General features: G+C 43.8%; 2 protein-coding genes and 1 long non-coding RNA gene across 4 annotated transcripts in view; 2 read left to right on the top strand and 1 right to left on the bottom strand.

Annotated features, from left to right (window-relative positions):
* Window positions 1–21951: 21951 nt before the first annotated feature.
* POGLUT3 (protein O-glucosyltransferase 3) lies at window positions 21952–83751 on the bottom strand. Of its 2 annotated transcripts, XM_026653415.1 has the most exons (12): window positions 83633–83751; window positions 61085–61242; window positions 57575–57731; window positions 52393–52450; window positions 48352–48478; window positions 33197–33394; window positions 31082–31368; window positions 29689–29905; window positions 27584–27780; window positions 25544–25738; window positions 24317–24421; window positions 21952–22996 (listed from the first exon to the last, which is right to left on the bottom strand). In XM_026653415.1, the coding sequence occupies exons 1-12, from the start codon at window positions 83749–83751 to the stop codon at window positions 22871–22873; spliced, it is 1944 nt and encodes a 647-aa protein (XP_026509200.1). In that variant the 3' UTR covers window positions 21952–22870. The 2 variants fall into 2 exon arrangements, with proteins under 2 accessions (XP_026509200.1, XP_026509199.1); XM_026653414.2 differs by lacking the exons at window positions 48352–48478; window positions 52393–52450; window positions 57575–57731; window positions 61085–61242; window positions 83633–83751 and adding an exon at window positions 35240–35410.
* LOC113406763 lies at window positions 35344–74516 on the top strand. Its single transcript, XR_003369874.1, has 5 exons — window positions 35344–35430; window positions 52640–52732; window positions 57629–57671; window positions 67764–67890; window positions 74150–74516. It is a non-coding gene; the product is annotated as an uncharacterized LOC113406763 (long non-coding RNA).
* A 36845-nt stretch (window positions 83752–120596) lies between the features above and the next one.
* DDX10 (DEAD-box helicase 10) overlaps window positions 120597–120961 on the top strand; it is a 339719-nt gene continuing 339354 nt past the window's right edge. The window contains exon 1 of the mRNA XM_026653416.2: window positions 120597–120770. Within this exon, the coding sequence (XP_026509201.1) occupies window positions 120597–120770 (174 nt within the window). The remainder of the gene's footprint in view (window positions 120771–120961) is intronic.

The raw sequence follows: 120961 nt of genomic DNA on the forward strand, positions 1-120961 counted from the left end.
ACCGGGCTGGGCAGAGACACAAACACATTCCTTTGTCGAGGGCAGACCTGTTTTCCTCATGGTATGCCTGGTTTAAATACATTTTAGTAATAATTTCTGCATGTATCCATAACTTAATACACAGTGCATACATACATCACACAAGAATATTAATGATCAAGGAGTTATTAGTTTTCCAATGACATACTACATGACATCTTTTAGATCCAGATTATACCCATAGGGAGTTGGGGTATGCTGAATTGGTTAGGTCAGCTGAAACTCATCACCTGATACCAGTGAGCCCCTTCCCCTCTGGCACTGGGATGCTCTTAGGATAACACCCATGTTATAGTAATTTCATCTAGACCACATTGTGATGGGTTGGACCCCTTATGAAGCCACCTGATGTGCTGAGATACCACTGAGTCTACTTGTTCTGCCCCCTTTAACCTGTCTTGCTGAGCCAGGCTCTTGAAACCTCCTCTAACACACACACAAGCAGAGCCACACCCAGCTGCAGATCAGCTCTGGGAAGACTCAGTTTAAGGGACTTGCTTCAGCACTCAGATGTCCACCTCCCTTGGAGTGCAGACCCAAAGATATATTAAGAAATTCGCCCCCTCGCTCAATGTGGAGAGAGGTGTGTACACTTCTTACCCCCCACAGTTAGAAATTAGAGAAACTGGGTTTAATAATAAACAAAACTAATTTTATTAACTATAAAAGGCAGATTTTAAGTGGTAAAGGGGGTAACAAACAGAACAAAGCAGATTACTAAGCAAATGAAATCAAACACGCAAACTAAGCTAGTTTCACTAAAGAAATTGGTTACAGATAGTACTACTCACCCTAGATATTGTTGCAGGAAGTTTGCAAAGTTTCTGTGGTTCAGAGTTCCAGTTATATTCCTTTTCAGACTGGACCCTTGTTTCAGTCTGGACTACCCCCTAGCCTTCCCTTTTGCAGTCTATCTTCTTGGGCAGACAGGCCATGGAGAGGAGGAGTCCTGTTTGCCTTCTTCCCCACTCTTAAATAGGATTTACATAAGGCGGGAATCCTTTGTTTCCCAAACTTGACCTCGCCTTCCCTCATAGTGGAAAGTTACAAGAAGTCCCAGGTAATGTTTTAGTAGCAGCTGACAAGACCACCTGACCCTGTAGTATCACAGCTTCCATAAGTCAGTGGCAGTATGGAGCATCCACAGGAAGGCCAAGCTTTTCACAGTCCATTGTCCTCGCTAATGGGCCATCTGCCCTGTCTGGGTTTTCCATTGTTGTACCTGAAGTGTTAGCAGTGGGCATCACCCAAAGTAGCATAGTTGAAATACAGATACATAGTCAATATTCCTAACTTCAGATACAGAAATGATACAGGCATACAAGTTGGATAATCGCATTCAGTAAATCATAACCTTTCAAATGATATCTCACATAAGCCATCTTGCATAAAGTATATCTCAGTTATGTCATATTCATATCATAAGCATATTTTCATAAGGAATATGAAATACGATGTCACACACATTTCCCTAGTTTGCTTATGAGAAAGTCATGTGGGACTGCATCAAAATCTTTACTAAAATTAAGTTATACTGGGTGTACTGCTTCCTCACATCCACTAGACCAGTAACCCTGTTAAAGAAAGAAATTACGTTGGTTTGGCATGATTTGTTCTTAACCAATCCATTTTGTTTATTATTTATCACTCTGTTATCCTCTAGGTGCTTGCAAATCGATTGTTTAAGAACATGTTCCAGTAGTTTTCCAGGCATAAAACTTAGGCTGACTAGTCTACAATTCCCTGGATTCTCTTGTTCCTCTCTTTGAAGATAGATACTATGTATGCTCTTCTCCAGTTCTCTGGAGTCTTCTCTCAGTCTTCCATCAGTTCTTGAAGATAATCACGCTAATGATTCCAAGATTGCTTCAGTTAGTTTCTTAAGTACCTTATGGTTAATTTCCTCAGGTGCTGCTGACTTGAATACATCTAATTTAGCTAAATATTCTTTAACCTTCCCCATTGTTGTTAATACTGTGTTAGGTATCTGGTCAGAATTTACCTTGTGAAGACTGAAGCAAAATAGGCATTAAACACCTCAGCATTCTTGATGTCATCCATTATTATCTTTCACTCCCAGCTAAGTAGTGGACCTACATTTTTCTTTGTCTTCGCTTGCTCCTAACGTACTTATAGAAACTCTTCTTATTGTCTTTTATGTCCCTTGCTAGGAGCCTTAGCCTTTCTGATTTTCTCCCTACATCTTGTGCTATACTTTTGTACTCATCCTCAGCAAGTTGTCCATGTTTCCACTTTTTATAGGATTTCTTTTTGATTTTCAGGTCATTAAAGAGCTCCTGATGCAGCCGTATTGGCCTCTTACTATTCTTCCTTCCTTTTCTTCTCATTGGGATATTTTGCTGTTGTGCTGTTAATATTGTCTCTTTGAGAAACTGCCAGCTCTCCTGAATTCTTTTGTCCCTTGGATTCTCTTCTGATGGGAACCTACCTACCTACCAGTTCTCTGAGTTTGTGAAAGACTACTTTTTTGAAATCCATTGGCCTTATTCTGCTCCTCTCACTCCTTCCTTTCCTTAAAACCATAAAGCATATCATTTTATGATCACTTTCATCCAAGTTGCCTTGCTCCTTCAAATTCACAACCACTTCCTCACTGTTATTCAGAATCAAGTCTGAAATGGCTGTCCCCCTGTTTACATCACCCATCTTCTGAAACAAGAAGTCCCCAACACATTCTAAGAACCTTTTGGAAATTTTGTGTTTTGCTGTATTACTTTTCCAATAGATGTCTGGGTAGTTGAAGTCCCCCAATACTCCCATGCTTAGTGTTTTGGATATTTCTGTTATTTGTTCTAGAAATGCCTCATTTGCCTCCTCCTCTTGATTTGGAGGTCAATAGTAGACTCCTACCATGACATCGCACCAGTTTTTTTCCCCTTTTATCTTCACCCAGGGACTTTCAACTGGTCTGTCTCTTACCTGCTCAAGGATCTCAGAACAAGTGTACATTCTTGATGAGGTGCATTAAGATTTATGGCGGCCCTGGGCAAAAATAACTTTTGAGCCCCCCACACCCCATCGCCATGGGGCTCCACCCTCTGTTCCTCCTCTCCCCCAAGGCCCCACCCCTTGGCTAGGCCAGAAGCTGGAGCCAGGCTGTGGTAAGAGCCGCAGCACCTGCCCAGGCAGACAAGTCACTGTGGGGAGCCCAAGGGCGCCGGAACCTTTGTAAAAGTGTGGGGGGGGAGGGCAAGGCCAAAGTGGCAGAGGAATGAATCCCCCCCATCACCTCTGGGCCCCACTGCCTCCCCCACTCATTTCCCTGAGCTCCCTTTCATGCTCTCAAATCCCAGGCGCACCCCACTCCTTGCCTCTTGACCACAGTGCTCTCCTGACCACAGCGCCCACCTGTTAGGCCGGCCCTGTGTTCACCTTATTTCCAAACTCCACTGCCTTCATGGATTGGCATCAGGATCCCTGCTTCAAAGTTCTTACAATCTTGTACAGATAGCCAAAAGAGTTCAGAAGACATACTACAGCAGGTACCAGAATGAGTCTGAGGTTTTCATTTTATTCAAATTAGGTCTTTCCTCAGGTTTTCAACAATTTGGTAGTGCAGCACCATCAGTGTTTTAGAATTATAACTCAGAACATGGTGTGCTTTTGCTATTTCCATTAACAGATAGGGTCCACCTCCTGTCGTGGATCACAAATATGGACTAAGAAAACAAGCTATTACAAGAGCTCATAGTTGGCCTAACTTGTGTAGGTGATATGGATCTCTGAGCTATAACATTTCATGCACCGGTTTCAGTGGAAAAATAGCTGACATTCTACCCTAGCAGAGGATTACTTTAATCAGGCAGAGACCAAATATGAGGACACATCTTGAATTTGGAGGTGTGGCTGACAGGGATGACATGTTCCAGTCTGCCTATGTAGTTTCATTGGAACCCATGGCAACAAAATGTTCCAGTATAGGACGTACAATCTTGATAAGAGTAAAGGTTGCATGTTACAACTTTAAGATGAAAGACTTCTGTTAACCAAGTGTTGGCAATATTGCTAACAGTTAAAAATCTGACAAATCACAGAGTGTGTTGTTAAGTTTAGGTCTTAGCTCAATACATTTCCTGCTGGTCTGGGAGCCTGTGACAGGTCGTGACTCACATTCAGAGCTGACACTACTACAAGCAAGCAGAACGTGCTTAGGACAGGAAAGGGTTTAGTAATTGTTTTAAGTGGGTGACTGTCAATGGCTACAGGTACAATATTTGTTGGCTTTTCTAGCACAGTGGGCTCTGCTCTGTAGTAATACCCTCTAGCTAACTCAGGGGTGCTTTGATGAGTTCCTACGGGAACTAAATGAGTCCTCTTCAGCTGGATGGGCAAGTCCAGCCAATGGAAGGTTCTTGGAAAGCAGAAAGCAAAAGGGATCCAAAGACATCTCTTCAAAAGAAGTAATTTAAAATACAACAATTGCATGTATATAGCTTTTGTAGATTATAAAAGACAGATTAAGTGGAAATAGATGCAGTACTGTACACCGTGGAAGGATGTGAAGTAGAAAAACTATATTTATATTTCCTCACTCCCTTTTTCCTTACACTACTGGAAGATGGACTGAAGTGGAAATTAATTTCCACCAGTATTTTATTTAAAAAATTACATCTTTTTGAGCCTGATCCTACTCCTATTTAAGTTAATATCAGCTTAGTGTATATCTTCCTTTACTCTATTATTGTATAACCTGGTTTTGCTTGTGGAGGTGCTATTGGGTGTTAATTATAACTGAATCATAGAAACTAAAGATAGGAAAACTTATTGGGTCAGCTTGTCCTTTCCTTGCTGCCAGAAAGGACGGTCCCCTCTCATCCCCTCCAGTATAGTTCTAAGGGAAAATCCTGGCCTCACTGAAATCAATGTGAGTTTTGTCATTTACTTCAGTGGGGCCAGGATTTCACCCTCAAATCTTCTGTCCAATCTTGAAATATATATGTATCTATGTTTTTTATATAATGCCCATCACTATAATATGTAAGTGAGGTCTCAATTTCTTAAACTGCTTGCTTAAAGAGACTATTTTGCAAGTAAATCTCCCTATTAGGAAATTTTTTAAACACTCAGCTTAATTTTTCCTATGCTCTGTTTCATCACTATTGTAACTCTTTGTTTTACTCTATATGGTTACCCTTAACAATTATTTTCCTTTCGTTGGTGATACCTTAAAATTCTGGTAGATGATCATTCTATACCCACTTAAGTTCCAGTCCTGCTCCCATTGAAGTCAATGAAGGTTAAATGTGGACTTTAATGGGAGCGGGATGGAGAGACTTCATTTATTGTTTATAGAATCATAGAAGATTAGGGTTGAAAGAGACCTCAGGAAGTCATCTAGTCCAACCCCCTGCTCAAAGCAGGACCAACCCCAACTAAATCATCCCAACCAGGGCTTTGTCAAGCCGGGCCTTAAAAACCTCTAAGGATGGAGATTCCACCACCTCCCTAGGTAACCCATCCAGTGCTTCACCAACCTCCTAGTGCAGGGGTAGGCAACCTATGGCACGCATGCCAAAGGTGGCACGCGAGCTGATTTTCAGTGGCACTCACACTGCCTGGGTCTTGGCCACCAGTCCGGGGGGCTTTCATTTTAATTTAATTTTAAATGAAGCTTATTAAACATTTTAAAAACCTTATTTGCTTTACATACAACAATAGTTTAGTTATATATTATAGACTTATAGAAAGAGACCTTCTAAAAACGTTAACATGTATTACTGACATGTGAAACCTTAAATTAGAGTGAATAACTGAAGACTCAGCACACCACTTCTGAAAGTTGCCGACCCCTGTCCTAGTGAAATAGTTTTTCCTAATATCCAACCTAGACCTCCCTCACTGCATTGCTCCATGTTCTGTCATCTGCCACCACTGAGAACAGCCTAGCTCCATCCTCTTTGGAACTTCACCATCAGGTAGTTGAACGCTGCTATCAAATCCCCCCTCACTCTTTTCCGCAGACTAAATAAGCCCAGTTCCCTCAGCGTCTCCTCATAAGTCATGTGCCCAAACCCCTAATCATTTTCATTGCCCTCCACTGGACTGTCTCCAATTTGTCCACATCCTTTCTGTAGTGGGGGCCCCAAAACTGGACGCAGTACTCCAGATGTGGCCTCACCAGTGCCGAATAGAGGGGAATAATCACTTCTCTCGATCTGCTGGCAATGGTCCTACTAATGCAGCCCAATATGCTGTTAGCCTTCTTGGCAACAAGGAAGGGCACACTGTTGACTCATATCCAGATTCCCGTCCACTGCAATTCCCAGGTCCTTTTCTGCAGAATATTAGCAATAGTAATCCTTCCTCATATCATGCCATGTGTCATCCTGAATGGTTTGTTTGTTAAGAAGCACCAAACATAAATAAAACACTTTAAAAAGAAATCCTGAAGCATATAATGCAATGACAATAAGTTAATGAGAGGGAAATGAACAAGTGGGGAGGTTAGGCACTGAATCTTGTCAGAAAGAGATTCAAAATCTTTGACTAAGAAAAAGAGGGCACAAAAATACAAAAAACTAAAAGTATTCAAAATTTTGAGATGACACTACTGTTTGGTTTGAAAGAGCAAAGAACTTAGAAACAATGGTCAAAGAGCTGAATGCAAGTAATATGTTAAGAATGTAAAGTATCAGTGCCAAGAATTCTGTTTGATTGCAGGCCAAAAGTACACTAACTCCCAAGTGAAAACAGTTTTCTGAAATGAGCCCTCATATCTATTTGTATCAAACTAACACTTATTAGAGGAAATAGGTTTAGGTCAATTTTGTATTCAGTTGAAATGCAAAGATAATACAAAACCGTAACTTATTATACAAATATATAGATATAAAGATAATATAAATGCATGCTTTGGTGCAAAGTGCTACCTGGTACCCCAGTGAACAAATGATTATCTCCATTGAAGCTATAAAGCCAGATTCTCTCTTGTGACTGAGCTCTGCTGACTGAAGTGAAATGGGTGTGAGGGAGCTGGTTTTGGCTTTCTGATCCTCAGACTGCTGAGGCCAGCACCACTATCTTAATGCCAGCTGTGGGTTGCCTTATGCCAGGGGAATGCCCTACTGACCACCTATGGCCAGAATCTGGTTGGTAACTTTGCTCTGGGTCCCAACTGAAAATCTGGCCAGCCAGTCAGCAAAGACTGTTCCAGTGTTAGTGGTTACTGGAGAAAGGAAACAAAATCTCTCTGGCCTGTGGTTCAATACAAACCTAAGACCACCTTTCCTAAAGCAATTTTCCTCCTTAAGCCTCCTCTATCAAGCAGACACTCTGAGGCCTTTGGGCACTATCAGAATATATTTATTACTAATAGTATGCATTTGTTTATGGGAAGAGAAAAAGGGGGGTTGAGTTAGCCTTTTCTTACAAGTAGCACAATGCACTTTGTCACAAAGTCTTAAAGTAGCAAAATGATAGGCTTTAAAAATATATAAAAATGAAATCTGATCTTGTCTAATTATTTCTCAAGTTGTGTGTACATATTTAACTGGTTTAATTATCTTTTCTCTTCTTCTGTAGAGTTGGGAATTCTTTGAAAAGCAGAATTCCTTGCACTTTTTAGACTGACAGCCTGATTTTCAATGGTGCAGAGCACCTGAAGCTTTCATTCACTTCAGTGGAAGCTGGTGTTGCTCAGCATCTCTGAAAATCAGATCCTAGATTGGCCAAGTTAATTTGGCTCAGCAGGTTTATTATTAGGCATATATCATTTGAAAGTATTTATGAATAAATTTTGTGCTTGTGGATGTAAAGGGCTAACAACTGGCAGGAGCAATACAAGTGTCTCCATACAGCTATGCCAATTTTGCATATTGCCACTTTTGTGAAACTTCTTTGCCATTCTGATCCTGGGCCTCTCATGACAACTAATAGGGTGGGGATTGGGGCCATAATCTTACAAAGTGCTGTGCAGCTTCAACTCTCTTAAAGCCAGTGGGTGTTGAGGTTGCTTAGCGCACCCAGGTGATGCTCAGTACTTATTACCGTAGGTTCTGGCCCAGTAAGAGCCTTCAAACTGACTTTTCACTTGTCAGTAACCAATGGTTGTATTTTAACTCAGTTTTTCACCAGCTGAACTCATTCATTAGCCCACCTAGCCCTTCTGGAGTTGTTTTGTTTTATCTCAAACATGAACACATTGGTCCAAATCCTGGTCCCATGGAAGTCAAAGGGAGTCTTGCCACTGACTCTAATAGGACCAGGTGTCCTGTGGGTTTGTGTCAAAATTGATTCCAGTTACAGGGCATGTAATAAGATATTCCAGCAGACACTCAGGACAACTACACATGGTGACCTACTTTACAGAACCAGTTTGACAACTATTACACATTGGAACATGTCATCAAAGCAGGGTGTAACTTACATTAATGAAAAATACAGCAAACACATTTAGTAATGTATCTGATCTGCTTGAGAGGTTTTGGAATGATCTTCTGTACCTACCAGAAGAAAATTTTTGATGTAGAGAGTAAGATCTGTTTACTGTGCATAGATTTGTACATACAAAGGGCCTGGTCCTAGAGGTGCTGGGCAACCACAACTCCAATTGGAGTAAATGAGATATGCGAGTGCTCAGTCCTTGGGCCCTACACTACATGATTATAAAAAGACTAAAGAAGTCATTCCAAAAGTCTAATGTATTTTCTGAGTAATATCTAGAAATATGTAGAGTGGCCTCTTATAATGTCAGACATTATTTTTCTATTTATGTTTTTGTTACAGTATTATATGAAGTCTTATTTTTCCTCAGATATTTAACAAATGTCAGATATGTTTCATGAGCTACAAAATATAGCAACAACCCCCATACATTTTACCAATTGTATCTCAAAACAGATGTAGCAGGAAAACTCTTTTCTGCTTTGGATGCTAGTTCAGCAAGGAGTTTAAGCACATATCTAACTTTAAGCATTTGACTAGTTCCATTGACTTCATTGGGACTGCTTACATGTCTGAATTAAGCATGTGCTTAAATTCCTTGCTAAACTGAGATCTGAGACAGTATAAGTAATTATAAATTGAACTATAATGTAAAATAAAACCTACCCCAATGAGATACCCTTTTGTATTACTTTGACAATACATGTTTAATACCTTGTCTCCTACTCTGCTATGGATTATGAACTATAGAAGTGTTGTTCATGTTGCATATATAATGTACATGCCTATCATGTAACATAAACCAGACTTAAAAATTAAATTATATTTTAAAAAATAAATATTTCAACAAAACAGAAAACAGGTACAGTAGAGTATCATTAGAAAATCACTTGAAAATGAATGGATCTCACTTGTCCCAGAACAGTATCAAATGCATGAACATGTATATTTTTTAAAATTTTGTGAATGTGACTATTGTGGTGACTAACGTTTTCCATAGGTATGTATTGTGCACATAGTAGGGGCAGCAGCAAAGCTAACTACCCCATAAAACCTCACAATCCTGAAATGAAGAGATTGCCTCCTCAGGGATAATGTATTTCAGTCACCATGCCCATTTGCTCCTTCCACCTCTTTGGTGATGTTGCCTATGGTAATCAGCTGCTTTCCACCAACAACTCACTTCTCTTAGGTCAATGAACTGTCATTCTGTGGTAACAACTTCCAGTCACTACAGACTTGGACTCAATTCAAACTGGCAACCTATAGTTGAAAGGTACCTGCCCCATTACAGAGTCACTGGGCTATACAGCTGACCTTGATATAAGTGTTCATTTTGCCAGTAACTGTTTCTATGACTGGAATGGAAATATGACTACTGAAATGAATTGCCTTGCAAAAGAGCATTTAAGCAGTAGTAGTTGCTACAGTCGCAATGAATTCTAGTGAGTTCTTCAGTACCATGTACAGTGTTAGTAATAGTATTTCTGTTAGCATGAATATGCTCTTCTTGATCCCTGGGAGGATTTTCATAGTCTGAAATAGCATTTTGCCCCAAAGATACTTCTGTTCTTGCAAACAATCTGAAGTAATTTGGAAATCATTCCAAAATAAATGCTCAGGATTAGTCTACATCTTCAATCTCTGTTATTTGTATTTGAGCATTACACAATATTTATAAAGCACAGTGAAGTCATATCTATCTGATCTTTATCTGGATTAAATATCTGTTTTTATACAGAACCAAAAAATAATTACCCATTACATGTGGCAGGTATCTTGGAGTTTCACCTACTTTCTCGTTTCAATTACAGGCAGCTCCTGGGTGGTGAGACTGGACTCCTCCAGGTGTGCGTCAAAGACTCAAGTGAGGCTTGACTGAACAAAGAGGAAAAGTTTGTAGAAGGAAATAAGAATTAAAGTAGTTGATGCATGTGTTGGAATTGATCACTTAAGCTTCACAAATGTGAAGTGGCCTTATGTAGCAGTTCACTAGTCGTGAGCAGTGTGTAGCAGTTGCTTCTTAGTGTAAAATAGAATGGGGATATTGATGTAATTTTGCCATGCTGGTGAAGCATATCTTATGCCTTGTCTACAATAAAAGGGGTATGTTGGTTTATACCCCAAACAAAATAAGCTATACCAGCAAAAGGACTTTTTTGCCTGTATAACTGTATCTGCAGTAGAGCTTTTGCTGGCATATACATGTTGGTTAGGAGTGTGATTTTTTTTATATTCCTAACCAACATAGCTATGATGGTAATCTTTTAAGCATAGATCAAACCTCACTCAAAGCAACAATATTTGACTTTCTTTTCATAGGAACAATAGCAGCTTTGGTTTCTGTTCAGAGGAACTATGGTCTTGATCCTCCAAGATGCTGATTTGATAGTAGCCATTGTGGCTGTCACTGGGGATTGAATCTAGCACCTCTGGAGCTAAAAACACCAGTCTCCACAGCTTGAGTCACAGAGGTAGGTGTTTTAGCTGGGGGCTGTACCTGATATATTTTCTGTGGATCACACATATGTTAAGAAGGATGCATCATGCACACTGACCAATGGGTTACACTGAGCACTCTATCCCTGCTCTACAACTTAAGCACATTCTTAAATTTGAAGTACATGAGTAGTCCCAATGTCTACTTAAAATTAAGCACATGCTTACTTGCTTTGCTAGATCACAATAAGCATTCTCAGCACTTTACTAGATTAAGTCCTATAGGATTCTCACATGTAAATAAAGCTAAGCATATGCTTAAGCACTTGTGGAATCACAGCCTGTTAGTGTAAATTCAGTTTAACTCTTCTTCTTTTGTATTGCTGGTGTAGCGCAGGAATTTTAGGATTTGTTGAGTTGCTGCTCTGATGACCGGGAAATCGCTGAGCGATGTTCGGTCACCAAGTTGATGGCATTTGTCATGAATTCTCATTTAACAAAGTGGACTGCTTGAAGGCTGCCATCTTCCACTTCAGTTTTACTCCAAACAACCCAAACAGTTAGTCCAAAATACCTCAGTATGAGATTGTATCAGATTTCTATTTATGTTCTCTGTGCATTGCACAAATACAGTACATTGCTACCACAGTTTTTGCAATATTTTAAAAGCCTACATTAAAATATCTTCACAACTCAGTGAGTTAATGTCACCAATACTACATATATAATTATTTTTCTTTTGCCCGTTTATGTCCCAAACTTAATGATCTTTTACATTTGTTTGTTTGTTACAGTGATCCCACCTATCCAAGTGAATTATTCCACCTTCTCCTTCCATTTATTTGAACAGGAGCTGGCAGCAGTTCCACTTTTTGCTAATTTTTACCATATAACAAAGTTTGTGATAAGTTTTAACTTACTATATTACACTATATTGCTACTTTGCAATTTCAAACTTTGACATTTGAACTGTATCAAAAGCTTTTACAAAAAATACTAGAGGTGAGATATTTCACTGCCATCTTACACACAAAGAACCACTTTTTCCTTATTTCTTTTTAAGCAGCGTATATAATTAGTGCCTTTTCTTTTTAAAGTATTACTATACATATAATACTTTCTTTCCATGTGCAGTAATCAACAGCTACACATTCATACCCAAATACTATTTGAGGGAGGGTCCAGGTCTTAAAAATCATACACATTCAACAATATTTGATATAATCCCAGACAAAAGATTCTTTCTTGTTCATGACTTTTTAAAAAACATTCAGCTAAATAAAACCTTTCACTTCACCACAGAACATCTTTGTACATGCTGCCTACATAAGTGAGCTGATGATAACCTAAGGCCTGGTCTATACAAGAAAATTAGGTTGGTTTCACTACGTAGATCAAGGATGTGAAAAAGCCACACCCCTGAGCAGCATAATTAAACCAACCTATGTCTCCATGTAGACAGCTCAAGGCCAACAAACAAAATTCTTCCATCAGCCTAGTTACTGCCTCTCGGGGAGGTGGATTACCTACACTGATGGGAGAACACTTCCCATCAGCCTTGGTAGTGTCACTGAAGCACTATAGTGGCGCAGCTGTGCCACTGTAGCATTTTAAGTGTAGACAAGCAGTTTGTTTATGTAATGCTCCTTTTCTTTATAATTTCTTTGTAAGCTCTGATAAATGAGCTGAGTCGGGGGCCGCACCACGTGGCTTGGCCCAGCTCTGGGGCTCCGGCCAGGGTACTGGGTCGGGGGCCAAACCACGCGGCTTGGCCCCGCTCCAGAGCTGCAGCCAGGGCACCCCTGAGCCTCTCCCCATGCCCCAACCCCTTGATCCCAGCCCGGAGCACCCTCCTCTCATCCCCATCCCCACCCCAGAGCCCACACTCCCAGCTGGAACCTGCACCCCTTCCCGTACCCCTGCCCCAGCCCTGATCCCCCTCTGGTACTCCGAACCCCTTGGTGCCAGCCCAGAGCACCATTCTACACCCCAAACTCCTCCTCCCCAGCCCCACTCCAGAGCCCGCACCCCTAACCAGACCCCTCACCCCCTCCCGCACCCCAACCCCAATTCTGTGAGCATTCATGGTCCGCCATACAATTTCTATTCCCCGCTGTGGCCCTCGGGCCAAAACGTTTGCCCAGCCCTGCTCTATCGAGTCCTGATCCTTAAAGAAATATTTCCTGACCCCCACTTCTGGCCCTCAACCAACCCCCCAAGCTCATCATCAGAAGCTCCCCACAGACCAGAACATATCAACTCAAAGCGGCACCAGACCCTACCAGAACAACAGATGTAAAACCTGCAGACACATCTTCACTGCTATAATGATCAACGCCCCCCCCACACACACCATACAACTTTCACGATCTATGGGTCCCACACATGCCTATCACAATATGTGGTATACTTCATACAGTGCACTAAATGCATCAAGAATAACTATGTGGGTGAAACCAGATAATTAGGGCCCTACCAAATTCACGGCCATGAAAAATGCATCACGGACCGTGAAATCTGGTCTCCTCCCATGAAATCTGGTCTTTTGTGTACTTGTACCCTATACTGTACAGATTTCCTGGGACAGACCAGCGGTTCTCAAATTGGGGGTCCTGACCCAAAAGGGAGTTGCAGGGGGGTTGCAAGGTTATTTTAGGGGGGGTTACGGTATTGCTACCTTTACTTCTGCGCTGCCTTCAGAGCTGGGAAGATGGAGAGCGGCAGCTGTTGGCCGGGCACCCAGCTCTGAAGGCAGCACTCCACCAGCAGCAGTGCAGAAGAAGAAAGGTGGCAATACCATACCATGCCATCCTTACTTCTGTGCTGCTGCCTTCGGAGCTGGGTGGCTGGAGAGTGGCGGCTGCTGACTGAGGGCCCAGCTCTGCAGGCAGCAGTGCAGAAGAAAGGGTGGCAATACCATACCAGGCCATCCTTACTTCTGCACTGCTGCTGGTGGTGGCTCTGCCTTCCGAGCTGGGATCCCAGCCAGCAGCTGTCACTTTCTAGCTGCCCAGCTCTGAAGGCAGCGCTGTCACCAGCAGCAACAGAGAAGTAAGGTTATCAGTACCACAACCCCCCCTACAATAACCTTGCGACCCCCCCACCGTGACAACTCCTTTTTGGCTCAGGACTCCTACAATTACAACAATGAAATTTCAGATTTAAATAGCTGAAATCATGAAATTTACTATTTTTAAAATCCTATGTCCATGAAATTGGCCAAAATGGACTGTGAATTTAGTAGGGTCCTACAGATAATCACTATGCTCTCAAATTAACTGACATAGGAAAATGATAAAAGACCAAAACACCTTACCACCTGTGAACACTTTTCACAAAGTGATCACTCTATAGCTGACCGCTCAGACCTCATCTTCAAAGGAAACCTGCACAACACTTTCAAAAGATGGGCGTGGGAGCTTAAATTCGTAACTTGGCTAGACTCTAAAAACCATGGACTGAACAGCAACACTGGATTTATGGTGTATTACAACAATCTGTAAATCACTAACCCCCTCTTTTTGTCCTATGACTGCAGAGGTGTTAATGGGCCACTCTACCTACCAACACTACAAAAAGAAGGATTCTGTGTGGACTTCTCCTGAAGGTCAAAACAACAGACTGGATTTCTACATAGAGTGCTTCCGTCAATGTGCACGAGCTGAAATTGTGGAAAAGCAGCATCACTTGCCCCATAACCTCACCCATGCAGAACACAACGCCATCCACAGCCTCAGAAAAAACTCTGACATCATAATAAAAAAGGCTGACAAAGGAGGTGCTGTAGTCATCATGAATAGGTCGGAATATGAACAAGAGGCTGCTAGACAACTCTCTGACATCACATTCTACAGGCCATTACCCTCTGATCCCACTGAGGATTACCAAAAGAAACTACAGCATCTTCTTAAGAAACTCCCAAAAGAAGTACAGGAACAAATCTACACTGACACACCCCTAGAGCCCCGACCAGGGGTATTCTACCTGCTACCCAAAATCCATAAATCTGGGAAACCTGGATGCCCCATCATCTCAGGCATTAGCACCCTGATAGCAGGATTATCTGGCTATGTAGACTCTCTCCTCAGGCCCTACGCTACCAGCACTCCCAAGCTATCTTCGAGACACCACTGACTTCCTGAAAAAACTACAATCCTTTGGTGATCTTCCAGAAAACACCATCCTAGCCACTATGGATGTAGAAGCCCTCTACACCAACATTCCACACAAAGATGAACTATAAGCCATCAGGAATAGCATCCCCGATACCATCACGGCAAACCTGGTGGCTGAACTTTGTGACTTTGTCCTCACCCACAACTATTTCAGATTTGGGGACAATTTATACCTTCAAGTCAGCGGGATTGCTATGGGTACCCGCATGGCCCCTCAGCATGCTAACATTTTTATGGCTGACTTAGAACAACGCTTCCTCAGCTCTCGTCCCCTTACACCCCTACTCTATTTGCGCTACATTGATGACATCTTCATCATCTGGACCCATGGGAAGGAGGCCCTTGAGGAATTCCACTAAGATTTCAATGATTTCCATCCTACCATCAACCTCAGCCTGGACCAGTCCACACAAGAGGTCCACTTCCTAGACACTACAGTGCTAATAAGCGATGGTCACATAAATACTACTCTATACCGGAAACTTACTGACCGCTATACTTATCTACATGCCTCCAGCTTTCATCCAGACCACATCACACAATCCATTGTCTACAGCCAAGCTCTAAGATACAACTGCATTTGCTCTGATCCCTCAAACAGAGACAAACACTTACAGAATCTCTATCAAGCATTCTTAAAACGCAATACCCACCTGGTGAAGTGAAGAAACAGATTGACAGAGCCAGACAGGTACCGAGAAGTCACCTACTACAAGACAGACCCAACAAAGAAAGTAACAGAACGCCACTAGCCGTCACCTACAGCCCCCAACTAAAACCTCTCCAGCGCATCATCAAGGATTTACAACCTATCCTGAAGGATGGTCTCTCACTCTCACAGACCTTGGAGACAGGCCAGTCCTCGCCTACAGACAGCCCCCCAACCTGAAGCAAATACTCACCAGCAACTACACACCACACAACAAAAACACCAACCTAGGAACCAAACCCTGCTACAAACGCCAGTGCCAACTCTGTACACATATCTATTCAAGGGACACCATCATAGGACGCAACCACATCAGCCACACCATCCGGGGCTCGTTCACCTGCACATCTACCAATGTGATATATGCCATCATGTGCCAGCAATGCCCCTCTGCCATGTACATTGGCCAAACCGGACAGTCTCTATGCAAAAGAATAAATGGAAACAAATCTGACATCAGGAATCATAACATTCAAAAACCAGTAGGAGAACACTTCAATCTCTCTGGTCACTCAATAACAGACCTAAAAGTGGCAATTCTTCAACAAAAAAACTTCAAAAATAGACTCCAACGAGAAGCTGCAGAACTGGAATTAATTTGCAAACTGGATACCATCAAATTAGGCCTGAATAAAGACTGGGAGTGGTTGGGTCATTACAAAACCTAAACTTAATTTCCCCAATACTAATTTCTCCCTACTGTTACTCATACCTTGTTGTCAACTGTCTGTAATGGGCCACCCTCTTACCACTTCAAAAGTTATTTTTCCTCCCTTGGTATCCTGCTGTTAATTGATTTATCTCGTTAGACTGATCTCACACTTGGTAAAGCAAGTATTTCATGTATTTATACCTGCTCCTGTATTTTTCACTTCATGCATCTGATGAAGTGGGTTCTAGCCCACAAAAGCTTATGCCCAAATAAATTTGTTAGTCTCTACGGTGCCACAAGGACTCCTCATTGTTTCTACCTTGAATTGTCCCTTAGACTATGTGCTCACTACTTATGCTAAACAATCTGCACTGCATTTATTTGAGATGCTTGGAGTACCTTTCCCAGACCTGAAGAAGAGCTCTGTGTGGCTCAGAAGCTTGTCTCTCTGACCAACAGAAGTTGGTCCAATAAAAGATATTACATCACCCACCTTGTCTCTCTACGGCTACAATTACACTTCATGGAACAAAGCAGTCATGGAACTGCAGAGAATAAGATTTGTTCAAATGAGTTTCAAAATCCAATTTCTAAATCACAAATTCATTCATGATCAAGATGCCATTATTTACTGCTCCATATTTCAAGAAGAGATTTGAGACTAATAGATGTGAGGATAGGGAAACATTTCCCAACTTATGTGCCTAAGGTTAGGTGCTTAACTCCATATTTGGGGCATCTAAAATAAGTGACCTGATTTTCTGAGGCGCTCACTGCCCCCAGCTCCCATTTACTTAAAAAAAAATGAAAATAATTAACCTGAATGGACTTCAACAGGCGCTTCATATGGTCAGCATTTATTAACAAAATCAGGTGCCTGTTGGACTTAGACTTTATGATTTATCAATTCAAACAAACAAACTTGCCTCCAACAGTTAACACCAGTGGTAGTTAATTTTACTCCCATTGACTTCAATAGGGCCAGGATTTACCCTTTGTGTAGTACTTCCTGTGTTAAGCAGAAAAAAGCCAACACATTCTGTGGTAAAGTCAAATGCCCTGGTGGAATAAATAGTGGTATTTTGTTTGAAATCATGCCCACTGTTTTACATATGTGAGCCTAATTCAGAGGTACTCAAATATTACACTAGAATGGTGGATCCTCTAATACATATACAGAGCCTAAGAAATCCTATGCAATGTAAATAGTACAAATAGGTACTATAAATAAATAAATGCTTATTTAACAATTCTTATAATGCACCAGGCCATATTTACCTATTTGGGATCATCCTGTGATCCTGCTAAATTAGAGGTGACATCTTTCCTGGTTTGCAGGGGTTGTTGTTGAGATTGCCGATCACTGCAAATAAAATTGCATAAAGTACCAACAACAGAAATAAGAGGCTTCCCTTTACCATTTTCTTTTCTGTTAGGCTATGGCTACACTGCGCACCTTACAATGGCACGGCTGTGCCGCTGCAGCAGCGCCGTTGTAAGGTGTGCTGTCTAGCCGCTCTTTATCACCGCTCTTTACCACCTGCAACGAGGGGTGATAGTTTTGTCGCTGGAAGCATGGCTCCTGTCGACGAAGCGCTGGCCACAGTTGTTAAAACTTTTGTTTTTTGGGGTTGTTGTTTTTTTTTTCCACACCACCTAAGCGACAAAAGTTTTAACGACGAACGTGCCAGTGTAGACATAGCCTTAGTAAGGTCTGCACTTGCAACTCAAACTGGATTTTCTCGGGGCTTGTCTTCACTACATTGGCACAGCTGCATAGATGCAGCGCATCTCGGGAAGACGTGCTATGTCAACGGGAGAGTGCTCTCTTGTCGGCGTAATTACTCCACCTCAACGAGAGGCAGAAGCTATATCGGCAGGAGAACGTCTCCCACCAACATAGCGTGGTGTAGACATCGCTTTAAGTCAATGTAACGTACATCATTCAGGAGCGTGGTATTTTCACACTCCTGTGTGACATAAATTTATCAACTTTAGTGGTAGTGTAGACAAGCCCTCAGTGACTAATGACAATTAGGCATATCATACCTCCATTGTTTTTCAGCTCTTTTTGGATGATAGCCTGAAATAATGTACATGTCTACTTCTTGCTTTTGTCAGTTTAAGGCAACAAACACATATGAAACTATGCTACAAAAAACTATATTTTTCTCATGATGGTGATGCTTATTTCAAAAGTAAAGGTAATTTTGATGGAATGGTTTTGCACCCTTTTTTTAAGGTTCAGAAGATGAGATGAAGTGAGACTCAGACCAATATAAAATTCTCCTGACACTTCCTTCAGTTTGCAAGAATTACATCCTTTCAAGATAAGGTAAAATTTGTTTTCCTACACAAAGAATGAGGAGTACTTGTGGCACCTTAGAGACTAACAAATTTATTTGAGCATAAGCTTTTGTGGGCTAAAACCCACTTCATCGGATGCATGCAGTGGAAGATACAGTAGGAAAATATATATACACAGAGAACATGAAAAAATAGGTTTTGCCATACCAACTGTAACGAGGGTGATTAAGGTGAGCTATTATCAGCACAAGAAAAAAAACTTTTGTAGTGATAATCAGGATGGCCCATTTCCAACCGTTGACAAGAAGGTGTGAGTAGCAGAGGGGGGAAAAATTAGCATGGGAAACCGTTTTCTTTTGTGTAATGACCCATCCACTCCTAGTCTTAAAGCCTAATTTAATGGTGTCCAGTTTGCAAATTAATTCCAATTCTGCAGTTTTTCATTGGAGTCTGTTTTTGAAGTTTTTTTGTTGGAGTATTGTGACTTTGAGATCTGTAATTGAGTGACCAGCGAGGCTGAAGTGTTCTCCGACTGGTTTTTGAATGTTATAATTCTTGATGTCTGATTTGTGTCCATTTATTCTTTTGCGTAGAGACTGTCCGGTTTGGCCAATGTACATGGCAGAAGGGCATTGCTGGCACATGATGGCATATATCACATTGGTAGATGTGCAGGTAAACGAGCCTCTGAAAGTGTGGCTGATCAATCACCCTCGTTACAGTTGGTATGGCAACACCCATTTTTTCATGTTCTCTGTATATACATTTTCCTACTGTATCTTCCACTGCATGCATCCGATGAAGTGGGTTTTAGCGCATGAAAGCTTACGCTCAAATAAATTTGTTAGTCTCTAAGGTGCCACAAGTACTCCTCGTTCTTTTTGCTGATACAGCCTAACATGGCTACCACTCTGGAATCTTTTCCTACACAGACATTCACAGAGAAATTTTCCCCAAGCATATTGTTGTTATGAAGACATTTCATTTTTGGATCTCTGTTCTGAAACATGAACAAAATTGTTGTTTCATCCATCTGGTATGACAATTCATGGCTTATTTTCCCTTGATTAGCACAGTAATGTATTTTTAAAAAATACTGATCAATGCAGATGAAAAGTAGATTGACAATGCCACATAAACATGCTAAACTCCGCAAATCTTGATTCTGTCTGGTAAAGGGCATACTAGTCAGGTCATGTCAGCATAGTGCAGTAATGTAGAGAGTTTAATATGTTACCATGGAAGACAGACAATAAATGTGCTGCACATGGAGAAGAAAGAAGGAGCAGAAACCTGATTTCAGGTATCTGGTTCAGCAGTGTAACCCTGTTTCTGGACTGGATGTAGGAAGCTTTATGACAGCAAATGAACGCCACATGTATTTTCTGGAGCCAAATTTGTTTAGCATACTGAACTATATTTGTGGTTCTGTTTGGTTTCTAGGACTTATTTCCATGCCAAATAAAACTCAATCTATTTATTCCAGTGTAGAACTAAACCCTGTAAAGTGACTGGTAGTGCCAGATGTTTCATCTAAGGAAATGTAACGAATGATTGCAAGGAGAGCATCTAGAGTCCAGATGTTCCATGCTTGATAATCATTATTGTTCTAATACAGAAGTTGTGAGTTTTGTGTTCTGAAGAAACCATGCAACATCAGTGCTAAATGAACTGGTTTGTTTATTTTATATATTTTTCCCTCCATTTTCTTGGTTCTGTATAGCAGATACAAATGCCTATGCCGTGTTTGCTTTTTTTCCATGTGCCTGTATCAGAAAAATGAAAAATAAATATTTTACAAGAGCCACCCTGACAATACCTTCTCACACATTCAGAATAGCTACATTTATCTAAGCTCCCGTCCCCTCCCTCAACAGCCAAAAAACCCCTCATATCTAAATTACGTTAATACACCACATTCCTCATGAGTCATTTTCACAGTCACACACCAATTACCCAGTTGTTTTGACACCTTCCACAAATACTTTGACTAAATGGGGGTTGTACTAAGCATTTATTTAGCATTTTAGGTGCTTGACTCAGCAGGGGCAGGTTGTTTTGTGGGAAAGGGTTCACCTCTAATACATGGTAGGCCTCCGGACCCAATTTATTGTTCAAACACAGAAAGTCATGAGTTACATAAAAACAAAGTGATTCCCCTGACCACCACCACCAGGCTTTCCCCCTTGCCTTTCGGAAAGAAGACAAACCCCTTCCTTAAATCCCTTGAGTCACGTGACAGACAAGTAGCCCGTAACTCTTTCCTGGCCTTTTCACCCTATCAATGGTTCTAAAAATATTTACAATGTAGTTCCCTCAAAAGACACTTCAGATGCACCAATTTTTAAAATACTGTACAACTAAAAAGATCATTACAATATATGTAAAAAACCTAGACATTATACAAAGCCCAACTACTTTAGTGTCTGTAAAGAGTGGAGAAGGCATTTTGTTGATCTAGAAGACAGCATTAAAATATTTTTTCTATTCAAATCTAGCACTGATAACTGTGGGGTGTGGGTGGCGGAGTGCCAGAGTGGAGGGAGAAGGGGGACATGGAACAAAATAAATTTGTCTTTCCCTTGGTAGTGTGATTGGAAATGGCAACTTTCTATTTTTCTCTTCTATGACCCTGTGTGCACTACAAAAATAGCCATGATTAATTATAGTAGTGATACATGAGTATCCAAACCATGTTTTAAAATATGGCTATTTTTGCCTGTGTGGATGGGAAAATTATTTGTAACCTTGTTGGTATATATCACTAGGCTAAAATGTGGTTCTCTAACATGATTAGAGCAACAGAGAGTCCTGTGGCACCTTTAAGACTAACAGATGTATTGGAGCATAAGCTTTCGTGGGTGAATGCCCACTTCGTCGGATGCACGAAAGCTTATGCTCCAATACATCTGTTAGTCTTAAAGGTGCCACAGGACTCTCTGTTGCTTTTTACAGATCCAGACTAACACGGCTACCCCTCTGATCCATGATTAGAGCAGTATTTTCTGTCCAAATAGACAAGAAAAAACATACAATAGTATGTTTTGGCTACCAGTATGTTTAAACATGGTAATTATTGACGTTTAGATAGAGCCTATTTGCCTAGACTTCCTACATCAATGAAAGGGTTTTTTTTGTTTATGTAGGTAATCCACCTCCTAGAGGCAGCGTCTACACTGGGGGTCGGGTCAGTTGAACTACGCCACTCAGGGGTGTGAATTTTTCACACCCGAGTGACATAGCTAGGTCAATCTAAATTTTAAGTGTAGGCCAGGACTAACACATGGTCTATACTACAAAATTATGCTGAAAAAATATCACTCCCCCAACTGACATGGCGATGCTGGCAAAGCCCCCAGTGTTGTCACAGCTATGCCGACAAAAGCGTGCTGCTGTCAGCATAGCTGATAATGTTTGGAGAGGAGGTATTACAATGCTGGCAGAACTCCTCCTGTTGGCGTACACTGTGTCTACATGAAGTAGCTATACTGGCATAGGCTCTGTAGCAGATCAGGGAACTGAACCCAGGTCTCTTGAGTTTCAGGCAAGTGCCCTGACCATATTAGGATCATATTTTGAATATCTATACAATCTACAGTAGGGGTGAAGGTATCTCATTTTGGTCACATGTGGAGGTTGGAAGAATATCACCACCATTTTTTACCCCCAATCTGACTCTTGATTTGGACAACTTGTCTTAGGATCTGAATGGAGATCACAAGATTTATCTGACATGGACCATCAAATAAACATCAGATGGTAATACCAGATTTGGAACTTGCAAACCTAAAATGATTCACTTTGTGTCTACGGTTACAAATCTGCTGTATATATAGTATTCAGCTTAATACTGTGGTAGAATAATTTCTGGTTTTAAAAAGTTATTTTCAGTAGAAAATAGAAATCAGTAGATGACTTAATAGAGAAATCTAATACTGTTCTGTTGTGTGAGAAATGCTCCTGTAAAAGAACTTGCACGAACTCGTATATCATAGGCAGAGTGAATAAAGGTGTGCAAATACAATAAGAGTGCTTAACCAAGAATGTTCCCCCGTGCACAAGTATGTCCTAGATTTCACAGCTTAAATCCCATGTATATTTTTGCATCCTTAGTGAAACCAGAGTGGTTTTCTTCATTTGGTACAGTTATAGATCTTCCCTTAAAGGCTTTTTCCTATGGCAATTGCAGACGGAGGTGCTGTCATCAGGTTGAGGTACAAGTTCCATTCCATCTCTTATTTCAGGTTGGCTGGCTTGGTGCTTGGCATATTTCTGAAATATGCAAGTGACATTTAAGAGAGCTGACACAATAGCATGTAATTCATGTAACAGAATTCTCCTCCCTTCCATTCTCAAGTCTTGCTTTAAACACTGCTTCCTACATCAGTTACAGTCTGTTTACTAGGTTTTCATTGAAACACCTACTAATAAACTAAACTGGATCTGGAACTTCCTTTAATGTTTTGTCTTATGTCCTATTAAATGTCAGCTTTAATACTGTCATCAACAGTATGAAACTGCTTAATATAAACACATGCAAATGATCGGTCATATTTTTGCACACTAAACAGTCCAAAAAGTGATGTCATTAACTGTGCATTCATAGGAAATCTGATTCTGTATAGCAGAACAGCAAAGCAATTCAATACCCATACAGAGTAGAGGGTTTCGGAGTCAAATCAGAATTCTGCTTCTTGAAGTGAAAGTAATGTAAATTGCACCATGCACAAACTGGTTGGATCTATACCCTTTTGTTCAATCCTGCATCTCTTTCACATACCCCCTTGGATGGCTAGTTGTCTTCTTAGATGCTTCCCAAGTCCCCTCTGCTAACCCCATTTCTGTGGACAACACTCCTTCTTCTGCTCTCCCCTGCTCCTCAGGCTGTGACCAACTCCTGTTACTCCTTCTTTCACAATATCTCTGTAATTCGATTAATAATGGGCCCAACCTTCCATTTCCATGTGCAAATCTATAGAAGGAAGCTAAAAGGGAGGATCCCTGTGGGGTTCTCAGTTTTCTCCGCAATTGTTACATTGCTGAGTATGATTTGCTCACCACCAAGAAACAGGCCACGGGGACAGCCCACAAATTCCCTGGATCCCCCAGAATCAGTGTGAGAGTAGTGCCATCTGCAACTGACTTGGGTCTTTGGCCTGCCCTGCTACGTGGCAACACAGCTGCCATATTGCCAGGGCTTCCTTTTCCAGTAACCAGAACCAGGGCCACCCAAAGAACCAATGCCATGTTGGGACATTGGTTCAAAGGATGAAGTTGGAGCTAGCAAAAGGAGGAACACTAGCCAAAGGGTCAAAGGCCAACAGAAGATCACCTGTCTTAATCAGAAATAAAGCACTACAAAACACAGAATACAAAGCAGATGGGGTGGGGGTGGGAAATCATGAGAGCCCTTTCACAGTAGGACTGCTGGTAGCTCAGATTGCATCCCAATAATAATGAGGTACATTCTGCCAGAGTTCTTGGATGATCCCTTACAACCTATCATGAACAACATCTTAAGAATAGAAAACTGTAGGGCTAGAACTAGTAGCAGCTATGCGAAAACGTAACCAAATGACACACTGTACTAACCTGGAACACTTTGTAATAATAGCAGTAAAGCCTGTGAGGCTGCAGTAATTCTCTTGCAACTAACTGTCCTTCTTTAGCAATCTTCCTAGCTTCTTCATCATTTACCTGAGAAATTGGAAAGAAACAGCAGTGAATAATAGAGCAATCAGTGAATCAATTAAATTCCAGCATGATAACTCTCATTAAGAGGGCTGTTCAGATCTGTAGTAATAGCTGGAATGCTATCCAATGTACAATTACCGATACAGTGCAAGAACACATTATTTAGTTCCAGGTTTTTAGAATTTATCAGTATGCTTGCATGGTCACAAAGACATTGATATCTTTAGGGCTGCTGGTAAGAGTATTGGTGGCCAATTGTATATATTTGGAAAAATTAGTCAGTTACCGCTCTACTGTATTGTCCAAGTCACAGCCCAGTTCATAAGCAGGTTTGATGTCTCTCACACAGATTTGGTTACACAGAATACAGAGCTGTAGTTTTTGTCTTTTCCTACAGCATGTAATTAAGTGTTTCTGTTTCCAGCTTTGTTCTTTGTGAAGCTTTTCAACTGAACCATCCTTGATTACACACGTGGAATGTGTTTTGGTGATGTGGGTAGTGTACTAAGCATTTTTATTCATGTACTTGTATTCAAGAGTTTTAGAGCTTCATTTCAAAGCTTGTAATGCCCTTCATCTGGTCCTTTGTGAACAACTACAGTACTCAGAACTGAAACATTTCTTGTGTTTCTCACACTGCTAGTTTCAGCTATATTCTACATCAACACAATAATGTTTGGCATATTTATAAATAGCCCGTCTCTCTCATTCTATGTTACAGGAAGGTATTATTTTGGTACATCTGAACAGGATATCTGCATTAATAATTTCTACTCTGTGATCACAGCATTTGAAAAAAAAAAATTAATCCAAGGTTTGAAAGCAATCTTTAAAGATCTGAAAATGTATTTAAAGTTGTTCTATAGCAAAACATTTAAGCACATGCCTAAAGTTAAGGCTGTACTTAAGTGATTTCCTGAATGTGGATGTTTACCTGAATTGGGGCCTTACTTTCATTTAATTAAATGAATAATAATAGCAATATATACACCCTTTATCTGAATATCTCAGTGCAGAGTTGATGCAGAACACAGATTTAGCAATACAAAAGGAAAAGGACCACTAGGAATGTGTTTGTTTATATGTCAATGTACCCCTTTTAACTTTGTTGGTAACAACACTTACCTTAGCCCATTTTATTTTTTCTAGCAAGTCATCAAGGCTTCTTTTAATTGGAACATAATGTTTCCATGGTTTTAATTCACTGTAGAAGTGCTCATAGTATTGAGAGGTTTGTTTCAGTACTAGACTGTCACCCAACATGAGGTATGGGAATCTGTACGCTGCTACTGTCCCATCTACATTCACTTGATATTTGTACTGTAAAGTGAAAACAAAGAAGCAAAAAAGGAGAAAAAAATATTTTGAATCAAAATATCTGATCTTTCAGCCTATTTAGTGTTAGATATATGCACAGTCTCAAAATGTCCTGGAAATAATAAGTATCTAGAGAAAGGCACCATCTTGTGGTTTAGGCCCAAGACTGGTAATTAAGAACCTTTGGATTCTAATCATGGATCTGACACAGATTCCTTACAAGATTTTAGGCAAATCATTTAGCCTCTATGCCTCAGTGTCCTCACTTACCTATCCCACAGGGCTGACCTCAGGGTCAATTAAAAACGTACCAAATACTGCTCACCCTAATAGTGCCACAGAAGTCAATAAATAAAGCAAGATGGATATGGCTCAATATTTGTGAAGTGTAAGCCCAGTAAAAAAAACCCAAAACAACTGACAGTAGGGGTAAGAAAATCAAATGCTTTCATCTAGGTGCCCACCAAAGCTTTTCAGGTCATCCATATCAGCTCCATGTTTTATATACATGAATTCCAAATATTATGCAGTTTATTATGAAGAACCTAATCCCTGGTTGTCCTCAGTTCACATCACAAAACCACAACACAATTCACATGGACACCATGATGGGCATTCTGTTAAGAAGAGTGCTGGGACAAGGATAGAGTTGTGAGTGAGGGAAGCAGTCATCTAGTTCTAGTCTATATCTCTCATGATTCATCTCATTTCAAGAGGACCAAATTTATCCTCAATTAAAAGTAAACAGAGTACTAGTAAACATTGCACTAAAAGTAATATACGGTGTTCACTTTGGAGAGGGCTGTTTTTAGCATTTTTGATATAATCCCTGGGGCAGAACCTCAGTTGGCAGAAAATAGAATAGCTACTGAAGTCAATGCAGCTGTGACAATTTATACCAGCTGAGGCTATGCCCCCTTTATTTCCAGAGATTGATAACTCTCCTGCAACTTTGTTTACAGGATTGCTGTTCACTTTCCCATAAGGATCAGCAGATTCATTACATTCTATTGAAACCACTAAATCAAAGTTAAAATTTTGTAAGGCAAATATAAGGTTTAAAATAATTGCAAATGATAATATTTTTAATATATTAGAGACTCTGAGTTGAATCAGTCCCCAAATGCTCACCTCTCCATCTCCTCATTCACAAGCCTTCCCCTCGAGGTGGTGTGACTTCATACCATCCCCAATGAGTGGCACAACATAACCCAAGCAGTTTCAGAGGACAGAAGCAGAACACTGAAGCCAACCATGCCTGCCTGTTTTGTGAATCACATTTGAAGAATATGAAGAAGAAATAACATTATGGCTAAATTCAGCTGCCAGGAAACTCTGACTGCAGATGTCTACGCATGAGCAAAGTTAAAGAGGACATTTCACATCCTCCCCCTCCCCAGCTGCTGACATAGCAATTGAAGGAGTTGCAGGTTCAAATAAATCAGCAACATTCAATATACTTTTCTGACCCGCTGCTACAAGAACTGGTTTTGAAATACACAGTGCACCTACATCTATATAAAACATGCCCACTGTTTGCATGTTAAATAAGAAATGTACACAGTTACAGGTGATCAGAAATCTGAGTACAAGGCCTGATCCAAAGCCCATGAAAGTCAAAGAGACCACAATGGATAGCACAGTATGTTTTTTTTAAAGGATGTTTTACATGATGTTTTTACTTATGGGTAAAATATCTATTTTGTATGGCCGCATATGCCCAGGGCAGCATAACTGTTTCAAACACTGAAACGCAATCAGCGAAGTTAAAAAGGAAAGCTGCCTCTCTTCAGTTAGTAACCATTTAACTGCAAAGTAAGCCTATGTCTGCAATATAATGTGACATACCTTAAAGAAGTCAAAGAATCCCATGAGCTGAGCCTTTCCCAGCTCTTTCTCCTTGTCTTGGAAGAAGAAAAATCCTGTTATTCCAGCATCTAGTAGCTCTGGATTCTCCTTAGATAGCTGCACCAATTGAAGACGTTCTTCTCGGCTGTCTCGACCTCTAAAGAAAGCTCGCTCTGTTTTGTTGTGCCAGAAAGGGCCTACAGATAATGAATGAGATGGGGGGGAGACAGCCTTGAAATCTTTAAGTTACACATGCTCATACATTCTATATGAATTTGTTATGATATCAGGGTCACGCTCCCATGTATGGTAAAACAGGTATCAACATAACTTCCATTATGAACTTGTTAGTTAAAGAAACATTTAAACCTAACTGGTAAATATCTGCCCTGTCCTGAAGTTTTAGCATGGAAAAATATTCTTAAAATGTAAAATTTAAGTCTTTTTTTCTTTTAAGAAACAAAGAGCTCTGTGAAGCTTGAACGCTTGTCCGTTCCACCAACAGAAGTTGGTCCTATAAAAGATATTACCTCACCTATATTGTCTCTAAGAAAATTGTCTTATTTAATTAATTAAAAATATTTGTCTGAGCAAGAGACCTTCAATCTTAAAAGTCCACCCAAACAGGGGGGAGGGATAGCTCAGTGGTTTGAGCATTGGTCTGCTAAACCCAGGGTTGTGAGTTCAATCCTTGAGGGGGCCATTTAGAGATCTGGGGCAAAATTCTGTCTGGGGATTGGTCCTGCTTTGAGCAGGGGGTTGGACTAGATGACCTCCTGAGGTCCCTTCTAACCTTGATATCCTATGATATCCCAACACATAATTCCACTCCAACTTTAGTAACCTCTGTTAAGCAGCCAATTTTGCCAGACCTTTGAGGGGTCACTTAAAGGTGACCTACAGAGGGGGAAAAAAAGGTGTTGTATCCTTTTTTGGTATCTTTACAATATACAGAGAAAGCCTATAAGATTTTCATTCTGCTTGTTGTTATACTTTTAGAAATATCCAAAATGTCAAATCTTGCCTTTCCTGTTTGTGCTGGTAGTCTCCGTGGAGGACCCAGAGAAGTGGATGGGAGCAGCTTATTCTATCCTTAATTGAAGGAACAGGTATACTGAGTCATTAACAGAGACCTTGTGTCCAAACTGTTTATCAGGTATTTGAATTAAGTAAATATTTGGTGAAGGAGAGGGAGCTTTAAACTGTCTAAATAAACATCACTTCCTCGGTCAGGTTTCATTTTTTTGGTGCTCATCACGTCATATTCCTAATTCCCTAAGCGGCCATAGAGGCTCCCATGAAAAAGAGAATTTTTCTAACGTTCAAACAAACAAATAGGAAAAAAAAAAAAAGCCTGGCCCTTGAGGTTTTCTTTATACACACACAATATTTTTCCATTTTTCAGTGTAGTGAAGGCTGCCTTGCAAGAGGTTATGCATTCATTTTCAGAGTTTAATTTAAACAATTACAACAATAGCCCAAATCCCCTCTCAGGAATTGGACTAGTATTTGGTTAAAGCATTCTAAAGCACTTTACTGGATGAAGGGAGTTATAATCATGATATTTACATCTGTCAAGAAACCACAGTAACTACACTTTACTGGGTGCTTATTTTCTAAAAACATTCCAGTGCAAAATGTAATAATTGTATTTGGCATACTAACATGACAGAGCATAAATCACTTCCAAAGGGATTTTTATGGTCTGCTTTGTGAACTTTTATACCTGTAGGAGGAAGAGATTCTTTTTAACACAAAGTATTGTTTCCAGAACCCAAATGGGAGACTGTTAATTTAAAAGTCAATGGTGTTGCATGGGTGTAACTAAAGTCTGAATTTAAGGCCAAATTTTTAAGCCTGAGTGCCTAACGTCAGACTTTGAAATCCATATTTAGGCACTAAATACGAGCATTTTCAGCTCCCACTGATTTCAGTGGATGTTGTGTGTTCAGCACTTCTGAAAATCAGGCCACTCTTATTTAGATATTTATATAAGTTATCCTGTTTTGAAAATTTTGGCCAATATCTCTCTTTACATATATTCTGTTACTTCACCTTTGATGGGGTTATGAATTGATTTGTAAAGTCTATGAATTCTAATTTACCTGTGTTTCCTTGAATAGAAAGGAGGTCATTTGTAACACCACGTAGGGTTTCAAGTGTTGAATGGGTTATATCATATGTTGGAAGGACTAGGTCTCTTGAATCCACAGAGCCACACCATGAAACGATAGGTATAGGGCCAGGCGTATCATTAGCTGTTCGATGTTCCATTGGCCAATCTCCAACATTAAGATAAAACTCTACATCAGGGAGACGAACCTAGAAAAATATCCAATACAGGACAATTACAGAAAGGTTTATGCTTCAACTACTCATGCTTTAAAAGTAAAGTACGGTCATCAGTTTTCTTGTATCAAAGAATCAATCATTTTCAGTGTTGTTGTAGCCATGTTGGTCTCTGGATATGAGAGAGACAAGGTAGGAGAGGAAGTATCTTTTATTCCACCAACTTCTGATGGTGGAAGGGAGAATGCTGTAGGAGACCACTTAAAATGAAGTGGGCAATTAAGGGGTATCAGACAGTAACGCGTGTTACAAATTGTTGTAATGGGCTCATTATTTACCCAACTGCTGGATACCCCTTAAATGTCCAGGGCCAGCTTTAGGCACCGCGGGGCCCAATTCGAAGGAGCTGCCGCTGAAGTCCTGCCGAAGACAGCGGCAACGATTGAGCTGCTGACGACGACAGTGCCGGGACTTCGGCGGCAGCTCAATTGGCTGCTGGTGCCTTCGGCGGCACTTCAGCGGAGGGACCTTCCTCCGCGGCAGCGATTGAGCTGCCGCCGATGACAGCGGCGAGAGTTCGGTGGCAGCTCCTTCGGGACGTTGCGGGGCCCTCTTAGGGGCATGGGGCCCGATTCCGGGGAATCGGCTGAATCGCCCTAAAGCTGGCTCTGTAAATGTCCACTTCATTTTAAGTGGCCTCCTATAGCGTATGTGAAACCCCTATGCTTAACAATCTGTCCTAACTTGTATTTAGCTCTGACACTCTAGTTACCTTCCCCAGACCTGAAGAACAGCTCTGTGAAGCTCAAAAGCTTGTCCCTTCCACCAACAGAAGTTGGTCCAATAAAAGATTTTCATCTCACCTATCTTGTCTCTCACAATCAGTCAGTCAAGCCACCAAACAATGATCAGCATTATTTGAGATAAAGACACTGACTACAGCCTCAATCCTGCAAGCCATCTGTGCAATTGGAGTTCCAATTCAGGAAAGCCTGTAGAATCGTAGTACCTGCAGTTTTCCTACTGACTTCAATGACTTCAGGCTTCCTAAACAGATGATATCATGCAGATGCAGAAATAAAAATAAAATCTTAGTTTAATAATTAAATATGCAGCAGTCGTTTAAGGTTTGTATGAAAATAAAAGTATGAATATAATATCCAAATGGTAACAAATCTGTGTGATCCAAAAGTCTTATATAGCTGGTACCTTTCTTGCCAATGAGAGCAACATTTCATCTGAGAACATTTTGAAGTCTGTGTACTTCCCTAAGGAACGACGGTAGATGTGATTATTGAGAACAGTGTAATGAACAATAGCACCTCTCGTTTGCCCAAACCTTGTTGGGACTTCATGAAGCATTCGCTGAAGGTTGATGGTGGGAAAAGAAGTGAAGTCCTTAGTAACTTGAGGCTCCTGGGATGGACAAGAGAGAATATTCTGCCAGGTCTGAGAATCTTCTTCTGGACACTCACAATACTCATGATAAACAGGCCCTGCAGAACACAAAGCAATGAGAATGTCTGACTTCTGTGATAGTCTCATCTTACAATGCCCAAGACTCCTGATGGATACAAAAATCTAAAACTAGACCTGGTGGAAGTCTTTTGTTTTTTAGAATAAAAAGACCATCTTTACCAACAAATATTTTCTTGGAAAATTTTCTCTTTCTAAATTGTCTGGGTTTTTGATGAAAAAAATAAAAAATCAATTTTTTTTATTTTTTAGAAACCAAAAACAACTAATCACCAAAACAATTTTATTTTGGCCAAAATCCAAACACAAACTGAAAATTTTTGAAAAAATATTTTTTTAAATTTGTCATGGAAAATATCTACCATTTTCAATCATCTCTACTGAAAAAACAAAGTCGTGTACCAATGTCGTGCTACTGCCAGTGAGCCAGAATGCCTATAGTTATTTAAAGCATCCATCAATACTATTATTCAGCTGTACAGCTTAATTTATCAATATTTTAACCTTTATTTAGAACTTTATGGTGCCACAGTCTTTACATTTAGTATGAGGTGCTTTCTTTTATGTATAATTAATCATGTAGTCTGTCCTTTTGGATCAGTGTGGATTTATACACTGTAATAAGGACTAAGCATTTACGTAAACTTTATTCCATGAACTTCTAGCTAAAAACAAGTACTGTACTCTGTCACACTAGTGACTATGTAAGTATGCTCCAGCACCAATACCCAGGCTACTGTCTTGCTGCAGTTGGACCACATCACACCTATCTACTGTCAACTTCACTTGACATCCACAGTATTCCAATTTTTCAAAACTTTTCATAGTCTTGCATCAACATTTTCTACTGTTGTATCAATCTATTACCCCATCTGCACCTACTCTGGCTACAGTTCTGTCCTCTCCAGGCGAGCAGTAGTGGAAACAGGGAGGAAATTTGCTTTCATTTTTGCTGTTCCAAACTATCTGAAACTCATCCTCCAATTTACTGCCTTTCTTTAAATCTCATCTTAAACCCATTTTTGCTTCAGTTTTGAAGTGTTTTATAATAGTGTGTACATAGGATGCTATACAAAAAAAAAAAAAAACTTTGATCAGGAGAAGGAAAAAGTGGGAAATGATGCTGAAGAAGTAATTTTGTTTTCAGTGTTCATTCTTTTCCCTTGGTAGGCAACCAATCAACTGTGAGAAGAGAGAAGACGACCAAAGAAGCAGACCAGAAATTTGAAAACAGTTTGCAGTGTTTTCCCCTTTTAAGTGGAACTTAGAGTGTAGGGACCAGCATTGATCTTAACTGGGCCTGTAGGAAGAAAAAAGGAGAGAACATGGGGCTGGTTATAAGATTTCAATGTCTAGAAAGGACCGTGCTTTAGAAATCACAAAGGTAAGAATATTTGTTCAGTCCATCTTACGGTAAGATGGACTGAACAAATTATGAATTGCTGGGAACAACATGGATTTCCTTGCTTTACTAGGTGAGGTTTCCTTTAGACAAATATAGCACTCACAGCTAGACCACAGATGAAGAAGTTTTGTCTCTGCTGTGGCACTCCACAAAACCTGAAGGTCACCCTGCAACAAGAGCTAGGGAGGCATGTTCTGAGGCAGGACCTGAAGTTCAGGGACCATGGTCTACATGCTTAAATATTTATGTCTCATAACTTGGCAATGATCTGTATGTAGATTATTTCTGCTCCTTTAATCTGTGTAAGAGGAAGGCTGTGTAAGGGGCTGCTTAAACCAGAAAAAGCATTGGTACCTCCAGTTTGTTACCGTTTCCGACTAGCCAAAGTTTAATCCATAACATTTCTGTAGCTGTCACCATAAAATGGTAAACTGAAAACTTACCTTTCAAAATATAAGGAGACTGAGCTACATGTTCATTACCATAAAGTACCTCAATCTTTAACCCTTCATTGACACTCCCATACATCCGATATTGTATAAGAAATGACCCATCATTCCTATCCATGAGGTTAGGGATGTGGATCCGGATGACTTCTTTGGGGGAAAGTGCTTTAATTCCCACTTTAAACTGTGTTCTTCCTGAAAAGAAGAAAATAAAAATAGCTGTAGACACTGCATGCCTAAAGCCGGCCCTGCAGACGAGAAGTGTCATATTTTTAACAGGGAGAGTAATTAACCAGTGGAATAAAATGGATTCTCCTCCATCACTTTAAGTCTTTACATCAAGAGTTAATATCTTTCTAAAATATATGCAGTAGCTCAAATAGAAGTTATAAGCTTGATGCAGAAATTACTGGGTGAGGTTCTATGGCCTGTGTTATGCAAGAGATCAGATTAGATCATAATGGTCCCTTCTGGCATTAAAATCTACGTTTCATTCTACATAAATTTAACACTGGAGGCAGATTAGTACTTTATATCTGATCTGGTAACATTCTGATCCATAGCAGGAATGATTTCTTAATCTTGTACTGGAAAAGAAGCATGGTATTGCCAACTTCACATGAGTTTTAGAGATGGGAGGCCTGAGTCCTTGCTCTACCTCAGATTTCCTCTGTTATCTTGGGTAAATTACCCACATTTCTCTTAGTTTCCTCATCTGTGACATGGAGATAATAATGCATATGTATCTACTAGCCACACAGGGGTGTTGTGAGATGTAATTAGTTTACAGAAAAGCAATGTATTAGTGCTAAGTATTATTATTAATTACAATTCTTACTGACATTTCTCAGATAGAAGTTTTGAGACTTTTGAAGCACAAGGGAGGCCGAGAGGCATAGGTGACCACACTAAGGACCTGATTCTGCTCTCACTCTAGTTAAGTACCTCAAGCTATTTCACGTTCACACAGAGTAGACAAGAGAAAGTCCTGCTATTTTTCCACAGCAGGAATGAGAAGGCTGTGACCAATGAACAGCCAGGCAATATTTTCAAACGTTATTTGATCTGTGTGGCTGGATTAGAGATAGTTAGTTTGTCCCTACCACTGAAACACAGAGTGTTGGAACTGCTGTACCTAAAGACTGGTCCCAGGAGGCTAATTTATTCTGAACACCCTGTTTTAATGCTGCTAATTGTCTGCTAGTATTTAGGCCACTGGAGAGAAGATGCAGGGTTGCATGGAAAGACACACTGGACAGTAGAAGAGTAATGTAGGATTTTAATGTTTTCGGTGAGCTGATCACAGAGTGAGACTTTGTGTGTTTAAACGTACGTGTATTATTGTGAAATGCGTCTGACGTTGCAAGATGAAAACGTAGCAGTGATTGATCCTGGGTTACTGGTGCCTCGGGCGCTAGGAAGGGGACAGGGGAGGGAGAAAAACTTAAGGCTCTTTGGATCCGCGTCTCATCCTGAGTCAACTCCTTCAGGTGACAGTTTCCTCAGCCCCAGCGCGCCCTGAGCCTGGAGAACAAAAGCCACAGCAGGGGCGGGGGCGGGGGCAAGGAGCAGACGCAGGCACAGTACCTGGGGGGGAGCGGGTGAGGTTCTGTCCAGCTGCGCTGACCGCCTGGATGTAGAAATACCTGACGGGCATCGTGAGCTCCGCTTCCAGCCCGGGCCCCCAAACCAGGCTCCTCTCTGCACTGACAGGGCCCGGAGCAGCCTCCGCCACTCGCAAGAGCAACAGCAGGAGAAGCGGTAGCGGCAGCGCCTCTCCGAGCAGCAGCTGCTGCCGTGACTGGAGCACAGAGGCGCCGCTGCGCCCCATTCTCCGGCCCGGCATGGAGGAGTGCGGGTGGGGGCGGGCCGGGGGCTCAGGGAGAGGCGAGCTGGCTGCCTGTGATTGGAGGGTGCTGTGGCCAATCGGGCGAGAGAGCAACGACCTCGCTTTTTCGCTGCCCAGCGCAGCCCACCCGGCGGCGGAGCGCGGGCTCTGCCCGCGGAGGGGCCCGGCCGTGCGGGTGGCGCGCGCTGTACCTAGCGCTGGGGCGGGGCCCGGGACGCGCGGCGGAAGGCGGATCAGCCCCCTCCGCGCGCGCCCCACCGGCCGGTCCCGCGCGGAGTCCGGCAGTGAAGCAGCTGGAGCCACTCGGCTGAGAATTGCTGTTCCCGTCCCTCGTCCTTGTCACGTCACCACTCTCCGTAACGGGCTCCGAGCCGTGAATGTGGTGAGTGCTGGGTCAGCTGGTCTTCCGCCTCCTCCCTCGCTGTGCACCAGAGGCACGGGGCGGTCCCACACGTGCTAGCAGCAGGGCTGAGTGGGCCAGTCTGAACAGAGAGATGCTCCCATTGTAGGGTAGTTTATGTTCTCTCAGATACTAGTCTAATCTTTTAGAAAAACACCAACCAACCCCTATTTTTAACCCAGGTATATGTCAAAATATATTTATCTTTGAATATTTAAGTTAAAATAATAATTGAAGGGTGCTTCCTGTCACATCAATCAGGGTATCCAAGTGTGTTGTTGGATCCATACATAGACACCATTATGTATGGAGTACAGATACACAAATACACAATATGTTGTTTCACACTCCTATTCAGCTTTACAGTGACATCTCAAAAGAGAATCTAGGCCATGTTTCAGCAAAGCACTTAAGGATGGAGAATCCTTTCCTTTCCTCCCACAATTTGCCTAACTTCTCACCCACTCTGCTCACTGAGGCTGCATTATGCCAAATATCAATTAATAGTATCTAAAACTGGCTGCTCAACATTCTTTTTCATACCCCAGACCATGAATTAACTTTTCCTTTCTTGTTGCTAGGCGGCTCATGGTCCAACCAGCAGAGTGTAAAACAGGTTCCCAAACTAGAGCTTTCCTGAAGTGGGCTTCATAATCTCTCAGGCTTGTGGCATTTGGGAAACAAGGAACCATACTTCATGGGGGGGAGCAACTTAGTAGCAGCCCCATGCTTGATTGATCCTTTCATGCATCTAGCAAAAGGAAGGTTCCTTCTCTTGTCCTCTCACTACATGTAAAGGCCACAATGATCTTCACACATATCATTGCAAATGTTTTTAAAACTATTCTGTTTCAATGATGTTTTGCTACTGCTCAGAATACAGGGCTAGCAAGGTACGTAGATTGTTACAGAGAATATTTCATCTCTGATTGAAGAGAAGGCATTTGTGCCCCAAATGGCTATCTACCATAAAGAGAAAAAAGTATGGACTATAGTACAACTGCAGATGTGGACATCTAATAATTGACAATCTATAGCCGTTTAGCTCCACTGCCAGTACTTGGCAGTTTAACGATTCAAGTCATTCATCTGCACAAGTTATTCCTCTGTGCATAGGTGTCTGAAAGTTGGCTAAATCAGACACACAGTTCTTGTAATACACTGAAAACTCGAGTGTATCCTTGGACATGCCTAGAGCTTATGAAGGATTATGCTTGGATGCTTAATTCTGAATCTTTTAATGCTCTTAGCATTGTTTGGCATCAGTATCCTGAAAGCAGCATTAAGATACACCTCTACCTCGATATAACGCTGTCGTCGGGAGCCAAAAAATCTTATTGTTTTATAGGTGAAACCACGTTATATCAAACTTGCTTTGATCCAACGGAGTGCGCAGCCCCGCCTCCCCGGAGCACTGCTTTACCGCGTTATATCGGGGTAGAGGTGTATTGTAAAAGCTTAAAATAGTTAAGCATGAGTTATTGAGTGCACAGATAAAACCAGTACAAACATTTATTAAGCAATATGCACCATTTATTTCAAACCAGTCATTTTCAGTATAAATATCCTATAATATATAAGCATTTATAGAATATATTCTAGCTAAAAAGAAGGCTTAGAAGACATAACAGGCCACATTCACCACTGGGCAAAAGATGGTGTAGCTCCGTTCAGTTTAGGAGAACTGCATCTTCTTATTGAAAGGGATTAATTTGACCTCGTGTTTTTATATGAGTGACTCTTAACAAAATTACATCAGCCCTATGTAAACATTAGTTACCAGCCACTCTGACCCACCACAGTCTTGCACAACTAATTTAGGACCAAATTCTAAACTATTTTGATTTCTTTGTATGGCCCTCAGTTTTCGTCATATACCTAGCACTGTATTTAATGAAAGCCTCCTTTATGCATCCAATGTGAGAACTTAGTCCAAAATCCACCATATGGGTAGAAAATATTTACAAGTATGAACATTCAAATAATCCAATTTAATGGAGCAAATCATATGACCATTTATCTCCCTGTAAACATGTATCATAACAGAAAACCCTTACTTAGTATTAATTGGTTTATTAATCTTATGGTATGGAACTCTGTATATATGGTGTAAAACCATGTACATAAAATAGTCATAGCATTTCTCATCAGAACAGCACATTTTACAAGTTTACATTTACATGACAATTATTTCCTTCCAATACTGTATGCACCAGTCTGTATGTGCAAATCATTCCAAAATAGATACCACTTAAAGAACAATTCTGAATATAAATATGTAGTTTATATTAGTCTTATGTACAACCAAAGAAAATAAAGTATATAACAACAATATTTATACATCGAAACACTTTCAAAGTACAGCTCCACTTCTTTAACGAAGTATACAATATAAAAAATAAGGGTACCAATTGTCTAATACAATATTTTTCACGTGGAGCATTCAGTGATAGAAACTTCGCTTGCTTTGCCTAAAATATATTACTTTAAAATATCAGGCCATTGTCTTTCCAGTTATAAAAATATAATTTGTGTCTTAGATAATTTTATTAAATGAAAAAATATAGAGAAAATTCTGGAATGAGATTAATTAGAGACCAGATGTGAAGTTAGTGAAGATTAAGTACAAATAAACTTAAGTACAGCACTCTGCCCAATCTTCAGCCAGCACAGTAGTTCCTAGGACTGCTTTGTTGGTGCAACTTATAGTAGCTTTTTGGGCTGTTCTAAGATATGCTAAGGACTGTTTTAGCCCCCTGTTGGGCTGAGGGCTAGGGGAGATGGAAAAGTGATTTAGAGTCACCTTTGCTTTCCCACTAACAGTGCTGTGCCCAGCATGAACTACATGCAGCTAAGGATTGAGCCCATGAAGTGTAGGAAATGAAACACATAGGAAATAAACAGAAGAGAACCAAGTTACAGAATTTTTTAAAAATTTTGTTCAATTTAGTGCTCTATGAAGTGACACATTATTATTAAAAACTAGAATAATCCCCAGGACAAAGGAAGCCACCCTGGTAATGCACCTCAGCCCCAGCCAGCAAAGACTCTTGCTATTTCAACCCTGGATCTTCCATATGATGCTTTAAAAGCAGACTATCACTCATCTGTACTTATCATATTGAGGATTTTAACCCAAATTTCCAGTAGTGAAAGTGTACTGCATGCATCGGTCATGCTCTTCTTTAGAGTTTTTGCCTTGCCTCAATAGGCAAAGGGGTGTGTGTGGGAGGGGTTTAGGGTGGTGTGTGTGTGTGTGTGTGTGTGTGTGAGAGAGAGATTACGATCCACAAAGCTATACAGGAAAAAAATCCCTGGCCACTTAGCATATAAGAGCTCAATCCAACTCTTACTGAAGTCAATGGAGATACTTCCATATCATTACACAATAAAAAGCTCCACATTAATCTTCCTTTTCTTAATAAAATATATATTTAAAAAAAAAGATTTGTGGGAATTTATCTTTTGCTTGCAAAAGAAAATGACAGGTTTAAATACATTTAAAATGGCCAAATTGAGCTTGCATAAATCAACATAGCTTCATTAAAGTCAATGGACCAACACGGATTTACACCAGCACAGGATCTGGCCCAAAATGTGTTACATGTTTATGCCCATCCAGGAACCATCAAAACACCTTTCAGATGAGATCTCACTCTCAATCTTGTATTACAGGATCTCACAGTTCTGATTCTTTATCAGTCTCACAAAGATAGTATTCATCATCCGTGGTGGTATCAGTGTCCGAGTCTGAATAAACCATTGGTTCTTCTCGATAGATGTCAATTGGGTCTCTTGGGGATGAAGCATCTACTGACATTTTGCTCCTAGCAGAATTTGAGTTCAAGAGCTCAGCCCTCTTTAAAGAATCACTCTCTTCATTTCTCAGAAAGCCAGGGTTTTTAAGAAGACATGGTCTCCATAATCTCCCTTCTGTGAGTGATCTCTTGATATTTTCCAGGAACGCCAGTTGTTGTTCTTTTCCAAATATACCAAACTCAATAGAAGGATACATCACACGTCTAGTGCCGTAGGTGGTGGTCCTCTCATCATATGAAGCCCAGTTTTCATTTTCATCTCTAGAGCACAGCTCAGAATAAGATTTAAACTTTCTACTGTACCTGCTTTCTTTAGGTAGACAGTTACTTCCAGAGCCAGGGTTGTCATGGGAATCTTGAGTATAGGTGCTTTCAGAAAAGTGACGTTCACGTTGATTCTTTGCACAACTCATGCGTGACTGATTACTGTGCAGGTTTGCATTTTTTAAACTCTTTGACCGATGGAGGTTTTGATCATGATCACATTCATCTGGGGAAAGGGCCTGTTTCTGTGAACAGACACTTGCCTGCAAATTTGTTATAAATGTGTTTGAGTTTTTGTCAGTTAAAAATGGCAACAGTAGAGGATCATGGGAACTACCAGTACTTGTTCTCTTTTGATTGCCTGATGAATCTGCTTCAGTAGCTCTGGAAAAGATGGTTTGATTTCTGTTTTCCAACCCCTGGCCAAGTTTTTGGGAATTCTTACTTCTTGCAGCGATTTCCTTTGGAAATAGGGTTGTGGGGCTCAGCATGCTTTCCACTTCATTCTCGTTTTGTTTGGGGTTGTTGACTTCTCTTCTCTGTTTGCATGAATTTGCAAAAGGCCCTTGATTCTGGTTTTTAACTAACAATGGAGAGTCATCATTAGTTTGTGATCTCTTATTCTTCTCAGATATTTTGTGAACAGGGCTGTCACAAACACCAGGGGTCAGATTTTGATTCTGGTCTTCATTTCCAGTTTGGAGAAACAGCTGGGTAGAAGCAGGGGACTGCAATGTGTTGTGGGTCATGTTAATCTCTAAAGAAGTGATACCTCCATCATTCTGTGAAAATATATTACTTACGTGTGGTTTTGGGTTTACATTTTTACTACAAAATTTTCGGCTTGTTTTATAAATGGCTGCCACTTCATTTTTAACTGAGGGCCTGTTTTTCCTTTTTTCTATATCACTGACTTTCTCTCTAGTGCCATCAGACATATGCTTATTTTCGCTCACTGCACTCTGCAGCCGTTGCAGATCCTGTGTGACACTGGAGAGTTTATCTTTAGACTCAATATTCTGTCTATCTTCACTGTACATCACAGCTTTCTGCAAACTAGTGCAATCTTTGTCCATCTGAGTGTTCAGGGATATTTGCTCTTGTTTAGTTTTGCGGCTCACTAGATCATGTGTGTCTGGGATACCTATTTTGGCTGGTTGAAGTATAGGTTTAGCTGCAGAAACTTTGCCTAGCTGAAATGGTTTGTTCTGTGAATTTGGAAGCATTTTTCTATCAGAAATTAAAACTTCATCTGTGCTATTTCTGGAACTTTCAGCTCCTAATAGAAATCCAGTACATTTATTGTTATATAGGGAAATGCTTTGGTGTTGAAAATCTGCTCTCTCTTTGGCTCCTGCATCATGCCTAGATTTACTTTCAGCAGAGGTTATTGGTGTATTATTGACTGCAGACTCTCTCTGACTTTTTCCTTCATGGGAACTATTTTTATCTAACTGGGGTGGTAAAATATTCTGATTGTTACTCCCTCTTACTTTAATAAATTGCTGGCAATTTTTGGAGTCTCTGTTTTGCACACTATTAGTATTAATTGCAGAAGTAAAATTAAAAACATTCTCTGGAGGGTCTTTGTGTTTTGGGGGGGTTGACAAAGTGGAGGTTAATTGTGTGTCAGTATGCAAAATGTTCTCCTTCTCTTTACTTTCTTTACCTGAAGAAAAGCATATATCAATATTTTGGTTGTGTGAAGCAGTAGAAATTGCCTTAACGGAAGTATCCGCTTCTTTAGTGGATTCTGGATCACGAATAGAAGTGTCTGATGTCACCATGTCAGGAAGTACAAGTGTGCTTTCTTTTAATGCAAGCCCTGGTGAAATATCTTTCTTATTATGTACAATGCTTGTTGACTGTGAAGTACATACTTTCTCAGTGCTGGGAGAAAAATGTGAGCTTTCCTGATCAGTGTCAACAGCTCCTGTCTTTGCATTCTGGGGTGTCATTGAAACTGCAGGAGTTTGATCAGGAGAATGTGGGTGTCTCTCTTTTTCTAAGGTGCTAGGAAAAGCTACATTTGCTAAACCGATGCGAACTTCAGAGTTCTTGTTTTGCATTTTGGGTGATTTAGATTTTTCTGTGTAAAGAGGTAAAGCTGTGATCTCTGGATCATCTAGAAAGAGGTTACACAATGTTCTTGAATGACTCCGTGGTAAGGTGTAATAAATTGAAACCAACTCGTGATATTCGACATGATCCTCATCACCAGAAACTGTAAATGTGCTAATAGTTTTATATTTCTGCAAAGAATCCCCCATTTCCTTTCCCAAACAGTCTGAAAATACTGGGGATTCTTTTTTGTTTACAAGTTTCTCTCTCTCTGATTCAGAGACAACTGTACTACCACTTAAGGAGTGGCTAGGGCTCCTGTTTAGAGGCAAAGGGCGATCCTTAATTTGCAGGACATTTTCTTTGATATCTGTAATACCATCTAAAGGTATTGGTCTTATTGAGGAATGTGCTGATCCTAAAGAAGATATTTTATCTCCTTGATTAAAAGAAAAGGCAGCAGTTCTGTCTGAGTTCTGCTTCTCTACATGATCCCATGTGGCTGTTTTGCTTTTAGGGAAAGAGATGGACATATCTGACATTACACTGCCAGCAATGCTAGCTGATTTTCTAGGTAAAGTGTAATAAATGACAAGAGGCTCCGGAGACTCAGGGTTGCTTTTACCAGGAGAGCCAGAAATGCTGCTACTATTAGTGTGTCTCAGTAAGCTTCCTTGCCTATAGAGTCTTTCAATACATGATGCATTTTGTCTTGTTTTTCCATTTTCTCTTTCCAAACAAAAATAGTTTAAACTACGTTCAGCAATCTCTGGGCCTCTGTCAAAACTCCGTGCATAAATATTCTCACAATTCCTGTTTTGTGAACCACCAGTAGTTAATTGACTATTATGGTCCTTACTGGCTAAAATGTTTTGATCTTTGGGTTTTTCCTGGGGAATACCTTTTGCAACAACACCTGCCAACTCAACTACTTCCCCACCTTCTGCTGGAGCTTCAGTAACTCTGCAATTCACTGAAGAAGTAGTTGGAGTTTCTAAAGATTTCAGATAGCTCTTATGAGAAAAGGCTTGTAGAGAGCCTTGTGAACTAGGAGACAAAAGTTCTGGAGGACTGGGCAATATGCTTTGATGGTTTGCCAACGTTTCAGTAATTGGAGCAGAATGAACTGATGCACTACTTTGTAGAACATCTACCTGGAAAGACTCTCCCTTAGGAGTGATATGATCAGTAGTTTCTGCTCTCCGGCTTCCTAATTTAATGCCTTTTCTTTTTGCTGAATTAAGCAGATGATGTTCCCATTGCTTCAGATTTGAAAGAAACGATCCCCTTCTGCTATCATCAGCTGACAGAAGAGAAGGGGCCTGATTAAGTTCACTGTGAGCAGGAAGATCATTTTCCTTTCTTTGTAGGTTTCTTTTACAACTCTTTGATATGTTATTTTTTGTAATCTCTCTTGTGGCGGTGAGCTGGGTTTGTCTTCTTGAACTCAGTGAGAGAGGTGAATTAAGAAGAGATGTGCTGTTTTGCAAGGCAGCAGCGTTATTAGAAGGAGAAATCTGGGGATCAGTGGTATTTTTTGTATCCACTTTCTGAGAAACTGGCTGTAATATTATGTCTTTAATACTTTTCTGGTCTGCCTTGCCTGATAGTTCCAAGTCTCTGACCTTGTCTGAAGCAGCTTTTTTAAAGTCTTTCTTAATATTCATTTGGGTAACCAAAGGCTGTGGCTGGCTTTGGGAAACCTTAGTGGCAGAACTGCTGTTCTCTGCTACCAATTTCTTTTTGAACCTTGAACCCAGTAAGACAGACTCAGACACATCTGCTTTGATGCTGGTTGAAGTAACTGCAGATTTATAAGTGAGATAGCTCTGAGGGTCTTTTGAATTCTTTGAAAGCAGTTTACTACTTGCACCACTTGATACCTCCACACTGCTTCTGTTTTCTGACACACATGTTTGAAAGTCACTCTGATGGCACTGTGAAGCAAGTTTAGCATTCTTTGCATGTGCACTTTGCTGGTCATTTAAATTAGATGTAATCATTTCATAGTGAGCATCAGGGGAAAGAAACACTTCATCATTGTAGTACTGATAAATATCAGACCAGGAAGGGTGCTCCTCTTTTCTTCCAAAAGGAGAACTCTTTTGGTGTATTTGGAACCTACCATGACAAGCTGTATCTCTATAGTGGGACCTAGAGAGGTTGTTTTCCAACCCGCATAACGGATAATTCTCCCAGTTATCAAAGGATAGTGAAGTAGCAGCTTTGTCTGTGCAACTGATGCTACTAAACCAATTAGTACTTGACACAGCTCTTCTGTAATGGTATTTTGACCGGTAAAATTCATATTCTCTGTTTTCGTGCAGAGGGCAAGGATATGTATCTTGTTTTGTGGCATTACATTCCATTAATGATTGGGTCCTAAAAAGATTGTCTTGATTTGATGCATGTCTAGAAGTATATGGTTTATTCCATACAATAGAAGAGAGGGGAATTCGCTTTGGGGTTTGCCGATTGTTCCTTCTTACAAATCCACTGTTGTTCTCCGTTGCCAATAGATTTTGTAAACTAGTTGTTGAAAATGGCTCAGAGGATGCTGAAGACGGATATCTCTGAAGAGAACACACAGAGTAACTTCTCCCAACTGTACCCTTCCCCATATAACTCTTGTGTCCAAATCCACTGTTCTGTCTTATGGAAGGAAGATGCAAGCTACCTTCTGAGGACTCTCCAAAAGATACAGAAGACAGCCTTCTGCTCAGAACAGGGTAACTACTATCTAATGAATCCTTGTGCATGTATTCTTCTTTAGATGCTGAATGGCATCTGTTCATATATGTATCATAAAATTTCCTTGGTCTGTAGAAAATTTTATGGTCCTCTTTGGCTCTTATTGTTCTTGTTGCATCAGAGAAAAATGTGCTGGGTGTTTCACTGCAGTTATTTCTGTGTCGTCCCCTAATAGTAGTCTGTCTGCTTATACTGGGAAACAGATATTGTGCTCTTGGTCCACTGCCATCTAGATGCTTTCTGTTCACTGAATCTTGGGCTTGTTCCTGTGCCAGCTGGTCATCCAGATCACCTAGAACTACACAGAAAAAGACAGCTATTTTATTAATGTTCTCAAACTAATTATGCTGAAAAGTGTAATGTACTACTGTATATCAGTGACCAGATCAGGTTTTGAAAGGAACCACCTTCTCCATATTCAAATCCTCCTCCCCAAATATACTTCACTTCTTCCACAGTGCCTTTCAACGATAATCTATCATTGACTGGGGGGAAAAGTCTGTACTGATTTGAGACTGGTCCTCAAAGGGCTCCTCAACCTAGCCAGTGTTAGTTGTTTTTGCTATTTGAAAAACAAAAACAAACAAAAAAAAACACCTTAGTTTGCATTCTTAATTTACACTCATCAGCTAAGTGTAGGAAGAACCTTTCACAATTCTAGCTTGCAAAGCAAGTAGAAAAGAATTGTACTCATCAGACCTGGATTAACCAATGTGCACTCAGTGCACTTGCACAGGACCCCCATCTCAAGACTGAGTGGTACTGCAACCCCATGCTCCAGATTGCAAGGAATGGGGTGGGAGTGGGGTGAGTCGTGGCGGCTGTTGTGGGGGGGATGAGTTGTGGTGGCTGTAAGAGTTGTGGAGGCTGTAAGGGTAATGCGGGGGGGATGTTGGAGGGGGCTGCTAGGGGTGGTGGCTGCTGGGCTGAGGTTTTGGGGGCTGTGGTGAGTAGGACATAGGTCAGAGCTACTGGGATGTGTGGGGGGGGGGCTGTCAGGATAAGTTGGGGCTGGTGAAGGGTTGTTGGGGTATATGTGGGGTGGGAGGGGCATTCAGGGGTCTGTGCATAGGGAGCAGTATGTGTGGAGTGGGGGCGGAAGGAGCACGTTGGGATCTGTAGGTGGGGTATTTAATGGTGTGGAGGCACTTTGCTGTCTAGTTTACAGAAGGTGTGAGAGGCCCAAAACCCTTTAATCTGGGCCTGATGCTGATGAGCATGCGCAGATCTTTCTGTATGTTTCCAGAGCATAGACAACGCTATGATGTAGCTGTGAGCTGGAAGGACATTCTAGATATTAACATTCAAAGGAGCACATGGAGTAGCCCTGCATGTCCTAAGCTTGTTTAGCTTGGAATGTGTTGTAAATAAAACAGCTGAACATTTTCAGTATTTGGGCTGTGAAACAACTAAAAATTATAATTGCTATTAATCACAATGTTAAAAAAGTAATCACGATTAATTGCAGTTTTAATCACAATGTTAAACAATAACAGAATACCAATTGAAATGTATTATTTTTTTTTTATATATTTTCTACATTTTCAAATATATTGATTTCAGTTACAACACAGAATACAAAGTGTGGAGTGCTCACTTTATATTATTATTATTTTGATTACAAAATATTTGCACTATAAAAATAAACAAATGAAATAATATTTTTCCATTCACCTCATACAAATATTGTAGTCAGTGCCATCTCTTTATCGTGAAAGTGCAACATACAAATGTAGAATTATTTTATTTGTTACATAACTGCACTCAAAACCAAAACCATATAAAATTGTAGAGCCTACAAGTCCACTCAGTCCTACTTCTTGTTCAGCTAGTATTAAGACAAACAAGTTGGTGGCATCTGACTCAGATGATGAAAATGAAGGCATGTCGGTCCGCACTGCTTTGGATCGTTATCAAACAGAACCCAAATCAGCATGGAAGCATGTCCTCTGGAATGGTGGTCGAAGCATGAAGGGGCATACAAAGTTCAGCATATCTGCAACGCTGGCTACAACAGTGCCATGCAGAACACCTGTTCTCACTTACAGGTGACATTGTAAATAAGAAGTGAGCAGCATTATCTCCCGTAAATGTAAACAAATGTGTTTTTGTAATAAATAAATAAATACTTCTACATTTGAAAGTTGCGCTTTCACAATAAAGAGATTGCACTACAGTACTTGTATGAGGTGAATTGAAAAATACTATTTCTTTTGTTTCTTTTTACAGTGCAAATATTTGTAATAAAAAATAATTTAAAGTGAGCACTGTACACTTTGTATTCTGTGTTGTACAGTAATTGAAATCAATCTATTTGAAAATGTAGAAAAACATCCAAAAATATTTATAATAAATTTTAAATTGGTATTCTATTATTGCTTAACATTTCGATTAAAACTGTGATTAATCGTGACTATTCTTTAAAATCTAATTAATTTGTTTTGCATTAATCACATGCATTAACAGCGATTAATTGACAACACTAAGTAATTTATCGCTTATTGCTCACTTTCAATGATTTCTATAAAAGGACTATAACACGCAGGGCTTGGCAATGGCATTCTATGAATCTGTGGAGGTCAGATGGGTTGATAGCCTAGGTGATGATAAAGCGTAATAACATTTAATAAGAACTTTTGATTCACTCTGTCAACAAAGTTGCAGTTATGCACTAACCTATTAACCTGGATTAAACATTGAATTTCTTGTTTAACTGGGATGGATTTTAGATAGCCATGTCTGATAAAAAGAATTTACTGGGAGTACTTTCAATCAAAGGGATGATTTATGCAACGACAGTTTAATGTGTTCAGTTTGCATCCACATGAACTAAATACATCTAGCAGTTACACCAGAGATGAATTTAAGAATTGAGCACTAGTAAACACAAATGGTCCATCACCCACCTTTTTTAAGGCTGAAATAAAAAAAGATCTGAGTGTCATGGACAGCTCAGTGCAAACCTCAGATTCTCTGCTTTGCTTAGTTTCTGCTGAGGACAGCAGAGAGTGGGGGACCATAAGGGAGCCAGTTATGGCACAAGCAAAGCAAGTGGCTGTTTGGGACCTTACTATTTTGCGGACCTCACATCACGGCCAAATTCTGCAGTGCTCTCTCTGGCCCTGTGTCAAACAGAGGAGGCAAGGGCCTCCAGAGAAATGAGAGGAAAGGGGCTTCTGGGCACTGCCTGAGCAGTGATGGCTGCTGCCTAAAATAAATGATGGGCCTGAGGGTTCCGGAGAGACACCGCCACCCCCTGCTGCCTGCTCTCTCTAGCATGCCTCCCCCCCTCACTGCCTCCTAATCATACCCTCTCCCCATATTGTAATAATGTTTTCAAAGTGAAAAACTGGTGTAGCTGTTCCACATACGGGTCCTGGGTAGCGGTGTACCAAGGAGGACGTTTTTGGAGGGTCCCAGAAAAGTTCATGGAAGAATAAATTTCCTTGCACCCTTGTGGGCCAGTCTAAGCTTTGTCTGTCCTTACCTCACTCACCAGCAGTGAGACCAGAAAGGAAGAAGTGACTTGGCTGCTAGCCCCATTCACTCCCTCTGGTAATGGGCCCAGATGGGGAGGTAACTCATGGCTCCTCTCATTTCCTGTGGCTTGGGGCTCTACAAATCATAAAGCTAGCCTCAGCTACACATTGACCTCAATGGGAGTTACATGTGCAGAAGGACGGGTGTCTTCGAATGATTGTAAACATGAGACAGACAAAGTGAGAGAGAAGTAGCTGCCGTATTTGGAAGCAATGAGCAACTCATATAGAGAGACTATTCATTTAAAGAAAGGATCTCCCATCAGGGGTGCTGGAACAATTTTTATAGTGGGAGTGATGAGAGCCCTTTAGCCAAACTGTAAACCCTGTATATAATGGAAACCACTTCAAGTCAGGGGGTGCAGCAGCACTCCCAACACCTGTAGTTCCAGAACCTATGTCTCCCATATCCAGTTACACGTGTGTTGTTGGTACTACAGTATAAAAACAGCATGAGTGCACACACTTACCACGGAAGAACTCTTTTTCTAGCTGTTCATTCCATATAGGTGCACTGTCCTCCATCATTTGTGCTTGAGTTGCATCAAATAAATTACCAGGTAGTTCAGCTGGTAAAGATGAGTTGCATGTTTCAGCCTGTTGAGAAGTTTAAGAGACTGTGTAGCTTATTTTCATAGCAAAACAAATCATCTTAATATGGACAAGAGGAGAGAAAACCCTCATGGGTGCTAATATTCTTTTTTTTAAACAATATATGCCTGAAATCACAGTGCTGCACGTGTGAAGAATTAAATTCTACATAGTAAGAGCAAGGGATTTGGAACAACTATCTATAGTTCAGACTTTCACTTGATTTTGGGGGGATTTTAGTCCATCTTCTTGTCCAGAGGCTGTAGCACACTCCAGAGCACATTAATGCTGGTTTTGTATTATAACTGATATTTGTCTGTAGTTGTTAGCTGTTCACTCATTTCACCTCCACATACATTCTAGTAGGATATTGCCTCGGTAATTTAAATTTTCCTAATCCATTCTTCTTTAATGCGCACATTTACAACCCACCCCAACAACAGGTGGTATTCACCTCCCAGCAAAAATGTTATAATCAAATACCACAGTCACCTCTCCTATACTAAGATTTCATCTTCACACAATACTACAACTAATTTAGTAGCATTTTATAAGTATTACAGTTAAGACATTAGTAATATTTTAATGAAACAAATTCCATTTGTGATGCTTTACTCTTGAGTTTTAAAATTGTATTTTCACATACGCACTAATTCCACCAGCCTCTGGCAACACAAGCACTGCCTTGCAGGCCTTGCTCTCTCTGTACAGGTTAGCTATAGGCACACACGTCTTTAGCTCCCAAACGTCTCTCTGGAGTGCCAAGCCCCTGATCCCCTGAACACTCACACAACTCTCAGATTCTCTGCTCCCAAAGGAATAGCACACACCAGCTTACTAGATTCAACCCAGGATCACTGCTCCATTTAACACACAACACTTAGATATATTTACAGTGAAAACAAGAATAAGTTTATTATTAAAGAACTGAGATTCAAATGATAGTCAGTAAGACTATTAGAAACAAATGGATACATATAAAACAAATTCATAACATGCTTGCTACAGCCTAAACTTAACACAGACAGCATTCCTGTCTCCTACAGGATAGCTTACCCCAAGTCCTTTTCCCAGTGTTTTCAACCAGGGTGGCTGAGATTCCCCTTGTCATAAGATCAAGCCTGCTGCCAGCTTGTCTTCCCAGCTTTAAGGATGCCAGAGCATCTCTCTGCACCCCCAGATATGACCCCAGACCTTTGATCTTCCTCTGAAAACAGGGTTCTTCCCTTCCTCCTGCAATTTACTTCTTCCTGTTAATTTCCTTCTGAAATCTCCAAAAACTCTTTATTAGCATTAGACTCAGTATGCTAACAGATTTCCATTGTGAGATACACAATGGTTAGCTAAGGAGAGAAGTGTCTCTCTCACCTCCTGACGGGAGAAGTTTGCCTCAAGGCAAGCTACCTTTGAGAGAACCTGCCTTTAACTAGAAGGCCTAGAGAACACAATTTTCAGCATATATACGAAACTCCTCACATAGATATACATCTCAGAATGATTATAATGACCTGTGTGACACAGGCTTTCATTAGAGACCTTACATGACATTCTTTTGGTGAACCCAGGGGATCGCTGTGCCCCTATGTACCTCAATGCCCTCTGCCAGTTAGTATCAAGAAGTCTTTGGGTCACATCATGAGAAGGGGGCACCCGTTAGGGGGCCTAAAATGGAGGACCAGAATGCTGACTGTATGAGCTATCCTCCCACTGGGAACCTCAGTGGGTCCCACCATGGAATGGGGGTGAGGTCCCTTCATGGTCTTTCCTGCTCTGGTCTGAGTGATCTCAAGATCGATCAGACTGGTGCAGAGCCAACAAATGCACCTGGAAAGAGTGAATGAGCCCTTTATTCCTGTGTAATATGGGACCAAAATTCCATAAGAATTTAGGAACTGCCAGACTGGATCAGACAGATGGCTCATCTAGTCCAGTATCCCGTACCTGACAGAAGCCAGCACAAGGTGCATCAGTGGAAGATGCAAGAAACCTTGCATTAGGCAGTCAACGAATTACCTCCTTAGAAGGAAAGTTTCTTCCTAGTCCCTATCAGTTAAGAGGCTGGTTTATGCTCTGAAATATGGAGGCTTCCATAATTCTTGAGGCCAGATCCTCTGCTGGCATAAATCAGTATAGTTCCATTAACGTCAATGGATTTTGGCTGATTTACATGAGCTAAGCATTTGGTCCCACTCTCATTTAAAAAAAAAAAAAAAAAAAAATCTTTTCTATTGTAACTCTGGATGTTCTTGTTATTCATATAAACATCCAGTCTCTCTCTGAATCCTGCTTGGATCTTTGTTTCAATGATAGATTGTGACAATGAGTTCCTCAGGCTATCTGGGCATTGTATTTCCTTTTATCAATTTTAAATCCTGCCATTAGGTTCCATGGAATAGTCCCTTGTTCTGGAAGTATTAGAGAGGGGAAGTAGGAGTGCCCCACTTATCTTCTTGATACCATTCATTATTTGTATACCCTTATGTTCCCTCTTAGACTTGGTCTACACTACCATTTTATGTTGCTATAACTATGTTGCTCAAGGGTGTAATATATCCACACCCCCGAGCCATGTTGTTAAACCAACCTAACCCTGGTGTAGACAGCACTATGCCAATGGGAGGGCTTCTCCTGTCGACATAGCTACAGCCTCTTGGAGAGGTGGCGTATCTACGCCGATGGGAAAAGCTCTCGTCAGTGTAGGTAGTGTCTTTGCTAAATGCTACAGCTGCACTGGTGTAGCACTGTAAGTGTAGACAAGCCCTCAGTTGTCGCCTCTCTGATTACACCATATAACAGAGTTCATGTTAGTAATACAGAGCAGTGAAATGGTTAAAACTGAGACTCTGAGCCAACTTCATCCCAGGTGTAATTCTGTTGATATCCAAGGATTACACTGAAGTTACACCAGAGAGGAATTTGGTGCCTCATGCTTGAAATGTCTCTGTGCTACCAATCTGGAGCATCCAGCCAAAACAAATCACCTGAAGTTAGAACACAAAGGAGCCTTCCTAGTGCCCAGGCTCTATTTAGCTAAAGTAGTTCATAGTGACATCAAAGAGCCTCATTCCCACAAACACTCAGCACATAGCACTCTCAGTGTATGGGAGTTCTGTGCACCAAGGGCTTGCAGAATCAGAAATAAAATACTATTGGACCAAATCTTACTCCCATTGGGTGAAATTCACCCCCATGCATAAGACCTGCACAAGGCCTTAACTCCCACTTAACTCCCGCTTAAGGCCTAAAACAGGATGTAAGTGGTTCGTAGGTTTCATGTAGGCTGTCTGCATGGGGGTGAATTTCACCCATTGAGAAGTCCATTACCAGACAGACAGTCCCACTGACGTCACTGGAACTAGTAAAGGTGGCAGAATCTTTGCCTAACAGAATCTGAATGATCTGCATCTGAATTTAAACTTGCACTGAAGCCAGAAATCATGTGGATATGTGCTCAACCTGTTTGTAAGCACAGATGTAACAAATAAAACTTAACAATTGTAAATAAATCCAAATGGCAAATATTTGTTCAAAGTGAGTTCACATTTATTTGTGCTTTGGCTACTACTGCCAAAACATATCTTGTGTTTGTCCCATAGCAATAATTTATTAAATGATTTCCTTGTTAAAGAGAACTGAAACCGCACTGCAGAAGTTAGACTTCGGACTTCTTTGGAGACACTCGTACAATAAATGGGGCAAATTCATCCCTGGTGTGACACCACTGAATTCAACAGGCTTACACCACATATGAATTTTCCCTAGTATTTAAATACAGAATTGCAAGAATCATGTTTACATAAGTCATGTTTAAATAAGTAGCCAGCTGGGCATAATGTCTATTCTACAAAGACAGTGGACTAGTACTCAAAATATTCCCTGCTTTAAACATTTTTTTACAATAAAGTTGCCAAGCTACTTACCTGTGCCATTTTCTCAACTTTGGAAGATGTATGGGCGCCCAGAGCAAAGCTGTCATATCTGTGAAAAGAATTTAAAAAGCTGCTTTGAAGATGAACACAATAAAATTTTACAAGGGAGTAAATAGCCGGCTTGCTTCCTTTTAATATCCAGCAAGAAGCTTCCAAAAATACTTTTTATGAAGAGTCCACAGAGTTTGTCATGTTGTTTCTCAAATGCATCTTATGATATATTTTTTTCACCCATCAGGTTGCTCGAATCTGCAACTTGTTAATGTTCCAAGTGAACAGCCAAGAAGGGACCTCAGATTAATGGCATTTACGCTGCTGGAATATCAGTAAGGTAACTCTCCATCTGTCATTCTAACAAACGGTTATTTGCAATCTTAGGTAATTTTCCAAATGACAAGAATTTATTAAGTACTGGAGAGAATCTAAGGTTTTGGTTATATGACCTATAACGCTCAAAATGGCCCGTGACCTACTTATCTGAAAGACTGCCTCTCTTCCTATCCCAAATTGCCCCAGTGGAGATCACAAGGGCACCCCACTTGTATAAGAAAGAGGGGGAGCTGGCAGACGGTTCTCTATAAGGCCCTGGGGAATTTGCTCCCACCAGTCCAAAATAATCCTAATTTTTCAACTTTCATTGCACACTGCAAGGCCTAACTATTTTCCCAGGTTGTGAAGGATTGCCAGGACTCTGGTGGGAGTTCTTGTAAGGAACTTCAGCCATTTTTCAGCTGCTGCATTAATGTTAATTACTGGCCAAGAGAGGGTTGTATATGAAATAATGTATTTTTAGAATTGTGGTTTTTTAAATGTGTCCAGGGGCGCCAAGAGCAAAGGATGGGCACTCCTTTTAATGGAATGAGTGTATACATCTAACTAACTAAATAACCAAAGGAAAGGAGAAGTGCAGCTGATTTAAATGGGGATACTCACGTGAGTAAAGTGAGATGGATTTGTACCCATACAGGTGGAAAAAAAAATTTCCTAATTCAAATGAGGAAATTAACCCCATCGCAATAAGATATGGTTCCTTCTCCCACTTGCAGACCTTTGTTTAAAAATTAACATGCCTATCCCCCTGCCAAAAGGACATTGAAAAGAATTTTGCCTAGTTATGGTTGCTCTTCACTGTTCAGCCCTCCTCCCAGAGGGCTTTGTTTTGCTTATTCTTCTCATTTTTTGTGATCAATCCTGTCTATGAAAGGATTTTTTTACAGTCATTATTTCCTTTTGGTTCTTAAGGCTTTCACTGGACTGAGGTAAATTATTTTATTGTGCTTCAGCAGCAAGTATAAACTGGCTTGTTGGCATGTTCTGTGTATCCGAGTCTTTCTTCCCACTGCTTTGTCATTTGTTTGTAATGCGCTTGCAGGCAGGGAAGAACAGTTGAAAGGGATAGTATTTGTGTTTTTGCAATTGGGAAGGTTAAAATCAGGATCCCTTCCTCATATAAGGCATCATCCAAAACCAACTGAAGCCTATGGAAAGATTCCCTTTGATTTCCATGGGCTTTGCAGAATAAGGCTCTATGAGCCTGCTCCACTCCTTAACTTTGCTTGATAGCAGTTAATCATGTGAATATTCCCATTGAAGTCAATGGGATTACTACTCAGTGTGTGTAAGGGTTTCAGAATCAGTTCTCAAAGCCATATTTAACTTTTGTTTTAAGCTAAAATGATGTGGAATATGCAGTATCACTTAACACAACATATAGAGTTGAGCTTGTGGTATTTCAGAATCTTTACAATGATTTCTTTCAAACCAAATGCAGTGAGTTTGGTGTTCTGTTTTGTAAACGATCTCAAGTCTTATTCCATTAGAAATGGAAAAAATTCTATTGGCTGCTTCAACTTTGCATGTGGAGAATTGTTCTGTACAGCACACTTGCAAGTGCTGTCCCTACCCCAGTTTTAATTATTCCAAGCAGTGGGACATCATTATTCCTTTTCCAGTAGATCTAGCTATCAGAAATGTTTTTTTTTTTTTTTTTTTTAATATTCTGGCCAAAATTACTCCTGGTTACACCTCCTTGCACCATCCTAAATAATTCTTCCCCATCCTTGTTCTTAGCACTCTTTAAGTAATAGATGATGGTGTTCCTCCTTAGTTGTCTCCTAGTCAAATTATACAAACAAGATTACAATAATCTTGTGTCCTATATCAGTCCCTCCAGCCCCCTAATCATCCTCATTGCTCTACTCTGACTTCCATCCAGTTTGTCAGTATTTTGAAATTAAAGGTTTGTTTTCCTACGTGCAAGTAGGAAAGTGCAAGTATTTCTTAAATTCATTACCATAGAAACCAGAAATAATTTTATTTCTTTTGGTCATCAAACCACCTCCCCCACACACACACCCCCAAACATGAAACTAGGTACCTGTAGCTAGACAGATGATTACAGAGTGCAACACTAGAAGAGTGATTGCATTTAATAATAATACACAATAACTCCATGAGATAGATTCGGCAGCAAATTGTTAGTTTCAGTCAGGCTCTAATCTGCAATGGCCCATGCCTGGGTTCTCTCTCAGATCGCAGTCTTTTCCTTTTAATATTCGTATGAGCACTACACAGTACCCAGCTAAACAACAATCAAATTATGCAAGCATGTTGAAAACACTTGGTTAAGTAAAACTTAGTGCTTCTTTTTAAATGTAACACCTATTTAAACATGCTATACGAAGAGGATAAGAATAACTTAAAACATCAAATGCCTGGAATGGAAAATAATCACAGGTTTTACTTACTACCAACTTTGGTGTTACAACCCTTTTATTAGCCTCTTAAATAGCTCCACGTAAATAGACTTCTTTTTGCAGCCTTCCATAATATTTTTCCCCACAACAAAACACCCCACAGCAGGTGAGACTTTTTTTTTTTTTTTGCGCGCACAAAAGGGACAAAGTACCATCTAAACAGTCGCTAATACCTAGCTGTTTACAGACTTCCACCAGTCAAGCTTACTTACATGACTTACAGTGCTGCTGCCTATTGTACATCACTTACTCTCCAAATAACTTTACCTGGTGACAGGCAAAGTATTTTTATTGCTTTGTCTGTACATAAAACAAGTCACATGCCAAGACAACACCTAGAAAGGGCGGAGAAGTTTTCAATAGGGAGACGTGACTAGGATATTTAGTAATTGGCTCGGCTCCACATCAGAATAGCCTTGCTGTTTATTTTTCAAAAATTCTGCCTTGTAATGAGTCAAGATCAGTGGTGGGCAACCTGCGGGCCTCACGCGGCCCATCAGGGTAATCCGCTGGCAGGCCACGAGACAGTTTGTTTACATTGACTGTCCACAGGCACGGCCACCCGCAGCTCCCGGTGGCCGCGATTCACCGTTCCTGGCCAATGGGAGCTGTGGGAAGCAGCATGGGCTGCAGGGACGTGCTGGCCGCCGCTTCCCGCAGCTCCCATTGGCTGGGAACAGCGAACCGCGGCCACTGGCAGCTGTGGGCGGCTGTGCCTGTGGATGGTCAATGTAAACAAACTGTCTCACGGGCCGCCAGCGGATTACCCTGACATGCTCACCACTGGTAAAGATCATCTGAACCCAAGATCTAATTTATACATTTTCTGTTGAAAAATCAGGATAAATATATAATCGGGAAAACCGAAGCAGTGAGTACATACCATTATATGTATCTTCTATTGCTCTTTCAAAAAAAAAGTTATTTACATACTGTCATTTTCATACTGGTACAGGCTGCCAAATTGAAGAGCCCAGAATCTGAAGCCCCCTAGGCTTTGCTTTCATTTGATCTCATCCCACAAGATTGATTTCACACCAATATATATGTCCCTCCTGAAACCCTATTCTCTTTCTCAGTTACACAAATGCCCCTTTATGCTGTGGGCATTTCTGCTGTGGGAATGGCCCCCTGAATACTCCCTATACAGAGGGCCACCGTGGTTTGCATAGAGATGGTGTGAGAGCTCTATATTGGTCCTGCTCCCAGTCCCAAGTGTAGGGGTTATGCCAAGGGCGAAGGAGAGGGAAGAGCTGGACTGTGCTGTGCCACGGCTAGTATCTGCTTCCCAGCACTCACAGGGGGCCACTAATTTTCAATGATGGTCACCTTGCTGCTCTGCTAGGGAGGAGCTCTCTGGAAACATCTGCAAGGTGACCTCATTGTCCCTCTTCAAACCCCACCTTAAAACTCTCCTCTGCTGTGATACAAAAACCTCACCAACTGTTAGGTAGCTGGTGTGCGAAAACAACTACTTATCATACTGACCAGTATTGTCTCATTATTACCTTGTGCTTTCTTCCCCCTCCCCCAGTCTGTTGTTGCATCTACCTGTTGTCTCGTGTTATTTATTATTTGTATTATTATAGCACCTAGGATCCCCGGTTAGGACCCCACATTGTTAGGCTCTGTACAAACAGAACAAAAAAGACAGTCCTTGCCCCAAAGAGCTTACAATCTAAGTTTGTCTTATAATAAGTCCGTATGCTCTTCAGAGCTGGGTCCACATTTTTGTTATGTGTTTGAAAAGGACCTTCTACCATGGGCCCCTAATCCATGACTGGCGACCCCAAGCACTACCTCAATATAAATAATAACAACATTGCATCACAAAGAGGGGTTTGACAGTGAGGTGTTGCCAATGTGTCTACAAACTACTTGAATCTATTATCCAGGCCCAGGAGCGCCGCCAGCTTTTCTGCCGCCCCGAAATGCCGCCCCCCCCCCACAGAGGCAGCAGAAGGTCCCGCCGCCAAAATACCGCCACGGTCGCCGCCCCCCAAATTGCAGTGCCCTAGGCGATCGCCTAGGTCGCCTAATGGGTTGCGCCGGCCCTGTCCAGACCCCATGAAGAAAGGGGTATAATGGGCTAGAGCCGCTGCTATAGCCCAGAGACTGTAACAACCATGCAGCTTTCGTGCAAAGCCTGAGCAAATTAAATTTCATCATAGGATGGGAATTTGGCCCTTACTTTCCACTTAGTCTTTATTCTTTCTGACATTTAACTGATAACTTTGCATTACATAACCAAATAAAATCATGCTCCTACTGGGACATGTGAAAAGCAGTAGGCTGGAGAATCATCTAATTTAAACAGAGCTGTACACAAAGTTTTACAAGCAACGCATGAAACCATTCATTTTCTTTTTCTAACTACCATTAAGCAGTAGAATGAACACCTGTTGTGTATAGCTCACCGTGGCTGCTGCCGAGTCTGGTGCTTTAAAGTGTGCTTCCTTGATTTTTTGAAGGAGAAGAGTGACGCAAAAGGAGTTCTGAATCCCAGAATGGAAGGTGAGACATTCTTTTGTGCTTGTGGATTTTGGGGAGATGACATTTTAAACTCTTTAGGATCTAAAAAAAAAAATTACAGTGTTGCAATTATTTGATTCATTTCCAGTTCTTGTTAAATCTAATTTTTTAAACCATACAAAAATAAGCTACAGCTTTGCATGCCTGAATAAAGGCAGGCAGTAAGCTGTAATTAAAGATGAGTTGCAAAAGAAGCAAAAGGGGATTTGTTCCCTTTTGTGATTCTTTATCGACACAGCAAGTTTGTAAGTTGTTTTCCCCAGACAAATACATTTTCTTCTGTATAAAGTTTGTTAGCAATTTCAGACTATCACCGATTTCTTTTGGCTGAGCAAAGTGACATGCTGGCTTTTGGTGTCTAACTGGAGAATGGGGGGGAAAAGATACACAGGTCCACATTTTCAAAAGGGAGCGATGATTTTGGGTGCATCCATGCTTGGGTGCCCAACATGAGATAACTAAATTAGCCTGACTGTCAGACACTGCTGAACACCCGCCCTATGAAAGTCAGGCCCCTGTTAAGGTGTCTCCAGTTGGGCATCTGAAATTATTAGTCATTTTTGAAAATTTTGACCAAAGATCAGTAACAGGTTGACTTCTCAAATGTGTAAGGCGCTCAGATACCACTGTCTTGAGCACGCTATAAACACAATACAGACAGAATCATTAATTACACGAGTCATTTATTAGATCCCAGAGTGTTATACAACACTTGTTATACCTAAGTTTATGATGGATTCGCCAGACCATTCTTGGTGGTTGAATGCTACAATTAATGTTTAAAGTGTTTTATTTTATGTATATTCTCTCAGCTTATTTTGTTTGCAGAATCATAGAAAGGCATCATAGTTTATTTATTTTGGGAGAATATGGCCTTGTTTCCACAGGGAACATGAACCCTGTCCTCTTGGCAAAAGCAGTTGAAAGTGGGTGTGAACGACAGATTGGTTCACAGAGTAAGCAGAGAAACTGCAGTCTCTGCTGCTAAGAGGTGCTCCAGTGGGACCAGGGAAGCAAAGCAACATTCAGATAACAGGGCATCATTGAAAAATTGAAGATTTCCCCGCCTCCCCCCGCCATTTTAGATCACCAGATGTGAGAGCGAAAACAGCAGCATAGAAATACCTTATATATTGTGTGTGTTGGAGGGTGTAGGGGGGAAATGCATTCTAGAAATGGATACATAACTGAATAGAAATAGCTGATACAAACTGTGAGAGGCAAGGGCAATATTCTGGGGCTGGTCTCTCAATGAAATGAAAGGTGCATATCATAGGCAGTGTTCCCTCTAATTTTTTTACATCCATGTGCGGAATGAATTTTGTTATGTGCACCAATATGAAGGTGACACATCACCTTCATATTGGTGCACATAACAAAATTCATGTGGTGCGGATGGAGCCGAGGGGTTTGGAGTGTGGAAGGCGGCACGGGGGCGGAGGGGGGGGGTGCAGGCTCGGGCTGGGGATGAGGAGTTCGGAGTGTGGGAGGGGGCTCAGGACTGGGACAGAGGGTTGGTTGCAGGGGGTGAGGGCTTCGGCTAGGGGTGAAGGCTCTGGGGTGGGGCTGGGAATGAGAGGTTCGGGTGCAGGACGGGACTCAGGGCTGGGGCAGAGGGTTGGTTGCAGGGGATGAGGGCTTCAGCTAGGAGTGAGGGCTCTGGGGTGGGGCCGGGAATGAGAGGTTCAGGTGCGGGACGGGGCTCAGGGCTGGGGCAGAGGGTTGGAGTGTGGGGGAGGTGTGAGCTCTGGGATGGGGCCGGGGATGAGGGGTTTGGGGTGCAGGCTGCTCAGTGGCTGCGGTGGGGGGAGAGAGAGAGAGAGAGAGAGAGGACTCCCCACAGCCCTCTCTCCCCCAGCCCTCAGCTGCTGCGAGAGGCGCCTCTCCCTGGCAGCTCCAGCGGGCGTGGGCAGGGGGAGGGGTGCTTCTCCCTGCCATGGCAGGTACGTACTGGGGGAGAGGCATCTCTTCCCGCAGCAGCCCTGAGGTCCCCTGAGCCCAGCCACGCAGCTCAGAGGGAACTTAGGTCAGAGGGTTTCATTTTTGGCTGTAATGTATCACTTGTACCTCACTGACAGGCAGACTTCATGTTAGAAAACCTTTACTCCTTTTGGAACCTAACGTTTTGGTGATAGTAAGCATGACATCAAAAGAGTCACATGAACCTCTTTGTGGCCTTTAGGTGACATTTTTGGTATACAGCCCTTCTATGGAAATATAGTTCTGCTTCCTATGATGCTGCCTCCAGCTATTGAGAGGCAGAGGATGGTGATGTATACCAAAGGGTGGCAGATGAAAAAATTATACCAGATAGAAATGTGAATGGAGAAAAGATCTATTCATGAGAGCCACATGGAGGGAGGATGCGGGAGACACTACACCAGAGGTTCTCAACCTTTTTCTTTCTGATCCCCCCTCCCCGCTATAAAAACTCCACGGCCCACCTGTGCCACAATAACTGGTTTTCTGCATATAAAAGTCAAGGCCGGTGTTATGGGGTAGCAAGCAGGGCAATTGCCTGGGGCCCCACACCACAGAGGCCCCGGTGAAGCTACTTTGCTCAGGCTTCAGTCCCATACGATGGGGCTTTGGCTTTCTGTCTTGAGCCCCAGCAAGTCTAACACTGGCCCTCCTTGGCGGCCCCCCTGAACCTGCTCACAGCTCTACAGTGGACCCCGGACCCCAGGTTGAGATCCACTGCACTACAGAATGGGAAATTTGATAGGGACATTGACCATGTTGGGATCTGATGGGCAACAGCATGCATGCAAGAAGACTGCCCAGAGTTCTATCACAGTGGCAACCAGGCAGCAGACAGGGTCAATCTCCCACTTTGATAATCTGACACTTGCACACATTTTAGCCCTGTGTAATCAGTCACACTTCTATTCAAATACATTCAAACCTCTTTCATCCAAATCTTGATTATCCAAATTTGTCCCCTGACATCTACTCTGCTTCTCTGAAGCCTCATTTATCGAAAGTTATTTCCGTTTCCCTCATCTCCTTTAAAAAAACTAGACTGGACTGTGATCATTATATTTACCTTTGATTTTTATTTCTGTGGAACTAATGCAGTTTATATGAAGCTAACACTCATTCTTTCATCAGATAATGCCTACTGTATCTATTTGCTTATAATCTTTCCAACTATTATAACTCTAGGGTAAGAAATACCAAGAGCTTTGTAATCTGTTGCACGGTTGTGCTTTTAACACAATTACTTCAAAGGAACACAGTTCCCTTTTAAAATGTTATTTTGCAAAGCTCTGATGTGAGAAGGGGTCGAACACAATTTCAGAAACTTCTTTCTTACTGAACTTTGAGATGCTTTGCTGCATGGTTTTGGTGATCATCACATAAGAAAGGGATTTGAAAAACTCGCTATGACTCACCGGTTCTTGATGTCTTTCTTAGCCAATGTGCTAGTGGTCGTTTTAACATTCTGTTGACGTCAATTTCATTCCGAAATTTTTTTCTCTGTATTTCTTCAAACCATTCTCCTGTCACTCCCTGTAGTCCAGTTACATCTTGCTTTTTCTTCTGAAGTTTGCTAAAAAGAAAAAATGCCAGTCAACTTTTTCAACTAATTTAGAAATTTACCTTCTATTACTGTTCACCACTAGCAACTCTCCTTTCCCTCATGGAAACACTTATGCTTGATTTCTACAAATCAACTTACTTAAAAAAAAATGTGTAAAAGCAAACCAAATAAGGATTTAGGACATGATCCATCAAAGTCAATGGAAAGAATCCCTTTGATTTCAGTGAGAGCTGAAAGCCCAGTTCAGCAAGGTATTTAAGCACATGCCTAACTGTGACTTCAGGAAACTACCCATATGCTTAAGTTAGCCTTCTGCCTTGCAGAACCGGGGCCATAATGCATAAACATATACATCTTACAACTCATTAAAGCTTAAATTGAGGGTCTGTCACATCAGTAACCTAAATAATATATATATTGTAATTAAACCATTTTTGAGATTTTTCATCCTCATATTTCTGTAGGGGAAAAAAAACCCAATAAAATTGTTCTTGTCCTAATAGTAAACTATTTGTAGCAAAGACTGTATTTTGTAAAGCACTCAGCAGTGTGGGGTCCCTGTCTGGAGCTTTCAGTGTGTACTACGAACACAATACTAAATGCAGATTGTATAGCTATGCACTGTCAGTTAAACAAGATTATTACTCTTCTAACTTTCATTACTGCCTCGTGGCTTGCCCGTATTTAACATTGTGTATAACCAACCTACAATTTATAGATTTCTCCAAAGCAGATTTAGGCATGGATTAAACTATACAAATGTGGCTTGGACAAGGTACCAAACAAAGAGAAACTGAACAGCAATTGTTATTTTTATTCAAAATAACTGGTCATATGAATAGAGTATTTATTGGGACCTAAAAGAATAGTTTGCAGATGCAAAAAAGTCTGAATGATGCATGTTGCAGGGTGGACTGGGCCCTTACAGCAGAAACTGCTCCAGCCCACCTGTGCAATGTTAACAGCTCTGATGGGGCATAACGGAGGACAGGTGTCATCTGTGAGAGCAGCAGGAAGATACAGAGAAGAGTTGTAGTGAGCAGGAGGCTGCTGTGGGAGACTCTGACAGGGAGAAGGGTTTGGGCCTGGAAACCAAAGCCAAAGAGTTGAAGAAGGCTGAGGGCTGGAACAGTAGAGGGGTTTGACTACGGACCTCTCAAAGATGGAGCATAGACAGCATTGGGAGGGTGTTGGGCCCTTTCCTGGAGATGAAAGGACTCCAGGTAGGAAGACTGGGGAGTATGTGCTGGGAAGAGCAGGGAAGGACTCCAGCTAGAAGGGGCTGAAATAGCTGCTTGATTGAAAAGCAGACTGGGATTGGAGAAGAGCCCTGAGACTAGCAGATTAGAATAGGTGGTGTATTGATGGACTATATTTTGAGACTTTGAGGCTGGTTTGAATTGTTTATGTTAATACAGCCAGATCCTAAGAAGGAGTATTGCTGGTCATGAGAAAGCCTCCAGCACAGTTCTTAAATGCTCCTGAAGAGGGTAAACAAAGGCAGAGTGCTGCACAGCCAACCCTGGCTATGCTGGGGTGCTCAGCGTGTGGCCAACCCTGTTACTGTGCGCCTGGATTGCAAAACTACTGCAATGTCATTTGAAAGCAAGAAGTGCCACACCCACATGGTATTTCGGATGGGGAGAAAGCCTTTGTGTGCAGCCCTGTGACCAAATGCCAGTGTTTAACAATGGCTCTCAAAAAATCTTCCCTGTGGTAAATCCCACGACTCAGGGTATGTCTTCACTACCCGCCGATCCGGCGGGTAGCAATCGGTCTATCGGGGATCGACTTACCGCGTCTCGTGAGGATGCGGTAAAATCGATCCCTGATCGCTCTGCCGTCGACTCCGGAAATCCACCTCGGCAAGAGGCGGCAGCGGAGTCGGCGGCAGCGGTCGACTTTCCCCCGTCCTCACCGCCAGGTAAGCCGACCTAAAATATGCAACTTCAGCTACGGTATTCACATAGCTGAAGTTGCGTATCTTAGGTCGGAACCCCGCTGTAGTGTAGACCTAGCCTCAGGCGTGCCTGTGCTCTGAGAGGAGGGTTACAGGCTGAGAAATCTATTCACTTATCGATTCACATACGATCACTTTCTGTCTCTGTTGGAGACACCACTGCTGGCAAACAAGCTTACATTAAATGCACATGCTGGAAACACTCACACTTCTTCCAGAAAACAGTACTGAGTAGTGCATTGTTCAGCTGATGTCATTTAAAGGAAGGTAGGCTCAGGGTAGACCTTTATAGGTAGGTTTGTGGAGATTTCCTTTGGGGAGGATTTTTAAAAAAACAAAACACAGCTGGATATTTGGTGCAATCTGATGCAAAGGCAAAAACTCTACTCTTCAGGAAACCCGAATGATTAAGAAGTATTGAGGGAGATGGTGAATTCCATCAGAAGCAGGAAAAATCACCCCCGCTCCCATGTCAAACTGCTGGAAGAATTTGAACAAGATGTTCCCACGAGCCACCTCCATTACAGCCTTAACACAAGGGATTCAATTAGGGTGACCAGACAGCAAGTGTGAAAAATCGGGACAGAGGTTGGGGGTAATAGGAGCCCATATAAGAAAAAGACCGAAAAATCGGGACCGTCCCTATAAAATCGGGACATCTGGCCACCCTAGATTCAATACATCAGAGAGAGTAAAAATACAGACACAGAACTATAAATGCAGCATCTGGGGAGAGTCTGCAGTCACAAGGAGCACAAACTACCTCAGAAACAAGCATAGACCTGCTTTGCTGGAGTTCTGAAAGATGAGAACATCTATAAGACATCCCCATCGTCTCTTTGAAAAAAATAAGTATAAATTATTAGTCTGATTTGTGTAAGATGTAATGATATGACAGATCAGAAGTTACATATATATTATATCAAACCAGTTTAATTTTTGGACTTATTTTTTAAGAGGAAAACAGTTCAAGAAAGGCAGATGAAAATCATATTCAATTTATTGCCATCTAGTGGTAAAAAGCAAAAAGTGTTCCGAAAGCTTGATGAAAAACACCTGAATTCCCTACGCAGGGCTTTGGAACTGTTCTGGCTCCGCTCCAGCTCCAGGCAAAAACCTGCAGCTCCACTGCTCCAGATCTATTTATATATATAAATATCCTAACCATGGCCTCAAACTTTTGGAAGTTTTGGGCAGTTTTTTTTAATCTATTTTTAAGATTTGCTCTCCTGCTAGGTCAAGAAGGTGTAAAAACAAAAAAAATCCAACCAGCCCTACACTCTATCTGTTGGATGAATAGATGTTGATATTTCATTCCAACTATACAACATTGCAAAGATTTTATTTTTTTTAATTCATGCACTCTAAAGCAGTGTAAAGTTTTTACTGGTATTTGTTTTGGATGATCTGCATATATTACTTGTGCGGGATTTGACGCTTATGAATAATACAGTTCTTCCAAACTCATGCAAAAAACTCCCCAGCCCTTATGTCATTTTATATATATATATATATATATATATATATAGTAACTAGATTATGATATTTTATACATATATTATCTTTTATTATATACCATCTAAATACTGATCCCCTCTCTTTGGAGGAGCTCCCATCAACACTATCTTACACCCACTATACATTTGCCCAATCACGTCTACATGGTCCCCCTAATCCATGCTGAACAACAATATTAAACTACAAGGAAAGCAGTTCTTGAGAATATAAAGTAATTAACAATCTTGTGTTGTAATCTGATTCCAAATATAGACCATGAAACGTGCCTGTGACTCACTGCTATTATTATTTGGATTGCAACACTGCTGAATAAAGCAGAAAACAAATTAAATATTGAGACAGTGTTCTGTAACACCATCTAAACCCTAACTGCCCTCTTCCACTCCTCCACTCCAGTTCTTTCATGGCACCTATTTGAGCATCTTGGGAGGAGACAACAGTGTGACTAGCAAAACTACCTCCAAAAACTTGGAGGATAAAAGATTATTTCTAAGACCCTACCAAATTCACGGTCCATTTTGCTTAATTTCACAGTCATAGGATTTTTAAAATAATAAATTTCATGATCTCAGATATTTAAATCTGAAATTTCATGATGTTGTAACTGATGGGGTCCTGACCCAAAAGGTGGTAGTGGGGGGGGGGTCGCAAGGTTATTGTAGGGGGGTCATAGTATTGCTATCCTTACTTTTGTGCTGCTGCTGACAGCGCTGCCTTCAGAGCTGGGTGGCCGAAGAGCAGCAGCTGCTGACCGGGAGCCCAGGTCTGAAGGCAGCGCCACCAGCAGCAGCAGCGCAGAAGTAAGGATGGCATGGTATGCTATTTCTACCCTTACTTCTGTGCTGCTGCCCTCAGAGCTGGGCCCTCGGCCAGCAGTCGCCACTCTCCAGCCGCCCACTGCCACCCTTATTTCTGCGCTGCTGTTGGCGGTGCTGCCTTCAGAGCTGGGCACCTGGCCAGCAGCTGCCACTTTCTAGCCACACAGCTCTGAAGGAAGCACAGAAATAAGGGCGGCAATATCACGACACCTGCCCCCACAGTAACCTTGCAGCCCCTTTTCCCCCCCCATGACCCCTTTTTGGGTCAGGACCCCCAGTTTGAATAACACTGGTCTCCCCTGTGAAATCTGTATAGTATAGGGTGAAAGTACGCAGAAGACCAGATTTCATGGTCCGTGATGCGTTTTTCACGTCCGTGAATTTGGTAGGACCCTAATTATTTCCAAGGACTTCACCCAGAAGGCTGACTGTGTTGACTGTTCAACAAACTATAGCAGGCAGGGCCGGCTCCAGGGTTTTGGCCGCCCCAAGCAGCCAAACAAAAACAAACAAACAAACAAAAGCCACGATCGCGATCTGCGGCGGCAACTCGGCGGGAGGTCCTTCGCTCCGAGCAGGAGTGAGGGACTGTCCGCCGAATTGCCGCCGAACAGCTGGACGTGCCACCCCACTCCGAAGTGGCCGTCCCAAGCACCTGCTTGGTAAGCTGGTGCCTAGAGCCGGCCCTGATAGCAGGTACAATCCTGAATGACCCCTCTTTTCTAACTTTTCCCCATCATTATCTCAAACAATATCTCAACTATATATTGCTCAATCCACGAACAATTTCATCACTTTTTTTTTTTTTAATACACACCTCTTCCATATTTGCATAAACAGGTCCTAATTCTTCTTATGTAGGCCTGGAGATGGGGAGGAAGTGACCCGAGCGTTTTTGTTTGTGCTTTGATATGGAACCTACTATCATTAACATAATTGCAGAGAAAGCTACAGTCTCAACATGGCACTTCCTGTTGTGACACTTGGGAGCTTCTACTGCTAGAGAAAGAGGAAAAGTATCTTTTCTACCATCCTCATACTGTAGAAGGGTGAGGGAAGGAACTAGTAATGAAACAGAGACTGGGGTGCTGAGCAAGAGCCTCTGAAAGAGGCTCTATAACAACCTGCTGTTTACTTGTGAATGAGGACCCAATTCTGCTTCTACTTGAGTCAAAAGTAAAACTCCCATGATTTCAGTAGGAGCAAGATCAGGCCCTAAATGATCCTTGAATACAAAATGGCAAACTATACATCTTGCAGTATCCAGAGAAAGAGGAAGACTTCACAGGGGGAAGGAGGGGCAGACCAGAAAGAACTCATCAGTTCAAGGCAATCAGTGGCTGAGAAGGCAAAGCTGAAGTGGCTACATGAAAAAGAAAACAAAACTGTGCCCACAGCATTAGATACCAACTATTGCAGTGCAAATAATTTGCAGCAGTCATTCAAGGAATTTATTCTTTTATTCTGCTCATACTTGAAGTGGGTTGCTTCGTCAGTGAGGGGTATACAAACACACTGGAAAAACAGCACTAGAAAACCATTTTTTTGTCTAATTTGGACCCAAGATTTCCCTTTACAAAGAAAAGCATCTTTCCCTGGTATTTCAACTTACTACCTTCCTCCTGCTTTATTCTGTATGCCCCTTTGGTGAACTCTCTATCCTTGGCTTATGTATCTAGTTAATTTTGACTTAGGCCTGGTCTACACTAACACCCCAATTCGATCTAAGGTACGCAACTTCAGCTACGTGAATAACGTAGCTGAAGTCGACATACCTTAGTTCGAATTTACCGCGGTTCAGACGCGGTCCACACACGGCAGGCAGGCTCCCCCGTCGACTCCGCGGTACTCCTCTCGCTGACGTGGAGTACCGCAGTCGACGGCGAGCACTTCCTGGTTCGAATTATCGCGTCCACACCAGACGCGATAAATCGAACCCGGAAGTTCGATTGCCAGCCGTCGAACTACCGCGGTAGTGTAGACAAGCCCTCAGTTACTTCAATCACACATCCCTCAGAATGCATAAGCCAGCAGTTCCACTAATTTATTTATGTATGTATATAGTAACAATATAAGAGATATTTAAAGGTACACGGGCAAGTTGTCATCTTTAAAAAAAAAATCCCTCTATGTGTTACTAACAATAGCTTATATTATTACAGCTGAGAGAATTTAAGATTTTACTTATGTACTATTTATGCTCTTGTTTTCTTCTTGTACTTCTTTCAACTTAGATAATGAAAATTTCACTTTTCTGCTGGAGGCACACTGCAGGAGTATTAAGAGCCAGAAAGTGAAACGGACTACATCTGGGATGCGCACACTACGGGGATTTCTGTAAAAGTCTGTAATCCTGCAAAGGTTTATTTATCTAACATCTTCATGTCTGTCAAATTAAGAATGTGCATATTATGTCTCCACAAAATTAGTGTCTAGATCTGAAAATGTTTATATTGACTTTTTTTTAGAAGAACAAAATAGTTTTTGTCAATAGTGGATTGGCAAAACAATACAAGGCTTGGGTGTAGACTAGTAGACAGTGTCCTTTTAACCTGTCACCTTTCATTTTCTCTCAATATTTCTTTGTTTTTCTTCTCTGAATTTCTTCACATGGTGGTGCTATTATTTGCTGCTTTTACAGCACTCATAATCAAACAAACAGTAAAGGGTGTTAGGGATAAAGGTCACAACAAGAAGATTGCGCAATATATACATTCAATCTTTTGCCCTCTGAGGGCCGGATCCAAAGCCCACTGAAGTCAATGGAAAGACTCTTCCCACTGATGCAAGGAAACGCCTCAAAAGTAAAGGTACAAAGGATTTTTGGGAATGAAACCCCTGACTCCGTGGATCAGCCTCTCAACTCTAGTCCTCTGGCCCTCCTCTCTCAGGCTGCATACCACTTTAAGGAGCTGGACTGTCAATGGGCAGAGACCAACTCCTGCACATAACTCCCACATGCATCCTGGAATGCAGTTACTGCTATTTTAAGCGGGAACATCTTAAGGCAAGTCTACATTACAAAATTAAGTTGAGCTAAGTTACGTTGACATACAGCCATTGCAGTGTCCACACTATGCGCCTTGTGTCGACGGTGCACATCTTCACAAGGAGTGCATGCACTGATTTAACTGTCACCGCGGGGCATTGTGGGACAGCTTCTGAAAGGCAGCAACAGGTAATTTAAGCAATGCAGTGTCTACACCAGAGGTGGGCAAACTACGGCCCACGGGCCCATCCTGCCCGGCCCCTGAGCTCCTGGCCTGGCAGCTAGCCCCCGGCCCCTCCCCTGCTGTCCCCCCTCCCCCGCAGCTATGCCACCACACAGGCAGCGCTCTGGGTGGCGGGGCTGCACGCTCATGCAGGACAGTGCGGCAGTGTGTGTGGCTCCAGCCGGGAGGCGCGGCTCCAGACATGCTGCTCTGAGCGGCATGGTAAGGGGGCCGGGGGAGTTGACTATGGGGCAGGGGGTCCTGGGGGGCAGTCAGGGGACAGGGAGCAGGGGGCAGTTGGATGGGGCAGAGGTTCGGGGGGGGCAGGGGACAGGGAACAGCGGGGATTGGATAGGGGGCAGGGGTGTGGATAGGGGTCGGGGCAGTCAGGGGACGGGGGGGTTGGATGGGGGTGGGGTCCCGGGGGGCGGTTAGAGGTGGGAGTCCCAGGAGGGAGCGGTCAGGGGACAAGGAGCAGGGGCGGTTGGATGGGTGGGAGATTCTGAGGGGGGCAGTTAGGGGGCAGGAAGTGGGAGGGGCGGATAGGGGGTGGGGCCAAGCTGTTTGGGGGGCACAGCCTTCCCTACCCAGCCCTCCATACAGTTTCATGCCCCGATGTGGCCCTCGGGCCAAAAATAGTTTGCCCACCCCAGTCTACACTCATACTGTGCCAACCTAAGTATGTCAACCTAAGCGCTACACCTCTTGTGGAGGTGAAGTTATTAAATTGGTGTAGTAGGCCTGTTACATCGGTGGGAGCTACATTTTAGTGTAGATGCTTAGAGTTAGGTCAATGTAAGCTGCCTTAACTCGACCTAACTCTGTAGTATAGACCAGGGCTTGGCTGTGGCTATTTGATTGCAGCCTCTAGGAGAGAGAATGCCACAGATAAGGGGTCCCCCCCCATCCTAGCACTGAAACTGCAAGAGCCCTGTTCGCATTAAGCATCTGCAGAAGGTCTTATGGATGGGGGTGGGGAATATTTTAGTGGAAGCAGCACTCCTTTATCTTCTCTGCCCCTTCCAGGAGTTCCACCTCCTCTAAGTCCTCTCCCCCGCCCCACTCCCAGCCCCCTTGTAAAAAAAAGCCACAAAATCTGTCCAATATATTTTCCTTAATGAGCTATTACAATAAAAACTGCTACTGTACATCACACAGCTTCAAAGCCCTTAGAGCAAAGGAATAATCAGAGGTACCACATACCAGACAGATGCCAGAACATCTGGGAGACAGAACAATAAGTGTGTGAACAATGTGTATGCTAGCTCTAATCACAAGTTTATACATTTAATTCAACACTGACTGTATTCTGGTAAAGCCTAACTCAGTACGAATGTAGAGGTTAAATTTTAATCAGTCTACAAAGGAACTGATTCCAGAAAACTAAGCTATCATATCACTGATGTAAATTAAATATCATCTCTGGACTCCCTGGGGTTTAACCACAGGAGCATCCTTGCACCCTATACTTTATAGTTGTCTTTGGTGCTGTAATCTTAAAATGAGCCCCCTCTAGTCACCGGGAATAGGCTACCTGCATTTCCCCCCACCCACTCCAAAGCAGCAACTTAGCATATTAAACTATATCCATGAGTTTCCTTATTCTAGATGTTATTTTTCCTTTATTTAAGCCCAAAACTCCATCTCCATTAACTGCTGTCTGTTCTCCTGGGCAGGAGCATAGGCAGACAGACTGATTTGAAGTGGAAACCATTGGAACTTCATAACAAGCTGCCAGTGGGCAGCTACAGGAGCAAGAAGCCAGATTCATCCCCATGGCGAGTACACAAATTACCTGTGTATGACAACTCAGGAAGCAGGAGTTCAGAGGAAGCTAAGAAATCAGGAGTTCAGATTGTCTTTAAGTCAAATAATGCAAGTCCTTAAAGCACAGAACACTACAAACTGAGACCACGATAGCTAAGTGTATTCATCACCCAGCTCAAGCTATATCGACGTTTCACAACCCCTCCAGCACATTAAACCACTTCATTACCAGAGGCTGAAAGAACAGTCAGAGAGGAACTTTGTGTCACTGAATCTTGACATCTGAATCTCACTATTACCTGGTACGAGACAAGGTGGGTGAGGTAATATCTTTCATTTGACCAACTTTTGTTGGCAAGAGATAAGCTTTTGAGCCACACAGAGCTCTTCTTCAGGTTTTATCTTGTGTGGTCAGTCAGTTTATCGTGAAGATGTTATTTTGTGCCATGTTGCTATCAGGGAACAAGTAGACAAGGCAGAAATTGGAGTATCTTTTTACTGGACCTATGAATAGGTTAGAAAACACAAGTTCTTGAGTGACAGTTCATTAAGGGCATTATAATGCCACAGCTGTCAGCTGCTCTCTGTCTAGAAAGTGGGCCTGATTCTCAATTGTCCTGAACCTGGTTCAGTCATTTACCTTTATGCAGAGTGCATTATGGGTGTACAACACTACTATTGTGATTTGGTAATGTTTCATAACCGATTTGTGCTGTTTGTGCACAGGTATAAATTACTATAGGAGCTGCAGGGCAGGGGTGGGGGGAGGAAATCAGTTTGTGCAGAATGGCTGATGTACTGCACTTGTTATCACACTGCCTATGACCAAGATGTTCACAAGCTACCTAGCAATATAGTAATAAAATAACTATAGGTTCATGATGCAATTGAGGGGAAGAATGTTTATAATCTTTTAAAGTATGCTGTGTGGGTGTGTAAATTCCAAATGGTGGGTAAGGGAGTGTAGCTACTGACATAACCTGACTGATTAGAAGTGACTCTCTTAGGGTAGGTCTACACTTACCCAGTAGTTCGGCGGCAAGCAAATCAAACTTCTGGGTTCGACTTATCGCGTCTTGTCTGGACGCGATAAGTCGAACCCTGAAGTGCTCGCCGTCGACTGCGGTACTCCAGCTCGGCGAGAGGAGTATGCGAAGTCGACGGGGGAGCTTGCCTGCCGCGTCTGGACCGAGGTAAGTTCGAACTAAGGTACTTCGAACTTCAGCTATGTTATTCACGTAGCTGAAGTTGCGTACCTTAGTTCGAATTGGGGGGTTAGTGGAGACCTGCCCTTAGATAATGTCCCTTGTAGTGGTTTTGATTTGTATGTAACCAAGACATGTCTACTCTTCCAGTCTAATGAGTTTTTAGTGGGTCATGAAAAAAGACTTTTCATAAACAAATACCATCTCAGTAGATAATGTTAACACGCTTAGGGAAATCATAGCAAACCCCTGCTCTTCCATGCAGGTGACTTATATACACTTGGTGTATGCAGTAATATATACACTTGGTGCTTTAAATGTCATACAGCTGAAAACAATTATAAGCCAAATCTGGGAGAAAAAAATGTAATCAGAAAAATCTAAATGACAATGGTTTAAGAACACTCTACTACACTGTTTTTCAAAGTTCGGGTCGCGACCCAGTACTGGATCACGGTATGTCAGGCACTGGGTCGCTCTGGTCAGTGCCACCGACCAGGATATTAAAAGTACCGTTGGCGGTGCTGCCCAGCTAAGGCAAGCTAGAGCGTACCTGTTCCGACACCACGCTGCACCCCGGAAGCAGCCAGCAGTGGGTCCAGCTTCTAGGCAGGAGGGCCACGGGGCTCGGCGTGCTGCCCCTGCCCTGAGCACCGGCTCTGCACTCCCATTGGCCTGCAGGCGAGAGTTGTGCGAAGCCGCTTGCGCACCTCCACCTAGGAGCCAGACGTGCTGCTGGCTGCTTCCAGGGCGCAGCGCAGTCCATGGTGCCAGGACAGGTGGGAAGCCTGCCTCTGCACCCCGGCTGTGCCACTGACTGGGAGCTTCCAGAGGTAAGTCCGCAAACCAACCCTGTGCCCCAATCCCCTGCCCCAGCCCTGAGACCCCCCCAAACCTGGAACCCCTTCCTGCATCCCAAACCCCTCATCACCGGCCCCACCCCAGAGTCTGCACCCCAGCCCAGAGCCCTGACCCCCTCCCACACCCTAACCCCCTGCCTCAGCCCAGAGCTCCCTCCCACACCCTGAACCCCTCATTCCCAGCCCCACCCTGCAGCCCTCATCCCCACACCCCAACCCTCTGCCCCAGTCCTGAGCGCCTTCCACACCCCAAATCCCTCATCCACAGCTCTGTTGGGTCGCGGGCATCAACAATTTTCTTCAACTGAGTCCTCAGAAAAAAAGTTTGAAAGCCACTGCTCTACTAGATCTCCAAAAAGCCACAATCAAGGAAGAGGGCTATACTGGTTAAAAAAAAACAACCTGGTTTAGAGGGTAAGTGAAGGCAGCTATAATATATATAAAAAAACAAATCTAAGAAAGGGGAAGTTGATAGTGATGAATATAAATCAGAAGCTAGGAATTGCAGAAAATTTATAAGGGAAGCAATAGGACACAAGGAGAAAACTCTGCTGGCTATAGCTAAGGACAATACAGAATGTAAGTATATTAGGAACAAAAAGAAGCCAAATCGTACTGGAAAGAATCATCAATAATAATGGAGAAAAGATAGAAGTGTTCAATAAATATTTCTAGTATGTATTTGGAGAAACAGATATAGTCTCATTATACAAGACTCTCTCCTTTCCACTAGTATCTCAGGAAGATGTCAAACAGCAGCTACTAAAGTTAGATATTTTAAAGTCAGCAGCTCCAGATAACTTGCATCCAAGAGTTTTCCCCAGGCAGCTCTTTTAACTCACTGGACTGTTAATGTTGATATTTAATACATCTTGCAACACTGGGGAAGTTCGAGAGGACTGGAAAAAAGCTAATGTTGTGCCAATATTTAGAAAGGATAAATGGGTAATTATAGGCCTGTTAGTCTAATATCGATCCTGGGCAAGAAAATGGAGCACTGATACAGGACTCAAGGATTAGAAAAAGTGATTGCACTCCTTGAGTCTGTTAAGCTAAATAAAAAGAAAGTTAACGGGTGACTTGATTACAGTCTATAAGTGAAGGGCCAGAATCCATGTGCTGTTTATGTAACAACCTAATATAGACTATGTCAGCTCTTTTTACAGGCCCAAAGTCTAGAGTTTGGTCAAGAGGCCAGAGGCCTAGTAAACAGTGAACAACATTAGCTAAGAGAAGCAGAGCAAACAAAAGATAACTTTGCTTTTTACTAAAATAAGTTTAGTCAGCAAAATGCCAGGTGGGGAGCAGTAATTGGCACTCTTATCTGAAGTGGCAAACAGGCCAAAGGAATGAAAGGGACCTATTGAGCCTGGGTCCGTTCTTCTGTAGAAGATGTTCTCCCCACGCATCAACCTTGAGTTTATGGAAAAGGTTCAAGCATGTCAGTATGAGATGTGACAACCTCCCTGTTGCTTCCCACAGATACCAATGCCTGCCTTAGAAACACAAATGAGCAACTGAAAGACAATCTTTATTGCCATGTACTTTTCATTTGTCTTTTTGTTTTAACTGCTAGGTATACACCTGTTGGACAATCAGAAGGGCTACTTCATTCCTATGGACCCCAAATCAGAATTCAACATATATATATTTTTACTAATATACATTTATACATTGTTTGAAGTACTAATTGTATGTTACTTGTTAACCTAAAACCATGGGCGGAGACATTATGTAATCTTTGACCATTGGCTACTGTGCTTATCTTGTCTTGCTGCTAGACCTATCCAGGGGTTTGGGACTACCTACCCTGTCACTTTCCTCCGCCCATGGAAAATCCATATAATTTACTGTAATCAATTGATTGACAGTGTCTCTGAGCCTAATAAGCAAGGTGACACTCCACCAGCGCTGTGCGTAATAAACCCACCTGCTTGATTCTACACAGTGTCCGTTTTGTGTTCCTTCAATAAGTATCTACAGGGGGAACAAATATTTGATAACAGGGGTTCTTTAGTCTAGCAGACTAAGCAGAAAAAGGCATGACTCAAGCCAATGGCTGGAAATTGAAGCTAGACAAATTCAGACTGGAAATAAAAAGTGAAATTGTAACAGTAAGCATAATTAACTATTGAAACAGCTTGTCCAGGCTAGTGGTGGATTCTCAATCACTGGCAATTTTTAAAATCAAGATTGTATTGTTTTCTAAAAGTTTTGCTCTAGGAATTATTTTGGGGAAGTTCTATGGCCTGTGTTATACAGGAGGAAGACTAGATGATCACATTTATTCCCTTCTGGCCTAGGAATCTATGAACTTACAGTGCAGCCATAAATGTTATCATGAACTACTTTATGAAGATGCAAGACACAGATATTTCTCATGTAGCCATATTGCTTTTTGGTATAAAAATGTCACATTGAAAAATAAAAGGGAAAAATAAGGAAAGAGTAGCAGAGTATGTATGAATTCTGAAGTTACATGAATTTGGAAATGAGCTCCAAATTAAAAACTAAGATGCCAGTCCTGCAAGCAAATTTGTGTGGAAGGAGTTCTGGTCACATGCAGAGCTCCAAAGTTTGGGAGCTCTACATAGGATCAGAGGTCTGTTGGCAGAGTTCTCATTGTAGGAGTGGGGTTTAAGGGCCAGATTCTTCTCTCAAAATATGCACTTACATTCCTAAGTGATCGAACAGAGTTGTGCACACAAATTTGGGACTAGAATTTGGCCCACAGCATTGCTTACATTGTGTGTGTGTGTGTGTGTGTGTGTGTGTGTGTGTGAGAGAGAGAGAGAGAGACAGACAGACAGACAGACACATATACACACACACACAATGACGGTTTATATGTAGCTATTAATGCTGTGATGTCATTGTTAGTTTACAATCCAATTACTCTTGTTGTTGTTTTTTCTCATAAGAGCCATTATATACTTTTAGTGTAAAATACTTCTATCCTTTGAGGAAAGCAGTCATAAGAAAGTACAAAAGTCTAGTCTCCAGGAGGGAGCACAGTCTCCTCTATACCAGGCAGTAACTCTGAAAACAAAATTTACCATTCTTACTTATATGGTCCCTATTACTATACTATCTGAGGACCTGACACTCTTTCCCACATTTATTCTCTTAACACCCCTGTGAATTAGGGAAATACTGCTATGCCTACTCTACAGCTGTCGGAAACTGAGGCAAGAAACTAAGTAACCTGTCCACAGTCATGCAAGTCAGTGGTGCGGCAGGGAATTGAACACAGGTCTCCCAAATCACAGGCTTGCACCCTTAACAATACATCACCTTCCTCCTATGGCTACTGTCTTTGCACTCAGGCCAGTGTACATTGATGTGTAAAGGTGCAGTACACAGAACACAAAGGCATTATGGTTTCTTAGTTACATTCACCACGAATTAAAATGTACATAATTATTAGTAATAAAATCCAGTTAGATTTAGATCTTATCTACTTCACTTAGCCTTCTTTTGAATTAATGTGTTAGGTCTCAGTTGTTATGGTACCAATACATGTAACTATTTACAGTGTAAAACTGTAAAAAAATATGAGTAATGATTGCCACACCCAGGCATTCATATATGTGTTACTGCACTTAAATATGTTAAGCATAATTGTTCAACTATTAAAAAGAGTAAATCCCACATCAATTTTAGTTGCACAAATGATCAAGAAAATTCCTTTATAATCTTCTTTTTCTACTTTGATTTTTTTTTTCTTACATGAAAATTTAGAATTTATGAGAGGTTTCAGATTGTCAGCTCTAGAAACTGAAGTCCTTTATTTAGAACAAATCCAGGAATGGTAGAACAAATGTCTCCATGCTGTTCCTGGACAACATGCATCATCTCTGTCCTGGAAGGACCACCTGCATCAGTGAGAAAAAAAAAGTTTGTCTCCAGGTCCTGGGCTTGAAAACTCCATTTGCCCATTCACCATGGAGGAGCAGGAAATTTTAAAGGGGGTTAAATTCAGTACAAATAAGTAGTTTACAACTCTTATTTTTAAATTGCATGGGGCATAGCCTTGGAAAGCAGGAGATATACATGCAACATTTTTCAAGCGCTGTCAAAGCACAAGACGGCCTGATCCAAAGGCTGCCAAAGTCAATGGAAGTCTTGACAGATCTCAGCGTGCTCTGCATCAGGCTCTAAATCAGGCCTCCCTAAGGGTATTCTGCACTGGAGCAGTAATTCCCAGCTCGAATAGATATACCCATGCTAGCTCTGATCAAGCTAGTGTGCTAAAAATAAAAGTACAGCTGTGGCCGTGTGAGCAGCAGGAGGGAGCACCAGTGAAACAAGGATAATTACCACGATTGGTTGCCCCTGTATTTCCCTCTCTAGGCCTCAAAAGTTGCTGAGGCATAAGGCAGGATGTTAGAAATCTTCCTTAGTGATAAAGGGTTAGAGGATTCTGTCCCATTACTCCTGACTCCCATGGGTCATCTTCACTCATGCAAGTGGTCTCATGCTTCTCAATGGGGCATTTTGTGTAAATGAGTAAGGATCACATCTCTGAGTAAAGGCTGGAAGATCAGGCCCTTGAAAATATAAACAAGTCAGAACAAATTAAATCCCAAGATGCACCAAGTCTGCTCCATAACACAAAGGAGCACAATCTGCTATGAGTGCAGAACGCATATGAAAAAGGTGCATTCCCTCTACACCATTTTATACCTGGCTGCTACAGTAAAACCCTTGGGATCAAGCATCTCAAAGGAGCACAACTCAAACAAAATCCAATAGCACCAAGTGGGGAGCTCAGTGACTGGCCTGCCAAACATAAGGAGTAAGTTCAGTTGTGTTCCTTAATAAATAATTGCTCCCAAGAGTCCAATTGCAGCAAGTGTTTACAAAACAATACGAAGAGGATTAATGTTTCTTGCATGCTTTCTGTATTCATAACCCAAGGGGACATTTACTGCAAAGGGGCAGAGGTGCTGAAAACTCCTAAGAATTCATTACTTTGGTTTGGCTCTTCGTCTCTAATGTAATAACAATCTGCTCTGGTGCCAGCTGCTCCGGTTCCCGGGCCTGGACATAAACAGTTAATAAACAAGCAATCAAGCAAGACAATTTAGCAACAAGAGCGACTGATTCATTCTGTTCCCTTCCTCCTTTATTATCCCCCTCTGCTTCCCTCCCACCAGCTGAAGCTGGTGCCCATAAGTGCTGGGGCTGGCAATTACATCCTCACCACTCCCCCCACCCAACGAGAGAAGGCACCTAAGAATGTGATCCACAAAAGCCAGAATGCCAGTGGGGAGCCACCTAAACTAGCCAAAGGGAGATGCTGCTCAGAATGCTGTGTGCTAAGCCCCCCACCCCTCTCTGGGAGATAGGTGCCTAGGGAGAAGCCTAGCTCTGCATAGCAATTCACAAACATGCACCTGCTGCGAAGAGTCAGGCAGCTTAGGCACAGAGGGCTTTTCTTGTGGGAATGGGTTAGGTGCTTGCCTTGCTCCACACATGGTCAGAGGAAGTGGTGATGGCGGTACCTACTGTATAACTTTCAGCCCAGTGGTTACAGGCACAGGTTCAATTCCCACCTCTCAGGAGGGTGCTCTAACCATGGAGTTACGGAATATTTTAATGTGGGTCTTTCTCAGTCTCTCCTGCTGAAGCTGTTTGACCCTAGCTAAATAATGGAAGAGTGGTAGGAGATGGGGGACTGGACCTGGGGTCTCCTAGCTGAATTCCCTAACCCCTGGGCTACAGAGTTATTCTTGCTCCCTCTCTTGCTCTCTTTGGCCCAATGATGATTTAAGTATTGATCCACTGTGGAACAGTCACTTGGGCCACACAGAGAGAGAGCAAGAAAAAAAGCAGGAATGACTCTGTAGCCCAGTGGTTAGGGCATCCACCTGGAAGGCAGTGGACGCCAGGTCTAGTTTCCCGGCTCCAAAGATTCTTTCATTATGTATTCACAGCGGAACAATTTCAGCAGGAGAGATTAAAGGAATCGCCCACATCAGAATAGCTAGTACCTCAGTGGTTAAAGCACCTCCTGAAAGGTGGGAGACCCCTGTTCAAATCCTTTCCCCCACCTGACAGAGAAGGGGGAATTAAACCAGGGTCTCCCATATCCCAGGTGAGTGATCTAATGACAGGGCTAAAACTGATAAGTAGGCTTGGATGGATTAATCTTTTATTTGATAAACGTTGGGAATGTCAATTTCACCATACACACACAAGCCAACAAAAAATATTTCCATCAATAATAAATCAAAATGTACAGATAGGAAAAGTAAGAAAAATGCTGCCTGAGCAGTTAGACTCTCAGACAAAGGCCAGGAGGGATCATCATGATCACCAAGTCTGACCTCCTGCACATTGCAGGCCACAGAACCTCACCCATCCACTCCTATAATAGACCCCTAACCTCTGGCTGAGTTACTGAAGTCCTCAAATCATGATTTAAAGACTTCAAGTTACAGAGAATCCACCATTTACACTAGTTTAAACCTGCAAGTGACCCATGCTGCAGAGGAAGGCAAAAAACAAAACAAAACCCAGGGTCTATGCCAATCTGACAATTTATTAGAATAAAAATACAGTGATTAAGATTTTTGAATTAGGCTTGTTACAAATGGACTAGTAACTGAATAGTAGAAACAGATACAATTTGTTGATTTAAAGATATTTACTTTGTATATTTTGACATGTGATGTTGACAATTTGTGTTTTAGCAGTTATAAAACTTTAACTTTTTGAATCTCAACACCTGTCATTAAATAATTGTCTGACTCCCCCATAATTTCCTACAACTGTGAAAATTTAAAACGATCATCTTTAAAAATAAATTATTATCCATCAAAATTATTTTAAAAACCCTGAATTCTGCAAAGCCTAGTTATAAGGTTACTGGCGGCACTACCACAATGATGATTTTGAATGGGACCCGATCTGGTAGGTGGCCTCTGAGCACACCTACTGTATTGGGCCTGTATGCACTTTAGGCCGCCAAATGACTGGCTTCCCCAGCTCATGGATTGCTCTGTAGCTTAGGTGGGAGGGAGGCAGTAGTGCATGTATAACGCTGACGGACTCCAGTCATCAGCGGGCAGGATAGAACCGGGGACCTCTGGAGCTTAGTGCATGAGCTAAAAGCCAACTGGCTATTAGCAAAGGCTGTAGAGCAAGCTCATTAAATCTCTCTCTCTAAGTGGTCTCGGTGCCACTAGATGGGACACAACACCACAACCAGAAGGTGTGTGGGTTACACATGTGCTCAGAAGGGGGAAGCTAGGGAACTTTTACTCTGAAAACTTATGCTCTGAGTGAGTTTAGGAGCTGACCAGGTTTGGCTGAAGTTTTGTGGATCGCAGTGGAGCCAAAACTGGGACTTAGGTACTTAAGCCCCAGACATAAACATAAGTACCTCTGTGGATCTGAGCCTTATTATCTCTGTGCCTCAGTTCCCCATCCGTAATATGGGAATAATAGTACTTCCCTACCTCACTTGGATGTTGTGGTGATTAAAAACCTTACAGGCTCTGAGGTACTCAGATACTGTGGTAATTGGGTCTATATAAGCTCCCAAATAAAATCAACTACCTAAACAATTTGGGGCTCTTCCTATTAAATAAATTCAATACTTGCCCAGGGGTCCTCTGCTGTTCCTCCAAGCTTTTCTTTCCTGGTCCTTGTGGAAATGAACAGGGAGCCTGCTCCCACCTTGCCAGGTTACAGCCCTGCTTCTTTTAAAGGGCTCACTGGCCATCTCCTCACTCCCTCTGCCTTAGCTTTCTCCACTTACGCCCCTGGTGCCAATCCACTGGTGGAGGTTGTTGCCTGTACTGAGGCTGAGCCGTGCTCAGACAATTTGAAGCAAATCTTCTTTAGCTCCAGAGATGACTGGAAAGGCAGACTGTGGGTATGCCTGGCCTGACCTCAGACCTGCTCTAGCCATTCAATGGAGAAGGCAACAGCCCCACCTCTCCTTTCCCCTAGCACCATTCTATGGTGCTGCTGATACCAGATAATGCCATCCCTTACCTGACTGCACTCTAGGGTGCGGCCCCAAAAGGGCTAGAATCTGATCCCATTCAGGAGTATGTCAAACGATACTAGGGAACTTTTAGTGTATGGTAGCAGAATCCACATGGCCAGTCAGTGCACGGCAAACTAGGGCACTGTAGATTTACACCCCAGTTTTCTGTGCACTAACTCTCTATCTAGACAATCCCTGGGCCTTTATGAATTAATCTGGAGTTGAAGAATGATATGATATTTTTATCCCAATGAAGACAGTCTTTTCACAGGCACAAACATGTTAGAAACAGACATAATTAAATATTTTTTTATAATTATTTCTATAGCACTTTCAGTGTGTGTGGCACTATATAATCATATGAAGGGTATCACAAACAGCTCCCTGCCTTGAGAAGCTCCTACGAAAGGGTCAGTGGATCTATTTACCTATTGGGTGGGTACCTCAGGCCTGCACGGTTCTACCTCACAAACCCCATTACAGGAAAACAATCTAGATGGGCTCCATGGCCCCCTGCACGAGTATTTTTAGTAAAAGTCGTGGACAGGTCACGGGCACTAAACAAAAACTCACAGCTCATGACCTGTCCATGACTTGTTCTATATACCTCTAACAAAAACTTGAGCCGGGGGGCTGCGGGTGCTGGGGGGGGGGGCAGTCCGGGGGCACCATGGGTGCTGGGGAGGAGGCATGCAGCAGCGCGTGGCCCAGGACCCCTGCTGGTGCTGGGGGGGAGGAGAGTAGGAGGCTTGGCGGGGCTGGCAGGCTCCCTACCCAGCTCCATGCAGCTCCTCGGAAGCAGCCGGCATGTCCCTGCAGCTACTAGAGGGAGGGAAGGCCAGGCGCTGGCTCCACAGCTCCCATTGGCCGGGAACCGCAGCCAATGGGAGCTGAGGGGTGGTGCCTGCAGGCAAGGGCAGCATGCAGAGCCCCCTGGCCCCTCCGCCTAGGAGCAGCAGGAACATGCCGGCCACTTCCGGGGAGCCCCTCCCCCGAGGTAAGTGCCTCTCCACACCCCAACCCCCTGCCCCAGCCCTGAGCCCCCTCCCACACCCAAACTGCTGCTGCTGGCCCAGGGACTGCCCAAGTAGCCCCGGAGCCAGCCACACCAGCCACTGCAGAAGTCACAGAGGTCACAGAATCCATGACTTCCGTGACCTCCGTGACAGACACGCAGCCTTATCATAACAGTAGAGGGAGCTATCTGAAGCACTTACAATCTAAATAGGTAAAACAAACAAATGGTGTTAGAAAGAATTATTATTTTTCAGACAGGAAACTGAGGCACTGACAGATTAAGTGACTTGCCCAAGGTCACACCTGAAGACTCTGGCTGAGCCAGGAATTTAACCCAGATCCCAGTCCAGTGCCTTAGCCACAAGAGACTATTTCCGCTCTTCTGCTCAGCTTACATTCTAAGGCTAACTTAATTGAAATTTAAAAGTAGACCTCCAACTCAACAATCTATCAGTAGAAATACCCCATTACGTGTTAAGCTTACCTGGATAGCCTTTGCATAAAGAGAAAAACAGAACCATAAATATTGAGATGTAGGACCAAATTCAGACTTGGTGGTAGGTGTAAGTCTATTGAATTCAAAAGGCGTACTCAGCTCTTTTGAAAAGCTTATTTATATGCCTAATTGTGGTCTTAGGAGCCTCACTTTAGGTGCCCATTTTCAAAAATCTTGGCCTATATTTATACTTCACAATGTTTCCAGCCTTGCAAACAGTCACGCCTGGCCAATTTTCCCCTCCCTATCTTATAACAGGGCGAACCACACAGAAACTAGCTAGTGATTGAAGAAAGGCAAACACCAACTGGAAACAATGGATTCAGTAGGAGCGCCCATTCAGAGGAAAACCTTGGGTTTCTCTGGGGTTACACAGGGTATAAGTCAGTCCTGAATTTACCCCCATGTGTTTAACCAAGCCCCCTGTAATATGTCAGGCAAGTCCAGTCTGCTGAGGTACTTCATTTCAGATGACCTTTGCCTTCCTTTTAAAGTTTAAGTGAATGTCACGCTCATGAAAGATGCCAGAGGGAGAACCCTGGAGAACAGGTGCAGCACTCAGGGCAGCTTTCCCCACTCTATCTCACCAGCACCTCAAATCTGACCTGGAGGCACCGTACCTCTAAGGATCACCGGGTATTTCTGTTCAGTGCTTGGTCACTGCTTTGACTGGCAACAAGTAACCAGTGTTAGTGGTTATGGGATGTATACACCTGTCCATTAGGAACTGGACTAAGGCCACCCAGTTATTTCACCTAGGTCACTAGGTCATCACTGACCTGGGATGAAATCAAACAGGTGACCTAGTGGTGAATTGCCTTATTATCTGTTTCGATCAGTGGAGGCCTCTACTTTGGTTTTGGAGAGGTGCCAAGAGTCAGTCTGGAATGTGCCTGAGATTGTCACAGGGACATGGATCATTTCCTTATAGCCCTTATCAAGTATTCATGCCGTCCTCGCTCCACCAGGAATCAACCTTCAGCCAACACCCTGTCACTGACAGGTTAGGTGACAGAACAGCCTCCCGTGACAAGGGGGAGGGGGGGAGACCCGGCAGAGCCCTCAGTGCCCCACTCACCACAGACACACCCGCTTCTTACCCAGCCCGTTGCTGTGTCTCTAGAGCTGCTCCCAAACCCTCCCGCATGGGGCAGGAGCATCTGGCTCCCGGTAACGTGCCGGCTTGGGGGGGGGGACACTTGGGGGGGCCGCTAGCAGGGCAGGGGAGCTGCAGCCTCCCCCTGCCGACACGCACACAAACAAATACGGCCTAACAACCTGCCCTGCACCCACCAAGCCCGTGGGGGCCACGCACACACCCGCCGCCGTGCACCCTGCCTGGGAGAGCCAGGGCCGCTGTTCGCGGGGCTCGCTGAGGGCACGAGGGTCTGACACACTCAACACAGCCCAGCCTGGCGGGGCAGCGCGGCGGGGCAGCAGCGGCCGCGGGGAGGCAGGACGGGGTGAGGGGGAGCTCGGGAGCGCTGCCTCTGCCGTCCCAGCGGGGCACGGGGCCCACTGGGATCAGGATCGACGCCTCCTACCTGATCCGGTCCTTCTCGGCCCTTTTCAGCTCCGCGTCCCGCTCCAGCACCTGGACAATCTGCCGGGCTTCCTGCTCGCTGAGGAAGGTGAGATCGAGCCCGCGCGGGGCTCCAGCCATCGCCGCGCACGGGCTGGGGACCGGCTCTGTCCCCTCAGCTCCTGCCCCGCCCAGCAGCCGGCCCCAACTTGCGGGAAGCACCAACTACCCGCACCTGGGGGCCTGGCCCTGGCCACCACCTGCGTGAGTGACAGCCCGCCGAGCGAACCCCGGCGGGGCGCCAGAGGCTGAACGGGGCGCCGGGACCAATCGCGTGTGCGCAGGGGCGGGCCGTGTCCCAAGGTGGCTGAGCCGCGTTCGGAGCAAGTCCCTTAGGTCTACCGGGAGCGAGGCGGAGAGAGGCAAATATTTGCTCTGAGCCTTTGGCCATTGACGCGCATTCGGGTTTTGGCAATGAAGGAGTCGCCTGGCTGGAGGGGCTTTGTCAAGACCTGGGTGGGGGTCTGACCCGGGGAAGTTTGACCTTTAACAAAGGTAGAGATCCCCAGGGGCGGGAGCCAGCGCTGGAAACAGATGGTCCTGGGGCTGCAGGAAACACCCTGTTGGAGAGAGACCAGCACTGCAGTGAGGAGCCCTGGGCTACGGGGACACACACTCTGGTCAGCTCATTTCAAATCCCTGCGTGACCAGCAGCCTGCCTGTTTGGGTCTGTGACCCTACCTGTAAAATGGAGATGACAAATCAGCCCTCAGGTATCATGGGGTAGCTGTGTTAGTCTGTATCCACAAAAACAACAAGGAGTCTGGTGGCACCTTAAAGACTAACAGATTTATTTGGGCATAAGCTTTTGTGGGTAAAAAACCCACTTCTTCAGCCCTGGCTCACAGCGTTGTGAGGTTTTAATGAATGTCTGTAAGGGAATGGGAAGATGTGGACTTTGTGTGATCACTTACAGAGGGGAGACAAGTGGGGTCCAATGTAGAAACAGGAGTCAGGAGACCTTGCTTCTAATTCCTGGCTCTGTATCTAAGCTGCTGTGTGACCATGGGGAAATCACTCCAGCTGTCTGGGCCTCTGTTTCCCCTGCTGCTCTGTGTCTGTTTAAATTGAAAACTCTTTGGGGCAGTGACCAATGCTTAATTTGGGCCAGGGCTGAGCCCGGCACTTCTGACCTTGTAGTGTCAGTTATGAAAGTTTTTTTAAAAAAATTGCTTGAGCCCCAGCACCTCTTTCATTACAAATTAAGCACTGGCACTGCCTGAATGATTGATTGTACAGTGCCTGGTGCAAAGCGGACCCCATCTTGGTGGGGGAGTTCTACCTGCTACAGTAACACTAATAATAATTATTGATACCTGCATAAAGAGGGGGTAAAATGCTACTAAATCTGAATTTTCCATTTACAGGGGAAGTAGGCAGGAGCATTTGACACTTAGCACAGGTGTGAGTGATTTCACAGGCTGCAAAGCAGTGGAGAATCAGGCTTCTTAATTGCTAAGCATTATTATAACAACACAGAAATAACTTTTGTCCTGGTCTAATTTCTGATGGCTCTTATTGTGGAGCAACATGTTAGAAACTATTTTGATGTTCCTGCATTGTATGTATCAAGATAAGAATATATTACCCTTGATATTTCAACCAGAGGATAAAAAAAGATTTTTAATTGTGACTGTGCCTGCAATTTAGCCCCAGCAGCCATAGGCAGGAGTGTGGATGCAGTTTCCACTCATTAGTTTTCAAAAGGAAAAATGCATGCATTGAAATAATAATAGTAGTACAGTGAGACTCAAATTATGGGCCTATCTTAAAGTGTAGTGGTGAGTGTGATTAATTTGTCTTTTAATGGGTAAGATGGTCAAATTGTTATTTACCTGGGTCAGCACTGGAAGGATTTATTTCAAACAAAAGGAGAAGTTTTAAAAAAAATTCAGTGTAGATTGAAAGATGCGTCATATTTATACTTTACTTTTTGTGACCCTTTTCACTATGATTTATGTCATGCGATTAATTAAACTTGCCTGTACTTAATCTGCATGGTAATTCACACAGTAATTAGTTCAGCAGGAACAGACAAGATTCTACAGTTCTTCCAAAAACTCAGGGCCAGTTGCTACAAGAATCGACTGCTGCACATTTCCCTACATTCCCTACCAATATTTCAGCATCTGTAAACAGCCCCTTGGGCTTTTTGCATTTCTACCACTTGGAAATCCTTTCTTGAGAATATTTCATTTAATTCATCCTCAAGGATGAGTGAGGTTAACCCCTCCCACAGCATAGCAGTGTTTGTAAAATCAGGTTTGTTTTTGTTGAATGTTTAACTAAATTCAAAAATTCATATGCTTGTTTTGTTAAAATATTATATGTTTGCTGTTGAAGAGAAAAATCCAGAATACATAATGTTGTTGTTTTAGTTAAATAAAATAATTTAAATGTCTGTCTGGTGATGTTCTCCTCCTAATACAACATGGCAAGAAAATCCTCCAAATATTAATGATAGTTCACCTCCCAATGACTTCATAAACATCTGCTTCAATTACCTTTGGTAAATGAAATAACCAAACAATCATTCATTTTCTGATATAGCTGTAAAACTAATCTGAAAAGTTTTTCAAAATAAATCACTTAAAAATGTATAGTGTGTACCTTCTAAAAATGAAACCTAAATCTATCTCTGAGTTATGAAGAATATGTATTAAGGTTATAACAACCAACAAGAAAGCACGTTTATGTAGAAATCCATGATTAAATCGAGTCTTCCTGACTAGTGATTTAAATCAAATCCACCCTGCTGCTTTCATTTATTTAGGTAATTTATTTAAACTATGATAGATGGAGAATAGGTGTGAGGCGCACTGGAGGAAATTCCCAAGCCCCCTTACCTAATAGTAATGTAGCTAGGTGTGACTCTTTATTTCTAGTTATTGGTCAACAAATATATGCAGCCATCCGTTCAGTGTTGCATCATAGGCAACTGAAGAGCAAGTGACAGCTGGGAAATCAAACTCACAATTTATATTGACTACTGACCATCACCAGAAAGATGAGTAGCAAACAGTTTATGGAGCACATTTATTTCAGTCCAAAAATTTAGATCAGTTCTAATCACTAAAGCACCATAAGCATTTATAAGGCCTTATTCGCCTTTCATAGAATATTAGGGCTGGAAGAGACCGCAGGAGGTCATCTAGTCCAATCCCCTGCGCAGGACCAACACCAACTAAATCATCCTACCCAAGGCTTTGTCAAGCAAGGATGGAGATTCCACCACCTCCCTAGGTAACCCATTCCAGTGTTTCACCATCCTCCTAGTGAAATAGTGTTTCCTAATATCCATCCTAGACTTCTCCCACTGCAACTTGAGGCCATTGCTTTACAGCTTTATTCCACTGTGGCAATGTAAAGAAGCCTTAAAACTTTTACATCTGTTTTATAGTCTTGGGGGAAATCACAAAAACAATGGGAACAATTTACTAAGCTGACAGGCTGCTACAGAACCTGCCCCATGCCTACCTCCTCAGAAACACCCCAAAGCCCTGCCTATCTACACTAAGTGCCACAATAGTGAGCGGGAGGGACAGAGTGTTTCCCTCTCTCCCGTGAACAACTGCCCAACCCCCCCTCCACTGCCAGCGGTGATTTATGTTTCTACTGGCTGCTCCGGGCACCCGAACCAACCTGCCTGTGCTGCTGGGGAGGGGCATGTGACTGTTCTTGTAGCTTCACCGTCAAAAGTCATTTTTCTGCAGGAAAGCAAAGAAATCTGCAGGAGACATGAATTCTGTGCATGCACAGTGATGCAGAATTCCCCCCAGGAGTACTGTACTCAAAACTGTATAAGATGCACAAAGAGGCAGCTCTCTTGTGAGAAACCTGCAATCTATATAGGCAAGACAACACAAATAAGATATAAAATGCACTGAAAAGGGCAGTGTGGTCCAGATGACAGGGCACTGGACTGGGAACCAGGAGAGCTGGGTTTCTGAATCTGCCACTGACCTACTATATTACCTAGGGCAAGTCACTTCACTGGTTTCTCCTCCCACCCTTTCTTTGTCTTGCCTAGGTGTGAGCTCTGGTACCGAGTATTGAGAATATTTGCAAGAAAATGAGCTGGAGATAGTGCTTGTCCCATTCAGTTTTTTTTAATGCTTGTAATTTAACTCTGTCATTGCATATTTCTCTTTTTAAGATCTCACTCAGTTCCTTCCAAATTTCAACAGCGTCAGCAATAAAACAGCTATTTCCCTGCATTTTGTTCAAGGCTACAGAAATAGGCTTCAGGGTACTCAGCATGTGTTCAACATTTCTCTTAAGCCCAATGTTGAGAACTTTGGCTGTGACAGTGCCGTCTATTTTTTTCACGATTTTGTCCACAAACTGTCATCAGATTAGGCCAGTTATTGATATAGTGCTCAAAACAGTCACTACTGAGTTCCATTGCACGTCTTGTGGGAGAGTTAGCTTGGTTCCTCCCACTTTTTTCAGAGCAGCTGCTGCAAAGTGGTTGTTACGGAAGTATTTTGCAATTTCAACAACATTAGACTTTGTTTCTGGAACACTGAAGTCTTTGGCTAGGAGGTGCATCAAATGAGCACTGCAACTGTATGTTATTAGCTTGGAACTACCTTCTAAATAATTTATTCTCATCTTCGTTACGTTTGCAGCATTGTCTGTTACCAAGCTGCGTACTAGACATTTGAATTTTTTTTCACAGTTTGTTATAACTTTTACTGCTGCTTCTTGTAAATATTCTGCTGTGTGTGCATTTCCTGATGTATCAATTGTTTCTGTAAGGAAGACATTCCCTTCTTCTGTTGTCACACAAGCACATAAAACAGGATCATGTGCTACACCCATCAAGACTCAGGTTAACAATTTTACCCTCTTTTGCACACTGCTCAATTTCTCTTTCATACACTTTATCCAGCAATTTGCCTGCGACATCTGCTCTGTTGGGTGGACTGTATCCTGGTCTTAATGACTGAACCATATTAATGAAGTGTGGGCTCTCAATCATACGGAAAGGAGAGTTTACTGCATAACCAAACTGGGAAATTTTTTCATCAATTACCTCTTTTTTTGTAATCTGCTAGTTCTTATCACAAACTTATCTATGGTTGTTTCTGGATGATGGAGATTTTTTTTTTCTTTTTGCTACAGGTGATGTACTGTGGCTACGTGACCTACATGATGTAACTGAAACACTATCATTGGCAGATAACTCTGAAACTACAGAAAATGATGGTGATCTTGAAGGTGTATAGTCTTCAGAATCCTGTATGTTGAGGATGGATTCTCCTAAACAAAATAAGTCAATGCAGTTATTTAATTATTATTACCATACTGCTCATTTAGTATTACTCATTGCATTCACTGACACTCAGTACTACTTTAACAGTGAAATTGTAAAAGGAAGATCTGCCTATTTCAGCTATTTATTTTTTATCACAACTGCATCTAAAATGATAGTTGTTACTCTATGGTACTATCTTTTTTTCCCCTCAAACATGAGAATTCAAGAGTAATCCAGAAGGAAGCCAGGCAGTCCTTAAGAAAGAAGTATGAATTAAAGAAGTTTACCAACCTGAAGATCCTGCATGTTCAGATATGTTCCTTTCATCATCTTCAACGCAGCTTCCTCCTGAGAAGGAACACTTCTCATGACGTTGTTTCATTCGGGCAACCAGGCCTTGCATTTTGTTGTTGCACAGTTTGCATTGTGCACGCATGCCTGTCTTACCCACAGGTAGAGGAACTTCATTAAAATATTCCCAAACTGGGTCTCTTTTACGGCCTGCTGCCATTATAGGTTTTCCCTTCTAGTGAGAGAATGGTATGGTAGATCTCAAATCAATGAAGGCTACACTCAGAAAGACCTCAAAACTTCTGAAATATGCTGCTTAAACAGTTTCACTTTTGTTTCTACTGCCTGTCCCTCCCTTCACACATTTATCTCCAGACTACTTGTCCTTGTCCAGATCTATTCCGCCCCCAACAATCTTCTTGTCTTCAATCCTGCTTCTTACCTCTGGAGGGACTTTGCTACGAATGGAAGCTCTACACAAAGGACTGATGACCCATCCCAGCTGTGGATGTACTCCAGAGACTTGATTTTGAACCTGCAGTTTATTTCATCACTGCTACAAGCCTGAACCAAGAACTTTGCCATTACTGTATGTAATTGATTCCATTTAACCAATTCTAACTCTCATCTATATCTTTTTCCTTTTATGAATAACCCTTCAGATTTTAGATTCTAAAGGATTGGCAACAGCGTGATTTGTGGGTAAGATCCAATTTGTATATTGACCTGGGTCTGGGGCTTGATCCTTTGGGATCAGGAGAACCTTTTTTCTTTTACTGGGGTATTGGTTTTCATAACCATTTGTCCCCATAACGAGTGGCACTGGTGGTGATACTGGGAAACTGGAGTGTCTAAGGGAATTGCTTGTGTGACTTGTGGTTAGCCAATGGGGTGAGACCAAAGTCCTCTTTGGCTGGCTGGTTTGGTTTGTCTTAGAGGTGGAAAAACCCCAGCCTTGGGCTGTAACTGCCCTGTTTTAAGCGATTTGTCCTGAATTGGCACTCTCAGTTGGGTCCCGCCAGAACCGCATCGTTACAGTGGCGTAGTCGGCAGGATTGAAGACAAGATTGATGAGAGGCATTAGCCTTTTATAGTCTTTTCCAGGTGTAAGAACACCTCTTTGTTCTTACTGTGGAAAATTACAGCAAAATGGAGTCTGGAGTCACATGGGCAAGTTCCTGCATACTTTGCTGAGTCACAAGGCGTATCTGCCTTCTCTCCATGGGTCAGTTGTATAGCTGATGGTCCTTAATGGGCCATCAAGCAGGCTAGGCAGAGCTAACACCAACTTGTCTGGGATGTCTCCCAGAAGCATAGCATAAGTTTGAAATACAGACCGTTTAGAGCCAATATTTATAACTTCAACTACAAAATTGATACACACATATAGACAGCATAATCATAACCAGTAAACCATAACCTTGTCTTAGACACCTCATTTAACTCCCTTTATATAAGATTTGGTGCCACTACAGGACTTTTGTTGCAACCATGTTCTATATGGTCCCAGATTATATCAGTAACGTCACACAGCTGGTACCTCCTAACTTGGTGCCCTGGAGTCTCAGCTGTCTACAGGTCCTTACAATATGGAAAGATATGTGTGGAGACAAATTTTCCTAGGAAAATCTATCGTCTTTGATGTCTAATGCTCTTCTGCTCCTTACCATCTCCTTGGGGACTCCTCCCAAAAGACGTGAGTATCAAGACCCAGCTACCTTTATAAATGGCCAGTCATATTGTAGTGATCTTGATCTTCAGCCCCAAACACAGTAGAAAGGTAGTCAGGAACGTTTCCTTCAAAAATGAGAGGTCCATCTGAGTTTTCATACCTCACAATGTGCAGAGAAACCAGAAGACATAGCCCTGCTACAAACACTCTTCCATAATCCAAATTATCCTGGATTTATTTCTTATGTAAAGGAAGGACCATTTCATAAGAACAAACTAAATGTAACAAGAACAGAATCTGAAATATCAGAAGGAAATACAGGGCCAGGTTCACCAAAATGCTCTGGCTTCTTTGTGCCACTCTGGTGATACAAAGCAGCCATAAATTAAGTTAGCCAGTTAACTGAATCAGCCAGTGTTCTTCTTGAAGGGTCTCAGGCAGTGCATCCTGGAAAGACAGTCCCATCCTACCCATTATTATTATATCACAGTAGCACCATGAGGCCCCATTGTGCTAGGTGCTGCACAATCAAATATTAAGGAAATTGTACACTCTTCAGGACAGAGACTATCTAAGAAGGCAAATAACGTATGAAGGGTGGGGAAAGAGGGATACAATGAAGTAATATCAATATACGTTACCAAATGATGCCAGCTCTGGTGGCTTGTGCAGTATGTGCATAGTGTCTTGGCCCTGCCCTTACTTTGTCCCTCTCTGCCCACTTTTAAGCACCTAATACCTATGGAAGAGATCAAAGGAAGCAGGGACTATGTTTCCCATAAGGACTATGAGCAGCCCTAGTGCAAGGACACAAGACTGTGGGAGTCATGCGCACTCATGCGGGGACTGACTAAAATCTAGACGGATGATAATGATACATTACTTCAGGGGTCGGCAACCTATGGCACGAGTGCCAAAGACGGCAAGCGAGCCGATTTCTAATGGCACGCTGCTGCCTGCCGGGGTCCTGGCTGCTGGCCCCGCTCAGCCTGCTGCCAAACCCAGGCCTGCAGCAGGCTGAGCGGAGCTTGCAGCTAGGACCCTGGCTGGCAGCACCGTGCTATTAAAAATCCTGCCCGGCCCGCTCTTCTCCACCCCTCCCGCCGGCATTTGCACATGCTTTCCTGACTTCCGCCGGGACGTTATGTTTCCGAGTTAGCGCGTCCATACCGCTACCTGGTGTCCGCGGAGTCTGAGCAGCCCCACCAGCGGGGGCAGGAAGAGGGACCCGGCCCCACAGGAGTTGCAGCACCCGCGAGGCTTGTAAGTGGAGAAGGGTCCTGGGTCCCAGCTGCGCGGTGCACCTGCCCGACCTGAGCACAGCCGGCCCCGCTCCCTGGACTCAGGCAGGCTGCCCCGGGGCTGGAGCCCCGGTGCCGGAATGAGCTCGGCTCTGTACTGGGGCAGGCCACGTCCCACAGCCTGAACCCGAGCCCGGGGGCTGCGGCTCGCCACCTGCTGGACCCTGGAAACAGCTGGGTCGCGCCTCTTTCCCCACCCCAGGTCACTGGACCCCGCTCCCCTCCGGCATTGAGGGCAGAACCCAGGAGTCCGGAGCCCTAGTCTCCGTCTGCCCCCCACCCCCTTGAACAACTAGAGCCCAGCTGGAAACCCAGGAATCCAGAGTCCTCGCTCCCAGCACTCCTCCCCCGAGCGTCAGACACCATCCCCTTCAAGGAGCTAAGCACCCACTAATTTGTTTCCGTGGGTGCTCTAGGGCTGGAGGAAGAACTCAGTATCCAGGTTGGATGGCAGAGGCAATGCTATTGTATACAGATTCATGATTTAAGCAGTGGCTCACTGTGATGAGCTGATCATAGCTGGAAGGTTTTCTCATATTGATTTCCACGTGTTTAATGGTGTTACTGAAAGGCCATTGTGGCTTATAGAAAGGAAGGGTGGTTCTGGGGTCTATGGTACATTCCCTTAACATCTTTCAGTCTCTCTGGTGTTGCCCCGCCAATTCCAAAATGCATTGTTTCCTGCCCCACATTGTGGGGGGAACATTCCTCACTTTTTCATACTCCTGTTTTAACTGCACTAATTATATTAGTAGTTTTCCTGCAAATTATCTCCTTGTTTAATTAATCCTATAGAATAGATGACACTGAATCTCATGATGTCTGTGTACAGTATAAACAAGCAGGAGTGTTTAATCCACACTGAGTTTTCATAAGCAATAATGGAAACCACAGAAATGATTGTACCGATCAACAGAGACAGTTTTGTATGGCCAAGTAGATGTATTCACACAATTGTAGCATATCCTGGGAACTTTGCCATGCGGTTGTTCCATTGTGAAGAATAGCACATAATTTGCATAATATATAAACTCTGATTCTGCTATTACACACATAATTCAAGAGCGACTCCTCTGAAACAAAAGGAATTACTTTAGTGTGTACAATCTGAGATCAGAATCAATCCCACTAGTGATATTTTCTAGCATATTGGAGGGCAGAGTTTGGTACTACAGTATATTAGCATTAAATGTGGACTCTTTTGGGGAGATTTACATCCCTCAGCACAGCTACATATGGTGTCATTTGTATCATCCGGTTATATATTTGAGTAATGTCATTGTGACAGTTGTGGAACTGGTACGTATTGATCTATGAATACTGATATATAATAATAATAAGAAGAATATGAATATTGTATGTAGCCTGGTCAGTGAGGTAAAGTTACTATATGACTGTATTGCTCTAACTTAACAGGTGGCTGTGGGAAGAGCAAACAGGAAAGCAACACAGTACATCTAGATAAGGACACCCCAACACACAATTGAAAGACAATGGGGGCAAGTTTCAAGGATCCTGTCTCCAAGGAAGATGCAAGATTGTTTTGCCAGGCTGGGAACTTGGAGATTAAAACAACAAACAAACACATCATTAAGGAGTTTAAAAAGTGCTTCTCAGGGGGAAAAGAGATGGGGATCACTGTCAGCAGCTGTCTATGGAGACGGGTTGACACACAAAGAGTGACTCTATGGAAAGAATATTAGCAGTGGGGCCGTCTCAGATCCAGGGCACAGTATGCCTCAGGGGAAAAACTAGGTATGTGTACAGTCTTTTTTTACTGTTTTAAGCTATGTTTTATCTGAAATGTGTTTATTCTAAATAAATGTTACTCTAAGGAGGCTGTCTGGTCACTGTACTAACCACTGGCATGGCATTGCTCTCGGAGGCAACAGACCTTCAGGGTCTGGCCCTAAGTCACTGCTGCTGAGGTAATCACAATTAGTACAAAGGACTGCAGCCCAGGGCCCAGCTTGAAAGTGGGAGAATCACAAGATTCTACCTGGAGCCAGGTGATGGTTAGAGACCTGAGGGGGTTGCACTCAGAGACCAGGAGGGATCAGAGCTGCAGCTCACCTGGGAACTAAGACAGACGTCAGTTTTAAATGGGAAAAATATATCAACGTGTGTGTACTGAAAAATTTCAAATGTCAACTCCTATAGGAGAAGTTTCTAAATGCAGAGGGCCTGATTGCTTCTGATAGGAGATTTGCCTGATTAGTAATGCAGGATCAGGTCCTTAAAGTAATTTCCCAAGTTGTTTCTTAAAGGCTCCTTAGACTTTCATTGTGATAATACAAACACGCTGCTGGTTTTTTATTCCTTGTTGGCATAGTCTATTTTTTTCTATTTGTTATTCTGCATTGTGGATTTTATACACAGCTTGTGTAGAATGAATTGGTTAAGTGACTGTTTGTTAATAGAAAGTGAGTTTATGCTCAGATGATGGTCTCCTACTGCTGAAGCCAAGAGATTTATTTTTTAAGTGGTCTCAAACCTTATTGGCGCAAAAACTTGCATTCTATTAATGTTAGTTCTGTGCTACCAAATGTAAAAGTATTAGGGGGGTAGCCATGTTAGTCTGGATCTGTAAAAAGCAACAAAGAGTCTATAAGGTACCACAGGACTAACAGACGTATTGGAGCATAAGCTTTCGTGGATGAATACCCACTTCGTCACCTACAAAAGCTTATGCTCCAATACATTTGTTAGTCTATAAGGTGCCACAGGACTCTTTGTTGCTTTTTACAAATGTAAAAGAAAATTGCGTGTCAAGACAAGACTTCTCAGTGAGATGCCTTATAAAGGTAATCTCAGATGGAAACTGTGATTGAGTTTATGCAGATATTTTTAAAGTAATACTAAATCACCAGAAACCATCACCTGGATTGTCTCCTGCTTAAGGGCATCAGAGATGGTGACTGATTTGAAATGGGCTCCACCTCAAATGGGACACCGGAGACCATCAGAAATAAGCACATTCATAAGAGCATGGGATTTCAATACTTTTATCACATCTTTCTGTGACAGAATGCCTCCCTATATTCACACCCTATGCACCATTGTAATAAACTTTGTACAAAATATGCCTTGTGAGGTATCATTGAAAACTAGTAACTCACTGGTCAATAATATCATGGTGAAATGTATGTGGCAACATCATAACTGTACATATAAATTCCCCTTGTGTGATGATGATGATAGCACATGTTCAATCCCACATAGCCCTGACTACACAGAAGTTGTTAAACAGGCTTATCCTAAACAAAGAAATGTATGTTTGCCTCAATTTACATGTAAGTAGTAAACAGGGTCCTAGGGACAGCAAAAGGGGATAAACCGGTTTCTCAAAGGCAAAGGACAAGCTGACTCCTCTAGCCAGGTGTCATCAAAATTGATGGGCAATCACTGGTCAAGGGCCATTCTTTCACAAGGAAGCGGAGCACGAACAGATCCATCTACATTTTTGCAAGCAACCACATGGAACCTCTTTCACCATGAGACTTCATATCTCCATCTTCATAGCTGGAAGGAACTTTATTTAGGGGCAACCCTCAGGAAAATGCATTTCAAAGGGCAACTGGACTCTAAAAGTGAGGGGGTAGAACATCTCATGTTATTTTTCTCTCTCTTTCACCTAAGTAGACAAAGGAACCTCTTTGACTTGGGGGAGAAGGGGAGGCTCCTGCCCTGAAAATTTGGTAAGCAATGTGCTGGGACCTCCACAAAATCCTACCTCCCTACCTCAGCATTGGTGAACGGGGTTCGACAGCGAAGTACGGCGGAGTGTATGTTATGTTTAAACAAAGCACATGTTTTTTTTTATAGGGGGAAAGGCAACACGCCGCATTTATTGAGAATACAGCAGTTAGCATATGCTTTTCAGTCACACACACACACCATGCTCACAGTCCCGCCAGTCAATGTTTATAGCTAGAGTCTGTATCAATCTAGTGGCCAGCCAGATTGGTTGCAGAGAGGAGCCGGGCTCTGTCGGTCGCGATCCGATGCTCCTGGAGTTGTTGGCAAGACAAACCCAAAGCCCCATGGCAAAGCACCCTGTTCTTATAGTCCTTTTTCTCCGTTGAAGTCTATGGATTTTGCTGTGTCCGCTTATGACCAGTTACTCCTCAGTGGGTGTTATCTTTTGATGGCCCAAAACACCTCCGGGAGGGTCATCCTGTCTGATTTCGATTTAATCAATTATCTTGTGTTTTAAGGGTGCCAGCCTTCACCTCAGGGTCATCAGTCTGCCCCTCCTCAACCATGTATGCGCGTTGATGGTTCTCTGGCATCCTTAAGTCTCTTCACTCCTCCTCCCTTGGCCATCTGGCTTTAACAATGGCCTTCACACCTTATCTTTTCCTGATGCATGCATTCCTCATTCACACAAACAGTTCTTTACAGAGACCGTCAAAAGGTAACAAATAGCAGTGTTTTATGTTGAACAAAAAAGGCATCGTAAATTAGATCTTGCAACTCTTTTCCTACATTGTGGCCTAGGCCTTCGAAATTCCTCTAATCTAATTAACATAGACACAGACAAGATCCTGTCTGTTGCTTGCAAGGCATGAATAAAAAGAAAATGGCTAATACTAGTATCCACTATCCTATTCATTTATTCTAATACCTTAATTCTTACTATAAACAATACACTGTATATAACCAAAACATAACCATCTCTGGAGATATTTAAGAGTAGGTTAAATAAATGTCTATCAGGGATGGTCTAGACAGTATTTGGTCCTGCCATGCGGGCAGGGGACTGGACTCGATGACCTCTCGAGGTCCCTTCCAGTCCTAGAATCTATGAATCTATGAATAACCAATTATATAGCACAGTACCCATGGTACAACACGTATGCTCTGGCAGGTCTTATCAAGCCAAGAAGGTGTCGAGCTAGTGTCCAGGGTAGTAGATAGTCCGACCGTACCTCTATTACTCTAGGGCAACCCGGCCAAAGTGGAGGGGGTTCCACAGCTACAGGGCACAAGGGCTGCAAAATTCTCCTGCCAAACAAGCCACACAAAGCAGAATAAACCAGGAAACTGAGCACAGACTCATGCGTCGGCCTGACCAACGCTCACAGCTGGGGGTAGCACAGGACGAAAAACGGAAAATGGCTAAAAGAATAGTCAGTGACTGGATTCCCAGAGTCCACAAGCGACCACTGGAGAGACCAAAAACACGCTGGCCGATCCCATGACAAAACTCTTTGGCCAGAAATGGAACGAATGTGCTTGCAACAAAATGGAATGGTGTGGTGTTGACTTGCATTCATGGAGGGACAGACAAGGACAAGCGGGACAAAGGTGACAATGTTGCTGGGAACATGTGGTAAGGATTTTACCTTGAACCAAGTCCAGCCTGGTAAGTTTTAGTTACTAGACAGAATTGTATCTTTATTTCTCAGGTAATCATTTGTGACTTTAATACCTAACACTCGTTCTCACTTTAGGCTTTGTCTACACTACCACTTATGTAGATAAAACGTTTGTCGGTCAGGGGTGTGAAAAAAACCACACCCATGACTGACATATGTTTTACCAGCAAAAGTGCTGTTGTGGACAGCACTCTGTTGGCAGGAGAGGCTCTCCTGCTGACATAGATAATGCAGCTTGTTGGGGATGGTTTAATTGTGCCAGCAGAAGAGCTCTCTCCTGCTGGCAAAGATCAGCTACGCGGTAGACCTTACAGCAGCAAAGTTGTAGCAGTACAGCTGTGCCACTGTAAGGTCCGTTGTGTAGACATAGCATTAAAATCTCCCTCTGTGTAGTTAAATAAACTTGTTTTATTTTTTAATCAAAACTAATCCAGTGCTGTGTTTTAAACTGAACTGTATGTAACTCTAATATCTGGAGAGGGCTGGACAGCACAGAACACACATTCTGGGGAAAATTTGGGATTAGGAGTGTGTGGAGCCTAGGGTTACCATATTTGCACAATCAAAAAAGAGGACACTGGGGGGGAGGAGCCCCTCTCTAGCCCCGCCCCGCCCCCATCCACTCCCTCCCACTTCCCACCCCCTGACTGCCCCCCTCAGAACCCCCAACCCCCCCCTTCTCCTTGTCCCCTGACTGCCCCCTACTGGGACCCCTGCCACTAACTGCCCCCTAGGATCCCACCCCCTATCTAAACCTCCCTGCTTCTTGTCCCCTGACTGCCCCCTCTGAGAACCCCCCACCCTAACTGCTCCCCATGGACCCTTCCTGTCCCCTGACTGCCCCGACCCTTATCCACACCCACACCCCATATTCACAGCCCCGCCCCCAGACAGATCCCCGGGACTCCCATGCCCTATCCAACTGCTCCTCGCCCACTGACAGGACCCCCAGAACTCCCGACCCATCCAACCCCCTCTGCTTCCTGCCTGCCTCAACCCCTCTCCACACCCCTGACCCCCTGACAGCCCCCCCCCGAACTCCCAACCCATCCAACCCCCCCCTCCCTGTTCCCTGACCAGGTCAGCTTTAATAAGAGCCCAGGAATTGGGCTGAGCTCTGGCCGGAGTCGCGGGGCTTGGGGCCGGGCCGGAGGTGCTCGGCTGGGGCTGGGCCGGCCGCCCTGGGGCCCGAGTCGGGCCGGAGCCGCTGGGGCCAGCAGGCTCGGCCGGAACCAGGGCTGCCGCCCCGGGGCCGGGGGTGCTCGGCCAGCGCCGCTCGGCCGGAACTGGCCAAAGGTATTATCTATACTTGGCTATAAACATGGTTCAGTTGAACTCTTTTGGGTAGAGCTCAACTTCTGAGCAATCTGCCTGTCCCCAATACAGTCAATATTCCCTGTGGCATTTGTTTCCCATTCAGCCCCTTCCTGGCTAATTTCAAAAACTGCAGTAATTGGATTCATCATGAAAGGCACCCACAAACAGGAAGTTTCTTGTTAATTTTACTGCAGGGAGAGGGGTGGAGGGGTTAGAACTCAAATGCAAAGTAAGAACTATCCAGGATGAGAATCAGGCAGATGAATCAGTGGGTTTGGTCTGTTTTGTTTTCGAAAGGAGACTTAAGAAAACTGGTTTCATTTTTCTTTCCTGTCAGATTAACATTATTGGGCTGGATTCTCCAGTCCATCAAGTTCACTTTGCCCTGCTTATGTGGGGCAAAGTGAACTGAAAAGGCTGTAAAAAGCAACAGAGGGTCCTGTGGCACCTTTAAGACTAACAGAAGTATTGGGAGCATAAGCTTTCGTGGGTAAGAACCTCACTTCTTCAGATGCAAGTAATGGAAATTTCCAGAGGCAGGTATAAATCAGTATGGAGATAAAGAGGTTAGTTCAATCAGGGAGGGTGAGGTGCTCTGCTAGCAGTTGAGGTGTGAACACCAAGGGAGGAGAAACTGCTTCTGTAGTTGGATAGCCATTCACAGTCTTTGTTTAATCCTGATCTGATGGTGTCAAATTTGCAAATGAACTGGAGCTCAGCAGTTTCTCTTTGGAGTCTGGTCCTGAAGTTTTTTTGCTGTAAGATGGCTACCTTTACATCTGCTATTGTGTGGCCAGGGAGGTTGAAGTGTTCTCCTACAGGTTTTTGTATATTGCCATTCCTGATATCTGACTTGTGTCCATTTATCCTCTTGCGTAGTGACTGTCCAGTTTGGCCAATGTACATAGCAGAGGGGCATTGCTGGCACATGATGGCATATATAACATTGGTGGACGTGCAGGTGAATGAGCCGGTGATGTTGTAGCTGATCTGGTTAGGTCCTGTGATGGTGTTGCTGGTGTAGATATGTGGGCAGAGTTGGCATCGAGGTTTGTTGCATGGGTTGGTCCCTGAGTTAGAGTTGTTATGGTGTGGTGCGTGGTTGCTGGTGAGAATATGCTTAAGGTTGGCGGGTTGTCTGTGGGCGAGGACTGGCCTGCCTCCCAAGGTCTGTGAAAGTGAGGGATCATTGTCCAGGAAAAGGCTGAAGATTTGCACTGGAAATCTCCCTCTGTAAAGGGAATCTCTGCCAATACAAAATTGGCAGCGCCACCTCCTGTGTCAATTCTGCCGCCCAACTCCACTTCTTCCTGTGCTGGAACCCCCTGGACTCATGTGAAGGGAAGCAAAAGATGGGGAAGGGTGTGTCTGGGACAGAAGGGTCATGGGGAGGAAAGATCTTGTTTCAAGTTAAAAATATTCCCTTGCAGTTTTAAATTATGCCAGAGCTGGCAGCTGAGAATCAGGGAGCTGGGACTGGCTAGTCTCAACTGTGCCTGAGTTTTGCTCAGGGGCAGTGGCCATCCAAGCCCGTGGCTTCTTTTCAATAGACAGTTAAAACTGAAATAGATTTAAGAAGTGGCCATTCTTTTGGCTGTCACCTTAGGCACAAATTCTTCATTATTATCTATCTTGTGCCATAGATGTGCATGGTGCTTTACAAGTTTCCTTTGTCATTAGTGCTATCTCCTTCTTAAATCTGTGGTTCAGGCTTTGACAATTTATTATCTATGAACACTTGCAAACTAGAGCATGTGTAGCTTTTCCTTCTCTTCTACATGACTTGGAATGTAAGGGGCCCGTGAAATGCCTCTTTCCCCTGCTTAAATTTAAACTGAAATGAATCCCTTACAGTGTGTCATATCTTCTCTGCTTCTGTCTTGCAGATTCTAAGCTCTTTCAGACAAAGACTGTCCTTCACTCTGTCTTATCTAATGCCGGCACAGCAAACATACAAACGCAGCTTCAACAAATATAGCAACAAACAACAATCATTCATAAGATGTTTTCTTAATCTGACGAGATTTGAGTTCATATTTCTGGTTTATTTTGCCTTATGTTGCTAAAACCCACAGCACCATCTTATAAGGTGCTGCATTCCTTACAGTACTGCATTCCTCTGCCATTGTGGTTCTTACAATACTGCATTTGATACATGGAGCTGCATTCCTTCCAGGGGTTTAGGTGTTTGTGATGTGAACAGCTGTAGCAGGAAAAACAGGGAGGGTGAAATCCAGTCTCCAATTAAGTCAATGGCAAAACTCACATTAACTTTAATGGGGCCAGGATTTCAGCCAGTGTCCTAGCAGTACAAGGGGAACTGATTTGCATTTATTTTGTTTTCAGAAGAATGTACTGGGAGGAAGGATTCCTGGTTTCTATTCCTGGCTCTGTCTTGGTTAGGTAACTTAATTGCTCCATGCTTCATTTAACTTGTGAAATGAGAATAATAATACCGCCTGGCTTCACAGAGTTGTTGAGAGATTTGATTGTTGGTAAAGCAATCTGACATCCTCATAAAATACACACACCTGGCAGAAGGGATGGTTGGGAGCTACTCCCTTACCACTGTGCATAATGGAATTCTGAAGTGAGTAATGCAGACTGGTCCGAAGTAGGGTTGCCAATTTTCTAATGGCACAAAACCAAACATCCCTGCCCTACCCTGAGGCCCTGCCCCTGCCCCGCCCCTTTTCCAAGGCCCCGGCCCTGCTCGCTCCATCCCCCCTCCCTCTGTTGCTCGCTCTTCTCCACCCCCTCTCACTTTCACTGGGCTGGGGCAGGGGATTGGGGTGTGGGAGGGAAGGGGAGGGCTCCGACTGGGGTTGCGGGCTCTGGGGTGGGGCCGGGGATGAGAGGTTTGGGGTGTGGGAGAGGGCTCCGGGCTGGGGCAGGAGGTTGGGATGCAGGGGGGGTATGGGCTCTGGGCTGGGGGTGCGGGCTCCGGGTGAGGTCAGAAATGAGGGCTCCAGGCTGGGGCAGGGAGTTGGGGTGCAGGAGGGTGAGGACTCTGGCTGGGGGTGCAGACTCTGGGATGAGGCTGGGGATGAGGGGTTTAGGGTGCAGGTGGGGGCTCAGGGCTGGAGCAGGGTGTTGGCGGGAGGTGCAGGCTCTGGGAGGGAGTTTGGGTGTGGTAGGGGACTCTGGGCTGGGGCAGGGGCTTGGGGTGCAGGAGGTGGTTTGTGGTCCAGGTGGCGTTTACTGCAGCTCCCAGGAAGCGGCCGCCAGGTCCCTTCAGCCCTTAGATGTATGGGTGGCCAGAGAGGCTCTGCGCACCGCCCTTGTGCCCGCAGGCCCCACCCCTGCAGTTCCCATTGGCCAGGAACTGCGACCATTGGGAGCTGCAGGGGTGGTGCCTGTGGGTGTGACGGCAGTGCGCAGAGCATCCCTGGCCACCCATGCACCTAGGGGCTGTTAGGACCTGATTGCCACTTCCGGGAGCCGCACGGAGCTAAGGCAGGCAGGGAGCCTGCTTTAGCCCTGGGCCCCCGCTGCGCCACCGACTGAACTTTTAATGGTCCGGTCAGCAGTGCCGACTGGAGCCGCCAGGGTCCCTTTTCGAGCGGGCGTTCTGGTTGAAAACCAGACACCTGGCAACCCTAGTCTGAAGAAAAGTGACACACACAGATGTTAGCTATTTCAAATGAGAAAAAAATATATCACCATTCATTCCCTTTGCATTTTGCTCTTTTAGATGTAAGTGTCAATTCTCAAAGGACTGCTGGATGGGCTTGTGGTCAGAGGGAGACTTGTGGATATCTAGGGGGGAACAGTGCTTAATTTGTAATGAAAGAGGTGCCGGGGCTGAAGCAATTTTTTTACATGCATAGCTGATGCAGCAAACCCGGAGGTGTCGGGGCTATGAACTGCCAAGTCTAGAATGGCCGGGTCTCAGCCCTGGCACAAATTAAGCACTGGGGGGCGGGGGAGGGGAAAGCAAGCTCTATTGCTGTTTAAAAACATAACAGCAGTCCGCCAACTGTTTAAAATGTGCATATGCTATCATGGAGGGCTCTTGGGTCTGTCGACCTTCTCTACACTAACAGGATTGTGTAGCCTGCTGCCTCTGGGGCCTTTCTGCTGCTTTTTACTTTCACATGCTCTTTTCTGTGCCTCACCACATAATTTATAACACATAATTCAGATGGCAGATGATGAGGGCTTGGATGAGCGTTTTGACAATGGGGATAGAAGGAAAAGAAGGTAAAGGTTAGAATTATTAAGAAGCAGCAGCACTTGGATTGGAACATGACCCAAATCTCGGGGGCAAGAGAAAGGGATGAATAAAAGGTGACTCCCAGGTTGTGGGCTTGAGTGATGGGGGGATGGTGATGTTGTCAACAGTGATAGAGAATGGCAGGAGGGCAGGCGGTGGGAAGGAAATTATCACTGTTACACAAGTATGACTCAAATTCTTTCAGTTACTCCTGATTGACACCAGTGTACTTCCATTGACTTTAATGGAGTTACTCTGGATTTACACCAGTGGAAATAAGAACCTAATCCGGCCCATTGACTTCAGAGGAGTTTCTCCTCATTTACAGTATATGTGAGAGGCCCTTAAAGTAGAAAAAATGTTGGTTAGGCATATTTGTTTCCTTTCTGAAGGCTAATACCCCAGAAGAGCAAGAGTTCCTTTGTAAATAAAATCTGAGGGCTGCACGTCCTAGAGTAAATGTGGTCTCTGTGGCATTCTTCGGGGCTTCTGTTTGATTTGGACAGTTATCAAACATGTACAGTGTGTAATCTGAATTAAAGGTACTAGGGGAACCCTAATACTTTAGATTACAGAATAAAAATAGATTAGGGGCCTGATCCAAAGACTGAACATTGATGTCAATGGAAAGATTCCAGTTGACTTCAGTTGGTTTTGAATCAGGATGTAGATCAAAAACGTTTTCTGAAGAGGACTGCAGATGCAAAGAGGATTTAAAGCAATGCTGAATGAGGTGAAGCACAGGGACACTAATCTGATGGGAGTCTCGATGGAGATGTTTAGGTTCAGATTTCAAAAACTGCTTTTAATGTGAGGTTTTTCAGCTTTTGGGAGCTGACTATTAAACAATTCAGGCCTGATTTTCAAGAGGTGCTGGGTTTCCGTTGACTTCAAATGAAGTCGGAGGTGCTCAGGACTTCTAAAAATCAGGCCTTAGTTGTCTAACATTGGTATCCAAAATAGAAGCTCCCACAGTTAGGCCACTTGGCATCACACATACGGTATGAAAAGGCAGCTTAGAAGACAGAAAATTTCTTCCTATGTTCTTTAGGCCTGTTCTACAGTACAAAGTTAGGTCAAGGTAAGCCATCTTGTGTCGAGCTACTTGTGCATGTATCTACACTTAAATTTGTCTCCCACCACTGTAAGTGCCCCGTTACACTGACAGTAACACCACCTCCTCAAGCGGCATTGAGCTGTGGACAACGGACAGAGGTTAACACAGCAGGAATGTAGACACTGCATTACCTATGTCAACTCTAGCAGCTGTCCCACAATGCTCAACACCAACTGCTCTGGTCTCAATTGTGAACTCTACTGCCCAGGGGTAACGTAAAGGGGAGTGGGGGCTCCCAATCTAAAGCCCTGTGAATTTTTGAAATGCCTTTTCCTGATTGTCCCGCTTGGTGAGCACACCTAGCAGCTCTCCATTGTTGTGTGCAATTGCCCAGCTGCCTACATGCTCTGACTTGGAGTAGACGGGAGATATTGGATCTCCTGGGCCCGGGGGAGAAGAGGCTGTGCAAGCACAGTTACAGACCAGCCACAGGAATGTCGACATCTACCAGCAGATTGCACTGGGGGTGTAGGAGAAGGGGTGCGACAGGGACCAGCCACAGTGCCGCATGAAAGCGAAGGAACTGCATCAGGCATATCAGAAGGGCAGGGAGGCCAACAGTCAAGCTGGTGCCAAGCCGCAGACCTGCTGCTTTTACAAAGAGCTGCATGCCATACTTGGCAGAGATCCCCACCCTCCACCACCATGGACACCTCCAAGGAACCCAAGCCAGGGGACCCTGGCCTCAATGGCGAGGACGAGGAGGAAGGTGGTTGGGGGATATGTGGTGTCCAGCTATGCCACGAGTGAGGATCTGTTTAAGGCTCCACAGCAGTCTGTGAGTCGTGGCAGCTGAGCACAGGCAAGTCGAATGCCAGGGAAGGATTCTTGGGCAAGTGTGTAAATTTGTTTCCCATTACGATGGCGCCCCCAACTTAGCAGGACAGCCGGGGCGGATCGCAGTGGGGCCGGGCTGCTCCCGGAGCTGGATTCAAGGCCGAGGGAGCTGGGCCGGAGCCCCTGAACAGCGCCGGGGAGCTGAGCTTGCAGCCAGGCTCCGGGGGGTCCTGTGGGCCGGGCTCACCCCCTGCTCTGGGTCCGCTGGCTCCCAGGTCCCACTTAATGTGGGCTGGGCTCGGGGGCGGCCTGACCCCCCCAGGCGGTGCCTGGGCCCGCGGCCAGTGCTGGGAGCCGCAGGCGGGTTTGGGGCCCCGGGCACTGGAGGGGAGCTGCGGCAGCGCCCCCATGAGCTCCACGGGCCACCTTAAGCGGCTGTGTTGGTGCTGCTGGGTGGGAGGCTGCCAGCGCACATGGGGCTGTTAAAGCAGCCGGGCCAGGCCCTGGGGAAGGGGAGCCCGGCTCAACAGGGTGCGGGCGGGGGGGGGGCGGGGTGCAGGAGGGGTTCGGGCTCTGGCCCGGCGCCGCCTACCCGCAGCGACGTGCTCCCTGCCTGCCAGGGCCCCACGCTGCTCACCACGTCCCCGCACAGCCCTGAGGGAAGGGGGGGAGGGCGGCACAGGGCTCTGCACGCTGCCCTTGCCACGCCTCCAGGTACCTCCCCCGAAGCTCCCATTGGCCGCAGTTCCCCGTTCCTGGCCAATGGGAGATGCGGGGGGCGGTGCCTGAAGCAACCCTCCCCCTGGCCCCAGGGACGTGGTGCCGTGCCAGCCGCTTCTGAGAGGGCATTAGGGTGTGCCGGGGCACACCCGGCACACCCCGTGCGCACGCCTATGACCATTGTCCTCTGCTTTTCATTCCCCTGTACAGTTAGATGGGGAGGAAGGGTGGGCCCATGCAGAGCAGTTTGTTTATGTACACAGGAATGTGCCTTGAATCCTCCTGAGAGGTCTCAATGAAACTTTCATGCATGTTCACTCCAAACCTTTCCCAAAGTTTTCTAGGGATGGTAGCCTTATTTCTTCCTCCTTGGTAGGACAATTTCCCATACCAGTCAGGGATGACTTTGGCAGGCACCATTGCAGTACACAGGCTAGCAGCATACGGGCCTAGGGGGCTTAGGGAGGCTAGAAGCAGCAGTGCTCTCTATGTCTTTGTTACCCTCAGCTAAAATCACCACTGCCTGTTGAAAATGGTGCCAGTATTCAGTGCCATTGCCCTATGCTCATAGTTTCATGCAACTGAGCAATTCCCTCTTCATTTCCCTCACCTCTGGCAGGCCAAACTCACCAGTTGGTCCTGTGAGTGGGCCTGTGCACAAGCACTCCGAAGCAGAAGTGTCAATAAGCATATGTTGTGTAAAACTTTAGGGGAGCAAGGGAAGGGAGTTCACAATCTTAAGTTTTGCTGTCTGTTGTATCTGCAGAACACCTGATCCAGATGAAAAAGAAGAGGGCTCGGGATGACTTGTTGAATGAGATCCTGCAAGCCAGTGCTGCAACAAACCGTGAGCACAGGGCCTGTGCTGTGAACATTGCAGACAGCCTGGAGAAGGAAACAGTGTAGAGGAGAAAGACCCATGAGTCCCAGCAGAAAAAGAAGAGAGAGATGCACCAGGGCATAATGGGGGCATCTCCAGCAGCAAATGCAGATACTGCAGACTCTTGTGGACCTACAGATTCAGCAATCATGGGCTCATCTCCCTTTATAGTCCATGGAGAACTCCATTTTAGTACCTCCCTAGGACCCTCCCCCCCTCAACATTCCATGTGGCAGCAGGGGCTGCATCCCTACCACTCCACTCTGGGGGACATTAAGGACATCCACAGATTCCCATACACTGACTTGTGAAAGCCAGGGACGCTGTATGTGTAGCTAAAATGGACATAAATGTTCTTTCCTCTTGATAAGGTCGGCTTAACTACATCACTAAGGGATGTGAATTTTTCACACCCCATAGCAATGCTGCTGGGTCAACCTAACTTCTTAGTGTCGACCTGGCCTTAGCTACACAGATAAGCAAAATTTTATTCTGAGGTGCTAGCATATAGATGGATATCCTCTGTTTACTGTGGAGCTGATATAATACTTCAGTAGGGAGCCATAGCCAAATAGGCACTGCTGTATCACCTTTATCATGGCCTTTGGGATAAGATTGGGTGTAAAGTCAGTTTAATATCTTCTCTCTGAGGATTATACACTGCACTAGAAGGTGGGTAGACTGGTTGATCTAATACAGTAGATCTATATTAGCATAACTGCACTGAAGTCAAGAAGGTTACACTGATTTACACCACCTGGAGATCTGGCCCAATTTTTTTTTCCTCTCCACTTGCTAGGCATTTGTGATCATTCTTGCTGTTGAAGGACACGTAGCTTTTACACAGTTTTACACAGATGCACGATTAAGTGATTATATAATTTTCATTTCAGTCTTAACAAGAGCTTCTGCTTGAGAAATCTTCCAGAGTTTAATTAACAAGACAGGAGGCTGAATTTATCTCTGGTGTACCATGGTGTTACATCAGGTATTAAATTGGCTTGAAAAGTTCTGTTATGATTATTGACTGCAGGAAACATACTGATACAGGTCCACAAGCAAACGGTCTTGTTCAAGATCTTGTGTAAAACTAAGTGTCAGATGCACTGAATTAGACTAGGATCCTGATCTAATATGTGTAGGCTTTCCTGGGAACAGCTGTTACCACAGGGACAAATTCTGCCCTCAAACTTGTGAATACAGCTTCCCATGGAAGCCTTGGGAATTGAGGTAAACTACTTTAGTTCAAATTGTCAATCATCTTCATATCTGATTTAGGACCTGATTCAGAAGAGCACTTACACACTTGCTTAATGTTAAACCCATCCTTATGGGCTTTCCTGAATTGGAGCTATATCCTCCACCAGGGGACTTTGACTTGCATGCATGAGTAGACTTGCTGGTCTAAAGGCTTTTTTCTACCTTTAACTACTATGATCCTAATTTATCCAGGTCTGTTACGGCCTCTAGTGGTTCAGATTTATATATACATAAAACACCCAACTAAATGCTTTTGTGCTAAAAGCTTATATTATTTCAGGGTTAAACAAAGTAAAGAGTGCAACAATGCAGCCTTTGTCATTCAGCTGATAGGGTTGGTGACTGGGTTTCCAGAGAAACGGATTCTGCTAAGTAATTGATATCTGATCTTAGGCACTTAAATTCTTGGGTTCTTAGTTTTGCTAGCTGTAAAATAGGGGATGATTCTTATCCACCTTGTAAGGTACTTAAGCCTATGCGTAAATTTAAGCACATGAACAGTCTCATTCAAGTTACACACATACTTAAGTACCATGCTGAATTGAGGCCTCCGAGAGCTACGCATGAAAAGTGGTGTATCACTGCCAAGTCTTATTTTGCTTACTACTTTTAGCCAAAGTTTTCAAAAACAGTCAATGGGAGCCACTGGACATTCAGTGCTTTTGAAAATCAGGCCATTTGTTTAGGTACCTAAATATGGGTTTAGGTGTCTAACTTCAGGCACCTATTTAAGAAAGAATCTTGGCCCTTGTGTTTAATACAAAGGTACAGCCTATGAAGATTACAGGTTCCAGCATGCGAGACTCTGCTGAGACTGTTGGACAAACTCAAATGAGGTAATCTCTTTACATGCTTTTTAAGAGCAAAAAGCAGAAGACATTGTGTACTAGGACATGTAGTCTCTATATGCACCTCTGTATCACAGAGAAGAGTGATTGTAGCTGTCAAGGCTGTATCCCCACTTTGAACTTTAGGGTACAAGTGTGGGGGCCTGCATGAGGACTTCTAAGCTTAACTACCAGCTTAGTTCTGGTCCGCTGCCACCATTCCCTTCCCTGGGAAGCTTTTAGAAACCTTTCACCAATTCCCTGGTGAATACAGATCCAAACTCCCTGGATCTTAAAACAAGGAGAAATTGACCCTTCCCCCCTCCTTCCTTTCACCAACTCCTGGTGAATACAGAGCCAACTTCCTTGGATCTAAAAACAAGGAAAAATCAATCAGGTTCTTAAAAAGAAGGCTTTTAATTAAAGAAAAAGGTAAAAATCATCTCTGTAAAATCAGTATGGAAAATAACTTTACAGGGTAATCAAACTTAAAGAGCTCAGAGGACCCCCCTCTGTCTTAGGTTCAAAGTACAGCAAACAAAGATAAACACTCTAGTAAAAGGTACATTTACAAGTTGAGAAAACAAAGTAAAACTAAGACGCCTTGCCTGGCTTTTTACTTACAAGTTTGAAATATGAGAGACTTGTTTAGAAAGATGGGGAGAACCTGGATTGATGTCTGGTCCCTCTCAGTCCCAAGAGCGAACAACCCCTTAAAACAAAGAGCACAAACAAAAGCCTTTCCCCCGCAAGATTTGAAAGTATCTTGTCCCCTTATTGGTCCTTTTGGTCAGGTGTCAGCCAGGTTACCCGAGCTTCTTAACCCTTTACAGGTAAAAGGATTTTGGAGTCTCTGGCCAGGAGGGATTTTATAGTACTGTACACAGGAGAGCTGTTACCCTTCCCTTTATAGTTATGACAGTAGCCTTCTTTTGTTTTGTGCAAATTAGATGCTTCCTGGAAGGTTGTCAAGATTACTGTCATTTGGGCATAGTTTGGACATCCTGCATTGTCATTTTCTGTGCCATTTTCCAGATGAATGGCAAGGTGGTGTCTGATGTTTAATCCTGCTGATGTTGAATGCCAGATATCCAGGATGCCTTTAAAGGTGAACTGTAAATAAAATATCAGCATTCCTTCCCCTTCAGCCATACATACTGAAAGTCTCAGGCATAACGTACCAGACATCATTGATTACTGGAGCCTAAAAGGTGCTCACAAAAATAAACAAACAGTTTTGAAAATTCTGATTAAAGAGTCTTCTCCTCTCAACTGCTCAACTTTCAGCCTCTTGACATGTCATAATTTCACTAGCTCTTCAGTCGTTGTTGCATCTTTCAGGGTAGCCAAGACCAGTGGTGGATTAGCCACTGGGCCAACAGGGCCTGTGCTCAGGGACCAATCATCGGGCCCTGGAAAAATGGATGCCCCCACACTCGGACCTCATTCCCTGCCAGGAGTGCTGGGCGCAGTGGTGGTGTGGGGCAAGCCCCCATGCCCCAACCCCATTTCCCTGGCAGGAGTGTTGTGGGGGAAGGGAATGCAGGTGGAAGGGATGGGGAAGGGGCCCTCCACTTGCTCTGGCCCAGGGCCCTACAAATCCCTAATCCACCTCTGACTTACTGATGTAAAAAAAAAAGCTGAAGAAAATAAAATAAACTCATAAACACTCAGAATTTTTTGACCAAACGTTTCAGGACTTCTTCATGCATTATAAACAGAAAAAAAGGAGACCAACCCTTTTTATTTTTCCATTTGCAAGTCACCTTTTAGGAAAAAATTAGCAGATTGGAATTTACTAGCCAGAAAGATAAGATGAGCTCCACTGAGGTCAAGAGCAAAGTCAGCCTGCCTCACCTTCCTACCACCCCAAACTCCAAGTGTGGAGGGTAGGGAGATGTTATGCGCTCGCTGAACCCTTGTTATGAGTTGAGTTAAAATCTTGTTCAAACTGATGTGTGAATATGCCCGTCACTTAAGATAGTTGTAAGAAACACTTTAAGGGCCACATCTAAAGAAGGCCTAATAAATCTGCCCAGAAACTAGCACCAGTTCAGGGGGCGGGGGAGTTTCCATTGTATATTGTGACCAGGTGTGTGAGAGAATACAGAGAAACTGAGAATAGACAAGAATGGAGAGAGAGAGGCAAAGGTAAAAAAGCAAGATAGCCAAGTAGTAGCCTCTGAGTACAGTGTGATCCTGGGAAAAGCTAGAGAGAGCGCTTTTGGGTCTTATTGGCTAAAGAGGCATGGAGTTGTAAATTCCTTTTGTTTTTGGTTCCTCCTGAAATTAGAGGAGCAGGACTTTCCTTGTAAATAAGCAAGATTGCATAAAAAAAATACCAGACTCCATCAGTTTCTACTTCCAGCTGGAAGTTCCCCATGGCCCTGAACTTTGACTAGCTGCTCAGGTCAAAAAGGGGCAACAAAAGACTCCTGTTAAGGTGCTGTTCCTGAACGCTGCTCACGGGCTCTGTCTTTAACATTGGCCCCTAGGTAATATGTGTCCTGGTCCACTTTGGGCCTCCTCTGGCTGCTTGAATAGAGAAGGATCTTTCTCTTCCACCCAAGAAGAGCTTCTCTAATGGTCATTGTTACTTTTGGATCCTCCTCTCCCCACTGAGTAACTTCACTGCCTGTCTCTGCTGCTGCCTGTAGATTTCCCAAGTAGTCACAGCAGACTAAAATTGACCTGTTGCTCATGGGGTTCTAAATAGAACCTGTGAAAGAAACATTTCAATTTCACTCTGCTGCTATATTGGACATCTATGAGCTTCCATCAGAAGCAATGGAGCAGTCTGTCTGCCGACTTGGCTAGATAATACTGCATGGATTCACAACTAAAAGGTAATTTAAACAACTACAGAGACTAAAAATTGAATTTAAAAAAATAAGCAATCTTAAATTCTGAAAAATTATATAGATTATTTCTTCTCACTCCTAGCAGGCAGCGATGGTTCAGACAATGCATTGAGCCATTTGTTCACAGTGACTCTCCCCATAGTGTCTCATTTACTATTTATGTCTCAATGTGGTGGAGTCTGAGCTGCTGCAAATTTCATAAGGGGTCTATGATGATAACCTGAGCCTTCTGGGGATTCAAGATGTTTCACCCATTATTCTTCTGTTCCTATGTATGAGGAAAGCTCCACCACCGTTCCCCTAATTTCACACACATACACACATTCAGTCTCTAGTTTGGAACACATTGTCTGTTGTTTCCTTACTCTTCTCTAGTTTTTATAGGAGTATACAACGCACAGTGATGGGAAACTGCACCTCCACCACTAGATCTCTAGATTGTGGAGTTATGCAAGGATCAATTCCCTCTCTGGTTCTATTCAACCTCTACATGCAGCCATTAGGTGAACTGATCAGAAGACATGGACTCAATTGACAGTATTACGCAGATGACTCACAGATCTACTTATCCTGCATTGCAATTGATCATACCACTACCACTAAGATGGCCCAGTGCTAGGATGAGATCACCTCATGTTTGAAAAAGAGCTGGTTGGAACTGAGCTCAAGCAAGACAAGGTTATGCTGGTGGGCAGAAGAAAGTATTTTGACGGTATGACATCCCAGGGTGCAATCCAAACTAGTGAGGGGTTGTGTCATCCACCTGTCGTACTGTAGCTTCCACCTGGGCTGCTCACAGACAGCCCTCCAGCATGCAGGTAACACCCTGAGCGTATGTCTATAGCTGCAGCCTGCCAGCCACCTTCCATTCACACTCTGGCATCAGCCTTGGTTACCACTTGCAGGGTGGCTCTAGGGTCGCCAACTTTCTAATCGCACAAAACCAAACACACTTGCCCTGCCTCCTGCCCCGCCCTTTCCCCGATGCCCCACCCCACCCCTTCTCCGAGGTCCTGCCCCTCGCTCACCCCGTCCCTCCTCCCTCTGTTTCTCACTCTCCCCCATCCTCACTCACTCATTCACTCAGGGGGTTAGGGCGCGGGAGGGGGTGAGGGCTCCGGCTGGGGATGCAGGCTCTGGGGTGGGGCCAGAAATGAGGGGTTCAGGGTGCAGGAGGAGGCTCTGGGCTGGGGCAAATGTTTTGGGCACGGGGGAGTGAGGGCTCTGGCTGGGGGTGCAAGCTCTGGGGTGGGGCTGGGGATGAGGGGTTTGGGGTGGAGGAGGGTGTTCTGAGCTGGGGCAGGGGGTTTGGGTGCAGGAGGAGGTTTGGGGTGCGGGGTCCAGGAGGGAGTTGGGTGTGGGAGGGGGCTCAGGGTTGGGGTGGTGGGTTGGGGCGCAGGAGAAGGTGCAAGGTGTGGGCTCCAGGCGGCGCTTACCTCAGGCAGCTCCCCAAAAGCGGCAACATGTCCCTCGGCTCCTAGGCAGAGGTGCGGACAGGCCGTAGGCACCGCCCCCACAGCTCCCATTGGCCTCGGTTCCCAGCCAATGGGAGCTGTGGAGCTGGCACTCGGGGCAGGGGCAGTGCGGAGCCGGATAGGGAGCCTGCCAGCCCTGTGCCAACCAGACTTTTAACGGCCCTGACAGTGGTGCTGACTGGAGCCGCCAGGGTCCCTTTTCGACTGGGTGTTCTGATCGAAAACCACACACCTGGCAAACCTAGGTGGCTCCAACACACTCCTAATCCCAAATATGTGTGCTTTGCGCTGTCCAGCCCTCTCCTGGACACTTGAAATATTAGAGGTCCACTGCCCCTGTAATGGGTCAATATCCAACAGTTTGATGACACCTGGCTAGAGATGTTAACTTGTCCTTTGTCTTCAAGAAATTGGTTTACCCACTCCCCAGAGTTGTCTGGTAACACACTGTCATAACTATAAAGGGAAGGGTAACAGCTCTCCTGTGTACAGTACTATAAAATCCCTGCGGGCCGGAGCTCCAAAATCCTTTTACCTGTAAAGGGTTAAGAAGCTCGGGTAACCTAGCTGACACCTGACCCAAAGGACCAATAAGGGAACAAGATACTTTCAAATCTTGGGGGGGGGGGAAGGCTTTTGTTTGTGCTCTTTGTTGAGGGGGTTGTTCGCTCTTGGGACTGAGAGGGACCAGACATCAATCCAGGTTCTCCACATCTTTCTAAACAAGTCTCTCATATTTCAAACTTGTAAGTAAACAGCCAGGCAAGGCGTGTTTAGTTTTACTTTGTTTTCTCAACTTGTAAATGTACCTTTTACTAGAGTGTTTATCTTTGTTTGCTATACTTTGAACCTGGGCTAGAGGGAGGTCCTCTGAGCTCTTTAAGTTTGATTACCCTGTAAAGTTATTTTCCATACTGATTTTACAGAGATGATTTTTACCTTTTTCTTTAATTAAAAGCCTTCTTTTTAAGAACCTGACTGATTTTTCCTTGTTTTTAGATCCAAGGAAGTTGGCTCTGTATTCACCAGGAGTTGGTGAAAGGAAGGAGGGGGGATGGTTAATTTCTCCTTGTTTTAAGATCCAAGGGGTTTGGATCTGTATTCACCAGGAGTTGGTGGGAGAAAGGAGGGGGATGGTTAATTTCTCCTTGTCTTAAGATCCAAGGGGTTTGGATCTGTATTCACCAGGGAATTGGTGAAAGGTTTCTCAAGGCTTTCCAGGGAAGGGAATTAGCTTTGGGAATGGTGGCAGCGGACCAGATCTAAGCTGGTAGTTAAGCTTAGAAGTCTTCATGCAGGCCCCCACATTTGTACCCTAAAGTTCAAAGTGGGGAAGCAGCCTTGACACACACATTTTAGTCATAACTTCAGCTTCTGTTCACAACTTTACATATAACAATATAAACAGAAATTAAAAGGTACAGTTACAAAATTGAAATGCCTGCAAGCTGCATGGAAACTTTTAAAAAAAGCCACAGTAGAGGCTCAAACTAAATGTACACCCTAAATAATAAAACAACAGTAAGAGGACCAAAAAAAGTGTCACTGTGGCTAAACAATAAAATAAAAAAGTGGTTAGAGGCAAAAAAGCATCCTTTAAAAATTGGATATTAAATCCTACTGAGGAAAATAGAAAGGAGCATAAACTCTGTCAAGTCACATGTAAAAGTATAATTAGGCAGGCCAAAAAAGAATTTGAAGAGCAACTAGACAAAGGGTATGTCTACACTACAAAATTAGGTCGATTTTATAGAAGTTGATTTTAAGAAATTGATTTTATACAGTCGATTGCATATGTCCACACTAAGCGCATTAAGTCAGCGGAGTGCGTCCTCACTACCGTGGCTAGCATCAACTTACGGAGCGGTGCACTGTGGGTAGCTATCCCACAGGTCCCGCAGTCTCCGCCGCCCATTGGAATTCTGGGTTAAGCTACCAATGCCTGATGGGGCAAAAACATTGTCGCGTGTGATTTTGGGTACATGTCGCCAGTCACCCCTCCCTCCGTGAAAGCAACGGCAGACAATCGTTTTGCGTCTTTTTTCCTGGGTTACCCGTGCAGACGCTATACCACGGCAAGCATGGAACCCGCTCAGCTCACCGTCACCGCTGCTGTTGTGGGCAAGTCTACTGTGGGGACTGCTGTGATCCAAGTAGCCAATGCAATCATTGACGTTCTGTTATCAAGGGTAGTGACTCTGGGAAATGTGCGGGCCTGTTTAGATTTTGGTGCATCATATTCCTGTCCTTTGTCGCTGGTGAAGAAGTCTTGCAGCCGTACATACATTCCAGTCCGGTCGGCACTGTAACACCCCATAGCACTTCTGTGGTTGACACATGTAACAGCTCCAGGGCTCTTGCTCTTTTGCCTTGGCCGAAGTACCTTGCCCTACCCAGACCTCCAAGTATTCGACACAGAAGCACCTGCAGCAGCTGGCATTGCTATACAGCAGCAGCTCCTTGCCTTCACAGCAGATGGTGCAGTAGGACTGCTAACTATCGTCATCCACTGCTTCCACTGCAACTCTGCTCTCCTGCTCCCCAGTGATGAGCTCAGGGGATCCGTACTGGTCTTCCTGGGTGCTGCTGGCAGCAGACGGTGCAGTAGGACTGGTAACCGTCCTCGTCGGACATGTAGCTTGGCCGGGGGTTCTGGGAACGTCTTCCCTGCCCGGCTCCTAGCAACCTCCAGGGCATGGTGTACGGCTCCATCACTTCCCCTGCAACTCTGCTCTCCTGCTCCCCAGCGACGAGCTCGGGGGATCTGATCATGAAGCCTGGACAGTAGTAAGGAGCAGTTCAACTATAGGCTGAGCAAGAGCAGAATGGTGGTAGAATGTGCCTTTGGATGTTTAAAAGCTCACTGGCGTTGTTGGTCAGACCTCAGCACAACCAACATTCCCATTGTTATTGCTGCTTGCTGTGTGCTCCATAATATCTGTGAGAATAAGGGGGAAATGTTTATGGCGGGGTGGGAGGTTGAGGCAAATTGCCTGGCATCTGATTTTGAGCAGCCAGACACCAGGGCGATTAGAAGAGCACAGCAAGGCGCGCTGTGCATCAGTTTCAGACTGGCCAGGCTTCGGTGTGACAGTTGTGTGTGTTTCTCCTTGATGCAAACCCGCCGCCTTTGTTAATTTTAATTCCCTGTAAGCCAACCACCCTCCCCCCTTCCAAATAAATTAACTATTGTTTTGAAACCATGCATTCTTTCTTTATTAATTAAAAAAAATATGAGATAACGGACAAGGTAGCCCGGGGTGAGGAAGGAAGGAAGGACAAGGTCACATTGCTTATTGTAGCCACACTAAAAATCACACTGTTTGAATGACAGCCTTCTGTTGCTTGGGCCATCCTCTGGAGTGGAGTGGCTGGGTGCCCGGAGGCCTCCCCCCCCCCGTGTTCTTGGGCGTCTGGGTGAGGAGGCTATGGAACATGGGGAGGAGGGTAGGCGGTTATACAGTGGATGCAGCGGGTGTCTGTGCTCTTGTTGGCTTTCCTGCAGCTCCAACAGATGCTTCATCATGTCAGTTTGCTCCCCCATTAGCCTCAGCATCGCGTCCTGCCTCTGCTCTTCGCGCTCACTTAATTCTTTCCTGGCCTCTGCCACTGAATGCCTCCATGCATCAAGCTGTGCCCTATCAGTGCGGAAGGACTGCGTGAGCTCGGAAATCATTTCATCGCGAGTGCGTTTTTTTCGCCTTCTAATCTGCGATCACCTCAGGGACGGAGATGATAGGGGGAGCATAGAAACATTCTACACGCTACGATTCTGGGGGGACTGCATGGTCACCTGTGCTGATGAGTTTGCCACGCTGACCAAACAGGAAATCAAAAGTTCACGGGGCTTTTCCTGTGTACCTGGCTAGTGCATCGGAGTTCAAAGTGCTGTCCAGAGCGGTCACAATGGAGCACTCTGGGATAGCTCCCGGAGGCCAATACCGTTGATTTGCGTCCACACTACCCCAAATTTGACCCAGCAAAGTCGATTTTAGAGCTACTCCCCTCGCTGGGGAGGAGTACAGAAGTCGATTTTAAGAGCACTTTAGGTCGACGGAACGGGGTTGGTTGTATGGATGCATTCATTTTTAGATGACCTAATGCGGCTAAATTTGACCTAACCCCATAGTGTAGACCAGGCCAAAGACTCAAAAACTAAGAGAATTTTTTTTTTTAAGTATATCAGAAGCAGGAAGCCTGCTAAACAATCAGTTGGGGCCACTGGATGATCAGTGTGCTAAAGGAGCAATCAAGGAAGATATAAGGCCATTGTGGAGAAGCTAAATTAATTCTTTACATCACTCTTTAGAGCAGAGGCTATGAAGAAGAATCCCACACCTGAGCCATTCTTTTTAGGTGACAGATCTGAGGAACTGTCCTAGATTAAGGTGTCAATAGAGGAGATTTTGGAACAAACTGATAAATTAACAGTAATAAGTCACCAGGGCCAGATGGGATTCACCCAAGAGTTCTGAAGGAACTTCAAATATGAAATTGCAGAACTATTAACTGTGGTATGTAACCTATCATTTAAATCAGCTTCTATACCAGATGACTGGAGGAGAGCTAATCTGACACCAATTTTTAAAAAAGGCTCTGGGACGATACTGGCAATTAGAGGCTGGTAAGCCTAACTTCAATACCAAGCAAATTGGTTGAAACTATGGTAAAGAACAGAATTATCAGACACATGGATGAACATACTTTGTTGGGGAAGAGTCAACATGGCTTGTGTAAAGGGAAATCATGCCTCACTAAGTCTGTAATTCTATTAGCATTCTTTGAGGGACGAGGGTGATCTAGTGGATATAGGGTACTTGGACTTTCAGAAGGCCTTTGACAAGGTCCCTCACCAAAGGTTGTTAAGCAAACTAAGCAGTCATGGGATAAGAGGCAAGGTCATCTCATGGATCAGTAACTGGTTAAAAAGATAGGAAACAAAGGATAGGAATAAATGGTCAGTTTTCAGATGGAGAGAGGTAAATAGTGGTGTCCCCCAGGGATCTGTACTGGGACCAGTGTTGTTCAACATTCTCATCAATGATGTGAAAAAAGGGGTAAACAGTGAGGAGGCAAAATTTGCAGATAATACAAAATTACTCAAGATAGTTAAGTCCAAAGCAGACTGCAAACACTTACTACCCAAGATCCACAAACCTGGAAATCCTGGACGCCCCATCATCTCGGGCATTGGCACTCTCACTGAAGGACTGTCTGGATATGTGGACTCCCTAAGCCACCAGCACTCCCAGCTATCTCCGTGATACCACAGATTTCCTGAGAAAACTACAATGCATTGGTGACCTCCCAGAAAACACCATCCTAGCCACCATGGATGTAGAGGCTCTCTACACAAACATCCCACACACAGGTGGAATACAAGCTGTCAGGAACAGTATCCCTGATGATGACACAGCACAACTTATTGCTGAGCTCTGTGACTTTATCCTCACGCACAATTATTTCAAATTTGGTGACAATATATACCTCCAGACCAGTGGCACCGCTATGGGCACCCGCATGGCCCCACAATATGCCAGCATTTTTATGGCTGACCTGGAGCGGCGCTTCCTCAGCTCTCATCCACTCACGCCCTTTCTCTCCCTACGCTACATTGATGACATCTTCATCATCTGGACCAATGGGAAGGAGACCCTGGAAGAATTCCACCATGATTTCAACAGCTTCCACCCCACCATCAACCTCAGCCTGGACCAATCTACACGGGAGCTCCACTTCCTAGACACCACAGTACAAATAAGCGATGGCCACGTTAACACCGCCCTGTACCGAGAACCCACCGACCGCTGTGCCTGCCTTCATGCCTCCGGCTTCCATCCCGGGCGCACCGCACGGTCCATCGTCTACAGCCAAGCACTGAGGTACAACTGCATCTGCTCCAACCCCTCAGACGGGGACCAACACCTACAAGATCTTCACCAAGCATTCTCAAAACTACGATACCCACACAAGGAAATAAAGAAACAAATCAACAGAGCCAGACGTGTACCCAGAAGCCTCCTGCTACAAGACAGGCCCAAAAAAGAAACCAACAGAACTCCACTGGCCATCACCTACAGTCCTCCGCTTAAACCTCTCCAACGCATCATCAGTGATCTACAACCCATCCTGGACAATGATCCCTCACTTTCACAGACTTTGGGAGGCAGGCCAGTCCTCGCCCACAGACAACCCGCCAACCTTAAGCATATTCTCACCAGCAACCACGCACCGCACCATAACAACTCTAACTCAGGAACCAACCCATGCAACAAACCTCGATGCCAACTCTGCCCACATATCTACACCAGCAACACCATCACAGGACCTAACCAGATCAGCTACAACATCACCGGCTCGTTCACCTGCACGTCCACCAATGTTATATATGCCATCGTGTGCCAGCAATGCCCCTCTGCTATGTACATTGGTCAAACTGGACAGTCACTACGCAAGAGAATAAATGGACACAAGTCAGATATCAGGAATGGCAATATACAAAAACCTGTAGGAGAACACTTCAACCTCCCTGGCCACACAATAGCAGATGTAAAGGTAGCCATCTTACAGCAAAAAAACTTCAGGACCAGACTCCAAAGAGAAACTGCTGAGCTCCAGTTCATTTGCAAATTTGACACCATCAGATCAGGATTAAACAAAGACTGTGAATGGCTATCCAACTACAGAAGCAGTTTCTCCTCCCTTGGTGTTCACACCTCAACTGCTAGCAGAGCACCTCACCCTCACTGATTGAACTAACCTCGTTATCTCCATACTGATTTATACCTGCCTCTGGAGATTTCCATTACTTGCATCTGAAGAAGTGAGGTTCTTACCCACGAAACCTTATGCTCCCAATACTTCTGTTAGTCTTAAAGGTGCCACAGGACCCTCTGTTGCTTTTTACAGATTCAGACTAACACGGCTACCCCTCTGATACTTACAAAGGGATCTCACAAAACAGTGACTGGGCAACAAAATGGTAGATGAAATTCAGTGATAAATGCAAAGTAATGCACATTGGAAAACATAATCCCAACTATACATATAAAACAGTAGTTTTCAAACTTTTGTACTGGTGACCACTTTCACAGATCAAGCCTCTGAGTGCAAACTCCCTTATAAATTAAACACACTTTTGTATATATTTAACACCATTATAAATGCTGGCAAAGCAGGGTTTGGGGTGGCATTGGGGGAGAGTGAGCCACCTAAGGCAGGGGAATGTAGTGACGGGGGCGGGGCCTCGGTGAAGGGGCGGGGCTAGAGTGTTTGTTCGGTGTTGTGTGATTAGAACGTTGGCACCCCTAGACCGAGCACAGGCTGGCTGCCAGGCAACGAGGAGGGCGCCCCCGGGCCTGACGCCTCAGGGAGCCCGGCCGCACTACGGGTCCTTGCCCCCACCCCCCAGGGCCGGGCCTTCGGCCCCACGCCGGCCTGTGGGCGGAGGCCGGGCAGCCTCAGGGGCGGGGCTGGGTGACGCGCTCTCCCTGCGACTGTCCCGGCAGCGGCGGCGGCGCGTGTTGGTCCCAGGCCGGGACTCCGGGAGGCTGCGAGCGAGCGTGCGCGGCATGGGCGGCACGGGGCGCCGCGCGGGCCCGGACCCGGTGCGCAGCTTCGAGCGCTGGAAGAAGAAATACACCAAGCGCAAGAACAAGCTGCGGCTGCAGCAGAAGCAGCGGAAGCGGCCGGAGTGGGAGGTGGAGCGCGAGGGGATCGCTCGGCTGGAGCAGCGCTACCCGGAGGTGAGGGGCTGGGCCGCGCTGCCATCGGGAGAGTGAGGGGTGGCCGGGCCTCGCTATCCCCGGGGGAGTGAGGGGGACAGTACATGGGGAGGGAGCCATGCTGCCCCGAGTGGGGCATTGCCATCGTCGACTGGGGCTGCCCTGGGCTGCAGGGCACCCAGTAGGGGGAAGGGACACTGTCCGGTGGCTGC

This window comes from Terrapene carolina, unplaced genomic scaffold (genome assembly GCF_002925995.2).
Source record: "Terrapene carolina triunguis isolate 2854851 unplaced genomic scaffold, T_m_triunguis-2.0 Scaffold138, whole genome shotgun sequence".
NCBI lineage: Eukaryota > Metazoa > Chordata > Testudines > Emydidae > Terrapene > Terrapene triunguis.

Excerpts from the sequence above, each read along its gene's own strand:
- POGLUT3 (XM_026653415.1), bottom strand. The coding sequence starts at position 83,751 with ATGGCTGGAGCCCCGCGCGGGCTCGATCTCACCTTCCTCAGCGAGCAG. Across the intron at positions 25,739-27,583 it reads GATTCTTTGACTTCTTTAAG|TACAAATATCAAGTGAATGT; the intron begins GTATGTCACATT and ends TTCACTTTACAG. Across the intron at positions 24,422-25,543 it reads AAAAAATAAAATGGGCTAAG|GTAAATGATGAAGAAGCTAG; the intron begins GTAAGTGTTGTT and ends CCAATTTCTCAG.